The sequence below is a fragment of the Scardinius erythrophthalmus genome (genome assembly GCF_964197995.2).
Source record: "Scardinius erythrophthalmus genome assembly, chromosome: 7".
NCBI classification, from domain to species: domain Eukaryota; kingdom Metazoa; phylum Chordata; class Actinopteri; order Cypriniformes; family Leuciscidae; genus Scardinius; species Scardinius erythrophthalmus.
In genome coordinates, this window is record NC_138227.1 from 45,335,381 (window position 1) to 45,479,559 (window position 144,179).

Sequence of the window (144,179 nt, forward strand, 5' to 3'; positions counted from 1 at the left end):
CGCAGCGCTGAATGGTACGAATTGTAGGCTACTACTGACTATTTAAACAGAGCAGTGTAATTTTTATATGTTAGTTTTACTATTTTATTATTATATTTTATTACGGCTATAACGAACAGGCTGCGATGTCAAGATTGCAGTGCTGGAATATGTTGTGTGTGTGTGTGTGTGTGTGAGGCGCGGGCGCGATCGAACAGTGGAAACATAAACACATACTCCGTCATGTTCATATAAGACATCATTCAAACTGCAAAGGGTTGCAAAACGTTGGAGGATATTTTGCAAATATTCTTTTTTATATATGTTTTTTGACAGTTTGTTTTCAGAAGTTTCAAAGAGTTAGTAAAAGAGTAAAGAAAAAGTAAAAAAAAAATATTTAAGTATCTATTTTTTATTAAGAAGGCTATTTATTTTGTATTAATACATAACCTCATTGTATTAATTTATAATGTAACATTATAGACTGACATTGTGTCAATAATCGTCAAGCACAGGTGACTCCGCGTGGTGGGAGGGGGCCCCCAAATCAAATTCTGCTTAGGGCCCCCAAAAGGCTCGGGCCGGCACTGCCCATCCTCATACAAGTCGTCAATTATGCTTATACCCTGCTGGTGCCAGTTCGTCCAGTAAATCATATTTTTACCAAATATTTCTGTAAATTGTGAGATAATTTGAATATTTTGTGAATACTAATCCAAGCATCTCTAGAATGAGCAAGAACAGGGTTTGCAGTATTACAAGCAGACTGCAAAAATACTTCAATGGGAGTAAAAGGTGAACATATTTTATATTCGACATTCATCCAGTCATTTATCTTTTTCCTGATTCCAATATTTAGCTATTTTTGCCATAGCAAATTAAATATGATATAGTCTACAATCAGGAAAACCCAGCCCTCCTTTCTCTTTAGGGGCGATTAACTTGTTTAGATTAATTCTTGCCTATTTCCCATCCCACAAAAAATGTTTAACTGTAATGTATTTTTTAATGCACATGCTCATAATCCATCATACACTGATTTATAAGTATTAATTAATCAGTTGTGTTCCATGAATTTATTTAAGATGCAACCTTTATTGCTATAATGTTATTATATTATAGTTACAATGACTTTTTAGTCATGCAGATTTATTATTTCTGTCAAATAAGTGAATATATTGTTATTAATAGCCTTGTTGTGTTCTTATAAATACTTATTGTGAGCAATGATACAGTTACTAACCTCTACAAATGCATCATTGATGGCTTTAAGTAAAGTGAAAACAGGATGTAGTTTTCCTAAAGCAAATGTTAAGAAATCATAAAGATGTGCTCATCATACATTTTAAGTTGTTTACTTGTAAATGTAAGTAATGAACAATAATTCCTGTAATAAAATACTAACAGTTGAAAAAAAGTTTCTTTTTTAATGTTACATACTAGCAAAACTCTCCAACAATATTTTTTAAGGTATATATTCAAACGGCTTCTTGAACAAATCAATATTACCATTCATGACCTCTAATGCAAACATTAGTCATTAAAGACATAATTGATAACTAATTGGTACAGCAAACAAGTGTCTCTGGAACTATTTTATATTTGATCATGTAAAAATCAGTGTATACTGGATTATGTGAGCATGCATGTGCATTGAAAAAAAATGCATGATAAGTAATTATAAAAATAATATAAATGCAACTATAACTGTTCTTATAATGCAGTATATGTCTTAATAATAATAATAATATGTTTATTTTATATTGCGCCTTTCAGAAAACTCAAGGTCGCTTTACAATAAAGTACAAATATACATGACATAGAAACGATACAAATAAACTGAGATTGATAACATAATAGATATAGAGAGTTACATAAACATAAAAATCAGATCATAGAGTCAGGGGCCATGGAAACAAGTAGCAAAAAGATATGTTTTAAGGTGGGTTTTGAAATCGTGTAATGATGAATATCGGAGTAATGTGGGAAGATTTCTTTGTGTATGTGAGGATATATTGGATCTTATTATTGATATAGAAAAGAGGACTGCATTGGTCAAGCTGTGAAGTGATGAAAGCGTGAACTAGGGTCTCAGCATCACTGATATTCAGAAATGGGCGAAAACAAGCGATATTACGATGGCGAAAGAAGGCTGACTTAATGAATCCTTTTAATTGAAAATGAACTATTGTCTAATGGATTTGGAACGGAGAGTAAATGATGGCAGTATTTTCATTTTGGGGTGAACTATATCCCTTCAACAACTTCAGTATTGATCTCTTCTTTTTATTTATGGTTGCAAGTCCACCAAACAGGTTTGTACTCCTTTATGAAATATTTTTCAAAGAACAGTTACAAGGTCAAATCAGTTGAAGACAAATGTGTGTCAGATGTGCATGGAGACTGCTGAGGTTATGGTGTGTGTGACATGAGCTCCAGATCTGCAGAGGTCACATTCACACTGAAGTATGCGGGAGGCTCGTATAGCAACAGATGCCACTGATACCCCGACCCACACACTGCCCAGAGACTCCTCGTGCTATCTTTAACCTCGGCAGACAACATTCACTCCGAGAGATCGACGAACTCCGACTGCTTTCAGCTCGGGTCAGCTACAGCCATCTTACACACTGGGTAATGAAGCACACTTAAACTCTGCTGTTATTGGCATGTTTGTTCAAGGAACAGTTCACACACACACACACACAAATATTCAACTTTCTGTCAAGTAATTTTTCCCACATGCTGTTATCTTTTCCTTGCGACAGTAGTTGATAGTGACCACGTCTATCAGGCTCCTAAAAAGACAAACACACCCGTCCAGTTTCAAACCGATGGCCTTTGTTCACTTACTCACAGGTCAATGATGTCAAACCTGGCGAGACGCATAAACGTGACCGTTTAAAGTTGATCCCAAATGAGATTTCAGAGTTCTGGGCCGGATTGGGAACATTAACAGTGAATGCTTATTTACTGGGAACTTATTTAGTACTTAAAGGGATATTTCATCGCTGGAAAGATGAATGTGTATTTAAATTGGGTCATTTATAAAGTAGAAGTGTGAAATTATTTTAGAAGTTGGTGCCTTCTAGACTGAGAAAAGCCAGAAAATGTATTTTTGGCTCATGTGGATGAAAGACAACAACTCCCAGAATGCACTTGCTTCGCTGCCCTACGAGGACACTCCCAAGCTTACAGAGGGCAGTATCGGGAGAAATGATACAGCTAGGCTACTAGTCGACTCGACACTGAAAAGATGTGGTTTTATGGTGAGATCCCCCTATGGGCGGGTTGAACACAAGCGGGACGAGCTCCTCCTACTGGCTGGAGTCTCTCGCCTCTGGACAGAAGAGCCTCAGATGATGATAAATGATGATTTTTGCGTTATTTTCCAGACACAAAATACAGAAATCTCTGGTCTCAGGGGGACATGAGGGAGGGAAGCACGGTCACTCCAAAATACTACTGGGTTTCTACTGATGCAAAGCTTAATGCTAATCGGTGAAGGATCCCTTTAATATTATACTTAAGTGCAAACTAAATGTAATGTGTTCAGACACTTAAATGCATCTTAATAGCAGTTATAAAAAAATGTATTATAGTTTGAATTTACATTAAATGCAATTAACTTACCTTTAAAATGCTTTTTTAAATGTGTTGAGAAACAGTCATGAAAGTGCTTTCTTTAGGTGGGCTTTCATTTCATTAATATGAAAATTCAGTTTTAAAAAATATCAGATTTGTCATATGTGCTACTGTTATGATCCTTTAATGGTGCTCTGGATCTGGACAGTTGTGCTCGCTATGGAAAAGATTCTTCAAAACATCTGGAAGAAAATAACAGCCTATGGGTTTGAAATGAGTTTAGGGTGAGTAAATAATGACAAAATGAAGGATTGCTTTAACATGACATTATTCTGAGCTGAAGTGTCATTTCTTAGTCATCTTGGTACGAGTTCACCATTAACTACAGTAGGCAGCTGCAAAAGTTTGCAGTTAATAATTAATCAATATTGTATGTTAAGTAGTATGTCCACAGCATCAGATCAACTGACAACTAAACCTTAATTAAAAGGTTACTATAATGTCAATCTGACTAATGGACTTTATGAATGAAGTCTTCAGATGCACAACAGCTGAAGATCTCTCTCTCTCTCTCTCTCTCTCTCTCTCTCTCTCTCTCTCTCTCTCTCTCTCTTCCTGTGTTTAATATGATTATATTATATAATATAACAGATGAGCGACTCAGCCTGTAAACACACTGAAATTCACATTAAAATACAGTGATCAGAATATTACTGTGAACCAAATGGCAGCTAGAGTATTTTGGGTCATTTGTGTTTGGTTTGCAGTAACTATCATGATGATTGTCCTTCTTTCGGTCATATTTGGTGTGTGATTAATGTAATGAGTTAGAATTGTGTGGCTGGAAGCACTTTTAGCACTTTTGATAGCCTGTAAAACTGAACAGAACATTTACATGGAAGCAGTGATTTACAGGGGTTTTTATGATTGCTTAATCACGTTTTTAAAGACGAGACTTATTTTGTCAAAACACTACACACAGTTCACACACACACACACACACACACACACACACACACAAGCAGCAGAACACTCAGATCTTTAGCCAAGCGAAACACTTCATTCAAAACACACTGCTGTGCTCAATCTCAAACTCTTGTCAAGTATATTTGTATAGCGCTTTTCACAATAGAGATTGTATCAAAGCAGCTTCACAGTATTAAATTAAAATAATACAACAAGGTTTGTTTCTAATGGAATTTATTGATTGATAAAATTAAAGTTAAATATCCCCAAAATATCCCCAACTGAGCAAGCCAAAGGCAACAGTGGCAAGGAACCGAAAAACTCCATCTTGTAACATCTCAACTTATGATATAGTCTGTGTTGGAGATATTGTCAAGTCAAGTCAAGTCAAGTCATCTTCATTTATATTGCGCTTTTAACAATGTAGATTGTTTCAAAGCAGCTTTACAGTGATAAATGTATAATTTATGGTAACAGAGATTGTTTTGGCTTTATAGCGGTTCTTTAATAAAGTTATTTTCCAGCTAAAGTTAGTTTTGATTGATTCGCTTCCGTCGCAACGATCATTTGTTATTAAATTAGGGGCCGCTAAGACGACACCATTCTCTCTACACAGACTTTAAAAGCGAACCTGTGAGAAACGCTGATGGCGTTCACATGAGCATTAAGAATGGGTTCTATAGTTATGTGCGTTTGAATATATGTACGCAGGTTTGGAATTCCCTACAAACCAAGCCTAAACAAAGTACTGGTGTTTCCTTATAATTTTTGATACAGAATTTTATTTTATTTTATCAATTCGGGGGGGGGGGGGGTTAAATTGTTAAAGTACACACAAGACTACTGCGGTACTACGGTACTGCACATTGATGAAAATATTTATTTCTCTCCACTTTGTAAAAACCATTCAATACATCCATGCATTTCCAAAGGTTGCAGTTTGCACTGAAAATCAGACCATATTCTAAATGCAATATAGAACATAAACCAAAACATCATCTCTTCACCATGCTGGATCTGGCCATAGCACTTCATCCACGTCACGGCGTTGTCCTCTCTCGTCAGACAGCGAGGGGAGGATCTTCTTGAACGCACACACCTGCATCTTTAGGTCTCAGGCTTCTGCATGGCTTCAATGGGGTTTAGGAAGAGAGAGTATGGTGGGAAAACAACAATAAAATTATTGTAATATCAAACATTGCAATGTCAAAGAACATGATGTACAGTTCTGACATGGTAAACACTCTCGTTTTCTTGTTATTAAGCACTACATCTGATCTCACCAACACGACTGAGGCTAAAATAAACCAGTTTTGGTTTACAATCGATTCAATCTTGCAACTGTTCTTCAGCCCTATTGGGACAGAAATTGTTTCTCATGGGGTCGTACGGTATTTTAAACATTTACAGGGGCTAGTCAGTGATTTTATTAATCCAGAATGTCAGTGTTTTTTCTCCCACCACCCGCGTAAATTGCCGAATTACCTACTGTTTTTTGACGAACACCAAGATCGTGTGGTGATTTAATTGCCGTCCGAATCCACATCTCTGAATTTACAATATGAATCAATCAAAATTCACCGTTTAAATTCTTTCTGACCACTGCGTAACCCTTGGGCGGCTCACTCCTGTTTGCCAGATCTGGACCACAAGCAGGCCATAGCAATGCCACATGTCAGCCAAGAGCAAAGAAATAAACCAGAACTGGACCTTATCTGAGCCACAAAACCTGTGTATATTAAATATGGAGTCATTCAGCCTTAATAAGCCTGTTAACAAGCAGAATCACTGAAGGAAAGAAGAGAACAGAAAAAGAGACGAGCAGAAACACAAGAACTACAACTGACTTCAGCCACAGCCTTAGATGAAATCAACTGAAGAGAAAAGAAGACATTAAATCTGTGAAGATCTCAGCAGAGGAGGATTGAACAACTCCACAAACAGCATTACCAGCTTCACTTGTTACTAACCAGACTGACTTTATTTCTGTCAGACGTCTACAGAAGTTTTATTGAGAATTATCAGAGGTTTAACTCTAATGTGTTTCATTTGAAGTTACCATAACAGTGATCAGTGTTTCCATTAGTTGGGCTCTTAACTCTTATTTAATCTTTTGTCTTTTCCAGCCGCTGTGACAGTGTGTTTGTTAAACACATTTGCAGTAGCAAAGAAAGCTAAAGTGAAACGAGATCAGGTGATTTCAGGTGACGGATTTATAATCATCATGAAATAACCTGGTTTACTGATGTCATTTGAATCTAACCAAATCTAACAATTTGACTGAACCATTAATAAATGTATGATACAATCCCTGTGTCCCAGCAGAACTGCAGCAATCAGATTTTAACAACCATGAGCACATCAAATTAGTCTAGTGTCATGGTGACACACAGACATCAACAATCAGCGTATGAATCTCAACAATGGTGACAATCAAAAGTGCCATGCTGCAATGCATGCTGGGTACCAGCATAGAGTACAAAACTCCCAGCATGCATTGCAGAATGAATAAATTATGCAGCTGAATTTTCCTATTATTTTGTTTAAAGGAACACTCCGACTTTTTGGGACTTTAGCTTATTCACAGTATCCCCCAGAGTTAGATAAGTCCATACATACCTTTTTCATTTCTGTGCGTTCTGTAAGTGTTATTTGACGCACCCACCGCTAGCCTAGCTTAGCACAAAGACTGGATGTAAATGGATAATGGTAGCATACTAATCCCAATAAGTGACAAAATAATGCAAACATTTTCCTATTTACATGTTGTGATCTGTATAGTCACAGCGTGTACAAATAACAAGGCTATATGAGACAGAGACCATTTTTTATCGTATAAATACTGGGAACTATATTCTCACTAGGCGTAGGAGCACAGCTACTTGGGCGGAGTGGCTACTTGGGCAGAGTGATTAGCGCAGCACACGAGACGCCCTGTTGTTGATTTAGCTGTGCTCCTACGCCTAGTGAGAATATAGTTCCCAGTATTTATACGATTAAAAATGGTCTCTGTCTCATATAGCCTTGTTATTTGTACACGCTGTGACTATACAGATCACAACATGTAAATAGGAAAATGTTTGCATTATTTTGTCACTTATTGGGATTAGTATGCTACCATTATCCATTTACATCCAGTCTTTGTGCTAAGCTAGGCTAGCGGTGGGTGCGTCAAATAACACTTACAGAACGCACAGAAATGAAAAAGGGTATGTATGGACTTATCTAACTCTGGGGGATACTGAGAATAAGCTAAAGTCCCAAAAAGTCGGAGTTTTCCTTTAACCCTAAATATTTGCTGTTGTTTTTGTAGTGTTGATCCAATTATCAGAATATTTTGTTGATTGTCACCATTGATGAGATTCATACGCTGATTTTTTATATCTGTGTGTGTCATAGTCAATTACATTTTTATGCTCACATTCGTTAAAATATTCTAACTGGTTGCTGCAGTACTGGTGGATCTAATGCAGCAAGACATCATTTGTAAAGTAGGCTAAATGTGATAATGGCACAACAGAATTGTTAAATTCAATTGACATTGATTCAGGCTACTTCATGATGATTATAAATCCATCAACAGGTAACCATCATCACCTGATCTCATTTCTCTTTAGCTTCTTTTGCTACTGCAAATGTGCTATATACACACACACACACACACACACACACACACACACTGTCACATGGCTAAAAAAGACAAAAGATCAAATAAGAGTTAAGAGCCCAACTAATGGAAACACTGATCACCATTATGGTGACTTCCAATGAAAGTTAAACCTCTGATAATTCTCAATAAAACTTCTGTAGACGTCTGACAGAAATAAAGTCAGTCTGGTTAGTAACAAGTGAAGCTGGTAATGCTGTTTGTGGAGTTGTTCAATCCTCCTCTGCTGAGATCTTCACAGATTTAATGTCTTCTTTTCTCTTCAGTTGATTTCATCTAAGGCTGTGGCTGAAGTCAGTTGTAGTTCTTGTGTTTCTGCTCGTCTCTTTTTCTGTTCTCTTCTTTCCTTCAGTGATTCTGCTTGTTAACAGGCTTATTAAGGATGAGATGACTCCATATTTAATATACACAGGTTTTGTGGCTCAGATAAGGTCCAGTTCTGGTATATTTATTTGCTCTTGGCTGACATGTGGCATTGCTATGGCCTGCTTGTGGCCCAGATCTGGCAAACAGGAGTGAGCCGCCCAAGGGCCGTCATTCCAGCCGCATGTGGGCCAGATCATCTTTCCACGAGTGCCAGATGTGGGCCGGACCTGGGCCGAAACAATGTTGCTATCTGGGATTAAAATATAAACCAAGCAGCTTTGTTTCCCTCATGTAAACAAGAGGCTGCATTAAGTTATTTCTGCTAATTTCCATTTTGTTTTTTAAATGTCATACATCATTTCGAGATAACTATGGTTCGAGAAAAACATTTCAAGCCTGTCTAGCTTCCAATTTGTAAAGAGGAGATTGAAATAATCACATAATAAATAGGACATTATTTTTATATTATTAAAGTAAATATGAATTTATCCATATTATTCCAGTCTGTTGTGATTGGTCTGCTCTGCTCTGATTGGTCAGATGGCTCGGTCTGTTGTGATTGGTCTATTCTGCTCTGATTGGTCAGATGGCTCAGTCTGTTGTGATTGGCCTACTCTGCTCTGATTGGTCAGAAGGCCCAGTCTGTTGTGATTGGTCCGTCCATCACTGTGCAGTGATCAGATGTAAATCTGATGTCATTTCAGCTGTATCACAGCACCTGAGAGAGAAGAATGAATGCTGAGTGGCACTTGATACATTTGAACAGTGTCATAAAAGATGAAATAAAGCTATATTCTTGTATGGAGGCACTGTGCTTTAAAAGCCGTGACCTGTGGTATCTTCACAGTGAAGTGTTTGACTCAAGAATTCTGTGGGAGCTATGTTATTTTCAAAGATGATCGAGCATTAACCTTTTAGCAATTCCAGCATTTCTTTGACATATTCATTTCTCTAAATACCCGGCTGTGTGTAAATGTGGCCTATGTTTGAGTTTCTTTGTTCTTCCTCTTGTCTGTTAATTAGGTCAGTTCTCAGTTCTCTCCCTGTTTGTCACTATGGTTACTAATTGATAGAGTACTCTGTTCAGGTGTGTCTTGTCTATTATTATGTTTGCCCATGCATTTAAGCCCTCTGTTTCAGTCAGTCCCTTGTCTAGCATTATTTCAGTTCTCCTTCGTCGTGCACTTGATTACAGCCACCTAATCAGTGACAGCTCTACTGCAGTTCTATCCTGCATGACAGATTTTTGCAACCTTATAATCTTCAAATGCATCATATGTGATGATTGTGTCTCCAGTCAGAGTCGTGATGGATGTGATCAGATGAGTCGACGGGTCAGAACTCACTATGATCTTCTCCGCTGTGCCGGCGTCCCTCGCACCTTCACACTTACACATTTTCTCAGTCACCTGTTTCCAAGGAAACCCTGTTCTGTGATGACACATCTATTTTTCTAGCGGGGTTGCCTGGTTACAGTAGCATCTGTGAGCGGCTCGTGCCATGACTGACTAACAGCACTGTATCGCTGCTGAAATACAGCAGATGCTTCGTCCCTTTCTACAAATTTGACTTCATTCTAGGGCCTGGTTTCACAGACAGGGCTTAGATTAAGCCAGGATTAGACCTTAATTCAGTTAGGGCATTTAAGAGGCTTTTAGAGAAATAAACATTACTATTGTGCATCTTGAGACAAAACAATGACACTGACATATTCTGAGATATGTTGCTTTTCAGTTAAAACCGCTCAAGTGTGCATTTTAGTCTGGGACTAGGCTTAAACCTTGTCTGTGAAACCAGGGGTAGATTCTGTTTGTTCTTAAAGCAAATGTGACTGGTGTTTGCGTGTGCAGATTTCATCATCATAATGCTGGGCTCTTGTTTGGTGGCTGCAGTGTACTGATTTTCCAAATAACAACTGAACAGCATTTATTTGATATATAAATCTTTTGTAACATTATTAATGTCTTTACTGTCACTTTTGATGGATTTAATGCATCCCTGATGAATAAAAGTATTAATTTCTTTGAAATCTTACTGACCCCAACTTTTGAAGGCTAGTGTAGCTGACTACGTTATGACATCATTAGAAACATAATTTAAGTCATCTTGACTTATCTAGGGTCGAGCTGTAGCAGAAATAAAGATCTTGAACTCCGATTGTAATGGTTTCTTTCTTCTTTCTGTCAACAAATGAGTACAATTCTAAGGTATCAATTAAAATGAGTGATATTTTTAATCTGCTCAGCTGTTTTTTATGGCCCATTTCTGCCGTTGGTGTGTGGAGTGGTTCTCTCTAGATGTTGCTCGGGTCGCTTGAGATTGTTTAATCTCATCCCATAATAATTAGGATTGTTCAAAAGCAAAAGTAAATGTTGCAGGTACCACTAATACAAGCCTGCAGTGTTCAGTTGTCAGTAGTGTTTCCTTCAGGAGTTTTGAGGTGATGTGTGGAGCGTAAAGCTGATCCACTGAGTGTGAATGTGAGTTGATACAGTTTACCAGAGGAGCATTGTGAAACACAGAAGGGTTTGTAGAGAGTTCCTATGTTACCAGACGGGTCTATAGCTTGGTCACCAGCTTTAGCTAAATGCTACTGTTGGGAGTGTTTGGGAAGTGTTTAAGAAGATATCTTCTCCTTGTTGCGTCACAGTTGCCAGTTACAAGTTACAGGCATCATTGATGTATAAATGTGACTGGTCAGGTTTGGCATAATTAGTGGTGATTTCTGAATGAACACGAACAGTTTAAAGGAACTTCCTTCTGAAGTTGGGAGAGAGTTTTGAGTTCTGAATGTGTTATAGTATTTCTTCCCAACAGAACAAAGGACAGCCTGGTGCTCCGTGATATGATCCCTGGATAATATCCAATTGGGAATAGTTTGATTTGTAGAAGGCATTTACAGTCTCAAGGTGTGATTTTAATTGATGTAACCAGCATAGATTCCCCGTCTTTGAGCATCATTCACTCATATTTAAAACCGACAGAGGCTGAACATGTGCAGCACCTGAGACCTGATCCAGTTTTGTGTTTGCACTAAATGATCCTGGCAGACACTGAATCCACCCGCTGTCTCAGAGCAATGGAGCATGAATTTAAAGTATATCCAATGGATATATCCAATGTATTTGAATTGACAAAAAAAAAAAAAAAACTTTTGTGAAGTAAGTAAAACTGTAAGTAAAACGGCCCATGCAAAAAACAAACAAAATATAATGAGTTGAGATTTTTTTACAGGTTGCTGGTGGCCAGAGGTGTTTGTGCACACGTCAGCAGAGAAGAGAAGTCCTTGTTAGGGACATTAATGTCTTTGATTAACGGTTATGAGAGCACATGATTTAAAAAAGAAGAATGAAATGATATGCACAGTTAAATAATTTATAATTGTCACGATCTGTGTGTTTAGTTTCGCTTTCATGGACTTTTATTTTGCATTCGTCAGTTTTTCTATGTTTTCTGTGTTTCCATTGTTTCTAGTTTCCCACCAATCGTTAGTTGTCATGGACACTCATTAATCATCACAGCTGTTTGTCATTGTCTCATCACCACCGTGTATTTAAGTTTCGACTTTTCATTCAGTTGTATTCTGGCATTGTTTGTGTTTGTGTAGACACTCTGTTATGTTGCCTTCTTGTCTTTGGATTACCTGAGTTTGCTTTTATTAAAGAACCTTTTGTTTGTTGAAATCTGTTTGAACCTTTTTTATCATCTTCAACTGAAATAACTGTGACAGAATATCAGGCCGCAAAATGGATTTTGTTGAGGAACAACTCAGATCCCTGCATCAAGGGGACAGGCCACTGAAGGATTTTGTAGAGGACTTTCTGGAGCTGTGCCATCATGAATATTGGAACGAGCCCACTTTAAATCTGCACTTCTGGAGCGAGCTAAATGACAAACTGCTCCAAATAATGCTCGTGGGGAACGATAACTGCTCATTATTTGAGTACATAGTGTATGTGGCTAGTTCTTCACTCATTTTTGAGGAGGAAGCCCGCTCTGAACCATCTATACTCATCCCAACCCGGCCTGCCCAAAATCCTACACTTGACCACTCGCAGCCCAACCCAGAAACAGACCCAACGCTCACAACCACCACGGATATGGAGACAGAGCCCACCGAGAGACCCAACCATTACTCGCCACGAACATCGAGCCTGAGCCTAAGCCCACAACGGAGCCAGAGCCAGCTGCCAAGTACGTCCCGGAAGCCTGGCTGATCAGGTGTGTGAGCCTTCCACTAAATCCGTACCTGTGGGAATATTGGTGGTGATAGATGAGGAGGAAAGCTTGATCGACTGTGAGTCGGAGGTAGTGCTTCCCACCCTTTTCACCCATGAACCTTCTCTGCTGTTGTTCCCTTCATGGAAAAATATATGTTTGTTACCTCTGTCTTCATCGTCACCGCTGGTCCCGCCCAGATCAGAATATTCAATGTCTTCATCATCGCTGGTCCTGCCCAGCCCTAGTTTCATCATCACCATCCCTGTCCATCACAGAGCCTTCATCCACACTCAGTCTTCCTCTTCTGCACACTCCCCCGACGAAGCCAGCCATAACCTCGTGTCTGCATCCGCTGGCTCCCTTCAGCCCCTCACCATCAGCCCTGTTATGCAGCCCTGATACGCCTTGGAGCTTCCGGTCCCCAGCTTTGCCCTGGCGTGAGGAGCCCCAGGCTCTGCCTCATCCCTCGGAGCCCTCAGTTCCACCTCGGACCGTCGACCAATCGGCTCCGCCATGGCTCATCGGCTCCACCTGGGACCGACATCCCTTCGGCTCCACTGGGCTCCCTCGTCCCACCGGCTACGCAATCGCCACGGACTTCTAGGCTGTTTGCTACGCTCCATCCCTCCACCCCTACGGCTCCATCTGACTCCTTCATCCTTCAGGCTCCACCAGGGTCCTCACTCACACCGGCGTCACCTTGGTCCTTCGGGCCCTTGGTTCCACCTCGGGCACTCGTCGCCTGTACTCTGCCTTGGTCTCCCTGTCCGTCAGTGTCACAGGGTCTCTCGGTCCATCGTACGTCTCCTGGGCCTCACCATCTCCCTGCGTCACCTCAGTCGGTTGGGCTCAGGGGATAAAGATACAGAATTATAGCTCGAAATAAGAATTGCCATTTTGGTCACACTTCAGATCAGGGGTCCAATTCTCACTATTAACTAACTATTAACTCTGACTTTTGCCTCAAACTCCTAATTACTGCTTATTAATAGTTAGTAAGGTAGTTGTTAATTTTAGGTATTGGGTGATTAAGGGATGTAGAATATGATCATGCAGAATAAGGCGTTAATATGTGCTTTATAAAGACTAATACACATCCTAGTAATTTGCATGCTAATAAGTAACTAGTTAATTGTGAGTATTGGACCGTAAACTAAAGTGTTACCGCCATTTTTGCTTTTACTACTGCTGCAGTTACTTTACATGCATGCACACATGCTTGAGTCTATGAAGTCAAAAAGCTTTTTCTTAGCAGAAACATCAAGGTCAGCCTTTGCTTGTCTTGTTAGAGCGCATCAGAAGCGCACAAGCTTCAGTTTCCCTTACTGTCAGCTTGTCTTAATGCCACTGAGGTGGAGAAGCCAGAGTTTTTCTGCCGTTCTTATTCTGCCGTCTGTAATAAGCTTGTAGTGATTTCATGCTGATAGCTTCTTCCGTCGAGCTGAACACAGTTGTCAGGGAGTGTCAGTGCAGGTAGGAAGAGTTCGCATCGCTACGGCCCTGCTTAGTATTTACCTGCCATCATAACACATCATAACACTGTAAAATCTGAGTATTTCTTTCAGTTGCAATTCAGAATGTGTACAGTCTTTCCGGACAATGAAAACCAAAATACAAAGAGATGGAAAGGAGAGCAGTGCATGCTGGGATTTCTGTTTCAAGGACTTGAGTGCAGAACGTAATGCCATCTGCAGAGACAACTGCCATAGCGTTTAAACATCCATAAAACACGGCAAACATTATAGGACAAGATGATAAAAAAAAAAAAAAACATTTCTGAAAGTCTGTATTTGAGATTCTATGTTTTTCAGTAAAAAAATGTCAAGTCTATTTCACAACTGAACTTATTAAACGTAAGTTCGGGACGGGTACGCCCATCGTATCTTCTAATTATTACTGGGATATTAATCATTTCTTTCAGCATCCCTCCTCTTTACCTTCTCCTGCAAGCCAATGGACAGCAAACCAAAACTGATAAGCATGTATGTGAGGATTATGTCGGCACACAAACATATCGCTTTAAAGCAGCTTCACACAAAATGCATGTTTCAGTGTTACAATCAGGAAGTATTCTGTTATCAGTCAGAGATGAGTGTGTCAGTGATATACAGCTATAAGGTAATGCGGTTAGTAAACATGTATTAATTAAACCCTCATCCTTCCCTCGGGTCATTTTGACCCGGAAATCATATTTTACATTTTTTTTTTAAATTGAGTGTTCATCAGAGGGGTTCAAGCCCCCAGGATTTTTGTTGCACTTGAACCACGAATACACACACACACACACACACACACACACACACACAAAACTGAATGGATTCGAGGAGTTTTGTGACAGCAAAAACCCCGATAGGAATTAAACCTAAAAATGCTCAAAATAAAAACAAAAAATGGTAAAACTTTACCAAAAAAATATTTTATAACGTCTACATGTGTATCTGAATGCACAGTGAATAAACTGACTTTAGGACCCAGTGGAACAGTTTGTTTTCTCAATATAGAGTATAAGGCCATCTAGTGGATAGAGTCATGAAATATCATGTTATATTATTGTTTTTCCACAAGAGGTCGGCAAAGACACCCAATGTAAGATATTTTGAGCTTAATTTAAAGGTTTATGTATGCAATTATGAGTTATTTTGAATTTAAGTTTAAATTTAGAATGAGGAATGTGCTTCAATTAATAAATTACTATTTATTTATTATTTATTGATCAAATCTAGAAATGTAAAGGTAAATAAAATAAAAAATAACAAAAAATCTCCAACAAAGATTATCAAAATTAGAAAAAAATATATATATTATCAAAATATAATAAAATAAGCTTTGTGAAAAAAAAAAAAAAATATATATATATATATATATATATATATATATATATATATATATATAATTTTAGGGCTTCGGGTCATTTTGACCCTTGAGAGAAAGATTTCTTACAAAACGTGAGGTTAATCAGACACAAGGAACATGTTAAACAATGATGAAAGCTTTTGATCACGATGTAAGTTTATATTTGTTTTTCATTATTTTTTATCACCATATGCAGTTCAATTAATTTTGATGACTTGATGAAGGCGGATCTTATACAGTCTTAAAGTCGTCATAACAGAAGTTGCAACAGTCTTTTCTTCCCTAGTGTGACATATATTTAATGAGTTATTGTTTGCAGACTCTCAATTACAGTATTTCACAATTGCTAAAACACTAAACCCCATTCTCTGAACCCAATGCTCAGTAGCCTAAACCCATTTGTCGAATCAGTCACTCTGTAGGCAAAACCTTAAACAAGTTCAGGTAGTTAAGACACTGTTTGCAAATCTCATCCACTCTTTTTGCAAAATTCTAAACACATTCTCACTCACTAAAACACATTTTGCACTGTGTTGCAAAATGGTAAATACATGTGGCAAAAGTTAAAGGTTCTCTAAGCGATGTCGGGAGACGTTACTTCTTGTTGACATTCGAATTGTTGTCAAACAAAACGGAGGCTGGCTAGACCCTCCCTCCTCCTCATCCCGTCTCCTCCCCTCCCTTCCCTTCCGGCATAAAGGAAAGTCAAAATAGTCACTACAAAGTTAAGTTTTTTCTGATACTTCATTCAATGTGTAATGTCGCCAAGTTAGATAAATGCTTTTATATATTGCAGAACAGAATACAGAAAAAGAGAAACATTAGGCTATCTTAAAATCGTTTTGCCACCTGAGGTTATAAATAGCTCCCATACAAGGACGCAATGATAGCAAGATAACGTTTAGCTTCGCGTTTCCCAGTGAGCATAAACAACAGCGGCGTCGTAAACAAATTTAGTCAAAGTTGTCAATAGCCTATATATGAACATTCAAATTCATAACAAACCGTGGGTGAAAACAATCGTTAACTTACACCAATTGTCGCCCTATTGTGAATTTGCTTGATCATTTACAATAGAGATTGATCGCTGCTAGAAACATAACTTACATGTTGTATTCACCAAAGTTAACGCTGACTGCATAGATCTAGCTAATTACATCCTTGTGTTGGTTTGGCGAACATGAACGTCAGTTTAGAAAGAAAGATGGATTTACCTGTTCTGCAAAAACAGAGCAACTGAATGTCGGATAGTAGCTAATCCCTTCTGCCGGCGGAGTTCTCGCCACCTTTCAAAGGTTTTTCCGATGTAAATTCGGGACTTCGCGCGTTCCTTATCCTTGTCCCTCTTGCAAGTTGTTCTGTTCATCGGAACGTCGTCTCTTTGGTCGTGTGTCGGCCATAATTCAAACTTCCCTCTTCATGCTTCTCTCTCCTCCACACCCCCTTCATGTGTACGCGCACTAACCCCCCAAACCCCACCCTCAAATACTTCTTGCCAGTGATTGGCTGGAGCACTGTTTGTTATGTTTCGTGGTGCGGGTGAGCCCAGTTTGTTTTTGTTTCCGTTTGTGGAGCCTGTGGTGTCTAGAGAGACCGCGTTTTTTTACAGTGTGTTCAGGGGACAGGCAGCTAGAGGATAGTGAGGAGATGTTTGCTGTATGTGACAAAGAATGTTTTGGCCTAAAAAACGCGTGACATGACTTAGAGCACCTTTAAACACAACTACAACACCGCTGTCATCGTTTACACACAGCAACTCAAAATTGTTCACACTTGTTTCTAATGATGTCTAGAATATAAGCCAGTTCAGAGTACACAGGGGGCCCAGGTGCGTTGAATGTTGATTCCAACAATGGATGGAAACAATGTGAGAGGCAGAGGAGGACGAGTTCATGTAAGAGGTGGTGGACGAGGAGGAGGAGTACAAGGACAACGAAGAGCAAGACCAAGAATAGTAATTTCAGATCAAATTCGGGCAACTGTGATAGACCATGTTCTTGTTCATGGAATGCCAATGAGGGAAGCAGGACAAAGAGTACAACCCAATTTGAGCAGATTCTCTGTGGCCACCATAATCAGGACATTCAGAGAAGAGAACGGGTAAATGTATTGTTTTTCTAATGTGTGCGACTGAAAGTTTACTGTATACATTTGATACAGTACATCAGTTTGTCAGGGGACTGGGGGAAAAAGAAAAAAAGATTTACAATACATTTTACATATGAAGTGATGTCCATTACTATTGTTACTGTATGCATAGATTTGTAAGAGCATTTTCCCTTTTGTAGAATTGCAAGACTACCAAATGAGGGTGGAAGGACTCCTTTGTTCTCACATTAGCAAGAGGCTCTCATTGACTTTGATTTTGCAATTGCACAATATTTTGTGTAATACGCTTTTCATTTAGAGTTGTCTTTCTTCTTTGGGCTTACTTTATTTTTATACTGAAAATTCAGACATTCAATACTGTATTACTTGCAGTACTTACAGTATGCAATATATTTGCTGTACTGAGTTGTGAATTATTTACTTTTATTTATGGCAAAATTATTTTCTATATGCAATAAACATTTTTTTTCTATGTAACTACATGCCCTGGACGCTGTGTTCTCAATTTTTTGATGTAGTGCCTAATGAATGCTGATGAGTGGTTATATATTGACTGGCTGTGTTTATGTTTTGAAAGCATAGTTTGATTTTGAGCACAGATCAGATGGTTTCGAGGCAAGTGTTTGATTTTGCCAGAAGAGTCAGGGGTTTTGTGAATGTAGTTTAAAGACTGGGTTTTGTGTTTAAAGTTTTGAGAATATGGGTGAAGGTTTCAAGAAATGTGTCTTAGCAATTGTGAAATACTGTAATATAATACTGTTATATGTCTTTAGCACTTTTCACAAACCCAAGGTCATTTCACAGCGCAGACTCTCTTATGGATTACATAAGAGATATCATTAAGAATGAAAAAAGGCAAAAGAATACAGCAAAAATAGTCTTTTTCAATAACACTTTCAATTTGAAAGGAGGGTAGATGACATTTCAGAGATGCTGGGGAGAGAGAACCACCCAAAACAGACTATATGAACTTGGAAAACATTAATAAATTGGATGCATTGGACCAGAGAAGCCAAGCAGGAGTGTCGGGTGAATCAGCCAAATACTAAACCATGTAGAGTCCTGGTAAACCCTACGTTATGAGGACAACATATCAATATCTGCCTGTGAAAACTGGGATGTGTAGGTTTAGGGGTAGGGGAGAGAATATACAGTGTGTGTGTGTGTGTGTGTGTGTGTGTGTGTGTGTGTGTGTGTGTGTGTGTGTGTGTGTGTGTCTTCTGGACAGGTTTGAGAAGCACTGCTCTAGATCACTGTACACGTCTGAAAGCGCAGAGAATGAGCCCAAAATAGCCACTGTCACAGAAGCTCAAAGCAGACCGCAGGAGTGTGTGAGATCGCGTGACTGTAAATAGTGTAAAAAAAAAAAAAACATTATCATGCAATAAGAAAATGAAGTGATGTTGCTTGGCCAGCAGTGGATGTGCTATTCCTGCCAGTGCTGAGGTCAGTGAGTGCAGTGAGGTTTCTGTGACGTCTGTCCTCTCGTGCCCACAGTCTCTCTGACTGAACAACTGAAGGCCTGCAGACCGAACCACATCAGCTGAGTCTCAAAGTCCTGCTGAGACAGAGAGAGAGAGAGAGAGAGACAGAGAGAGAGAGAGAGAGAGAGAGAGAGAGAGAGAGAGAGAGAGAGAGAGAGAGAGAGAGAGAGAGAGAGAGAGAGAGAGAGAGAGACAGAGAGAGATAGAGAGAGACACACAGAGAGAGAGAGAGAGAGAGAGAGGCGTGGGCTGTGTCTCAAACCGTATTGCACTGACTCAGTTTCCAGGTTCCGTGCATTGTCTCATTTCTGATCTCTATACAAATGTAACATCTAAAACTGCATCCCTTCTTCTGTCGAGCTGCGGTCCTGATCAGGGCACATGGCCCACAGTATCATTCAGCACGTTATGAGTGAGATATTAATGCGAAAACCCTCAAAGTGAACATGTACATGCTCAGTGTTATGCATGTGGTCTGCGTTTCACTCTGAAACTAGTCTTCTGCAGAAGCTCTTGAAACAAAGTCACAATGTAAAGCAAGTATCGACAGATATTTTGGCCAACGCTATTTTACTGTGTCCTTGTTGCACATGTTACATGTAGTTAATAATGACATGCAACTAACCCTACAACAAACCCTCATTCTAACCCCAAGTACACATGGTTAGTTAATATTGCTCAGTACATCAATGTATACTTACTTACACTTTAAAAAGGACACCTTAAAATAAAGTGTAACCATATTTTCTTCTGTATTGTGATGTACATCTAAATGAAACAGATGATCAGAAAAGAAGAAAAAGTAGGACATTGACATTTTGGTTAAAAATCACGAGCAAAAAAAAAGGTCCTCTGTATATTTTCTTGTTGGGCCTGATGTAGCAGGTCAGTTTCCTCAAGCGTCTCGGAGACGTTCCCGCAGTTCTTCTGGATTTAGTCTGTCTCAGTTGTTTCTGTTTCTTCATGTAATCCCATGAACTCGATGATGGTGAGATCAGATCTCCATGTGGATCATCCCGGCCGCTGTCAGACTCCTTGTGCATAAAAAAATATCACTGGCTTATTACAATTAAAGGCAAAAGGAATGTTTGGAAATGTAAATTGATATTTCCAACTGACACACTCCAGCAAAAATATAAATAACTGGCTCAAAACCATTTCTCCTGGTGAAAATACTAACGTGCCTAAGACTTTTGTACAGTACTATATATATATATAGTATCTGTCTCTGTTGAGCACATGAATAATGAATGATTAATAACACATACAGGACACATGACTTCCTTTAGAGGGGATCATTGTTTTAGCATGTGTGGCTACTACAGGCGAGTACAGTATGTTTGGACATGATAACAGCAACATTTAAAGGGATCATGAAGTGGGTTATTTTATTTAGGCATTTTTCCAACCAACATTTTAGCCTCTGATTTGAACGCTCTGTTTGAAAGGGCGTGTCTGCGGTGATACTTCAGTGTAAACGCCCACTGCTGTGATTGGCTGCTGTGAGACTTCAGTGTAAACGCCCACTGCTGTGATTGGCTGCTGTGAGACTTCAGTGTAAACGCCCCCTGCTGTGACTGGCTGTGAGACTTCAGTGTAAACGCCCCCTGCTGTGATTGGCTGCTGTGAGACTTCAGTGTAAACGCCCACTGCTGTGATTGGCTGCTGTGAGACTTCAGTGTAAACGCCCCCTGCTGTGATTGGCTGCTGTGAGACTTCAGTGTAAACGCCCACTGCTGTGATTGGCTGCTGTGAGACTTCAGTGTAAACGCCCCCTGCTGTGATTGGCTGCTGTGAGACTTCAGTGTAAACGCCCCCTGCTGTGATTGGCTGCTGTGAGACTTCAGTGTAAACGCCCACTGCTGTGATTGGCTGCTGTGAGACTTCAGTGTAAACGCCCACTGCTGTGATTGGCTGCTGTGAGACTTCAGTGTAAACGCCCACTGCTGTGATTGGCTGCTGTGAGACTTCAGTGTAAACGCCCACTGCTGTGATTGGCTGCTGTGAGACTTCAGTGTAAACGCCCACTGCTGTGATTGGCTGCTGTGAGACTTCAGTGTAAACGCCCCCTGCTGTGATTGGCTGTGAGACTTCATTGTAAATGCCCACTGCTGTGATTGAAATAGCTAGCATTAAATGTGGAACTCTCTCAAAATCTTTTACTAGGTTTTTAATATTACAGCTATTGAGATTAACGAAATGTGAAAAGTGTTGATTATAGTTATATTTATCTATTCCCATCACATGAAAGGTTGCAGTGATGAGCATTGAGCAGATGACAGCCTGTTGATCGCGTGAATGAAGTGATCTCATCATTGCAACGTAATTTCTGCACTCTCACGAATGCTTTCACCAAATACCAATGCAAACACAATGTAAGTACAGTAAGAGAATCGTTGTGCAGTGTAACAGCGTCATTGATAATGGGATTTTTGGCAAGAGTCCAGATAAACTCGTGCTGTGTGATTGACAGCTTGGGCGATTGGAAAGGGATTGTTCTTTGATCGCTTTCTGTATATATATTAATCACAGTTTAAGTAAGATTATTTTCATCCTACTAAGAGAAACGCACTGGCTTGATTTACTGATGCATAAACAGTATTGAACGATTTTGAGAGAAAGATTATCTGTCTGAACTTGAACAATTACACATCAGAAATCACCGATCACAGATCAGGCATTAGAATAAACATGGTTCATTACATGTTTGTGGCGGAGCTGGCAGATCCATATCGTAAAAGTCTGTTTGCAAAGCCTGTTTCAAAATTCCGACAGATTTAACAAATAATCCACAGTGAAATGTACCGAATACAAACAAATAATGCTCAACTGAGACGTTCACATTGTTGAGAAAAAAAAAACAAAACAAAAAACACTTTCCTAGTATCAGGATCGTTTGCAAGGTAATGGTAGGCTATTATTGATCCTGTGTCAATCTTTTCTCGTTCTAATGTCACTATTCACTATTCACCACCCCCTCCAGTGGGCGGGGCTAAAGACGCAGTGATAGACATAGGCGTTGATATTCTTCTGCAGAGGCGGTCTGTCGCTGCTCTGTGATGTCATAAGTCTCCACTTCTCAGATCCTGTCGGTTTCTATTGATTTCAATAAAAGCTTTTTTTGGAATAACAAACAAGTTTGAGTTTTAAAACTTACAGGGTATTTTTATAGTATAACTCACTCTTAACTGTCAAAAAAAGGGAAAATTTGAATTCTCAGTTCATGACCCCTTTAATAACACATATAGGACACACACTTCCTTTGGAGGCGATCATTTTTGGGTATTAGGCTAATGCCACATTTGGGTCAGTATAGGCACAGCATGTGTAGCTACTACAGGCGAGTACAGTATCTTTGGACATTACGGCAAAATGTAAGAGTTTTAGACTGTGAGAACAACATTTGCGCAATTTATTAGTGTGCAGTGTTTTGGAGTGACATACAGCATAGGTCCCTGCACTGATTTTGGGCATCACATTGCATTGTTGGGCAACAGGCGAGTAAGCGAGCATAGAGCGAGTATAGAGCGTTTTGTGGCATGCAGCGCTAGCGCGCGCCTTCACTCACTCACTCACGCGCGCACGCACACTCGCGCACGCACTCGGAGCGCGTCACAGATGCTGTCTATCTAGGCAGCTCAGTAGGAGTTGAGACAGCTCCTCAGAGGGAGTGTTATCTGTGGTGTCTGGCCGCTGGAGGAGAGGAGAGCCGCCGGGGTGTTGTGTGTGTTCAGCGGAGATCCGCCATGACTTACACCGCGGACGGTCTCCGCTCTCGCGCGTCTGGAGCTGTAACCTCGAGCCTGAGAAACATGTCCTGAGACTGGAGAACAGCCGGCAGAGAACATGACAGTAAGTTCTGTGTGTTAAAGCGACTGGTCTAAAGGGATTCACCTCAGCTCTTTGGTGATTTCACTGAAATATGAAGAAGAATGGTAGAGTTTGAGCTGAGTGGAGTCTACATTGCGCTCGCTCCTGTGAGATGTGTCTAATGCTGGTGTTGTGCTTGGATGTTTAATGGGAGGGTGTGAGGACTGTTTTAGAAACATGACATCATTTCAGACTCACTGAGATCGTTTAAACATTTCCTTTGAAATATGAGCAGACGGAGCGCTACTTTAATGCCGATGAGATTTAATGGGCGGTTTGAAGAGCACTGTGTTATTAATATTGATATACTGTCATTAAATTAAACACACGAACATCTCGCTCTTCGGGTGTGTATGATATATGATCGTAATGAATTACATCATTGCATTGACATCATTAGAGAACTGAATGTCTACAGTAAAATGGTATAAATTATACATTTTGTACTGTGTGTGTGTGTGTGTGTGTGTGTGTGTGTGTGTGTGTGTGTGTGTGTTTGTGTGTGTGTGTGTGTGATACCACAGCTGTTTCTAAGACATTTATGTTCGTGTTCAAACACTTAAAAAAAATCACATAATGTAAATAGGAGTATAAAACACAATGAACGGAGCGCGCGCTGCATGACGGGCGACGGCATTAGAGAGATTATACATAGAGGCCGGTGTCTCGTGAGATTAAAGCTCTGATCTCGACAAATCACGCGAGGACTCATTATGTCTTCAGTTTCGATGAAAGAGCGTTTATTTTATAAGCAGACTTCATAAAAAGCCTTTAGTTAATCATAAAGCTTCATAATGGCCAGGTTTTGATAGATGAATGATGTGTATGATTGTGTATAATGTAGCCTATATATATACATCATACACATTTATGTGTGTGTGTGTGTGTGTGTGTATATATAGCTTATATATAGGCTAAATGTCATGATATTGTTCAACATTTAACATTTTAACGCATTGATTGAATGTTTGATGATATGATGTGTTCATAAATTTAATATAGGCCTATTTTCTGTATATTATATTAGTTATATATATATATTATATGTTATAGTATTTTATATTATATATATATATTATATATATATATATATATATATATATATATATAATTCACTCTTTATTTATGTAGTAAACTGGTCGATCTAGTTACATGGGAGTTCTCAGTAACTATAAGCTTTTTGATTGTTGACAAGTTTGGTAACACTTTATTTGACAGTGTCCTTGTTACATATGTTACATGTACTTACCATATTAATAACGGTAAATTATGCGTAATTACATGCAACTAACCCTCAACCAAACCTTCATCCTAACCCTATAGTAAGTACATGTTGTTAATTAATATTACTCAGTATTTATTTGTATAATTACACTGTAACAATGACACCTTAAAACAAAGTGTAACCCTTATTTTCTTAAACATTTTGTTTAAAACCATCTTAAATAATACAAACACATAAAAATGGTTTATGGTGTTTAGATGAAACAGCCATTCTGAAATCAGCCCATAACATCTACACAGCCATTCACTTCTCCGTCCTTTTTATTTCTCCATTCATGCTTCACAGATGTATGGCATGAGATGAGCCGGTGTTATGGCTGCTCTGGGATCAGTGTTCAGCCATGGTGTGTGTATGTTGTTGATTAGAGCACTGTATCTCAGGCTAACTTTCCATTCATAACTTCTGTGCTGAAATGCACTAGTTGTGAGTATATTGTATTTTTCATTTGTTATGTTGTAGTATATATGTGTAATAATAATGCTCCTCAAAGCTGTGTATCTGTAGTCCTTCAGCTTCATCATTGGCACTGAAAGTCAAAGCCCACACATCCGGTACAGGTGAAGGAACACACAGAAAGGCTGGTCAGGAAGTGTGTGTCACTGAACCAGGAGTCCAGCTCAGGAAGGAAGTCCCATGTGGCGTCAGATGTTTTTGTCTGTCCGCCAAACACAGTCCTTACAAAACTTAAAGACTGTTTCCCTTTGCCAAGTCCGAGTGAAACCGGTTTATTTGATTTATTGACATGACTGTTTATGTACTATAAAATAAAATAACAGTAACAGCGCCCCCTAGCTCCAGAAATGATTAAGATTTGGCATGTGTCCTCAGATACCCTGAAATGGTGCGACCTGGAGATCTGAACCAGTCGAGAGCTGAACTAACACCTTACTGAGAACACAACCAGCCCACAAACAAAGACAGGGCACTGTGGCCTTATATGATTTTTTTAAATAATATAATATTATATTACCATTTAATATTTTAACATATTTTAACAGTAAATTAACTCGACATGTTATGCCTTTATGAGCTGATGCAGTGGTCTCAGGTTATTTAAATATGTAACAAGTACATTTGTAGAATTCAATTCACACATGATATTTTGTATAATTTGAGATATAAACAGTAATAATAAAGTGGTTTTAGCTGATGTGACGCGCTGTACATGTGTGTGTTATCTTAATTTAAACATATGGCAGACACTTTTAATCCAATGTAAATCAAGATACAAATTTGATCAGTTTTTGCTTTCCCTGGGAATCAAACCCATGACCTTGACCTTTCTAGCACCATGCTCTACGGTTTGAGTGACAGGAAGGCTTCATTAATTAACTAACTTTATTCAAACTAACTTCATTCATTATAAAGGCAGTGATAGTTTTGTGCTATCAGCCTTGCCAGACTCAGTTTAGGTTATCACAGCCCTCGCGTTCCTGATTTATTTTTCAGCCAAGATCCGTCCGTGTCTGCAGTGGAAACAGATGGAATGACTCCAGATCAGATCAGACTCCTGCACCAATACCTTGTCAGTGGAAAAGGACCAAGACTGTCCTGGTGTTTATATAGTTAGAAGACACATAATAGAAGTCGTGCCTAATACAATCTCATATCTACCAAACCATCTGATGAATCAAAATGCGTTTGCTAACTTTTTGTCAGGGGTGTCTGATCCGAGTTTGAAAAATGATACTTGACTGAAAATGAAAAAAGGCTGAATCAGGCCCTAGATTCAGAACCGTGTCCCAAATGCCGCTCTACTCCACACTTTTGTGTCGCAGATTGCCGGGTTTGTCTGCTGTGGAGCCAGCCTCAGTACAAATCCTGCAAAAGTGCTCATTCAGGACACATAGTGGCCAAAAAGCTGACAAATAGGACACCCTGCGGTCTGGTAGATTCACGGGCTTTACATACACGGTGGCCATCGCAAAACCACCGCTTCATTTGGGACAGGGCTAATGATTCTAGCCCGTATGATTGCTACGACGTGGGCAAAAAGGCAAATTTAGTGATTATAGCAAGTGTTTCCCAACCCTGTTCCTGGAGGCACACCAACACTACACATTAACTCTTCCCAATCAAACACACCAATTCAACTCATCAGCTCATTAGGCTCCAAGACCAGAAATAGAGGGGTCAGATAAGGGAGACATGCAAAATGTGCACTGTTGGTGTGCCTCCAGGAACCGGGCCGGGAAACACTGGATTATAGCACCACCGTGAGGCCAATTGTTATACAATTTGGTACACTGCCTCTTGTAGACACTTTGCATCTACATACCATTCATGTTTGCAAATGATTATGATGGTTCTTTTTTGGCATTGGTGATTTCTATGAAAATGTTCTTCACACTAAGAAACTAAAAAATGTTCTTCACACTAAGAAACTAAAAAATGTTCTTCACACTAAGAAAAACAAAACGATTCTTTTAAGAATTGTTCATTGAAAAGTTCTTTGTGGAATCAAAATGGTTCTTCTATGGCAGGGGTTTCCGAACCTGTCCTGTAGGACCCCCAGCTGATGGATGGATAAATGGATGGATGGTTCACCATCCATGGATGAGATGCGGGAATTCATTCAGCTCGACTGTCACAGTGGATTATGGGTTTTCTCTAGCCGTTGAGTGTACATCGGTCTTTAATGCGGTGCATTGTGGGATTGAATGAGCGCACTCGATAACGTCCACTAAGGTTCAGACACCACTACAAATGGCTGTCCCCTCAAATAGTGCCCTATTGAAGGGTATGGGGGTGATTTCAGACACAGCCTCTGTATGTCTCCCTTATCTGACACACACACTTCAGGGCTGCGTACGAAAACTTGAGCAGCTGACTTGTTGCCTCGGTGCCTTATTAGGCAATGACTTTGTAGGCAGCATTTGCACACGAAGGCAACTCACGAAACAGTGTTACAGTTTAATGATCTACGGCAAAGTAGAGCAAGCTTTAGCAAGAACTAAGCAAAATTTTAATTACTACAATAGTAATTTCTCACTAGAAATGACATCAGAAGTGGAAAACGTACATTTACACACAAACTGACCACCAACCATGACTTTCAGACGCCATCTTTATTTTTTATCTCAACTGTCACAGAATGGAAAGCACAGGATTGTGGGATATCAAAGGCAGCGAAGGATACATCTATGATGCGTCTAGGAGACAGGAAGTGAAGCTAACATTGCATTCGGATGTGCCTTGATGCCCTCAACTTGCCTTGATACTGTTCACTTGATGCTCAAGTGAACAGTATTAGTGGACTAACATAGTGAATAGTGAATGAGGGTTTAGGGCACGATTTTGGATTCAGCCGTAGAAAATTTGCAGTGCTGTGGGTCCTCCAGGAGAGGTTTGAAAAACCCCTCTTCAATGGCATTGCTGTGAAACCCCCATTTTTTATCCTTTATTTTTCAGAGTTTACAAATAAAAATGTACATTTGCTTTCAGAGGTGCTTCCTAGTGGAGTCTGGGTTGAATATGGGACCGTCTTACCAAAATTGATGATATCTGTGATGCACAGTCTCAATGACGACGACGACAACGAAAAATTTGAGAAAAAAAAAAAATGAAAAGCTCAAAAGATTGAAGTAGACTGAGATTATTCTGATGTATAGACACACATGTGAATATGGTGATCAAAGCAGTAACTGGTTTGGAATTTGGCTGTAATATATGCATGCACTTGATCATGAAAAATGACACAAAGTTGTATGTTTTTCAAAGTATATGCCTGTAATGTGTTGTGTCTGTGTCTCAGGATTACCGGGAGGATGGCATGGACCTGGGCAGCGATTCTTCCAGTCGCTCCAGCTCGGAGTCCAATTCCAACAAGGTGACGCCATGTTCCGAGTACAAGTCCTCTCCCAGTCTGGAGCTGGCCGGACTGGAGGACTACGAGGAGGACGAGGACTACCAGCAGTACAAGAAGAGAGTGCTGGTGGACTGGGAGAGGGAGTACGGTGGGAACTATGCAGACAACCAGCATCAGGACTTCAGCCGGACCGGAGTGATCCACGGCTCTGTTAACAGCCGCAGCCTGGCAGAGGAGCTCCAGAGCGTCAGAGCACCCGCTGCCCCTCCCGCAGGGCACGCCGCCACCCCCGTGCCCGAGGAACTCAAGCAGAACGGCAATGCCGTAGTGCCCTGCGACCACCCCCTGGCGGCCTGCGAGGGCAAGACTTTAGGCAGAGCCGGCCACGGGAGCGCCGTCACAGGAGCTGGAGAGGTTGGAGGTGGGATCGGGCTGGGACGAAACAGAGAAGAATGTGAGGAGGAAAGCCAACTTCCAGCCATGGACTGGGCGGCTCTGGAGAGACACTTGGCGGGCCTGCAGTTCAGAGAGCAACAGAACCACAACCACGGCCTGATCCGGACCAACTCCACCCATGTGAGTCCACGTGTGTCATTGATTTGAAGTTCATGATTGTTGGGGTTGAGGATTGATCATTTCTAGTTCACATTCACTGAAAAGTGTTTCAATACTTTCTAGTACAGGGGTGCCCAGTCCTGTTTCTGGAGATCTACCTTCCTGCAAAGTTCAGCTCCAACCCTGATCAAACCCAACTGAAGCACTAATCACGATCTTCAGGAGCACTTGATAATGACAGACAGGTGTGTTTGACCAGGGCTGGGGCTGAACTCTGCAGGTAGTCCTGCTCCAGGAACAGGATCACGCAGTGCTGTTTGAGAATGTCACTGGCTATGCTTACATGCAACTTTTGTTTCAATCAGACTGAATTCATTCCGATTGATGAATCTGAATGTAGTGTTTACATGAGCGCTAAACGTGATCGGGTTGATGTGCGCATTTATATGTCACAAGCTTCAAATCTGAATATATTTTTTGACATGCGCTCACTGCACAAATATACAGAGTTTGCACATAATAACCATTCTCCTGCATTGGTTCTTTATTTGTTTTAAACAGCAGACTTAATATTTATCCATTTCTGGTCATAATTTGGAGACAGTGATCATATGAACCGTTGTGCCGCTGCTTACATTGATCACGCAGTAAAAATGCCCAAAACCGTCGTCTGTGGACAGTCAGTCCTTTCAGTTTCGGTGTTCAGTCTGATCAAGTGTTTACAAGTTCTCTCGATCGGATTAGAAAAGGAATAAACCACCACTTTCATTCTGATCATTGGGATCGAGCTCATTCTGATCGATTAAGGTGTTTACATGAAGGCTTTTCAGTCCGATTGAGCCGTTAATCCGATTACTAACGGATTATTTGGTTGCATGTAAACGTATAGCCAGTGACGCCTCGTGGAGTTTGTTTTGACGTGAGGCGCTGACACTTCAGATACGCAATTAAAGTCATACAGAAAGTTTTGTGTGATTGGTAGGGGTCAGGTTAGTGTGTGTGTGTGTGTGTGTGTGTGTGTGTGTGCGTGTGTGTGTGTGTGTGTGTGCGTGTGTGTGTGTGTGTGTGTGTGTGTGTGTGTGTGTGATGGGTAGGTTTAGGGGTTGGGTTAGTGTGTGTGTGTGTGTGTGTGTGTGTGTGTGTGTGTGTGTGTGTTTGTGTGTGTCCACACATGCCTTCACACTCACATGAGTGCAGGATCCAGCTCGTCCTCCTGCTGCTGTAGACGTGTGTGTGTGTGCGTGTGTGTGTGTGTGTGTGTGTGTGTGGTGTCAGTGAGATTGCTGGTGTGTGATGAAGAGTCGGCTCTGGACTGAATGAGAGCAGCACTGGATTTCACACAGGTAACGGCAGCATCTCAATCTCAATCTGATCCTTCTCTACTTTACATACGTGTGTGTGTGTGTGTGTGTGTGTGTGTGTGTGTGTGTGTGTGTGTGTGTGTGTGTGTGTGTGTGTGTGTGTGTGTCGAACTGGCTCAGTGTTTTTGAGAAGAATGGATGGAGTGTGTGTTTAAGAGTTACTGGCTGTATTAGTTAGTGGTGTTTACAGTGTATTGATTCTCAGTGTAGTGTCGTATATGTGAAGATCTCTGTGTGTGTTGAGTGTTAGAGGTGTGTGTGCTTGAGGAACAGCAGCTGAAACACAGCAGATCTGAGCTTCGTCAAACGTGTCTGTTCTCGTCCCACAGTATCTGATCATCATCACTGAGACACACAGATTCAGCACTGGATACATGTTCACCAGTTCTTCTCTCACTACATGTCCAGTTACGAGACACACTCATACATCTGTCCTATTGTAGCGACGGTAAATGACAGGCATATCATTAAAACCACCAGGCCAGATTCACAGAAAGACACAGGTTGTGACATTATTTTCCTCACATTTGAACACATTTTCCACGAAATTGCATTTGCATTTGCATTATTCTCAGTGATGATTCCCGGTCAGTTTTCATTACTGCAATACAGGGATTTGTAACACTTCACAATAAGGTCCCATTAGTTAAAGCAATAACTGACATTAACCAACAATGAGCAATATATTTGTTACAATCTTTGTTAAAGTTAGTTCACATCACCTCAAGTCCATTAAATAACATTAATAGATACAATTTTGGATTTTAATAATGTATTAGTAAATGTTTAAACGCAACAAAGATTAATAATTGCTTTAGAAGTTTTTTTCACTTTTAGTTCATGTTAACTAATGAATTAACTTAAAGAACCTTATTTGATGACACTTTTTTTTTGGTAACTACATTAGTTAACATGAACTAAGAATGAACTGCACTTCTATAGAATTTATTAATATTAGTTAATATTAATTTCAACATTTACTAATACATTATTAAAATCAAAGGTTGTATTTGTTAACATTAGTTAATGCACTGTGAACTAACATGAACAGCTGTATTTATATTAACTAACATTAACAAAGATTAATAAATACTGTAACAAATGTAAATTGCTCATTGTTAGTTCATGTTAGTTAATACATTAACTAATGAGCCTTATTGTAAAGCCTTACGCCTTATTTAAATCACTATATGGCAGTGAATACAACCATAACATGTACATGCTTTACAATTGAAATATTTATTATTATTATTGTTGTTAATGAGAATGTTGGTGGTTAAATGTGTTTAATTGTCATGAAAATAATGTCCGTTGTGTTCCTGTAGTGTTGTCTGTGTGTGTGAGTGTGATAATGAGCGGCCCGGCGAGGGTGTGTGTGACTTCTGCCGTCTCGTAACATGCGGTTCAGAGCGCAGGCGTGCTGTTACTGACCCTGAGTGTGTGTGTGGTGAGGATGATGATGTCATGGATGATGTCATCAGGGTGGGTCCTGTATAGACAGCAGTGTGTGTGTGTGTTCGCTGTGGAAACTCAAGGCCCGCGGCAACACATTCCCTCTGAACACACGCCAGCTCTGGAAACACTGAGTGTGTGTGTGTCGTCTGGATGGTCGTGTTGTGAATTGCAGGATTGAGTCAGAGAAAATTACAGGACACACACACACAGAGTGATGTATTATGTGATTATGTAGGGTGTGTGATGGTGGAGTCAAACACATATTTATTCTATAGTGAGAGCGTTGTGTGTGTGCTGGCCTGGTTTCATATCTAAAAATATAGTTTTTACTGCATGAAACTCAAGCTGAAAACACACGTGTGTGTGAGTGTGTGTGTGTGAGAGTGGGTGTGTGTTTGTGGCCACATACACACTGCAGTTATACGTCGTGTCACTCATTTACAGGAGTGTTTTCCACTGGTTATAAATGTACATTAGAGCTGTAGTGTGAACGCAAGCGAACTGAACCGGTTGTTGTTAAGAGAGTGTGTGATTTCGAGTCATCTGGGGCCCTACGAAATCAGCTTTATTTCTTCCTAATTCTGTATTTTCCATTTCTAGTTTTTCAGTTTTTAATGTTTTGATTAAGTTTAAAAGCATGTCTGATCAATTGACTTTTAATAATGAAGAAAAAAATATATAGTAATATAATTCTGTCATAATTTGTCAGATGAGCGTCCCGCAAGCTTGAGTTTGTGTAGTTCAGCAAACTGACTCAGACTTCAGAATATTCGGAGATTCATCATGGAAATCCTAGGATCTCTAGTTCAGTGTGATCCAGATATATCTGAAAGTGTGTGAGTAAGTTTGTGTTTAGTCCAGTAATTCCCAGCCGCTGATTGAGAACTGTTGAGTGAGTGAAGGATTTGTGTGTGAAATCTGCGTACAAACATTTTCATGAACAAATCATGATTCATACATTTTATTCTAAATTCACTAAAAAATGTAGGAACAACTGAAACCACTCGTACGCAAAAATCACATACTGGGTTATATTATAAACGTGTTAAGATGAAATTTTATTCATCCATATTTCATCTTAATATATTTGAATCATTCATCAGTGCTTTATGTGCTGATGAACATAAAGAGTGTTCGTCTCAGTGAAACACAACGAGCTTCTGAGAGACGCAGCTGATCCTTCACCTGATGGTGTTGCTGTTGAGTTACTTCAGATAAATGACAGATATAAACGTCAAATTCAGAATGTTTGTTTTGATAATTCTCTCTTGAAAGAAAGCTTAAAGGGTGACATCATCCTTCAGCAATACACACACTCACACACACGCGCACACACACACACACACACTCTTGTACATCTATCTTTATGAGGACATTCATTGACACAATGCAATCTCTAGCTGCTTACCCTAACCTTACCCGTCACAACTAAGTGCCTAACCCGACCCCTGACCCTAAACCGACCCTTAACCTCATTATAACCTTATCCCTAAAACCAAGTCTTGGGGCCCTATCTTGCACCCAGCGCAATTGACTTTGTACACCGACGCATGTATCATTCCTATTTTTCCCTCCACAGAAGCACGTCGCTAAACTAGGGAATGAACTTGCGCTCCCTGGGCGGTTCAGCGCAAAAAAGGAGGCGTGTTCTGGCGCAAACGTTCCTTCATGCTATTTTACAGGTTTAGAAAACAACTGCGCCACTAACCAGGAACAAACAGTTTAAAGTCAGTGGCGCGTTGCGCATGTTATTAATATGCTATTTTAAGGGCGCATGCTTGGCCATAATCAATGTAGCGTGTGCACAACATACACTTTTATTCTCTCATCTACACAGAAGCAGCAGTTTTCATTTTTGCAAATCATACATTATTACGATAGATAGATAGATAGATAGATAGATAGATAGATAGATAGATAGATAGATAGATAGATAGATAGATAGATAGATAGATAGACAGATAGATAGATAGATAGATAGATAGATAGATAGATAGATAGATAGATAGATAGATAGATAGATAGATAGACAGATAGATAGATAGATAGATAGATAGACAATTTATTATAAAAGCATACATCTAGCTTACACATTTACCCAAATTATTATACGCCTGTTTAACCGAAGTTAATTTGGGTGGGTTTCTCCATTTCAATGTCACTTCTCTCTTTTACGGCCGTGACGAGAGTGTTGCTCTCCTTGGCTGTCGAACCGCTCCTGGCGCGCGCCTGGCAAATCCGCCGTTACAATAGCAATCCGCCGTGGAACAAGCGCGCCTGCTCTTAAAGGGAATGTGAGATGATGCTCTGATTGGTTTATTTCACGTTACGCCCAAACCACACCTATGAATAATGAAGCTACTTCAGACCAACCCCTTTTAGATTTGCGCCTGGCGCAAGAGTCATTTATCCCGCTGGGAAAATAGCAACAGCGCCAAGACCCGCCCACAAAGTTACTTGTGCTTTGCGCTTTGACACTTGCGTTTCAGATCGTTAAAATAGGGCCCTTGACCCTCAAACAGGCCTTTAAAGGCTCTCAGAAACTGAGGACCGGCCAAAATGTCCTCACTTTACTCTCTTTGTCCTCACTCCAATGGTCTAAAACTCAAACTGGTCCTTACAAAGATAGTTGTACACACACACACACACACACACACACACACACACACACACACACACACACACACACACACACACACACACATGTTGAAGTTGCTCTGCTGTAGAAGCTTTTTTTACAGTGTTCCCTCATTATTTCCACCTCTGTTGTTTTGCCTCCTGCTGTGAGAGTAGTTAAATATTCATGACCGAGCGCTGTGGAAATGTCACTCGTCTAAAAGCGGTTCTTCCCTGCGGATCACACTGAGAGAACAACACAGGAGACCAGTACTCACGTCTGAGAGAGAGAAACACTGCACCAGCCGCTACAGCTTCACGTCACAAAACATGTTTAGGAACCGCCATCAGTACTAGAGCTCAGAGACTCTGATAAAGAACGTTTGTAGGGATCAGATCACAGGTAGTCAGCACACAGGTGGAAATACACTGTAAATAAATGATACTTCAAATAAATAAAACAAAGATTATTGGAGTAAGTTTTACTAAAAAATATTCATTCAAGTCTTTCAACATTTTATGTTTAATTCAATGTGTTCCTTGTTTCTTTTTAATTCTTTGAAACTTGCTAGCCTTTTTTTTATTAGTGAAAATTGTGAGACTGGAATAGCGAACTTCATCCATCTCGTTTACGCTTCATTTCTGTTGTCACACACGTTCTGCCAGAATAAAACAGTTAAAGGGCACCTATTATGCAAAATTCACTTTTACATGGTGTTTGAACATAAATGTGTGTTGGCAGTGTGTGAGCAAAACCACCCTAGAATGATAAAAATCCACCCAGTAGTTTTTTTACTATCTCAATAAATCATAAGCACTGTCTCAGAACACCCTGTTCTAGATTTCCCTCACTGTGACGTAGAATTGAGCTAAGCCCCACCGACGTGATTTGATTGATCTGGTTTTGGCATAGACCCCGCCCTCGGTGATCTGTACACACCATCCTCCATTGTTTCAACGACAGCCGGTAATGTCTCCTAAGAAGTGTAGGTGTTCTGTTGTGGAATGTAAGAATGGACATACTAGTCTTCACTGACATAAGAGCCACTGAAAACGCAGCGGATGGATTTTATTTATGAAGAAAAGGCACCACTTAAACTTCCTAAATAGGGGACGCGATTAAAACTTTGTAAGTACATAAATGTATCAAATAACCATTCCGAGACGTTTAGTCCATTCTCATTCGTGTTTATTCTGTGCCGGACTCTCTTCATCATCTAGGTCCAGCAGCAGGGCGGGGATATGCAGCTCATTTACATTTAAAGTGGTACACACAAAACAGCTCTTTTTAAAACAGGCCCCAAAAATGACATTTTCAAATGGTTATAATAAATTAACTGTGGGGTATTTTGTGCTGAAACTTCACAAATGCATTCTGGGGACACCCAAGACCAATATTACATCTTCTAAAAATGGGCATAATAGGTGCCCTTTAAACAGTTCAGACTTATACTCCTACCAAAGTAGGAGCCCACAACACAATTCATTCATGAACACAACATTTCCCCCTTTTTAGAAAACAGAATAGAACATCAGATTTAAGTGACATAGTCCTTCAACCAAATAGACTTCCGATCATCTCTTCTAGGTGTAGTGAGCAGTGTTTTGAACTGGTGTAATGAACCGGGAATACTTCCCATAAATCCTCGTTACATCATAAGAATGGCATCTACGCAAATTTTAGTGTCTGTGTTTATCCCGAGGTTTTCCCGCAGCCTGCCGGATTCAGGCCGTATCCAGATCTGACGAAGGACCTTCGCCTGGACCCGATCCAACGCAGTGCTGAAGTGCCAACTAGTCTCTCCCTATGGAGGATCCCTTTACCACTCTACAGATAAAGCGTTGTCAGGAAAATTCGTTCCTACCCCGAAGTGACAAAATAAAAAAAAATTCTGTATCAAAAATTATAAGGAAACACCAGTACTTTGTTTAGGCTTGGCTTGTAGGGAATTCCAAACCTGCGTACATATATTCAAATGCACTATAGAACCTATAGAACCAATTCTTAATGCTCATGTGAACGCCATCAGCGTTTCTCACAGGTTCGCGTTTAAAGTCTGTGTAGAGAGAATGGTGTCGTCTTAGCGGCCCCTAATTTAATAACAAATGATCATTGTGACGGAAGCGAATCAATCAAAACTAACTTTAGCTGGAAAATAACTTTATTAAAGAACCGCTATAAAGCCAAAACAATCTCTGTTACCTTAAATTATACGTTTATCTCTGTAAAGCTGCTTTGAAACAATCTACATTGTTAAAAGCGCTATATAAATGAAGATGACTTGACTTGTTTTCAGCCAGAGTTGTTGGTGTGCATGAAAATGCATTGATATGGGAAGTATTCCATGTCTGTCCATGACTAAGAATTTCTGTACCAACCCGTGTGATCGGTGTGTCCCATAGGAACATACTAGGGGTTCTGTACCCTCACTTTATCCCCCTCATGGAAACAAGGAGTACAAGCACCACTCTTAGCATCATTTTTCTTTTTGTGTTGCAGTAACCCTTTGGCGAACAGTGTACGTGAGCATATGGCAAAATAACAAAAGTGCTTTGTGTGCATTTGCCTGCCCTTGAGGAGCTGAAGGGTGGAGTACCAGTTGAGGCATGGGGTAAAGCTGCAAGAAGTCAGTTACCACAGGTTTCCATGTCTGGTGTTGCTGGATGGCCATTTGGATATTTGTGTTTGAGCACACGGTTAAACCTCTCTACAGCTCCATTAGCTGCCGGGTAGTAGAGAGAGCAACTGTGGTGGCGGATATTCCTTCCTTCCAGAAAAGCACTGAACGCCGTTATCAGTAACTATACTCAATGGATTTGCATGGAGGCTGAAGACTGATGACAGAAACAAAACCACAGGATCTATAGTGACAGTGTGAGTAAAGGAGACCTCAGGACATTTGCTGCAATAATTATAATGTCATGAGATCGGCTGAGATGTCGATTATTAATCGTGTTTTACCTGAATATTTCCTGTCAGCCACTCCAATAGGGCTGATATGGAAACATCCGAAAGGTGGAATGTTAAAAGGGCCGATCATAAAGCCTGATTCGATTTCTTTTTCGATTAGATTTGTAACCGCAGGATGTAACTTTTTGCCTGTGAAGAATCTGGACAGGGGGAATTGAAGGGTTTATCAGGGGACAGATCAGGGGATCCATGTCTAAAGCCCCCTAGTAAGGGCACTGATTGCACTGAGCTACGCGGATGGCACATTTGGCAGAGAAAAGATTGTGATGCATGTCAAAGTGAGTTCCCTGTGGGGAAGTGCAGCACAAATGAAATAAATAAAGACTGAAAATCAATATAAAATTATATTGAATAGAAAATTCGGTTTTATGTGCGGGATGGGTTTTGTGTTGTATTTTTAAGGGTGGCTGCAAAAACAGTTGATTTGGCGACTTGGCGAGATGAGTCGATGTCGGCACCTGTGAGGATCTGTGCTCTGATGTTGCTGGCGACGGGTTCCAGGGCTGTAGTGTTCGGTGGGATGGCCATCGGTGTTGCGGAAAACAGAGTAAAAGGGGATTTAGCTTGTGGGAGAGTGTAAGGAGGAATAAAGGCCATGGTCACTTGCGGAGGCAGCCTTGCGCTTGGGTCGACCCCTGGAGCCTGGGGAGGGACAAAAAGAGTGGGGAAAAGGGAGCTGGGGAAGAAAATGGGGAAAACTGCGTTATGGAGCTCGGTGGAGCGAAGAGAAGATTTAGGTCTGGCAGCGGGGGAATCTGGGGCGCGGCTCAGACTCGCTGAAGGCCTGACTCCCGCAGAAGAACCGGTCTTACGAGGGAGGGAGACGGTGATTTTTCAGAGCATGGGTTCAGGCCTTGCGCTTCTTTCTCGCTTTGTTAGCGGCTTTGGAAGGTGGAGTGGATTTTGGGGATGAAAATGCTGACTGAAGTGAAACATACAGGTTGTATAGCTCTGCTTTGTTCATCTGCTCAGTTGGGGAAGAGGAAGGTTTGCTGTCGCAACAGTCAGGCTGGTGAAACATTCAAAAACCCAAATTGTCAGTGAATGTTTCCCTACATGACTAGTCAGTTCCTGCTGTGTTCTTCATTGTGGACAAAGAGACACCACTCATGGGGAGGGACCTAATGTCTGCACTGCATGAGAGGATTGAAAACAATCAAGTCCTGCCTCCTAATGGCCTTCCTGTTCCGGCTTCTCCTGTGCCAGTCTTGTGCTGAGTCAACTGAGTTTGGATGTGCTAACAACTTTATACACCATGTAAAGCTGGATGAAGTGGTCACAACTGTTGCAAGCAGTTGTCATGATCCTTACGGATTGGCTTCAGCACCTTCTGCATTTCAGAAGATGATGACCATCATCCTGACTGGTTTGTCAGGGGTTGAAAATTATCTGGACAACATTATCATCCATGGACAAGACATGTCCAACGGCTTACAGCTCCTGTTGATGAAGTTTATGAGGAGTTTGTCGTTTTTCTATCTGCCGCCTGTAATTCTCTGTCTGCTGCAGATGCTGATGCTGAATATGCTTCTTGTCCTCATCGGTTGCCTTCCTTCACCCAAGGGACTGGAAGCTGAGTCGTTGCCATACTATAAACTGACAGGAACTGTCTGTTAAGGACACCTTCGTCTTCCGAAGCTCACGGCTGATTGCAGCTGCTGCTCTTCGATCTGTGCTGGACTCCATAGCGCACGAAGGACATCAGGGAGAGGTGAGAACCAAACAACGCCTTCGTGATCTCTATTGGTGGCCAGGGACGGATGCTCAGGTTCATGATGCTGTCCGTTCCTGCCACGTGTGTCAGCTCAATGACAAAACTGTCAAGTCACACCTGCTCCTCTCCAGCTGGTGCCGCTGCCAGATGGACCATGGCACAATTCTCCGTTCCCAAGCATAAACAGCTTGATCTCTCGAAGAAGAATTTTCTCTTCATTACCACAACAAGCAATAACCTTGATTAAAAACACCGGGCGCGGTGCTTGCCTCACAAAGGTCGACATCACTTCTGCATTTAAAGTGATGCCCATTCACCCAGATTATATTCAGAGTACGCTGGCACGGAAAATTTTACTTTACGTTTGGCTGTAAAAGCAGCCCCAAATTTTTCAACATGTTTTCATAAGCTATTTGCTGGATTCTCCCTAACAATCATGCAATTCCTTATGTTTTCACCTGCTTGAAGATTTTTTAATCATCTCGCCTCCCAACGACATTCCAGCCGCGCATCTTCTCACAGTCCTAAAGGTTCTGCAATCTACTACTATTCAGCTACTATGTTAGCTTTTGCTAAGTGCCAGTGAAGCGGTCCAGCTCTCCGTCTTTCATCTGGCCAGGCGTCCTTAGTTGTGCCCAGAGTTGTATGTGATGTATTGATCAATTAACTGTATTTAGACTGTTTCTGCCTTAAGATTGTGCCATTATGGTGTTTTATACAATGCACACACATATTTCTGGAGCACTTCCAGGTCCTGCACACACACACACACACACACCTCCTCAGATGTGTTCAGGAACACTAATGTCTAGTATCTCATGCACATCAGTTACTGACACACAGACGGAATCAGAAAGCAAATGTCTTCAGATGACATCAGAAACAGTGATGTCATCCTCTTGTGTTTAAAGACACAGTGATGACCTCTCATTTCACACACACACACACACACACACACACACACACACACACACACACACACACACACACACTGCTTTCTGACGGCTCATAATCTAGAGAGAGAGAAAGAGGCGATTATCCTCTGTCCTTCGTGTCTCATGAAAGGGATTTGACAATCACTTCATGGCCAGAGAACAGTCAGATGAGCTGAGCACTAATGCACTATTTAAACTCATGTCATCTGTGCTCTACTGTACATTACTATTTCACTTTCCCTCAGTCACCGTCAGCTGGAACCCTGCAGGTACATGAGCCTGATCACTCTGTCAGTCATCTTTAACTCTTGAGTTAATGTGTTCCTTGGTCATCATCTTCAGAGGTTCACACGCACATACTTTTGGTAATAATAACAAGAGGCTAACAAGACACAGGTGTGGGTAATCAATAACCATGGAAACAAACAAGGGTGACTAAGAAACATAGTAAAACAGCAACTAAATACAGGAAGTGAACACCGGGAACAATGGAAAGAGAAAATACACTTCAAAATAAAAGTCCTAGAACACTGAACATACAAAACACAGGGGAAACCGTGACAACTAAAATATTTGAAATGATTTCAATACTCATTTTCCACAGTATCGGTACACTCTGCGCTTTCTCACTCGCTCTTCTCTTCACTCAAGGGTTTAACTCTTGCAAGTGAAGAAATTACATTTATTGCAATTTAACTGTGAAGTAAAATAGTTTACTTACTACGGAATGTTCATGTTTACAGTGCATTGCTAATATAATAGTAATATATAACTATCTTGCAATCATAATAATAATCTATATTAATATTATTATACAGCAGAGTTTCAGTTGACAAGACAAACAATCAAAAGTAAAATAATTTAGTTACTGTTTTTTGACATGAATGTTTTGGCAATTTTTACATGTGGTATTGTAAATGGTATTGAATATCAATATTTTCCAAGGTATTGTATCAAAGTTAGATTTTCCTGTATCGTGACAACAGTAATCTGCTCTCAGACGCTGAAACTAAACCCAACACATGGAAGCTTCTACACACCTTACGCTTATGAATATTTAATGAGGCAAGCACTCTTTATGATTGGTTGATGACTCTTATAAAACGATCTAGCCGTATTCAGAGATTATGGGGGTGAATGTGGTGTGTGTGTGTGTGTGTGTGTGTGTGTGTGTGTGTGTGTGTGTGTGTGTGTGTGTGTGTGTGTGTGTGTGTGTGTGTGTGTGTGTGTGTGTGTGTGAGTGAGTGAGTGATTGAGTGAGGAGAGAGTTAATCTGGTTCACTGAGGGCCAGATGGCACGGACAGATTAAACTCCCTCCTGTTTATCCTGCACTTCTCCAAGAGAAAGCCTCACATTTGATATATGTGACTCCGTCCAGACTAAGGAATCGATTTATGAAGTACATTTCTGTAGGATCTGAAATGCTACAGTATTTGAATATTTAGTATATTTAAGCTTCTCCTGTGAAAAAGAAGTGCACTATTGAATGTGCATAGGCACTTTAGTGTACTTTAGTGTATAAAGTACACTAAAGTAGTGTACTTTAGCCTTGCCAGTGTTGCCTTTGGCTTGCTCAGTTGGGGATATTTGGGGATATTTTATTTAATTTAATTAATCAATCAACAATACTACTGATCAGCATTACCAAACGTGGACGTTTTCCACTAGAAACAAACCTTGTTGTATTATTTTAATTTAATACTGTGAAGCTGCTTTGATGCAATCTGTATTGTGAAAAGCGCTATATAAATAATCTTGACTTGACTTGACTTAAAGAGAGCACACTTTTGCATTTTACATCATCATGTTTTAATAATCTTTTGTCGCGCTCTAGAGAAGTGCACTTATTTTGATGCTGACTAACACTGAAGCACCTGTGAAGTACTTGACTGTAATTTAACTGTTATTCAATATTACATTTACTTCATATATTTCAAATGTACTAAACTGCACCTTTATCATTATAAATGTGTAATTACAAATATCTTTTGAATACATGACATGAAGAACACAAGAAGAAGACACAAGGTTATCACATTGAAGTATATATTATTTTATCATAATCAAAGACAATAGAAGCAATTATGAGATGACATATAAATATGTGCTTAAGTCCTACGCTCTAACTGATACAGTATGTCAACTCAAATATAAATATAAAGATTTAGCTTTCCAAAAATTCATTTTATCAAAATGTGTATATACAGGCAAGGAGAAGTGGGAAACACAGCAGGACACAGGCAACTAAACAGCATCAGAACCGGAGGAGAGAAATCATTTACTGAAGTTACTGGACAGATGCAGGTGTGTGTGGGGAAGTGTGTGTATTGACACATAGTAACAGTTGGCATCAGCTGTTCTGTTCGTTGTTAAAGTTGTTTTTTACACATATGGAAATAAAGGACCCAAACAGCACCTGTTCTGTGGAAGAGTGCTAAACATTGAGGACGTCTTGTGTGTGTGTGTGTGTGTGTGTGTGTGTGTGTGTGTGTGTGTGTGTGTGTGTGTGTGTGTCCACTTGCTGTTTGTCTTGGGCTGCTGGAATGTGTGAAGAGTTGACAGGGAAACACAAGAGTGTTTCAGCTCGTCTGCTCTGGTCTCAGGAATGCAGGAATGTGCCACAGAAAGGCTCTTTTCTTCACAGGCTCTCCTCCCACTGCTTTCTTTACTCGCTCTCCTTTTATCCCTCCCTCTCTCTCTCAATGCGTGGGATGTTCCCTCCCCCGCTCTGCTCTGAAAGCTCACTCCTCCCTCTCTCTCTATTATCTCTGGCTCCGCCCCCATCCCCCGTCCCTCTGTGCTGCCATCTGATTGGTCCGCGGTGAGAAGCCCCTCCCACTTCTCCTTCTCCAGTCCTGTGTCACCCAGAGCCCCACCCTCGTTCCCGACCGTGTCTTTCCCTCATCGTGTGCAAAGACCAGAGACGTCAAGGTGGTGAGAGAGAGAGAGAGAGAGAGAGAGAGAGAGAGAGACACTCTGTTGTTGGGTGGGTTGGGTGGGACTCCTGGTCTCCAGTGCGTGTGTTTCTCCTGTGGATCCGGATGATGCTGTGAGAGATGGTGCACCAGGACAGCGGCTCCTATCAGGTATGAGGGAACCGGATCTCTGTGATCTCTCGCTTGTTTCTCCTAGATCCAGATCAAACACAGACTTGGGCTCAGATGTTTCTCCTGAGAGATGTTGAGACGTGCGTGTCCTCCAGGGTTTCTCAGCGTCGTCTCAGACTGTGCTCAGATTTGCGATCTCAATACGAGCTGAAAGATTTATGATCACATGACCTGAGCTGCTCTCCACAGTCTCTTACCGGGCGTCGGACGTTTGTTCGGGTCTGTTCTCATCGCTGTTTATTTCAGGAGAAACATCTGAGACTGAACCCTCCCCGAGATCTGCATGCAGTCGTACGATCTGTGAAAGACGAGCTCTGAGAAATGCCTTTATCTTCTGGGAACAGAGGCTATCATTGTGGATCGTTGAGATTTCGCTCAGCTCTCAGATCAAATCAGTGCATGATGGTCAGATGTGCTCGCGTCACACATCATGAGCCTGAAGAGTGTGTGTGAACGTGTTCAGGTGAAGGATTGTGTGTGTGTGTGTGTGTGCCGTCAGTAAATCACTCTCCTCATTGATTAAAGCCACAGACGCGTGAGCTGCCACTGTGTTGTGGATATGTTCGCAGCTCAGAGACATGTTTAACACAGATCTGTGTGTTTATGATCAGTGTCTGCTCTGATCACAGATTCATTCTGTCGGCATCTCTTTCATATCTGTGATGAAGATGAGGATGATGATGAGGATCTCAGATTCGTCTCATATGCTGTGTTTGTTTGAGCCCAGCAGTGAATTCATATTCATATTCGTGTGTGTGTGTTTATCTGATGGCGAAGAGACAGTCTGAAACAGAGGGAGACGTGGAGCAAGATCACTTTCCACAGGACGTGTTTTACACACGTTTATTTCAGGAAAGAACAACCTCAGGGTTTAGACTTTGAGAGAGAGAACGAGTTTAAAAGACTTTATGTGAAATAAAGACATTATATTTAAACAAATACTTTCAATTAATAGAAATTAATACTTTTATTCAGCAATTAAATTGATCAAAAGTGACAGTAAAGACATTTAAAGATTTCTATTTCTAACAAATGCTGTTCTTTTGAACTTTTCTATTCTTAAAAATATCCTGAAAAATAAAATGCATCCACAAACATTAACTGTTTTCAACATTGATAATAATCATAAATGTTTCTTGATCATCAAATCATCATGTTAGAGTGATTTCTGAAGGATCATGTGACACTGAAGACTGGAGTAATGATGCTGAAAATACAGCTTTGATCACAGGAATAAATTACACTTAACTATATAGTCACATAGAAAGCAGACGATTTACACTGGAATAATATTTCACTGTTCTTACTGTATTTTTGATCAAACAAATGCAGCTCTGATTTGTATATATCCTTCAGTCCTGTCACTCAGAGGCCCACAGCATTTAGACTGTAACATGGTTGCTGCCTGTTCGAAAGAGAAACGTCTGTAGATAACACTGAACTATCGGTGCGTTTGCAGCTGTAACACGTGTGTTGGGTTGGGAGTAATAGTTTAACTATGTGCAAACAAGAAATATTTACATCTTTATCACTGCAAAACATGCTTTTCTTACTTTCCAGTCCAAATATCTAAAAGTTCTTAAATCAAGATGCATTTACTAAAGTAGTAAAAGGCCATAAGATATTTTGTCTTGTTTTCTGGGGAAATAAATCTAGATTACATCAGTTTTTGCTTAAAACAAGCACAATTATATGTCAATGGGGTAAGAAAATCATTTTGTTTCTGTTTGAATTAATTATTTTTCTCACCCCATTTACAGGTAATTTTGCTTTTTTTTAAGCAACAAATCACTTATTTGGATGAATTCCCCCAGAAAACAAGACATAACATCTAACTCATCTAGTAAACTTTTAGATATTTGGACTGTAAACAAGACAAAAAAACGAAGTAAGAAAAGCATGTTAGCAGCGTCCTCATAGGAGAGTAGAGATAGCGCAGACCAGACTCGGATGAGCGGAAGGAAACAGGAATGACGAGCGGAAAGGAAACGAGAGACTGGAAGAACAGCAAGAGAGGAAACAAACCAGGAACACTGTGCTAATGAAGAGGATTTCTGAGCAGAGAGAGAGAGAGATTTAGATGAGCGCAGATTTATGACAGAATGATAGAGCTGAAGACTGCGCAGGTGAGGAACACAGAGGAAATGATGTGTGTGTGTGTGTGTGTGTGTGTGTGTGTGTGTGTGTGTGTGTGTGTGTGTGTGTGTTGGGGACGGGGCCCAATCCTCCAGGGGCCCCATGATTAGGCTGGTATCCAGGCAACCGCCCGCATGGAGACGACTGGTGCCGGCCTGTCTGTGTCTCCGCCTGAACACACACACACACACACACACATTATTTACACCTCACTGTTCCCTGCACAGCCTCACACACGTTGTCTCTCTCATGTATCTCTTGGCCTTCATTATTTACTCATAATGAGGATGTATCTGGCTGTATCTGTGTGTGTGTGTGTGTGTGTGTGTGTGTGTGTGTGTGTGTGTGTGTGTGTGTGTGTGTGTGTGTGTGTGTGTGTGTGTGTGTGTGTGTGTGTGTGTGTGTGTGCGAGAGAGAGAGAGAGAGTGATAGTGTGTGTGTGTGTGTGTGTGTGTGTGTGTGTGTGTGTGTGTGTGTGTGTGTGTGTGTGTATATGTGTGTTTATAATGATGAAATATATTTAAGATGAAATATGCATGTATAAAATTTCATCTTAACACGTTGATAAGATCACCCAGTGTGTGATTTTTGTATGTTCCTACATTGTTTTGTAAGTTTAGAATAAAATTTAGAACTAAAGTTATTGATGAATCACGATTTGTTCGTGAAAACGTTCATACGCAGATTTCACGCTCAAATCTTTGTGTACCAAGTGTTAGTGACTGAGAATAAAATTATCTCCGAATGCAACGTCATGAACTAACTCCAGATGAGGAAATGTCATGAACTTGTAATTTCAATGATAACTTGGGATAAAAAATTATCCGTGAATTTATATGGAAACAAGCTTTGGGAGCTTTCCATCTTTACTCTCCTCATGTTACGTTGCATTCGGAGATCGACTAATTTTGACTGACAAAATTCCAGCCTCCGGAAACACTAACTGATAAAGTGAGTCGTACAAAATCTTTCTTTTTAGTAAACTCTGTGTACACAAACACTGTTCTCAATGCTGGAGTTCATGTGTAGAGCCCCTGGTGACACTTCCAGCACAGTTTCATGTTGTGTCGAGCCGCATCAGTGTTTTAAAATAGCGATTTTGATGCTATAATAGAAGTGCCCCATTCACAAGACATTTTGACCTAAAAGGAAAATACGGTCAATCTTAAAAATGGCGTTTCCATTCTAATTATGCTTTTAAACGAAAGTTTGACTCGGGTAGATTAGCAAAAAGAGCCTAGGTTCCATTTTGGCGAGAGTTACGCTTTAAGCCCAGTGTTGTGTTCTGGTCATTGTCCGTTATCATCGTGATATGCTTGGTTGTTCTGTTAATTTCAAAGAGTGTTGAGTGTTTTGTCTCTTTTAAGTTCTTGTAAATAAAGTTAAGCTGCTGCAATTAAATCCATTCACCTCATCTTTGCAACCCAGCTGTGACAGAATAACAGACCATACATTCAATTCACGTTTATTTGTATAGCGCTTTTCACAATACACATCCCAAGATAAAACAGAAGCAAATAGAAAATAATTAGTGTAGCTGCTGTTCATAACATGTGCTTTTGATCTGATATAACTGTACGCTTAGGAGATACATAATATGAATGGTAGGCTACATTAATTACATGTATTCATTACATGAATCTAACGGCAGTGAAAAGAATCCTCCTCCTTCAGTCCCTAGCACACACAGGTATTTCTGGACCTTTGCCATCGCATCCATTATGATGAAGACCGCCTGTGTGTGCTTTCCCGGACAAGCCTTAATGTGAAGATGAGAGCATGCATGCCCAGAAACAAGCCTCTAGGGACTTTCATGGAGGATGTGGAGTAGGTACTCCTCCACAGCGGTTCCCCCTTCATGATCCACAGACACGGAGCCAGAGCGACAGCAGGACTGAGCCCAGGATCGTCCCAGAGCCCAACGGATCGTCTGACTAGGTGTGTGAGCCAGCAACATCGCCTGTGCTCCTGGGATTACTGGTGGAGTATGAAGGAATGTTGCGGAGCCCAACCCCCACAACAACAGCTGACGAACTGCTCATAGACTGGGAGAGCGAGTGTATAGTGGCATTTCTGTCCCCGAGCCAGTCCCTGTTATCTGCACTGAACCCTTAGTTTTGATGTTCCCGCCCTGCCTCCCGCTCCCACCTCTGCCTGTTTTGTGTAAAGTCCTGAATAAAATGTGTGTACTGTTTCATCCTGTCAAGCCTGTCTGTTCAAGCCCACTTGCTCTGCCAAGTCATCCAGCCCTTCAGCTCCTGTTCAAGTAGCCAAAGATCTGCCTAAGTCTGAGAATTTGTCAGTGCAGCCCTGGATGGTCGAGCCAGTAGCTCCACCCAGGACCTCCGTGACTGACACTCCTAGGCCTGTCGAGCAGTTGACTCCTCTGTGGCTCCTCCCTCCCTCGACTCAGCCCGGAACCGTCGTCCCATTGGCTCCACCATGGCTCCTCCCTCCCTCGACTCCACCTGGAACTGTTGTCCCCTCGGCTCCACCATGGCTCCTCCCTCCCTCGACTCCACCTGGAACTGTTGTCCCCTCGGCTCCACCATGGTTCCTCCCTCCCTCGACTCCACCTCCTCCCTCCCTCGACTCCACCTGGAACCGTCGTCCCCTCGGCTCCACCATGGCTCCTTCCTCCCTTGACTCCACCCAGAACCGTCATCCCCTCGGCTCCACCATGGCTCCTCCCTCCCTCGACTCCACCTGGAACCGTCATCCCCTCGGCTCCACCATGGCTCCTTCCTCCCTCGACTCCACCTGGAACCGTCGTCCCCTCGGCTCCAACATGGCTCTTCCCTCCTTTGACTCCACCTGGAACCGTCATCCCCTCGGCTCCACCATGGCTCCTCCCTCCCTCGACTCCACCTGGAACCGTCATCCCCTCAGCTCCACCATAGTTCCTTCCTCCCTCGACGCCACCTGGAACCGTCGTCCCCTCGGTTCCACCATGGCTCCTCCCTCAACTCAACCCAGAACCGTCGTCCCCTCGGCTCCACCATGGCTCCTCCCTCCCTCGACTCCACCTGGAACCGTCATCCCCTCGGCTCCACCATGGCTCCTCCCTCAACTCAACCCAGAACCGTCGTCCCCTCGGCTCCACCATGGCTCCTCCCTCCCTCGACTCCACCTGGAACCATCGTCCCCTCGGCTTCACCATGGCTCCTTCCTCCCTCGACTCAACCCAGAACCGTCGTCCCCTCGGCTCCACCATGGCTCCTCCCTCCCTCGACTCCACCTGGAACCGTCGTCCCCTCGGCTTCACCATGGCTCCTTCCTCCCTCGACTCAACCCAGAACCGTCGTCCCCTCGGCTCCACCATGGCTCCTCCCTCCCTCGACTCCACCTGGAACTGTCGTCCCCTCGGCTCCACCATGGCTCCTCCCTCCCTCAACTCAACCCAGAACCGTCGTCCCCTCGGCTCCACCATGGCTCCTCCCTCCCTCGACTCCACCTGGAACCGTCGTCCCCTCAGCTCCAACATGGCTCTTCCCTCCCTCGACTCCACCTGGAACCGTTGTCCCCTCAGCTTCACCATGGCTCCTCTCTCCCTCAACTCAACCCAGAACCGTCGTCCCCTCGGCTCCACCATGGCTCCTCCCTCCCTCGACACCACCTGGAACCGTCGTCCCCTCGGCTCCACCATAGCTCCTCCCTCCCTCAACTCAACCCAGAAGCGTCGTCCCCTCGGCTCCACCATGGCTCCTCCCTCCCTCGACTCCACCTGGAACCGTCGTCCCATTGGCTCCACCATGGCTCCTCCCTCCCTCGACTCCACCTGGAACTGTTGTCCCCTCGGCTCCACCATGGCTCCTCCCTCCCTCGACTTCACCTGGAACCGTCGTCCCCTCAGCTCCACCATGGCTCCTCCCTCCCTCGACTCCACCTGGAACTGTTGTCCCCTCGGCTCCACCATGGTTCCTCCCTCCCTCGACTTCACCTCCTCCCTCCCTCGACTCCACCTGGAACCGTCGTCCCCGCGGCTCCACCATGGCTCCTCCCTCCATCGACTCCACCTGGAACCGTCGTCTCCTCGGCTCCACCATGGCTCCTCCCTCCCTCGACTCAACCCAGAACCGTCGTCCCCTCGGCTCCAACATGGCTCCTCTCTCCCTCAACTCCACCTGGAACCGTCGTCCCCCCTAATGTCAGGGCTATGTTTTGTTTTCCTGTGTTTGGTGCATGTTTCCTTTGTTCTGTTTTTTTTTTTTTTTTTTTTTTTTTTTTGTGTGTGTGAATTACCATGCTTTTGCATTGGTTACTGATTCAATTACACCTACGTTTAATTAGTTTGCTCCATTTAAGCCCGTTGCTTGGTTCTGGTTATTGTCCGTTATCGTCGCGATATGCTTGGTTGTTCTGTTAATGTCGAAGAGTGTTGAGTGTTTTGTTTCTTCTAAGTTCTTGTAAATAAAGTTAAGCTGCTGCAATTAGATTCAATTCAATTCAAATTTATTTGTATAGCGCTTTTCACAATACATATTGTTTCAAAGCAGCTTTACAGAAAGTGCATTTCAGAAATGTACATAGAGAAATACAGTTAGTTAATCATGTATTGATTTAGGGCATAAACATCGCCAGCGTCGAGTCGTCTCTTCACAGGCGCCGAGTCGTCTCTGCACGGGTGTTGGAGAATCTGTAGTTTCCATGAGAGGCTGGATACAAACTGGAGCTGACGATCTGTATTTACCTCGGGACTAGCGTCCCGAGATAACAACAGAAAAGCATATGGGAAATAAATAGATCCATTCACCTCATCTTTGCAACCCAGCCATGACAATTGTATTGGAACTATTTTATGTGGTGAAATAACTAAAACAGACAATATTGATGAGTATAAGAGAATCTCATACAGGGAATTTTTTTTGCTCCATATAGTGCATTTTGAGGTCATTCTAACCGAATACTGCTGATCTATATCTCAGTCAATATGTGCCTCTCAAGAAGTGTTTTAGTTTTTGCTAAAGGAATGACACTCAATAATAGGGCTGGGAGAAAAAAAAACGATTCACCTAGCTATCGATTCACCTTTAAACCTTTGACAAAATCATATCAAATATCAAATCATATCACATTCAAATCTGTTGCCGCTGACCCGGAGAGAGTCATCATGAAACAGCTTCACAAACAGTCTTTTCAACCTCATAGTGTCATTATTTCTGTGATACAATAGTTCAAATTATCAAAGAATGTACTGGGATGAAAGTTCAAATATAAACACTGGTGATGTCTACAATATTGATCAAAATAGAGTAAATCAGCTTTTGATAGAAACTTGGTGCTTAAAATAAGACATTTATTGGTTACATTGTTTCACCACTAGGTGGCGACAAGTGACTGTTAAAATTGTTATTGAATCTTTTATTAAAGAGAATGCAGGATTGTATGATGCTTCTGAAGTAAAACTCAGAAAGATGTGATGAATTGTTTTGTACTAGTGTATGATTTAACTTTTCCGATGGTCTAGTGTTTAAAAAATTGCAATATATTGCAATATCGAATCTCAATACTTGTAGAATCGCAATACATATCATATCGGCACCCAAGTATCGTGATAGTATTGAATTGGGAGAAAAATAAATACATAAATAAATATTGTTAAAACAACAATACATATCGTGCAGTTGCCAATGCTTATATCTTAATGTTCACAATAACAGCTGTTGTCTATAACACTCAACATTATAATTGACTGTATAAAGAAGTTGCAGGAGATTTCATCTTTCCAGAAATTCTGTATGATTTTTCAACCATAAATCAATTCATTTTGAGCTGATGTAACTTTAGATATTAGGAGTCGCTGTGTTTCAGGTGTCAGTATGTGATTGGCCTTCTCTGTGTTTTTATATTTACGTAGATATTGTCCTGATTTCTCCAGTGAGTGTGATTTGTTGATTTACTAGGTGTGTGTGTGTGTGTGTGTGTGTGTGTGTGTGTGTGTGTGACTCACAGAGGATGAAGTCCCTGTAGTAGAGAGTGGGCTGTATATGTTTGGTTCAGGTCGGCGGACGTGGACGATACACTGGTGAGCCGGTTTAAATCCCCCATAATCCTCTGGGCTCAGCAGTGAATGTCGGTCACTTCCTGTGCTCTGATCCAGCAGAGAATGAGAGAGAAACACACAAAGCTGTCATTCTTGTGTCTGTGCCTACTTAAACATACTTTGTATATTATTGAACAATTATGTATTCCTTATTAACCATATTTTGATCTGAAATTGTGAGTTAAACCTGGCAACAACAACAAAAAAACTCCTTTTGGGGATGTCTTCATTTGTAAAAAACAATGTAAAAATAAAGTAAATAAAGATTTTTTTTTGTAAAAATGCAGAAAGATTTCTGTTAGGGTTAGTGTGTGTGGGAAGGGTTAGGTTATAGCATAACTACTAGCTGTATATTAAAAACATGTCCAGATTGCTGGTGTACCGGATCTGCTCGCATTCACGGGATGAAATAATAAATGAATTTATTTTAATGAAATAAACCATCACTTAAGTGTTCTTCAAGAGATCACATGTTCAAGACTGTTTCTTAACACACTTAAGTACACTTTTAAAAGTCAACATCGTAGTAATGTTTTACTTTAAAGTTCATTTTACATCATCATGTTTTAATAATCTTTTGTCGTGCTCTAGAGAAGTGCACTTGTTGTGATGCTGACTAACACTGAAGCACCTGTGAAGTACTTGATTGTGTTTTAATCAATATTACATTGAAACTAAATTACAAATGTGTAATTGCAAATATATTTAAATACATGGCATACAAGTTTCAATTAAAATGACATTGAAGTATATTTTCAGTTTATCATAAATCCTTGTCAGTACATTCATCAGTACCATATTTCAAAGACAATATTACATAAGTAATTATGAAATTACACATAACGATGTATTTAAAGTCAGCATGAAAGTGAAGTTGCGCTGGTCTTTTCTCCTCTACTGTGCCGTCTATCCCAGTGAAACGAATGTGGGCGGGGCTTGATTGTGTCTGTGGGGAATTGATTGGATGGTTGTGGTTTGCTATTTGCTGATCTCATGTGAGTGACAGGTTATAGCCCCGCCCTCGTCATCAGAGAAGAGAAGAGATGATGAAAGAGGAACTTATTCTGAGTCAAGATTATTAACACAATAATGATTATGTGCACAGAGAAATTACATAAACAAATAAGAATTGTCCATTTTGATTTCATGGGGACTTTAAGTTCTCCAATGATTTGGAGATAATCTTCTGACTGTCCTGAGCAGATGTGTGTGTGTGTGTGTGTGTGTGTGTGTGTGTGTGTGTGTGTGTGTGTGTGTGTGTGTGTGTGTGTGTGTGTGTGATGATACTGTGCTCTGTGTCTCACTGCTGCCACCTGCTGGTCTGTGTGTGTGTGCGCGTGTGTGTGTGTGTGTGTGTGTGTGTGTGTGTGTGTGTGTGTGTGTGTGTGTGTGATGATACTGTGCTCTGTGTCTCACTGCTGCCACCTGCTGGTCTGTGTGTGTGTGCGCGTGTGTGTGTGTGTGTGTGTGTGTGTGTGTGTGTGTGTGTGTGTGTGTGTGTGTGTGTGTGTGTGTGTGTGTGTGTGTGTGTGTGTGTGTGTGTGTGTGTGTGTGATGATACTGTGCTCTGTGTCTCACTGCTGCCACCTGCTGGTCTGTGTGTGTGCGTGTGTGTGTGTGTGTGTGTGTGTGTGTGTGTGTGTGTCCTGCTGTTAAACCTGTGTTTCCTCTGTGTGTGTCTCAGGCCCAGAAGAATGAGCGCGAGTCGATCCGGCAGAAACTGGCGCTCGGGAGTTTCTTTGACGATGGGCCGGGCATCTACACCGGCTGCAGCAAGAGCGGCAAACCCAGCCTGTCCTCGCGGTCAGTGCCCCAACTACACCACCGGGGGGGTGCGCGTGTCCTCTGGGGGAGGGGGGGGTGCCTCAAAAGAGGACTTACTTACACTGACTTATAGAGATACAAGAACAGCTACAAGTGTATGCACTACTTGCTTTATGCAAGCACTATATGCACTGTGTGTGTGTGTGTGTGTGTGTGTGTGTGTGTGTGTGTGTGTGTGTGTGTGTGTGTGTGTGTGTGTGTGTGTGTGTGTGTGTGTGTGTGAGATCTGCAGACAACGGGCCTTTTCTTCAACTTTCCCTGGCCGCAGTATGAGAGTCGGTGTCGCGGCGTCACGTTTCTGTGTTCACACACTCTCTCTATGAACTGAAGGGTTTCCCCCTCAGCGGCTCATCCCGACACACACTCTCTTCCCAATAGGGAAGCAGCACACACACTTCAAACTTTAGCCTCAATAACTGCAGTCACTTTCTGTTTCACATGCCCGTGATGATGAGCACTTCTGGTCATTGTTTTGTCTTGTCGACAGATTGTCATAATGCTGCTGTTATTACAGTAAACCATTAACACTGTGGCCCAGTTTACCCCCTCCACTGGATTCCAGTCCAGAGTCAACCTTGCTTTTTGTTGATCCCATGTTCTTTACGGCGAGACACCAAACCATTGTTTTTCTGTCACTGGTCAAGTTAGAGTTTTTGTCTTCTTTCAGAGCAGTGGAAAGCAAACATCCAAAACACACTTTTTAATGTTTATTTTATTGCACTTTATCTATTTACGTCTGTAGTTCTCAATTACAGTCTCTTTAAAAGTTCTGAGTAAGAAACATTTACACACACCAAACTGTACAGTTTTATTCCTCTCTGTATTCTGACGGTCTCTTCATACCATTCGTCTGGTTTATGGAACTTTTTATTCCCAACATGGTGAAAATGCCCTTTTTTTCCCCTGTTGTTGACAGTATTTTTGTGATGTATGGGGTAATAAAATGAGAAATGAAAAATCCCCTCTGTAAAAACCTCCAGTATGTAAACAAAATCAGACGCGAATTTACTGAAGCTTGTTTCCGCCACAGAATAAAACATTTAATCTCACAATTCTGACTTTATATCTGACAATTCTGACTTTATATCTCACAATTCTGACATTATAACACAATTCTGAGATAAAAAGTCGCAATTACCTTTTTATTTTTTAGTCTGTGGCAGAAACAAGCCTCCATAAGATTTTGACCCATTATGCATATTTAAGCAGAACATTTCTGAAACCTGTAATGCAAGCGATTGTCTTCATGTACTGTGATAAATAAGCTGGAGAAAGAGTTGTGATGTGTATGAGTTAAAAATCTAATTTACTATCTTGATCTCTTATAATAGATGAGCGGTAATCTGACATTCACCATGGAACTGATTGCAATCGTCGAAAATAATTGTGTAATTATTAACTCATTCATTTTTTTTACAGCCATTTAGGCTAAATCTGCACTCATCTTTTATAAATGCATTACATGTTAACGTTGTTCTTCTTATTTGATGTTTTTTTGCTAAATGCTAAAAGTATTGAAACTCAGTGTCAGTGTTTTCTGCTGGTTCATCTCTCTCTGTTCTGAACCCTCTCGTGGCTCGTACAGTTTCCAGTGCTCTTTCAGTTTCTCCTGCATTAAACTGATGATCCCAGCCTGACGGCACATGATGTGAAACTGATACTGTATACAAAGCTTTCCTGCCATTATTACATTTAAGAGCTATTTCTACCTGATGTCACCCATATAAAAGAGATTGGTTGGTGTAAACGGACATATATAGTGAAGTTTGACTTGAATAAGAGCAGTTAAAGTGAACTAACTGAAGTGTCTTTGCAGGCTCCAGAGTGGCATGAACCTGCAGATCTGCTTCGTCAACGACAGCGGCAGCGACAAGGACAGCGACGCCGATGACAGCAAGACGGAGACCAGCCTGGACACGCCGCTGTCACCCATGGTACACACACACATGTTTACTCTCGCCGCCTGTGTCACAGAGGTCACACAAACAAGTTTTGGAAACAGCCCCATCCAGAATGCCCCTGAATCTGGGATGTGGTTGAGAGCCATGGCTTCCCAGCAGCGATGGTTACAGTAACGTTACGCATGAGTCAGAGAGGGTCACGGGCCAGAGAAATGACCCCGCCGACACACACACACACACACACACACACACACTGACCTTGACAACCATCCTCATCACATCAGCCTGAATCACACACACTCGTACACACTGACCCTCATCAGCCTGAATCATTACAGACCACATGTGTGGATCCCCGCTGGACACTCACACACACACACACACACACACACACACACACACACGACGTGTGGATCCCCCCTGGACACTCACACACAACACACACACACACACACACACACACACACACACACACACACACACACACACACACACACACACACACACACAACATGTGGATCCCCCCTGGACACTCACACACACACACACACACACACACACGACATGTGGATCCCCCCTGGACACTCACACACACACACACACACACACACACACACACACACACACACACACATGACATGTGGATCCCCCCTGGACACTCACACACAAACACACTCACACTTATTGATATCAGGAATTATATTTATACTAGTAACAATGGCAATTTTTGATATCAGAAATTACATTTCCACGAGTAACAATGCTAATTCTAGATATCAAGAATTGAATTTCAATTAATTAAAATTCTGAATACACATATCAGCTTTGTATTTCTTACTAGTAGAAATATCATTTTTAATATCAATAATTACATTGTTACTAGCAAAAATGTGAATTCCTGATATCAAGAATTACGTGGTTACTTGTAAAAATGTCTATTCTAGATATCAACAATTCAATTGCTACTTGTAAAAATTTTCATTTTTGATATCTGAAAATGTATTTCTGATATCAATATAATTTCAGATATCTAAAATGGCTTTCTTACTAGTAACAATCACATTCATGATATCAACAATTGATTTTGTACGGCAGCCTATGGTGACATTTCACTAGTGAAAATATAAGAATTATAGTTTTTACTAGTTGAAATTCGATTCTTGATATCTAGAATTAGCATTGTTACTAGTGGAAATCTAATTCCTGATATCAATAACTATCATTTGAACTAGTGAAAATTGAATTGTTGATATCAAGGATTCATATCCTGGAAATTAATAAAAGTTAAAACGGCTTGCCATATACAGTGAGGAAAATAAGTATTTGAACACCCTGCTACTTTGCAAGTTCTCCCACTTGGAAATCATGGAGGGGTCTGAAATTGTCATCGTAAGTGCATGTCCACTGTGAGAGACATAATCTAAAAAAAAAATCCAGAAATCACAATATATGATTTTTTAACTATTTATTTGTATGATACAGCTGCAAATAAGTATTTGAACACCTGTCTATCAGCTAGAATTCTGACCCTCAAAGACCTGTTAGTCTGCCTTTAAAATGTCCACCTCCACTCCATTTATTATCCTAAATTAGATGCACCTGTTTGAGGTCGTTAGCTGCATAAAGACACCTGTCCACCCCATTTGTGAGAGAATGGGTCGCTCTCAGGAGCTCAGTGAACTCAAGCGTGGTGCTGTGATAGGTTGACACCTGTGCAATAAGTCCATTCGTGAAATTTCCTCACTACTAAATATTCCACGATGAACTTTTATTGGTATTATAACAAAATGGAAGCAAGTGGGAACAACAGAAACTCAGCCATGAAGTGGTAGGCCACGTAAAACCCACAGAGCGGGGTGAGCGCATGCTGAGGGTCAATAGCAGTCAATAGCTACAGACCTCCAAACTTCATGTGGAGGCCTTCAGATTAGCTCAAGAACAGTGCGTAGAGCTTCATGGAATGGGTTTTCCATGGCCGAGCCGCTGCATCCAAGCCTTACATCACCAAGTGCAATGTAAAGTGTGGGATGCAGTGGTGTAAAGCACACCGCCACTGGACTCCAGAGCAGTGGAGACGTGTTCTCTGGAGTGACGAATCACACTTCTCTGTCTGGCAAGGAGAACTGTACTTGCCTGACTGCACTGAGCCAAGGGTAAAGTTTGGTGTTAAAGGGTTAGTTCACCCAAAAATGAAAACTCTGTCAGTAATTACTCTCCCTCATGTTGTTCCAACCCCGTAAGACTTTTGTTCATCTTCGAAACACAAATTAAGATATTTTTGATGAAATCTGAGAGCTGTCTCACTCCTCCTGCAGGCTTATGGACACTATAACTTGCTGGCCCAGAAAATGTATTAAAGACATTGTTAATATAGTCCAAGTGACTCCAGTGGCTCAATCTTAAGTTTATAAAGCGACGAGAATACTTTTTGTGCGCAAAAACAAACAAAAATAACGACTTTATTCCACTTTTCATTTCCTTCTCTCTGGACCTCGAGTTTTTTTTTACGTAGTGTAATAGCGTAGCGCGTCTGTGTTGCACGTCACCACGTATCACACATGACCAGAGTCGCCTAATAGTGAGCCTACGTGGTGACGTGCAACACAGACACGCTACGCTTAAACACTACGTAAACTAACTCGAGGCCCAGAGAGAAGGAAATGAAAAGTGGAATAAAGTCGTTATTTTTGTTTGTTTTTGCGCACAAAAAGTATTCTCGTCGCTTTATAAACTTAAGATTGAGCCACTGGAGTCACTTGGACTATATTAACGATGTCTTTAATACATTTTCTGGGCCAGCAAGTTATAGTGTCCATAAGCCTGCAGGAGGAGTGATCCAGCTCTCAGATATCATCAAAAATACCTTAATTTGTGTTTCGAAGATGAACAAAAGTCTTACGGGGTTGGAACAACATGAGGGAGAGTAATTACTGACAGAGTTTTCATTTTTGGGTGAACTAACCCTTTAAATTATGGTGTGTGGGGGAGGGGGGGGGGTTATGCTGTTTATATACTTTGTATTACATTCGGAAGTAACGCACAGTTTGAGTAGTTTGCTGCCTGTGCTGCAGTCGGTCAGATGAAGAAGTGTCTGATCATCATCTTCTGTCCTCAGAGCAAGCAGAGCTCGTCCTACTCGGACAGAGACACCACGGAGGACGACTGCGAGTCTCTGGAGGACATGGACTTCCTGAGCCGGCAGAAGAAGCTGCAGGCCGAGGCCAAGCTGGCGCTCGCGATGGCCAAGCCCATGGCCAAGATGCAGGTGCAGGTGGAGAAGCAGAACCGCAAGAAGTCCCCGGTGGCAGACCTGGTACGTGCGACGGGAACTCCAGCGGTGTGTGTGTGTGTGTGTGTGAGAGAGAGAGAGCTGGAAAACAGAACGTGTCAATGATTATGAAAGACTTTGGCCTTTCATTTCTCCAAAACTCAGAACAAATATTGTGATAACTTTTTCTCAGTCAGCACAACAGTTATCAGTCAAGACTAACCCTTGTGAAAAAGAAGTGTGCTTAGTTGCACTGAATCTTAAGAAGTTCAAGTTCAAGTTCATTTTATTTGTATAGCACATATACAACAGCCAATAGGCTGACCAACGTGCTTTACACATGATACCACATACACAGAAAACCAGACCAAGCAAAATTTAATATAACCCAATTTAAAAAACAAAATAAAATAAAATAATCACAGTAGTCAATATCACAGTAGTCAATACACTAAGGAAAACAAATACGTTTTTAGCAGGGACTTAAAAACAGACAGTGAAGGGGCCATTCTGATCTCCAGAGGCAGGGCTTTCCAAAGTCGAGGCCCTGCCACTGCAAATGCGCGTTCGCCTCTACGCTTTAGCCTGACGTGAGGGACTATCAACAAAGCCTGGTCACGGGATCGTAGGCTTCTGGACGGAGAGTAGAGATGAAGAAGTTCAGAGAGGTAGACAGGGGCTAGGTTGTGCAGGGATTTGAATACAAAGAGTACAATTTTAAAGTCTATTCTCTGACAAACCGGCAGCCAGTGTAAGGATTTAAGAACCGGGGTGATGTGTTCATGTTTACGACACTTTAAAAGAAGTCTGGCCGCAGCATTCTGAACGAGCTGAAGACGTGCAATTTGACCCTTAGATATTCCGCAGTATAAAGAGTTGCAATAATCTAGACGAGATATAACAAAAGCGTGAACAGCCATTTCTAGAGTTTTTGGTGTGAGAAAATGTTTAATTTTAGACAGTAAGCGAAGCTGATCCGATAACAGAGGAGATGTGTTTGTCAAATTTTAAATGCTGGTCAACAAGAACTCCTAGGTTCCGAACCCTTGAGGATCTAAAAACTGATAAACTTTCTAGCTCAGGGCTTATACACTGAGAGTTCTCATTTGGACCGAAAACAATTACCTCGGTCTTGTCTTCATTTAGGAAGAGGAAATTTTGGGCAAGCCATAATTTAACCTCCTCTAGACATTGCAGAAGAGAAGTAATCGCAGTGGGATTGTTTCTTCTGATGGGTAAATAGATCTGCGTATCATCTGCATAGAAATGAAAAGACACGCCATGTCTACGCAAGATAGAGCCCAGAGGAAGCATGTAAAGAGAAAATAAAGAGGGAGCTAAAATAGAGCCTTGTGGAAGGCCACAGGTCAAAGGTGCAGGGGAAGAGGTCAAATTACCCAGCTTCACTAAAAACTTTCTGTCAGACAGGTATGACTGAAACCATTTCAGGACGTTAGCTTTTAGACCTACCCAAGACTCCAGTCTAGATAATAGAGAGGAGTGGTCTACGGTATCAAAAGCAGCAGACAGATCTAGAAGAATAAGAACCACAGAGTCATTTAATAAAATGATATTAGGTAAATATCATTTAACACTCTCAACAGGGCGGACTCAGTGCTGTGAGCAGACTTAAAACCCGATTGAAAAACCTCATAAATACAGTTACTTGACAGAAAACATTGAAGTTGATTCAGCACGATTTTCTCTAAAGCTTTTGAAATGAAAGGTAAGACAGAAATTGGCCGAAATTTTTTTAGGACAGAGGAATCCAGTGAAGGCTTCTTGAGCAGAGGAGTGACCGTAGCCACTTTAAGACTGGCAGGAACAGAGCCAGTTTGAAGACACTTATTGATAAAAGACACCAAACCTGGCCCAATCGAATTGATATTTAATTAAAAAAATCGCGGGTGAATAATATCGGTAGAACAGAATGAAGGTTTAAGCTTGCCAATCACCTCCTTCAATTCCTGAAGATTGATAGGTACAAAAGCATCGAAGACGGCAGAGGCAGATGACATGATTGGAGAGACAGTTAAAGTTAAAGTGGGGCAGACGCTAAGTCTTAAGTTAGTAATTTTGTCACTGAAATATCTCAAGAAGCTTTCACAGAGAGCAACAGAGGCAACAGGCAAAGAGTTAACAGAAGGATTTGTCACAGATTGAATAATAGAAAACAAAACCTTAGGTTTAGAGTGATTCATTTCAATTAGATTGGAAAAATATACAGCTTTCGCAGACTTCGCTGCAGTCTGGTAGGATGTCAGAGAATCTCTGAACATTTGAAGAGAGATATGCAGCCTGTCCTTTTTCCATTTTCGTTCTGCCTTTCTACAATTTTGTCTTAGGAGACGGGTGTCAGAATTTAGCCACGGTTCAGGTTTTGGTTTGTGCTTGTGAGGCTTAAAGGGAGCAGTTGCATTTGCTACCTTCAGCCAGGCAGAATTCATTAGGCTAAGATGCTGATCAGCATCCAAGTCAGATAATGACTGATCTAAGAGCAGCTGTGAACAACATTCAGCAAAGCACAGGTTGAAATTTGTGCTGAACTGAGGAGAGTAGAACCTAGACAGAGTTACAGGTGTAGTAGAAAAATGAGAGAGATCTGGAAGAGTCAGAGAAAAAAGTATGGGCTTATGGTCCGAGATCATAAAGTCTGAGAGCACAATATCAGTCACATCAAGCCCATATGACAGTACAAGATCCAACGTATGGCCCTGGATGTGAGTAGAGTCACTGATCCACTGAGATAAATTAAAAGCGTCAATGAGATTCAGAAAGTCATGTGATAGGGGGTTTGACGGACAGCAAACATGGATATTAAAATCGCCTACCAATAGAAAGCGATCTTAATTAGTGGCAATATTGCTGACCAATTCAGTGAAATGCTGTATAAAGTCCTTAGAAGAGTGCGGAGGACGGTAGATCGCCCCTAAACATACAGGACCATTCCAGTCTAACTGAAGAAACTGAGCTTCAAAACTGGAAAAGGCCGTTACAGGGGCCAATCGACAGCGTGCAGAGATAGAGTTCTTTAAAACTGTTACTATCCCGCCACCGCGTCCCTTCAGACGAGGAGAGTTCAAAAATATACAGTCAGAGGGGATCAAATCAGCAAAAGGAGTTAGATCACCAACCTTTACCCAGGATTCCGTAATGAACATAAAATCCAAGTTGTGAGATGAGTAAAAGTCGTTTAATAAAAAGAGAGCGGGCATTTAATAATGCCATCTTGGGTGGAGAAATAATAACAGGAGATGATGGCGCGCGTTTCAGTACGCGCAGATTTCCGTGAGTTACTCCCCGTCTTCGAGAGCCGAGGCCGATTCGGATAAGAAGTATATTTTATAGGTATAATAAGATTTATAGGTATATTTTTTAAATGTACGTGCAGATAATATAGTATTAATGAAATGAAAGGCCACTTCAAGAGATGACGTGTTCAGGGCTGCTTCTTCAGGAGACCCCGCTCTCGTTAGTACACTTAAAAAGTCCACATTGTAATTTCAAATGAAAAGTTTTACTTTAATGTACATTGTGTTTTAATAATCTTGTGTTGCGCTTTTAAGAAGTGCACTTATTTTGATCCTGACTAACATACTAAAGCACATTTGAAGAAATGTAGTGTGTTAAATGTAAGTGCTAAATTGGAATTTCATCATTACACATGTGCAATTACAAATATTTAATTGCATGATATAAAAGTTTCAGTAGAAATGACATTGAAGCATATTTTAGTTTATCATAAATGCTTGTCGGAACATTCATCAGCACACTTTAACCATATTTTAAAGACAATAGAAGTGATTATGAAATTACATATTGATGATTGTAAGTCCTACTTCAGTTGATTAAAAAAGCCTTTCAAAGGTCAGACTTAAATTAAGAATGCTAAAGTGTTCTGCTTTTTCACAAGGGAAACCCAAAAATGAATGAAGCCCAACATTATTTCAATCTTGACACAGTAAGTGTGAAATCATGCCATTTAAATAAATTATGCTTGTACGACTGGGTCATTATTATAATTATCTACAGTATAGAGTACAGTGTATTAATAACTCATGGCAATTCCCTTTCATAAACCTGAGCGATCACATTGACGTCTTAGGGTTGGCTGGGTGTAGTCCGTGGTGTCGGGTGATGATCATGACACGCTTTAGGGGGTCTGGTTTTAATTCAGCAATGGTGATCAGACGCCAGTGACGTCTCGACACGTCACAGTCCGAGAACGCCTACGCTGCACCAGAGACCGGCTCTCCGTCTGTCAGCTCTGAGCTGAAACCATGACACACACACACACACACACACACACACACACACGAACAGGAACCAGCTGGCACACACTTCCTCTTCAGTCGAGGATTTCTCCTCTCTGCTTCCGCCCACAGTGAAACCGCACGAGCATGTCACACACACTCGCACTGATTTCTCTGCGCCGTGTCTTCCTCCACTGCACATATTTTAGTAGTAAGAACAAAACTGACTTCTGGCTGTGTAAATTCTTAGGAAACACTCTTAAAGTGGGGCTTGTGATGCTGTTTCTCCTCACCGTTCAGTCAGAGGGGCAGCCCATGATTAGATCATCTCAAACTCATCACAGACCACACTAAACTCACACTGGCTTATTCAGCCTTCATCATGCCACTTCATGCAGTGTTGAATCAGACTCCCTGTACAGTGAACCCAGTGACATAGTGTGTTGAACACCACTGGATCACTGGACCGAGCCGCCTGAATCCTCCACATCTGTCTCTGTCTGAGACTCACATACTGCTTTTGCATCCTTCCAGTGGTTATAGATGAGAAGGTATCTCATAGATTGACGTCTTCTCATGCTGATTTTTGATTTTCATATTGTAAACTATAACACCAGACGCTTCATATGGAAGCTTGTTTCCGCCACAGGCAATTGCAACTCACAATTCTGACTTTTTTCTCCCAATTGCATGATATAAAGTCAGAATTGTGTAATATAAAGTCGCAATTTTGTGTTAATTAGTCAGAATTGCATGAAATAAAGTCACAATTCTGTGTTATAAAGTCAGAATTACATTATATAAAGTCGCAACTGCGAGTTATAAAGTCAGAATTGCAAGATATAAAGTCGCAATTTGTAGATAATTAAGTCGCAATTATCTTTTAAGTAAGGGATAATGTACATCCAGCCGGTTGTTATCTCAGAATAAACCCAACTGGGTGATCAGGATCAGGACTTGCATCAGCCTGAAGAGGGTTTATTCTGAGATTAGGGAATGAACTTGCGCTCCCGGGGGTGGTTCAGCGAAAAGAGGAGGCGTGCTCCGGCGCAAACGTTCCCTGCTGCTATTTTGCAGTTTCAGAAAACAATTGCGTTGCGCATGTTATTCATATGCTGTTTTAAGGGTGCATGCTTGGCCATAATCAATGTAGCGTGTGCACAACGCGCATACACTTTGATTCTCTACTCTGCACACAGACGCAGCAGTCATATATACATTATTACAAGGAAAAATATTCCACACGAGGGAAATTATTATACGCCTGTTTAACCGAAGCTAACACACACACACCTGAAGGGGGTTTATTCTGAGAGAACAACCGACTGGATGTACATTATTCTGCTTATTACACGGCTACTTGCCACATAAGTAAATAATTAAACACGAAATATTGATCTGAGATAAAATATTTTATTAGCTCTTTAAACGCTTCCGTGGAGAGAGCAGTTTCAGCGGCGATCAAACTAGCCGGACATTTAAGAGATACGGTATACAGTCACATCACTTATTACACAGCATTTCAACACATAATTATGGAGATAAGAGATATTGATTTCAGATTAAACTGTTTTAAAATCGTACCTATTTGTTATCCTGTAATACAAAACAAGTCACAAAATGGCAGCAGAGCGTTTGTATGAAACAAGAGAGTGAGTCCATGATACTGGATGGCATAATTAAATAACTGTACACAAAATATTGATTCGACTGAGTTTTAATATTTATTAGCTCACCAAACTCAAAACTTCCAGGAAGAAACCCCGTTCCTAGCGAGTGTACAACGCTGCTGACTCCAGTGACCCGGATGAGCCGGTGTTTCTGTGTTCAGAGGCTGTTATCTGGGAATAACACACCGCTGGATGGAGCGATCGACCAATCAGAATCAAGCATTCCACAGAACTGTGTAATAAAATGTTTTATTCTGTGGCGAAAACAAGCTTTCATACTTTAGGCTGTTTGTGAAAGCAAACGTACAGCATAAATTTGAATGTGAATTTCATCATCAGCATCTTATGTGCATAATGCACACAACACTAGTTTAAACAAAGACATTTTAATCAGTCATGACTTGTGACACTGTAGAATAATGTATTAACACACTGTATTAATGTTGCCAAATTTATCAGTTATGAAAGAAATTACATTTCAGCTGTAAGCAGCTCAACAGAAGACAATAGGGTATGGATGGATGGATGGATGAGTGGGTGGGGGGTGGATGGATGAGTAGGTGGGGGGGGTGGATGGATGGATGGATGGATGGATGGGTGGATGGATGGATGGGTGGTTAGGAGGGTGGATGGATGGATGGATGGGTGGGTGGGGGGGTGTATGGATGGATGGGTGGGTGGTTAGGAGGGTGGATGGATGGATGGATGGATGGATGGATGGATGGGTGGATGGATGGGGGGTGGATGGATGAGTAGGTGGGGGGGTGGATGGATGGATGGATGGGTGGATGGATGGATGGGTGGTTAGGAGGGTGGATGGATGGATGGATGGATGGATGGATGGATGGGTGGATGGATGGATGGATGGATGGATGGATGGGTGGGGGGATGGATGGATGGGTGGGGGGGTGTCTGGATGGATGGATGGGTGGATGGATGGATGGATGGATGGATGGATGGATGGATGGGTGGGTGGGTGGGTGGTTAGGAGGATGGATGGATGGATGGATGGATGGATGGATGGATGGATGGGTGGTTGGGTGGGTGGGTGGATGGATGGTTAGGAGGATGGATGGATGGGTGGATGGTTAGGAGGATGGACGGGTGGGTGGGTGGATGGATGGTTAGGAGGATGGGTGGATGGATGGATGGATGGATGGATGGATGGATGGATGGGTGGGTGGTTAGGAGGATGAATGGGTGGGTGGGTCGGTGGATGGATGGTTAGGAGGATGGACGGGTGGGTGGGTGGATGGATGGTTAGGAGGATGGGTGGGTGGATGGATGGGTGGGTGGTTAGGTGGATGGATGGGTGGGTGGTTAGGAGGATGGGTAGGTGGATGGATGGATGGATGGATGGATGGATGGATGGGTGGATGGATGGATGGATGGATGGATGGATGGATGGATGGGTGGGTGGGTGGTTAGGAGGATGGGTGGGTGGACGGGTAGGTGGATGGGTGGGTGGGTGGATGGATGGATGGACGGGTGGATGGGTGGGTGGTTAGGAGGATGAATGGGTGGGTGGGTCGGTGGATGGATGGTTAGGAGGATGGACGGGTGGGTGGGTGGATGGATGGTTAGGAGGATGGACGGGTGGGTGGGTGGATGGATGGTTAGGAGGATGGGTGGGTGGATGGATGGGTGGGTGGTTAGGTGGATGGATGGGTGGGTGGTTAGGAGGATGGGTAGGTGGATGGATGGATGGATGGATGGATGGATGGGTGGATGGATGGATGGATGGGTGGATGGATGGATGGATGGATGGGTGGATGGATGGATGGATGGATGGATGGATGGATGGATGGATGGATGGGTGGGTGGGTGGTTAGGAGGATGGGTGGGTGGACGGGTAGGTGGATGGGTGGGTGGGTGGATGGATGGATGGATGGATGGATGGATTGATAGATTCCTTATTATCTCACACAGCTTTAATGGGGAAAAACATTTTGAGTGGGAAAAAGCACAAGCAAGTAATGAAAGTAAAACTGTGTGTCTGAAGCGAGTCCTCATGGGAACTTTCAGACGGTGTTTTACCTGGAGCTGCTGCAGAATTATGTGTGATACTAGTATTTGTAATGTAAAAAAACCTGCTTTAGTTTCTGTGATGTGAAGACTGAAGTCCTTCAGTGTCCCTCATGTCCTTCACACACAGCAATGACACGCTGATCAGGGACAAACTGGTGCGCTTCTCTGGAACCAGTGGAGTCATCATGATGCTCATGTGGAGAACTGACTGCTCTTTCATATCTCTTCACCATCACACATCAGCCTGACAGCCGAACACACATTATCCCGTACATCATTCATATCCATATCCATATCCCACGGGGAACGCTCTCAGAGTTATGAACAAGAAACCAGTTATTCTAGTGTAGAATGTTCATTCAGAGTTATCTGGGCCTGGTTCCCCGATAACGCTCACTCTTAGCGCGCTAAGAAGACTCAAAAGATATATCTTACCAAAGTTGTTTATGTTCCTAAGTGTGTTCCCCGAACCATACCTTAGGAAGCTGCTTAAGATATACCTTCTTACGTGCGACGTTACCCGGCGCTGTCCGTGGCGATGCCACTGAATCTGCTGATATCGATGGCTCGAGAATCAGTTATTCTCTCGTGCAGGGGCTGTTTATGTGAGAAAGTGGTGTTCTTTATTAAAGAAGCACTTCAGAAATAGTTGAAATTGCATTTATTAGGACTCATGGGATATTATAAAAAATAATCCAAACTATAATAGCCTATAATAGCCTAGCCTACATATTTTAAAATTGTATCATATATTGCTGCCGTAGTAACCATTTCAAATTTGTACGTGCTTTCTTCTCTTTCACATTTTTGTTCGCTGAGCTGGAGCTGCGATGAAATATTGTTCTTGGAAATACTTTCCAGCATTTCAGTAATAAAAGTTTACATCTTGCGTACGGTGCTCGGCAGTGATCAAAAAGGATTTAAACCGTGAATTTTGAATCTCTTGTAAACTCAGAGATGTCGATTCAGACGGCAATTAAATTACCACACGACCTGTTTATCAAAAAACAGAAGGTACTAATTTGGCCAGGGATTTTTACGCGGGTTGGGTGAGAAAAACACTGATATTATGGATTCGGACGGCACTAAAATCACCGACTTACCCCTATAAATGTTTAAAATACCATACAAGCCCATGAGAAACAATATTAGCGTCCGAATAGGACTTAACTGACAGTAGCCTATGCTTTCACTGGCCTTTAAAAGCGCTTTTAATTAAATTATTAATATTGTATAATAATATAATTAAAAATCTAACAACAATCAGTGTAATGACAATTTTATTCTTTGCAAGAAAACACTTGAATGAGCCTAATTGAACACTGTCTGGGTGTATTAAAACTTCAGATTTATATTCGTATAGACCTGCAACAGTGATAAGGTAAAGCTAAGAGTGGTCCAGACCAACCTTACGAAAGTGTGACTTACAGAAGATATACTTAGCGTACGAACATGTCGGGAATCGTGTCATAACGTTAACGTCTTTATGTTCTCAAAATGTTAAGACAAATACATTTTTATACTGGACATTTTAGACATTTTAGACTATATGGAAGGTTTTTTTCTGAAACATTTCAGTTGTACGTTCGTCTAACGTTTAAAAACATGCCAGGGCTTGTTTCGGAATGTTCAGAAAACATTCAAAAGTAACATTCCATATAGTTTGAATAATGATTAAATGGAATGTTCATATAACCAACAAAAAAAAACATTTTTAAATATTTTCACGTTTTGAACATTCAGAAATAATGTTTTCACAACTTAATGAGAATGTTTGTTGGTTGGGTCCTTGTATTCACTGTATCTGTGTGTGTGTGTGCGTGTGCGTGTGCGTGTGTGTGTGTGTGTGTGTGTGTGTGTGTGTGTGTGTGTGTGTGTGTGTGTGTGTGTGTGTGTGTTTCCAGCTTCCTCACATGCCACACATCAGTGAATGTCTGATGAAGAGGAGTTTGAAGCCCACAGATCTTAGAGACATGACACTCGGACAACTGCAGGTCATCGTCAACGACCTGCACTCACAGATCGAGGGTAACACACACACACACACACACACACACACTCACACACACACACACTCACACACACACTGACGGGTGTTTGTTGTGCAGGTCTGAATGAGGAGCTGGTGCAGCTGCTGCTGATGCGGGACGAGCTTCAGATGGAGCAGGACGCCATGTTAGTGGACATCGAGGACTTCACCAGGTGACCAGCTCACGCTCTACACATCCAATCAGCTTCACGTTAGGAAGAGGCTTTCAGGCGCTGTTCACACCCCACACAGCAGCATCGTGTCGGCCCAGATCCGGCCCACATCTGAGCCGTGTGTGGATCCAGATCCGGCCCACATCTGAGCCGTGTGTGGATCCAGATCCGGCCCACATCTGAGCCGTGTGTGGATCCAGATCCGGCCCACATCTGAGCCATATGTGGATCCGATTCGGCTCGCTTGAAATGGTACCACCTCTGTTGAGGTTCCAAGCGTACCGTACCGATACTAAAATGTGACGTGAAAAAACTGCAGATCACTGATTGGTCAGACAGAATCATCTCTACCAGCGTCATTGTATTTACAACACGAGACACTATACCCGCTAGATTTAAATAGCCAGTAGACAACAGCCAACCTGTTTTTAAAGTATTTGCTTCAAAAAAGATTATAAACAAAAAAGAAATGGCTGAATCGTGGTCAGTGGATGAGGTGCAGACGTTCCTCTCGTTGGTTGCCGAGGAGTGGATGGGGAAACACGGAATGAAATTCGCATTTAATATGATGTCATGGTAGTAGAGACGGCAACTATAACGATCAGTCCCACCCACTTTGAAGTGGTACTAACTGCAGTGGAAAAGCAAACGAGCTAAAGCGAGCCGAACCGTGCCGTAACGAGTCGAGCCGTACCACGCAGTGGAAAAGCGAAGCGAGCCGAACCGTTCCGCGCCGAGTCGAACCGTACCGAGCCGAAGCGAGCCGTACCATGCAGTGGAAAAGCGCCACAAGTGTCCCGATCCGGCTCACATCTGAGCCGTGTGTGGATCCAGATCCGGCCCACATCTGAGCCGTGTGCGGATCCAAGTGTCCAGATCCGGCCCACATCTGAGCCGTGTGCGGATCCAAGTGTCCAGATCCGGCCCACATCTGAGCCGTGTGCGGATTCAAGTGTCCAGATCCGGCCCACATCTGAGCCGTGTGCGGATCCAAGTGTCCAGATCCGGCCCACATCTGAGCCGTGTGTGGATCCAAGTGTCCAGATCCGGCCCACATCTGAGCCGTGTGTGGATCCAAGTGTCCAGATCCGGCCCACATCTGAGCCGTGTGCGGATCCAAGTGTCCAGATCCGGCCCACATCTGAGCCGTGTGCGGATTCAAGTGTCCAGATCCGGCCCACATCTGAGCCGTGTGCGGATCCAAGTGTCCAGATCCGGCCCACATCTGAGCCGTGTGTGGATCCAAGAGTCCAGATCCGGCCCACATCTGAGCTGTGTGCGGATCCAAGTGTCCAGATCCGGCCCACATCTGAGCCGTGTGCGGATCCAAGTGTCCAGATCCGGCCCACATCTGAGCCGTGTGCGGATTCAAGTGTCCAGATCCGGCCCACATCTGAGCCGTGTGCGGATCCAAGTGTCCAGATCCGGCCCACATCTGAGCCGTGTGTGGATCCAAGTGTCCAGATCCGGCCCACATCTGAGCCGTGTGCGGATCCAAGTGTCCAGATCCGGCCCACATCTGAGCCGTGTGCGGATTCAAGTGTCCAGATCCGGCCCACATCTGAGCCGTGTGCGGATCCAAGTGTCCAGATCCGGCCCACATCTGAGCCGTGTGCGGATCCAAGTGTCCAGATCCGGCCCACATCTGAGCCGTGTGCGGATCCAAGTGTCCAGATCCGGCCCACATCTGAGCCGTGTGCGGATCCAAGTGTCCAGATCCGGGCCGAACTCTGCTGCTGTCTGGGGCCTGCTATTGAGATGCATTCTGGTCGATCGGATCACAGGTGAAGAACGCTAAACACAGGTGTAAAGCGCTTTGAGCTTGTCCACTTTCAACCACTTGAAAACGTGAAAACACATTGGTCCGGATTGCTTTCGTAGTGTAAACGCTCATGTGGTCAAATGTGTTCAAACAGCCACTGAAGACTCCGTCTACTGACCTCCCACACAGCAGCAGTGTCGGCCCAGATCCGGCCCATATCTGGCTCTGTGTGGGACTAATGCGGGAACACTATGGGAAGAGCTCCAGACAGACGGGACTCAAACTCTGTCGGCTGGAGACACAAGTTTGTTTTGAAGATGAAAAACGTATCAAGCACAATATTCTCTCTCCATTCCTGATTTCTAACATATACATGTTAATGTGAATACAGTTTGTACAGTATAAACATCATTACAGCTATTGAGAGTCCCTAAAAAAACATGCAAACTCAACGTGTGTGTGTGTGTGTGTGTGTGATGGGCAGGTTTAGTGGTAGGGTTAGTGTAAGGAGAGAGAATATACAGTTTGTACAGTATAAACACCATTACACCTATGGAGAGTCCCTAAAAAAACATGCAAACTCAACATGTGTGTGTGTGTGTGTGTGTGTGTGTCCACAGGCACGCTCAGAGCCAGCAGAAACACCTGGCAGAGAAGACGCCATCTAAATGAAGACCCTCCACACCATCACTCCAGATCCGATCACACACCTTTCCTTTGCTTCTGTGGTTCATCATAACACACACACGTTCCTCACGAGACCCAGAGACCCGAGCGGGACGTCCCACACACACCAGCGCTCGGCCTTCGCTCACTCCTACATCCGCTACAGTCTCTTACCCTTGCCACTAAATTATAACCGTCAAAGCATACAATGGTGTAAAAGCGCCTTGTGAGAAATGTAATTCAAGTTTTAAAAAAGAAGAAGAAAGCCGACTCTTCCGCCGCCGGGATTAACCGTGGACATGCGTGAGGAGAACAGGCGCCTCGTTCCGACTGGAGAGAAACGCCTGCCTTGTAGTCGACCTGTAGCTTTCGGTGACGCTCACTCCGACCGGTTTTCAACATTTGGTGAATGTTGATTCTGACACGAGTCATTTGAATAATAATAAGTGTGTTAATATCATTTTCATTCTATTGTATTCAGATTCTTTATTTGAGGGAGATGCTTATGTACAGATATGTATAAAATACGACAAATAAAACTTGGTTTCATAGACTGTGGCGTGCTGGATCGTCTTTATGATTTATGATTAATGATTTAGAATAAAACTGATAAAGGTAACTTTATAATAACTGCACGCTATTAATCAAGCATTAGTAAACAGTTAATTCATCATTTATAAAGCGTTAATAGACATTAATAAGTGGTTTGTAAATTCAGCTATAAATGCTTTATTCTTGATTTATAAGCATATCTGTGTTTAATAATTGTATTTTCATACTTGATCAATTTATCATTTCTAAATGAAGTATTGCATTATTTACAAACCAGTTACATTATTTACCATTATTTACAAACTAGGTGTTGTCATTGGTTCATAAGATCACTTAGAAAGTGTGAGTAAATGTAAATCTCCTTTATAAACGCTTTACAAGGAATAACTAGTCCTCACTTTAGATGAGCTCACAAACATAGTTCACTGACCACTACTAAATGCTTTATAACTACCTGAGTTAACCCTGAATAACAGTAGAAATACATGTTCATAAAGCATTTATTAACACACTAATAACTATTACTATATGTCTGAATAATAATATTTGTTTAAACAGTTTATTAATAATTTACTTACACTAACTTGACAACTCCTAAACAACCGGTTTGTAAATAATGCAATACTTCATTTAGAAATGATAAATTGATCATTAATAAAGTATGAAAATACAATTATTAAACACATTATAGATATGCTTATAAATCAAGAATAAAGCATTTATAGCTGTATTTATAAACTGCTTATTAATGTCTATTAATGCTTTATAAATGATGAATTGATGATTAATGATTAATAGCGTGCAGTTATTATAAAGTGTTACCCTTTAGTTAGCTACTATAACTAATAATGAACAGCACGTATACAGCATTTATTAATCTTTGTTAATGTTCATTTCAACATTTACTAATATTTTATACAAATCTTGGGTTACACTTTATTTTAAGGTGTCGTTGTTACAGTGTAATTATAGATTTAAGTACTGAGTAATATTAATTAACTATATGTATTTACTATAGGATTAGGATTTGGTTTAGGGTTAGTTACATGTAATTATGCATAATTTACTGTTATTACTATAGTAACTACATGTAACAATGACACAAATAAAGTGTAACCCAAGATTTTAATACAATATTAGTAAATGTTGAAATGAACATTAACAGAGATTAATAAATGCTGTATACGTGCTGTTCATTATTAGTTCACGCTAACTAATGTATTTAACTAATGATCCTCATAGTAAAGTGTTATCGATTCACTGTTAACACCATTAAACACTGACTTTCACATCACGTTTTGGACCGTTCAGACGTTATTTACTGTACATTTGTTTTGTTTTTTCATCCACAAACATTTCAGTGACAATAATTTCCAGAAATGAAGTCATTTCAGAAGTGGCTTCTCTCCCTGCGTCTGAATTATGTGCCATCTTGTAAATGAATCATGTTTCACGGTGGAAATTTGTCAACTCCCACAGACCAAGTAGATTTATGTATCATATTCTATTTGAGATATGACGTATGACTGTTTTTACACATTATTGCGACAAAAAGAAATTCTGTAATTCACCACATTTCTGGAAAAAACATCACAATACACGAGTGTGAAGAAGAGTGTGAAGAAGAGTGTGAAGAAGAGTGAGACGACACTCAACACGAGAACACCGTTGCTGGTGTGTGAAGTGTGCAGTTATTGATGAGACGTGTCGAAGGCGTTGGGATTTGTGGTTGTGACTTTTGAATGAAGTGAAAACAGGAGTGTGTGTAATGCAGTTGTTTGCTGAGGTCACCGTGATGATGCGTGCAAGTGTGTGTATTCCAGTTTCAGCACAACAACAAACCAAAAGAAAAACTCTCTCTCTCTCTCTGTGTGTGTGTGTGTGTGTGTGTGTGTGTGTAGCAGAGGGTTTTATTGAGCATTACCGAGGGATTCCCCTCATCATCCGTGAGTACAGTATAAAGCCATCACACTCTCACTAGAACACACACTCTGACCTGACGACACACACCATGAAGATCTGTGAGTAGCTCTGACGTCTCTGATAGATAATGTCATTACTGATGGAGATTAGTGATGTGATGTGAGCTGTGTCTGATGCTGTGTGTGTGTGTGTGTGTGTGTGCGCAGGCGCTGTGCTGTGTGTAGTTGTGGCGCTTGCGCTGGGTTCTCCGGTTCCTCTGAACACACACTCGTGTCCGTGCTCCAGCTCTGCCAGATCTCTGCTCTACAGCCTCACACACATCATGGAGAAGGTACGTTCATCAGCACGACATCTGCACACTCAGGTAAAACATAGTTTCATTACTATAGTAAAAAAAAAAAAAAAAAAAGTTTCTTTGACACCAAGAAAAAAAGACTATACTTAAAGCTCTTATGTATAATGCATTATATCTGTTCATAAATAACTGTAAGCAAAGTTATAATGCATTATATCTGTTCATAAATAACTGTAAGCAAAGTTATAATGCATTATATCTGTTCATAAATAACTGTAAGCAAAGTTATAATGCATTATATCTGTTCATAAATAACTGTAAGCAAAGTTATAATGCATTATATCTGTTCATAAATAACTGTAAGCAAAGTTATAATGCATTATATCTGTTCATAAATAACTGTAAGCAAAGTTATAATGCATTATCCTCCTGAGACCCAGAAAAAAAATGTTTTTTTGAATTTAGTTTTTTCCATGTCATCACATTGTTTAGAGCATAAGAAACAAATGGTACATTTGAAAAATGATATTTTATTCTTATCTTATGTCCTCTGTAGTGGACGTCAGGACTCAGTTGTTTCAAAAATAAAATGACATGAAATTATATGTACAGGCAAAAACAATGGGATTTTCTTTTCAATCACCAATAAATTTGGGGGTTTCAGGATTTATTTTAACCAAAATTTGTATAAAGATGATTCTCAACTATGTTATGAAAGATATAAAGGAATGAATTTATACACCATTTTAATTTATGCAATATGAGGGTAAAATGGCCATAAATTAATATTCCCATTAAATGCAATGTATCTATACACTGTATCTAATGTGTTCCTGGAGCAACATTTCATGAAAAAAGAAGTGTAATAATTGAAGTAATAATTGGCACATTTTAATAATAATATCTAATATTTCATAGGAATATTGATGTATAATTTATTTCCATATTCACTTGTTGTGTCTCCCAGAATGCCTGATAAACATGATTTAAGTCCTGATGTCCTCATCTATGAAATCAACGCTCTGTTCTGGAACAGAAAGACATTTTTTGATTTCCTGAGATGTTGGTTTAGGAAATACAATTTGAAAAGATTTAAATTCTAATTACAATATATTATCATATTTCCTACATTTGATCATTAAATAAATGTCCAAGACCAAGGAGAAGTGGTTTTCATGGTGAAACATTGGTGTCTCTGGAAAGCCCTGAATGTGCTCTTTACAGTAGACAGACGTCTATTCCTGGGTCCCAGGAGGCTATAATATCTGCAGATCCTGACATTGGGTGTGTGTCATGTGTTTTAATGCATTATACTCTCTAAACGTGTGTAGATAAGAATTATAACGTGTTATAACTGTGGGATACACTGCATTTAACACACTGTTATAATGCATCACACATGAGGGCTTTAAGTAAGAGTGTTGTATTCTTCGGAGCTGATCTCTGAACAGTTCTCAGATGTTCTTCAGTGTGGAGAAGAGCCCTGTTCAGATGCAGTGTGTGTCTGTTAATAATGACAGTGTGTGTGTGTGTGTGTGTGTGTTTGATCTGGTGTGTATTAATGTGCTCTGGTGGAGCTCAGACTCAAGCTAACGTCAGACAACAATCAGCAACTCTTCATGTTATCAACATCCCAGAATTCTGTTGAAAACGCTGATGTTTGTTTCGCTGTTTTCCCTCCGAAATGATGATGTCACTGAGAGGATGATGTCACTGTGTTGTTGACTTGGTCAAGGGATTTTACGGAAACAGGATTGAAGACATATATGGAAGAAATATATGCATACATGTTTAATTTAAAGAACTTTTGAACAGAGACAGTGATATTGTGACTGTGTCTGATGTTCTGCCGTGTTGTGTGTGTGTGTGTGTGTGTGTGTGTGTTGAGCGCAGAAGGGGAAGATGGAGCATCAGGATCTGTTCGCTGGGTTTAACTGCACTGATCTGGAGGCTCAGATGATTCCTCACACTCAGACCGGCTCTGTCTGTCAGCCCAGCGCCTCGGATGATGTGAGGATTTACACACACACACACACACACACACACACAGCTGATTACTTGTGAACTCAGTGACCTGGAGACGTGTCTCTTCCACGAGTCTCATGACAGCAGCAACTTCATGAAAAAGAGTTTCAGCCAAGAGTTAAATATATATATTTTTATATATTCAATATTATTTGAGATAATTATTTCAGTATTTGAGAATTTCAAGGTTCGCCACATAAAAACTGCATCATTTCCTTATTAATGCTAGACTGTCTTCATCATTACATAAGAGTACATCTGATCATAGTGTTTCAACTTGACCAGGTCTGTTACGACCTTGATGTGTATGTGTGAGTGTGTGTGCGTGTGCGTGTGTGTGTGTGTGTGTGTGTGTGTGTGTGTGTGTGTGTGTGTGTGTAACTGGTGTATTAACGCTGTAAGCGCTCCTGATCTCAGGTCCTGTCCTGCTCCGGCCAGACGAGCTCCTCTTTCAGCGCGGTGAGTCTGCTGCGGTGTTTCGCACGGTTCGTGTGTGTGTGTGTGTAACGTGAGTCGTGTCTCTGATGCGCTGGTGTTTTCTTCTCAGACGGAGTGTTTGAGGAACATCGCAGGAGATCTGCACTACTATGAGCTTCTGCTGAACTCCTACAAGTCCAGAGACTCTGGCGATCTGAGTCCGGTCATGACGGCCACCTCTGAACTCACGCAGGTGAGAATCTCCACACATATCACACACCACTGCTCGTGAAATAATGCGGCGTACATTGGTCCAAACACACCTGAGGTTTCAACTGAGTGTTTAATCTTGACCGGTAAAAGGATTTGTCATCTGTATGTGATGAAGACTCTAATAACACACACTTCTGCTTGTGTTGAAGTGCTTGAAAGAAAACGGCGCCGGCGCTGATGGAGAGTTTCCTGAGGTGAGTGTCAACTCTTAACTCTTGCTCTCCGGTCACTGTGGCGAGTGCTTTCCCAGGCACACTCAGCTTTACACTGGACACATCAGTACCTGGGGGGAAAACTGCCATATAGATATTTCTGAAATGATCTCATAATTTGGCCGCAGGAATATTAGGCTGCTGTCACTTTAAGACCGAATGCACGGATCCAATACACTGATACACATGCGTTTTCATTCTCAACTTTTTATTATTTCACTTTTAACATAACTTGACTGTGTTCGTGTGAATCCTCGGCAAGACCGGCATTTTGACATCATTTCGTGTGTATTTGACTGTTTAAGTGCAATGAGCAACGAATTCAACTCAGTTTAGTCCTGAGAGGCGGCTTCATGCGCCGGGTTTGAGCATAAAACCTGCGGGAGTAAATTATGCACAATACACAGCCCTGTGACAGCAGCAATATTCACCCGGAGCAAATGAAGCGAGTGAGTGAGTGAGTGGAGGCGGGTTTGTGTGTGAGAGAGAGAGAGAGAGAGAGACGCTGGTGTCGTCTATCTGTTCTGTGGGAAATGAGTATTGGAAGCGTTTCAGATATTTCTGTACGGATAAACCTGTCATTTTGACAAACTACATTGCATTTAGTTTATTACTTCAGATGCCTTTTGTAAAACTACAAGTGAAAAATGTATTATATATATGAAAGGCAACCCGCCAAAGTGACGTGTGACACAGTCACTCCTCTAATGCATGTGTGTGTGTGTGTGTGTGTGTGAATGTGAAGCCCTGAACACACTCTCTCTCTCTCTCTGCTAGCAGTGGCACGTGTGGAGCGACGAGCCCTTCGATGACCGCGTGTCGCTGTGTAAAACACTGAAGGGCTTCCACGTGCGCGCCATCACCATGAACAGAGCGCTCGCGTACATCGGCTCCGGAGACCACAGGAAGTGATGTCGTTCACTACAGCATCCGACCGGAAACTACTGCATGACACTCAAATTCATAAGCTAGATGACATATTCATATCTCCATATATATTTATATTTAATATTTATGTATTATTGAATCTATTTATTCGTTTTGATAAATTATTTATTGACATAGACATGTTAGTCATGACATTATTTATGAACTATTTATTAAAATATTTGTGTAACAAAAAATGTCTTTTGTGTGTTTGTGTGCATGTAAGTAAAGGAAGTCTTGAAGAGAAATGTGGAAACTAGACCGAAACACTGTTGTTCAAGTCAAGAATACACAGAAAGCTGTAAATGCCCCACATATTTTCATTGTGGCACAAAAAAGACAAAAGTTATAACTGTGTAGCTCCTCTAAATCAATAACCGAACCACTGTTGGTGTCATTTTCATGATTTATTCACCCAAGGTAAAGGAAACTCCACCAAAGTAAAGCGATTCTCCTGAGAAAGTGTGACAGGTGATTTAACCAACATTTCATACGACAGAGGAAATATTCATATGGTCAAGTGTGTGTTGTGCATGAACATCATGATATCAGCAACATTATTGGTCCATAATATCCGCACCTGAGATCCGAACATCGAGCCAGTTTTCTCAGAAATGATCACAGTTCATAATTCAACAAAGTCAAACTCTGAGTTCTACATGCAATCCTCTGGAAGACACGTTAAAATATGTACAACATCTAAAAAAATATAAACAACTGTCAGAAATGAAGATCTGCACACAAACAGTGTAGAGTTGACGCAGAGCTCAGTTTAGCACCAGATCTCAGATCTCCGTCTCCATCAGCGCTTCAGACGATCCACACACGTCATGAGTTATTCCGTAGCATCTCTGGAAAACAGCACATTCACATCCAAACATTAGTAAACACAAATACTAGTTTTTCCTGACATTTGTACAAAGGTGAAGCTTTTCAAATCATCGCCATAATCTAACATGATCACTGTTTTACTGGAGTAACTGTAACTGGCATGATTCTGGGAATACTGCACTCATCGAGAAACTTCACAAAGGCATTAAGCGTTTTAAGCAGCACAGAAGAAGAGTGTGTTTCAGACGACACTGCCAATAAGGTCAAACACTTCCCTAGCTGATTCATCACAGTACAGTAAAACTATTTTTGTATCACAAGTTTACTGAAATGGTGTTTAAATGTGCAAATGAGGTCATTTCTAATTCAATATGCAGTTAGACACATTTCCAGAACAGAAATCTGAACACTGGATAAAGATTTGATTTTGCTGACATGTTGAGAGTTAAAGGTTTTTACTGAGGGACTTTTCAGAAAATACTGTAAACAGTCAGAAAAGAAAAAACATGTCCACCATGTGGTCCCACTTTATATTAAGTGGCTTCAAGTACTATGTACTTGCATGTACTTACATTGAAATTAATAATTTGATACAATGTACTTATTGTGTAACTACATGTTTTTACATTGTACTTACATTTAAAAAATTCCTGCATGTAATTACATTTGTAATTACACAGTTGACCCTTCCCTTACACCTTAACCTACCCAGTCCACCACACCTGTCCCTAACCTTACCCGTATCACACCTCAATAACAGCAAAAGAGTTTTACAATACAACATGAACGCAATATGTACATTGTACTTATTTTTTGATGTAAGTACATAGTACTTAAAGCCACTTAATATAAAGTGGGACCCACCATGTTTTTGGGAATAAAATGTTCTATGAAATGATATATGAGCAATCCCTCAGAATATAGCTAGGGATAAATCTGTAAAGTTTGGTGTGTGTGAGTGTTTCTGTGGGGAAAAAGGGCAACACTTTACAGTAAGGTTCATTAGTTAACATTAGTTAATGCACTGTGAACTAACATGAACACACAATGAACAGCTGGGTTTTTATTAACTAACATTAACCAAGATGAATAAATACTGTAACAAATGTACATTGCTCATTGTTAGTTAATACATGAACTAATGTTAACCTTAGAAACTCAGCATCTGTATTGTAATTGAAATCTACAGACACAAATAAATAAATAGGTAAATCGCAATGAAATAAACATGTTTTCAATCCACAAATATGAAAGAAGACATGTTACCTACAATCTCAAAATTGTCCAGTGTCTAAAGCAACAGTGTTTCTGCTAGTGGTGTCTTGCACTAAACAGGAATAGCGATTACTAAACCCACAGGCGTCACATGACCGAAGGCCACATTTGAGGAAGTGGCTTTGATTCCCGCACTCGCTCTCCTCATCCCTGTGCTTTAGTTGTGTTTCGGCATCTCTCCATGACCTCGGCACCAGCGTGAAGCACCAGTGGAGGAGCGGATCACCAAATGCACGGTTCGGATAACTACAGCTCACCTGAGGCTCCTCTATGCCACATCAGACACTGCTGGCCAAACTGATGAAGTTCAGTTAAAGTTACAGTCTAACAGTAATATTCCGGTACAGAAATGAATGATTACGCCTGAATGTAAAATAACACTATTTGTTCACTGTAGAAATTAAATATAGTGTGATCTTTGTTGAAGCTGTATTTTGTTGTTTTATTAAATGTCCCATGACATGAACATTTCACGTGAGGTTTTCCTCATCGGAGTCTCATCTGTGAGGAGTTCCCCTAGCCTGCCTACGGTCCCCCAGTGGCCGGGGATGGCACAGGTGTAAGCCAAGCCCTGGGTATCCTGATCCGCCTTGCAGGAAAGTGAAAGCTCAGACGGGCCAATCTGGAATCTTCCCTATACGTCACAATACGGGGAAAGGTCACCTCCCCTTTCTCTGCTTTACCCGCCCATGAGAGAATGAGCTGAGCGAGCGAGATATTGGTTTTTCCTCGAGAGACATCATGGCTTGCAAACGAGCGAAGCATGGCATCTGCTCAGTGTTTGGATGGACAAATGAACACAAAAGTCTTTTTTTAGTTCCTTCATCCGAGGACTTCAATATACCTACTTTGTCATAACAAACTGAGCCAGAGTACAGTCTTCTCTAAACTACACAGACAACAGCAAGAGTATTAGAGGCTGCTGCCACTTTAAGACCGAATGCATAGGCCGAATTTAAAATATCTGTATATTCTTTATATAAATATAATATTTCTTTCTCAACTGTTCACTTATGACAACACCGAGAGAATACTTGCCGAGACGGGTATTTAGACGGGTATTTAGACATAATTTTGTGTGTATGTGTCCGTTCAAGGTCAAGGAAATGCGAAAGAGGGAATCAATTCGGTGTTCGAGCGCCGACTAAAACACGTCTCTCTCTCTCTCTCTCTCTCTCTCTCTCTCTCTACGCACAGATAACACGCGAGTCCCGATTTCCGCCTCTTCTTCCGCTTTTAAATTGTTTGAATGTGTAATTTTGGCAAGACAAAATGCGTCCAAATGAAAAACTTTCACTCTATGACGGTTAGATTTAGCAGTTAGTCTGCGAGTCACATGCGTGCCGAACTGTGGGCAGCCGATTTGTACGGGTCACGATCAACTGCGATCCGCTGCACCCCTATAAAACACCTCAAAACCCTAAACACTGCCTGTCGCACTGACCGCGATGACAGCAACATAGTGCAGGGTTGCCAACTTTTGAGTTTAGCTCGGAGTGAGACTTCTCCAACGGGGGGGGGATATATTTAAACGGGGGGGGGGGGGGGGTATTCCAACCCAAATTTTTTTTGGGGTATTTTTATTTAAAGGAATTAATTATAAAAGCGATTTAAGGGAATAAAGAAAAAAAAAGCTTATTGTATTAGTGAAATAATTGTAACTATTTGCAAATAATATTTTATTTTTTATTATGCATGCATTCTCTCTAAATGAATCAAAGAAATTATAGCATATTTTCAATTCAAAAAGGCTAAATTTAGTAAATAAATAAAAAAAAGTTGAGTAATTCGCGTCACCGGATACTGTCGGTAGTTGAACATTTCTATTGTAAAACAGTCAAATATTAAATGTTTTCCACTTACATTTTGCCAGGCATTCATTCACTTCTTTAATCATTCTGACATTGAAGAGCTAGACCGCTGAACTTTTAGGCATCCTAACACCAAACAGAGCGGTGCGTAATGGAGCGCATCAGAACAGCATCAAGAATATCAAATACATTGCAGTGAATCTTTTATTTGCATCTTAAGTTTATAGGCAATAATAATGACAGGTTTGCGAAAGTGTAGAACTCGGTGAGCTCGCGCAAAACACATCTTCAGGACAGCGACTCATTTAAACGCCTCTGATTGGCCAATGCGTTCAACAGACATGTCAGTGATTGGCTACAATGCTCAACGCTGCCGTACGCGCGCTACGGTTTCTGTCTCGCATGCGTGCTCGCTCTAGATTTTAACTAATTTGCGCCATAAATAGTGGTCCATCTAGTAGTTAAGAGCCTGAATTGTTTATAGTAATTCTGAAATTTAGTGCACACGAGTGAAAAAAAATACAGCACAGAAGAATGTCTAATTTAGCGTGAGATTTCTTTGTTAAGCGTGAGAGCGTGAGATTGAGGCTGAATGCGTGACTGTCACGCCAGATGCGTGAGAGTTGGCAACCCTGATAGTGTCGGCTCAGATCCGGCCCACATCTGAGCCGAGTGGAATCCATGTGTACCGGATGTGGGCCGACACTATGTTGCTGTCTGTGTGGTTCCACACTGAAACACAGGAGATCCCGTTACCCACCGTCCAGCACAGCGATGACCTCGTTAGGCACGTCATCGTTGTCCTTCAGACTCTTGAGTAGTTCCTGAATCCCGGCGCTCCCCTTGGGCTGCCGTCTCCTCCAGCGCTCCAGCATGTTGAACTTCTGCATGGTCACGTCCTCCTCCGCGGACTCCATCTCCTCCAGGTCTTGCTTGCTGAGGCCCAGGTAGGCGATGGCCACGATCTTCCACTCCCTGCCCATGCGCTTGGCCACCTGCATCAGCTGCTGGTCCGTCAGGCCCGGGGCCGGGGCCGTCCCGGCACAGTCTGGACACACAGCGGAGCGCCGGTCAACACACAGCAGCACTGACACTGTGAGGAGAGTCGCGTCTGCCACCTACCGGACTCGTCGATGCCACGAGCTTTCTTATTGGGCTTGTTGCAGAGATCCTCGTCTGACGTGCTGATGGGTCTCTTCCGGCCTAAAGAGGGCGAGAACACGAAATACTGACTGCATATTCCCCAACAACTCTTTCCACACCTGTGGTTTTAAACAAAAAAGTTGCCAGCCAGTGTTTTCAACCATTTTCACAAAATGTTTATGGCCCCCAGAATAATTTTGTTGTATGAATATCTGAACATGCAATATATCAAAAGAACAGAGCCTCCGCTTTTAAACAAAACAATAACATTTCATTCTAGCTTCATGCATTCTTTTATTATCAACACTTGAATGTGGATAAGTTTCATTAAAAAAAAGCAACATTTTGAGCAAAAAGACGAGAAAATGATGTTTTTGTCAAAGACTGCATGTGGATCAGATTCAGAGATGATGAAACACAGATGTTTTAGATCGAGTCCATCAACACCTCAAAGCTTCAGTCCTGAGTCGACATTTCATTCAGTAACTTTAGGCAGTTTAGATTTATATGTTGTTTTATGTTGATGATCGCGTTATTTTACACACGCATATGATTACATATGATGTCGCTTGCTTCTTCTCCTGATTCAATACTCTTTCATTAGATGTGTACTAGCGCCCCGCCTACCATATAACAGTGAAAACTTTTTGTCAATGGCAGGGAAAGAGTTCAACAACTCTTTCAGTCTTTAATTTTATCCCTGTTTGAAAAGTTTGATAGAGTGCAAATATAAACACAACAGGGCTGTAAAAGCAGACTAGTGAGTAGATGAGTTTTCCTGTTTAGCCTGATGACATTAAGGGCCCTATCTCACACCCGAAGCAATGCAGCGCCAAGCGCGACACAAGTGTGTTTTGTTAGTTTCAGCCCGACGCAGTTTTCATTTTTCACATCCTGTGCCACGTTGTTTAAATAGCAAATGCATTTGCACCCATTTGTTCACCCATAGGCTGCTGGTCTGAAAACGAGGTGTGTTCAGGCACATTGTTGGAGCGCTACTATTTTGAGGAACTGAAATAGACTGAGCCATTGACCGACTGAAACCTGCTCTAAAGTCAATGGCGCAATATGTTTTTGTTAGTTAAAGAGCGCGTTAGTAATGTGCGCCTATAGGCGGGTCCACAACGCGTGTACACTCTGCTTATTACACACACAGGGACGCACAGCAGCACACAAACATGCCAAATATTTAAAATAAAAGGATCACAATGTAAAAGATTATTATTGTGTACATAAAGATATGGTGAATCCGGCTTGTCCTGTAGATGGTCTGTTTGCGCACTTTTACCTCGCGCACGAGCGGATCCGTTTGAGCTCTGGAGACGCGTTCGGTCTTTCCACTATCTAATTCCGTCATGTAAATAGCGAATCTGCCATGGCGTGAGCGCAACTGGCATTTATAGGGAATGGGAGATGAGACTCTGATTGGTTTAACACACGTCAATCCCAAAACACACCCATTACTCATTAAGAGAATAGGGACAGTCCTGTTAGATTATGCGCCGGGAGCGCCGACCATTTTTCCTGTCGTTAAACTAGCAAAAGCGGATTCGGACTCGCCCTGAGTGAACTTGCTCTGTGCACTTTAGACCATGAGCTTAGATCGTAAAAATAGGGCCCAAAATGTATTTCCCACAGACCTTATTTCAAGGATTTAACCAAAAACCCATTCAAATAACCCACGGACTCCAGGACGATGGAACCAAAAGTGCTAAAAACACACGTTCACACGCCTTACCTTTAACTGGCTTTCTGGGGTTTTCGTCTAGATGATGTACACAGTCTCCTGTAAAAGATTTAATATAAGATTTAGTCTTCTTTACAGTCACACACACAGGGGTCAAGGGTCATTCTCAGGAGGTTTACTGTAGAATACAACACATTTTTTTATCTGAGCAAATACAGAATTCATCTTTGTACCTGTGCTCTGTTCATCCCTGTCATGTTTCCCTCGTTTGACATAATAGCATCTTTCTGACTTCATATTTAAGGGAGACACATGAAAATAATACCTTTGACTACGTGGTTGACACAAAAGTAAGTCTTTAGCAGTGTGGCATCATGATTGCATTGTCCGTAACATCATGTGTTGAGGCTGTAATCAGTCATTTCTGCAAAGGATTTATCATAAGGCACTGAGGGATACTACCAGACTTTGTGTCCTCATTCTAAACTTGCTGTTATAGGGGTGAATAATGTCACAGTTTAGCGGAGAGTTTAACACGTAACATTAAACTGGTTGAGTATTGGGGAGGTTTGGCCTGGTGCTTCAGGCTTGAGGTGGGAAAATATGATTTCTGTTATTAAAGACATTTTGGCAGCAATGTCTCCGTCTGTGTGAAAAGAGCCACTGGTGTGTGTGTGTGTGTGTGTGTGTGTGTGTGTGTGTGTGTGTGTGTGTTCCTGAAGCCGTACCCTCTCTGATGGTCGCGGTCCACACGGTTTGTCCCGAGTCGGCGTCTGTCAAGGACAGTTTGAAAGGAGGACTCTCCTCAAAGAAGACCTCGAAGTATCCTTTCACCTCTACGATGACAGGTGTGAAGAGCATGTCCTGCACACACACACACACACACACCTCTCCTCAAAGCCTGCGCTGCTGAGTGTGCTGGGATCACCGGCCTACCCTTCCCCTTACCTCGGGTGTGATGTGACCCATGGGCTCGCTGACCAGACGGTACTTTCTGTTCTCCTCCAGCATGCACGTGGGCGGCTTGTCTACATGGATATACTTCTTGTTGTTCTTACAGTTGTTGGCCCGCCGGACGGCCCTCCTGATGTCCTGCAGCAATGACAGTCTTTTACATACGACACCTTCAACAATCTCAGGGTTACAGGATCGGTCACATTTTGACCAAGCCAAACAAATACAACAAGGTTTCTGCCGTATGATGATTCTTGCTAAATACATTCTTGGTCGCTGTTATTGAACTGAACTGAATCAACATTTAACTGCGTTGTCTATTGTCGTCGTAGAGCTGCTTATAGCTCATTGTTCAACAGTAACACTATTTTCCGGTTTATCACTGTAAAGCTGCTTTGAAACAATCGTTTCAGAAATAAAGCTGACTTGACATTAGGGTTTGCCCTAAGTTTGTGTTTGATCCACGATTGAGCAATGCAGTTTTATTTAATGTTTTAAATATTGTTGTAATCAATATTTTGTTTCTGTCTGATTAAAAACATGTATCAAATCAAATTAAATCGAATCAAATAGAGCACATTCTTATACCAATGGAGAGAACGTAGGATTGGGGGTGATGTGATCTCGTTTCAGACCATTTGGAGACGAGAGATGGAAGAGAGAGGTAACCCGACATATAATGGGTTACAGTAGTCGAGTCGTGCTGAAATAAAAGCGTGAATGACTGTTTCAAAGCTATCCCTGTTTCCCGGCGTAGGTGTTGACTGTGGCATCGATTTGTTTGATCAATTTGAGACTACCGTCGAGATAAAATCCTACGTTTTAAACGTCAGAGGTAAGGTGTATTTGGACCAAATTGGATAATTCGGGTTTTATCATCATTAAGCAACATGAAATTGTTAGTGAGCCACAGCTTGAGTTTGTGAAGAGAGTCTTGTAATCTCTTATATGCAGAGTTATCTTTATGTTTTATAGGTATGTAGAGGTGGGTGTCATCCGCATAACACACCAAATCTACTGATAATTGAACCTAGGGGTAGCATGTACAATGAGAATAGTAGGGGTGCCAGAATCGACCCCTGGGGTACCCCACAACTGAGGTGAGTACCTAACCTAACAGAAAAACTCCTGTTGGATGAGAAAGACTGGAACCATTTGAGTAATGTTCATGAGATACCAATCGAACGTTCCAGCCGAGATAATGAAAATCAACAACCCAATTAAAATATTGCGATGTGGATTGATAGGATTCTGTTTGTTGTATATGTTATTTTCCATTACTTTTAGAATATTTTTTTAAGAGAAAAAGAGTGATCTTGACAAATGAATGATTTAAGGAGGTGTTTTAACCGGACAGAAACGATGCGCTCTGCCATCTGAGTGGACTGTGGATCTCAACCGAGTGATTAAGCTTTTACTATTAGTACACATAAGTATTTATTGATAGGCACTCATCCATCTTACTAGGAATTTGGTCATATCGTTTTTTATTCTTTGTGTCAGGCCAAAAGTGGGGATACCTGTTTTTAAAGACCCTACAAGTTCGATTAAACCATCAAAATATGAGGAGAATTATTTTAATATTTTAAACATTAGGGAAGAACAAAACACTTAACTAGTTTAAGGTATTTATCTGACTTAATTATTTAGTAAAAAAGGTTAACTGCAGATACAGGTTTTATTTTACTATGCAAAAAAAATAAAAATGAATAGAAAACCAAAAAGCTCACAAGAAAAAGCATACTGTACACAATCAGTTATACATTTTTCGGTAACTAAAAAGGTTAATTAGTTAACATTAGTTAATGCATTAACTAACATGAACTAACAATGAGCAATACATGTGTTACTGTATTTATTAATCTTTATTAATGTTAGTAAATAAAAACAGCTGTTCATTGTTTGTTCATGTTAGTTCACTGTGTATTAAGTAATGTTAACAAATACAACCTTTGATTTTGATAATGTATAAGTAAATGTTGAAATCAATATTAATTATGATTAATAAATGCTGTAGGAGCCTTTTTCATTCTTTGTTCATGTTAACTAAGGTAGATACCTAATGTTAACATTGGTTCTCTCTTGTTTTTGCAAATGTTAATATCATTTGCATAATTTCTTTGTATGAAAGCGTGAAAAAAAAATTGGGGGGGGGGGGGGGGCGGGTATGTTTCATTTCATTATCACACACACACACACACACACACACAAAAAACTATTTACTCAAAGCATAACTATGCAACATGCTTACAAAATCTTTTTTTTTTTTTCTATAATATTTGAAATTCCATAGGCTGGACATCCCTTTTGATTACTATACTTTGTGGAAAAGGCCTCTAAAATCAGAACAAAACTGAAGTAAAGTGACTTTTCATAATACTTTATGAAGCTTTTTTTGTGCTTTTGAGCTTGACTGACCCAGTCCCCATTTGCTTTTATGAAATGAACAGGCCAGGACACCTGGATATTCTTAGAAGAAAGAAAGTCATATTCATTCGGGTGAGTCCTGTAAATGACTAAATGAATTTTCAGTTCTTGCTGAACTTTTCCTTGAAGGTCAAGCAAAGCTCTTTTGACTGACTGAAACTGAAACCGCTCTGTGGGTGCACAGACCACAGGAAGTTGTTTCACGTGTGAATTTGATGATTAAAACCACAGCAAAGACAGAGAGAAACCCCTCCGCAAAGACACACATCAGGGAATGTTAATTAATGACATTTAGTAAGCATTTCAGGAACATCTGGTCCATTCAAAAGTTTTGGCCTGGGCCACATTGGTGAGTACCTAACCTGGAAATTTAGCTCTGAGTCAGGTGCTGTAATTTCTTCTGTCCAAAAACAGTCATTCGAGTCATTTTTTGAGTGATATTTATCATCAAGTGCAGCTCACAGATTTTACTGTAAAGATGACACTTTCCATGACCAGGGTATGTTAAATAAACCTTTAATATGAAATGCGTTCTTGACCTCAGAATCAGCTAATTAAGTGACAACCTGATATTTATAACTACTGTAATAGTCTTTACAGAAACATCTGGGCTTTTTTTAATTTTCTAGTGGTTCATGTTTACTTACCCTGCCAAAATTTTCTCTTGTCCTGACACATAAATAAATAAATAAAATACAATAGTTATTGTTTTCATTGTTTTTTACCCATGTAACCTTGTATTGTGATCACCCAAATGTTAGATACCTATGATGTTTCACAATTCTCAATTTCAATTTATTCCACAACAAAAACTACCATCCTAACTCATATAAAGTTAAAAAATTATTAAAGATAAACACAATGGGCTCTATTTTAACGATCTGAAACGCAAGTATCAAGCGCGAAATGCAAGTAACTTTGTGGGCAGATCTCGGGCGCTGTTGCTATTTTCCCGGCGGGATAAATGACTCTTCGACGCAAATCTAAAATGTGTTGGTCTGAAGTCGCTTCATTATTCATAGGTGTGGTTTGGGCGTAATGTGAAATAAACTAATCAGAGCGTCATCTCACATTCCCTTTAAGAGCAGGCGCGCTTGGTCCATGGCGGATTGCTATTATAACGGCGGATTTGCCAGGAGCGGATCACAGCCGAGGAGACCGACGTTCTCGTCAGGGCCGTAAAACACAGAGAAGTGACATTGGGGATGGAGAAACACACCCAAATTAGCTTCGGTTAAACAGGCGTATGATCATTTGGGTAAATGTGTAAGCTAGATTTATGCCTATTTTTCCACATCTTCATGGACACTACAATGATTTCCCTCGTGTGGAATATTTTTCCTTGTAATAATGTATGATTTTCTAAAAATGAGAACGGCTGCATATGTGTAGATGAGAGAAGCAAAGTACATTATGGCCAAGCATGCGCCCTTAAAATAGCATCTGAATAACGCGCCACTGACTTTAGACGAGGTTTCTCCTGGTCTGTGGAGGAATTGTTTTCTGAAACTGCAAAATAGCACCAGGGAACGTTTGCGCCGGAACACGCCTCCTCTTTTCACTGAACCGCCCCCGGGAGCGCAAGTTCATTCCCTAATTTACTGACGTGCGTCTGTGGAGGGAAAAGTCCGCTGTGCGCGGGTGCAAAATAGGAATGATACATGCGTCGGTGGACAAAGTCAGTTGCGCTGGGTGCAAGATAGGGCCCAATAACTATTCAACTGAAATGAACAGTGTGCAGGCACCAAACTGAACTTTCTTTCATGTGCCGGATCCGTTTTGTTTGTATGCGCATGTAAGATGAGAATCTGTTGGATAGATGTGTTCATTGTGATGCTTTCAAGCTTTTGTTCTTGATTGATTCTCTCTTGGGGGATAAATCTAGCATTTGCACTGAGCACTTTTGTCTCTCGAGGGAGTTGGAGGCACTCATGGCAATGCATTTGCAAAAGGAAGCTCTGTTCTTGCTTGACTTTCTTATAGCGATGAGACTCAAGCATTTGCAAGGAACGTGTTCTGCTCTCGAGGGAGCTGAATGCATTCACTGTGATAATCTCCACCCATGCTTGATTCTCTCCTGAAAGATGAGAGTTGAGCGTCTGCACCTCATGGTTCGGGTCCCACGGCTGCCGAGGCAATCGTGAGTATTGTAGGTGGAGCGGAGGAGTCTGATGGGAGTTTTTCTCCTTCTTGACTTCTCCTAATGGCTCTATTGCTCTCAAATCCCATTTTTTGTTTTCGGAAGCTTGCTCTAAGAAATCTCTAACTCGGATTGGAAGAATCAGCAAACATCATTGCTCTCAAGCTGTTTTTTGGGAGATCCGCTCTGTGGGCACTTCCGACCTGGCGGAGAGCATAATAATATGGCGTGTCTAGTTTTGAGGATTTGGATACAGAGAGAGAGTTGAGGCGGGTATGATTTATAATCCGCCTCCTCCGCTGTCCTGCAGAGAAGTCTGTGAGCCTTTTTATTCCTCCTAGATCTCCAAATTGAGGTGTCGAGATCATGAAGGAATCTGTATGCAGCTCGTATAGTGTCTCCCATGTAGTCAAACTATATGCGTGTAGAGAGGCTATGCGAGCAGTGATTTGTGAGGATGCCCCGGTTTAAAGGATTAGTTCACTTTAAAAAACAATTTTTGCTGATAATTTACTCATCCCCGATGTCATCCAAGATATCCATCTATCTTCATTCGAAAAGAAATTAAGGTTTTTGAGGAAAACATTCCAGGATTTTTCTACACAGAATGGACTTCAATGGCAACCAACTATTCCAATGTTCAAAGAAGGTTCAAATGTCCGTCTCAGTGCAGATTCAAAGTCTCGACACGATCCCAGTCGAGAAATAAGAGTCTTATCTCGCGAAACAATCAGCCATTTTCTAAAAAAAAATCTATATATACTGTATATATACTTTTTAACCACAAATGCTTGTTTTGTACCATCTCTGAGATGCGCCACGCATTGCGTCATCACGTTGGAAAGGTCACGCGTCACGTCATCTATCTAAGTTATTTGTCTGTGTACTCCGGTTCAGAAAGGTAGGGAAGGGCGAAAATGTCATCTCATTTTCTCCTCCAACTTCAAAATCGTCCGACATCTTTGTTTTAATTTATTATTATTATTATTTGTATTAAATTTTTTTTGTGACCTTTCCAACGTGACATACGTCTCAGATACCCCTTTTCCACCAACAAGAACCGGGTGCTGGTTCAGAGCCAGAGCCAGAGCTGGTTCAGAGTTGGTTCGACTGACGAGCTTACTAGAACCGGTTTGCCTTTCCACCGGCTAGAGAGCCACAACAGAGCCAGATCTTACGTCACTGTATACGTCTCATGTTGCCCAGCAACCGCTAGTGCGGTAGCGCCAAACACAAACACGCCAGGCTTGTTCGAGATGCATCGGCTTCTCGCAGATCGATCGCCGCGTGACATCAAAGCACTGCGATAGCGATCTAAAAGCACAAGGAGTCGTGTGCTCTTCAAACACCCTGCAACTCCGATCGGTCCCTGCCGCTCCGATGCATCTCGAACAAGCCATCAACAATAACGGACGTTGTAATACTATGGATGCTCATGGATTTGCAAAAATACATCGGAATCCAACGCGTTCGTGCAGCTCGCCGTAACTTACATAGACGGATATTATAATCGAGCTGCTATTAGCTCGACTAGCTGCTATTTAAAAATGGCGGTCACAAGTTTCTATTCGTCTTGTTGGTCACGGTAACCCCGCCCCCAGCCCCTGACGCAAGCGGTTCTTTCTTGGCTCCGTTTTAGACCCTGCAATGATTTGGTGCTACTTAAGAACCAGTTTTACTGGTTCGGAGCTGGTGCTTTGGCGGTGGAAAAACAAAGAACCGATTTGAAACTAGGCTCTGGCTCCGAACCAGCACCAGCTCTGCCTTGGTGGAAAAGGGGTAAGAGATGGTACAAGACGGGCCTTTGTGGTTTATATATAAAGTATACAAATATATATATATATATATTTTAAATGGCCGATTGTTTCGCGAGATAAGTCAAGTCAAGTCAAGTTTATTTATATAGCGCTTTTCACAACACAGGCTGTATCAAAGCAGCTTCACAGCAATAAATTAGAACAATACATCAATGTTTGTTTCTAGTGGAACGTCTACGTTTGGTAATGCTGATCAATAGTATCGTTGATTGATTAATTAAATTAAATATCCCCAACTGAGCAAGCCAAAGGCAACCTGGCGGAGGACTCTTATTTCTCGACTGGGATCGTGTCGAGACTTTGAAGCTGCATTGAGACGGACATTTGAACCTTCTTTGAACATTGGTATAGTTGGTTGCCATTGAAGTCCATTCTGTGTAGAAAAATCCAGGAATGTTTTCCTCAAAAACCTTCCTCGAAAAATTTTTTTCGACTGAAGAAAGAAAGACATGGATATCTTGGATGACATCGGGGTGAGTAAATTATCAGCAAAAAATGTTTTTGAAAGTGAACTATTCCTTTAAGAGTTGCTTGCTATAGTTGCCAGGGAGATGCATCTGTGATAAGGAGAAAGATAAAAATGTTCTCCTTAATGCTCTGATCTCACACTCTGGCCTTTTCAGTCTGCCGGTAAAGTGGTCATGGAGAAGATTACAGAGCCAGGGTCTCAGTCAGCAGCTTTCAGGACATATATCCTACTCTGGGGGTCTGTGAGAGTTGAAGGAGTAATATTTAGCAGAGATAGAGAAAACATTTCTCTCTTGCTCTAGGCTCCCCCAACCGAGCTTACGCCTTCATGGACCTGCGGGAGTTCTCCTATGGGGAGGTTAAAGAGGTGGACAAAGTTGCACACAGCTCTATCACCCTCTCCAGTTTAATAGGCTTGGAGAGTAGAGCAGACACAGATTGCTTGCTCACTTCTCTATGAGAAACCATGGTTAATTATGCTTTGCCAGAGCTTAGGCACAGAGTTTTGACCAACGTTGACAGCGAATGCGCCAGCGTGCATAACATAATGACTAACCTTAACAGCGCGAGTCGCTGTGAGATGATGCGATCTTATCTGGTCCAGAGCAATGCTGTTGTTCAGCATGCTCCTCTGGGGTTAAGGTCCAGAGAATGGAGAATGTGTTGGTCGTGGTGAGATGATGCAACCCTCGCTTTCATCCGGCCATTCCTGCAGCATAGCTGGAGGTGTTGAGCTAGAGGAGTCCACTCTCTCAGTCACTCGTCTCACTATTACATTCATTATGTAGTGCATGCTGGCGCATTCTCATATTCAGCAAGAAACTTTCAGTTGGTGTGTTGGAGTACGGTTGTATATCCGAGGACATCCCACCCCCTCCACCTGACTGGAGAGTGGACTGGCAGGACAGATGGACCACTGTTGTCATCCTGAACTCTTTCTCATGGTAGAGCTAATGAAGAAAATAGTGAAAATATCTTCTCTTTTATCTTTTCTGCCCTTATTTATTTGGAATTTTAATTAGGGATAAAACATCCCGTTTAAACGAGTACCTCCTTAGGGTTGGCATATGCAGATAAGGGAGCTTCTTAGTGAGATTCATGGAAAAGTAGAGGTAATCACCTCCTTTTTATTTCTTGGCTTAGCGCTGGAGATCGCTAGCCACACTGGTCTCTAGAGTGCTCTTCACCTTAGCCAGGGTATGAGCTTGGAAATAAGGATTATGGGTGGATCGCACCCATTACCGTAGGTGCCACTTTTTGTTATTGGGGTTTTAAGTAGGGCTTAAGTTCCCCTAAGATTCCCTTGGGGTAGAGAGCCTGGTCCATGGTGGCATTACCTCCTTGATCTATGATTTTGTTGTGGTTGGGACATATGCTCCCCCTTGGATAGTGGTGATACTAAGTTGTAGCTATAGGTACTGACTGCTAGGTTTGGCCTCGCATGCTTTGGTAAACTGTTCCCTATGAGCCTCTCAGGCCTAGCATAGCTTAGCTGATGCTGTGTTGTGTATTCCCCTTATAGCTTTGCTCCTGTGGTTTTAGCTGTCTGGTGGCCAGAATGGGGCTGTCTAAACCTGGACTTCCCTCATCTGAGGTCAGAAGTTATGGAGAATATTCCCTTGGTGTCTGGCCGTATCCAGATCAGATGCTGGACCTGCGCCTAGACACGACCACAACACATGATGTAGTCAGCCGGATCTGAGCCGTATCCAGATGAGATGGAGGACTTGCGCCTAGACACGACCACAATGCATCTCTGAAGTGTCATCAGAGGTTGTGTCAACTAGACTCTCATCGAAGGCCTCATCGACACGACAGCCATCAGCACTGATCCTCAACAAACCCGTCTCCATACTGGCGTGACTCTGATCTTAAACCAGATGCAACTGGATAATATTCTGAATTTTCTGATACTGATCTGACTTCTGACCTGTAATGCTGCCTGAATCATAAGCATACACTGTTCGTTCGTTGGCCAGAGGAGAACTGAGCGACTGAGTCTGGGTTCTCCCAAGGTAAATTTTCTCCATTCTGTCACTGATGGAGTTTTGGTTCCTCGCCACTGTCGCCTTTTTCCCCTTTGGCTTTTGGCTTGCTTAGTTGGGGACATTTCATTTAATATTCAACAATATTATTGATCTGCCTATATATATATATACATGTGAACTAAATTAATAACTTTTTTACAACAAAAATGAACCATAACTGAACCTACTTAAGCTGGACTGTGATGCTATTTTCTTCTAGAAATGAATTTTTTTGCATTATTTTCCTGTTATCTCTGTAAAGCTGCTTTGAAATAATCTGTATTGTAAAAAGCGCTATATAAATAAAGGTGACTTGACTTGACTTGTGGATACTGGATTTAGCGAGCAGGGCCTCTGTGCATCTCTTGCACAAGTGGCATAGGATGCTTTTTCTGTTGGATCCGTAGAGTTTTTAAGTGCTATGCCCACTCTGTTTGTGCATGCATACAGCCTAGTAAGCCAGGAATTTCCTTCAGCATGGCATAGTGGGTATTGCATTCCCCAAAGCATCAACACCAAGACGCAAAGTTGGAGTTCCACTTTGAAAGGGAACGTCTCAGATTGCAAATGCAACCCTGTTCCCTGAGAAGGGGAATGAGGTGCTGTCTCTCGTTGCCATGATTCAGGGCACACCTGCACTTCTCCTTCAAACAAAAGAGTGTATACCGTGTGACTTAGAGCCCTTTAATATTCATGGGCTCTCTGTCAGCCAATGAACACTGGCATGTGTTTGCATGTGCTTCAGACACTGGCACCCCAGAGCATGAACACCAAGATGCAGCGTTTCGTTCCCTTTCTCAGCGAACTGGGTTGCACTCACAACTTGAGATGTTTTCTACCTATAAAAAATGAGCATTCCTTAAATTGTGACACAAATTGTGGCCAAAAGTGATGTCCAGCCTAGGAAAACTGACATCTTAACTCTTCATTCACATATGATTAAAAATGTCTTCAATATTTTGTAACAATATTGCGTAGTTATGCTTGGAGTCAACTGCTTTATTTGTCAAATTAAGTGGACATAATTTTTGGCCAGACTGTCAATCAAAGAAATTCTGAACACAAGCAAAACCAAGAGAGAACTTTGCATTCTAGGCATTTGTGCATAGTAAAATAAAACCAGTAACTGTAGTTTGCCTTAAGTTTAGTGTTTTGTTCTTCCCTCGTATTAAAATAATTTAGAAAGACGTTCCATGATTTTCATTCAAGCTCTACGTTGTAGTCATGGGAAGTGTCAGATACTGTGAAAACTGAAAGCATGATGCTGAAATCCGGCCAGGGATTATTTATCAGATGATGAAACTATTACACATGAACACAAAGCCACCTGCTTCAATCACACACCACAGAGTGGCAGAGATGCAGAACTGAAACTGGTGTGATGTCACGATGACGTCATCACTCCTACTGACCGCCACTAGTCCCTGTGCACAGCGCCGCCTTGCTCGAGTTTAAGCCTAAAATCACATCTAAATATAGCGATTACCAAAAGCTTACATCGCAGGGTTACCGAGAATCAGGCCAGTCAGCCATGCTCTGTAAACGGCGTTGGACTCGTCATAGTTTGGTGAAAGCAGAAGCCCTCTGGTTTCCTCACCTTGATGTCAGAGCAGTTGTTTCCAGCCAGGTAAACTCTGAAGGAGAAGGAGTTTTCATGGCCCACCTCTTTGAACACCTGCACGACCCCATGATGCTCTGCTGACTTAGACGTCTGAACAATGGGACCCACGGGTGACAGCGAAGACACGGTCCATTTGACGTGACTCCCGGAGTGATCGGCCGAGGGCTCGATCTGACCACGGCTGTTCTTCACGTGGAGCACGCTGAACTTCACCTCGTTGTCTTTATCTGCTGAGAGCGGCGGACGCATATACAGGAAGACACCGTGAGAATGGTGACAAATAAACATTTTTCCATCATGTCAAAACCATTCAAAGAGCTCTTCACAAAACCGAAGGTCCTACTGTTAAACTCATGAGAAAACTCTTTTTTCTCTCAGAGAACAGATCCTCCCACGTGTTCTTTCTCCATTCTGTCTCCTGATATCTACACGCTTAATATTCATCTACCTGTACTGACACTATCAGATGAGAAACAAACGTGAACAGAATTGAGCTGAATAACTGCTTATTATTATGCTTACCAGGAAATGTAATAATATTTTCCCAACACCGGTTTGTTACAGAACTGATTTTAAAATCCTGCTTTTTGTTTTTAAAGCCATGAACCTATTAGCTCCAAAATATCTCTCTGACCTTTTTGAAATTACATAACTCTGCTAGATCAATAATGTCTGATGTTGCTCCAAAATTGTGGAATAGTCTTCCTCTATCCTTAAAACCTACCTCTTTTCACAGGCTTACAACTGTCTTTGATTTTTTTAATGTTGAATGTTTTAGTGATTGGTGTTTTTGATGTAAACTCCCTTTATCATTTGTTTTGCAGTCTTTCTTGTTGTTTTTTTAGATATTTATCCTGTCGTACAACACATTGGCCAACTACTGTTGCTTTTATTGTGCTATATAAATAAAAGTTGATTTGATCTGATATTGACAGCAGCAGAATTTAATTCACTGGCAATTATTTTTCACTATACACACACACATATATATATATGAAGAGTTCAGATGCAAAAGCCTCTAAGTGCCATCAAGTTTGTATATTTAAGATCAGTAATTTCACTTAAATGACAATTCATAGGTAATTTTCATTGCCATTTAAGTGAAATTTCTGAACATAAATATACGAGCTTGATCAAAATGATCATTCTAGAAGAAAATTTCAGATGGCACTTAGAGGCTTTTGCATCTGAACACTTCATATATATATATATATATATATATATATATATATATATATATATATATATATATATAAATAAAATAGGCTATATAAATAAAGCTGATTTGACTTGATAGCACTGTACCTGCCAGACACAGTGAGTGTGGGAACTGGACGGATTTGAGAATGGATGGATCGCATTCCACATCAAAAATGGGTCCGGCAAATTTCCATGATCCGGTCAAGTACGTGCTAAACTTGCTCCAGGAGAGAACGCAGTATGTGATGCTGACGCGCTGGGAGACCTCGAACACCAGCCCAGTGTCTGAACACTCATACACACCCTCAGCATCCAGCTTTAGCCTACAGCAGAACAACAGGAACATCACTGGGAGAACAACAGGAACATCACTGGGAGAACAACAGAAACATCACTGGGAGAACAACAGGAACATCACTGGGAGAACAACAGAAACATCACTGGGAGAACAACAGAAACATCACTGGGAGAACAACAGGAACATCACTGGGAGAACAACAGGAACATCACTGGGAGAACAACAGGAACATCACTGGGAGAACAACAGGAACATCACTGGGAGAACAACAGAAACATCACTGGGAGAACAACAGGAACATCACTGGGAGAACAACAGAAACATCACTGGGAGAACAACAGGAACATCACTGGGAGAACAACAGGAACATCACTGGGAGAACAACAGAAACATCACTGGGAGAACAACAGGAACATCACTGGGAGAACAACAGGAACATCACTGGGAGAACAACAGAAACATCACTGGGAGAACAACAGAAACATCACTGGGAGAACAACAGAAACATCACTGGGAGAACAACAGGAACATCACTGGGAGAACAACAGAAACATCACTGGGAGAACAACAGGAACATCACTGGGAGAACAACAGGAACATCACTGGGAGAACAACAGGAACATCACTGGGAGAACAACAGAAACATCACTGGGAGAACAACAGGAACATCACTGGGAGAACAACAGAAACATCACTGGGAGAACAACAGGAACATCACTGGGAGAACAACAGGAACATCACTGGGAGAACAACAGAAACATCACTGGGAGAACAACAGAAACATCACTGGGAGAACAACAGGAACATCACTGGGAGAACAACAGAAACATCACTGGGAGAACAACAGGAACATCACTGGGAGAACAACAGGAACATCACTGGGAGAACAACAGAAACATCACTGGGAGAACAACAGGAACATCACTGGGAGAACAACAGGAACATCACTGGGAGAACAACAGGAACATCACTGGGAGAACAACAGAAACATCACTGGGAGAACAACAGGAACATCACTGGGAGAACAACAGGAACATCACTGGGAGAACAACAGAAACATCACTGGGAGAACAACAGAAACATCACTGGGAGAACAACAGGAACATCACTGGGAGAACAACAGAAACATCACTGGGAGAACAACAGAAACATCACTGGGAGAACAACAGGAACATCACTGGGAGAACAACAGAAACATCACTGGGAGAACAACAGGAACATCACTGGGAGAACAACAGAAACATCACTGGGAGAACAACAGAAACATCACTGGGAGAACAACAGGAACATCACTGGGAGAACAACAGAAACATCACTGGGAGAACAACAGAAACATCACTGGGAGAACAACAGAAACATCACTGGGAGAACAACAGGAACATCACTGGGAGAACAACAGGAACATCACTGGGAGAACAACAGGAACATCACTGGGAGAACAACAGAAACATCACTGGGAGAACAACAGGAACATCACTGGGAGAACAACAGAAACATCACTGGGAGAACAACAGGAAGTCAGTGTCAAACCAGTCAATCTGCAGCGTTTCCTCATGTAGAGTTAACTCGTGTTAGCACTGGTCCTAGTTTACAGCCTATGCAGTTTTCAGTTTCCTTTTATCATGTAGAATGATTAATCGCGATTAATCGCATCCAAAATAAAAGTTTGTTTACATAATATATGTGTGTGTACTGTTAAATTATTTTGTATTATATAAATACACACATATTTTAAGAAATATTTGCATGTATATATATATTTATACATAATTATTAAATATAAATATTTTATATATAAATTTACATTTTTCATAAATATATACATGCATATGTGTGTGTATTTATATATACAAAATAATTAAACACAGTACACGCACATATATTATGTAAACACAAACTTTGATTATTGTAAAAAATGGTAAATGGACTGCATTTATATAGCGCTTTCACAGACCTATGGCCACCAAAGCGCTGTACATATAGCCTCACATTCACCCATTCACTCACTCATTCACACACCGACGGCGGTGTCAGCCATGCAAGGCGCCATCCAGCTCGTCGGGAGCAGCTGGGGTTAGGTGTCTTGCTCATGGACACCTCGACACTTGGTCAGGATAGAACCGGGGATTGAACCACCAACCTTTCGGTTTGTAGACAATCTACATGAACCACTGAGCCACTGCCGCCCCAATTAGTGTGATTAATCGTGAGCAACGGCACTAAAAAGGTTTAACATTTCAATACTGGTATAAATGCTTTTTTACTGTTTACACACACAGTACTATTCAAAAGTTTGGGGTCAGTAAGATGTTTTTTTTTTTTTTTTTTTTAGAAATTAATACTTTTATTCAGCAAAGATGCATTAAATTCTTTCAAAAACATTAATAAATCTTATCGAGCGCAAACTTTTGAATGGAAGTGTTCACGTTGCTCTAAGAAACTTGGCTTTCTTGTGTATTATTCACTGGGGAATAGAAACAATAAAATGACACATTTGACCATTCTCACATTATCCCGGATTCTTATAAATCTGGCCGTGTTCAAGTTCAGCACTGGTCATTTAGAAAAGGAGAGTCATAAAGCAAGGGGACGTGACTTCTGAGTCAGATGTGACTGATCGCCGTACCGCAACAACACTGAGTAAATCTGGAACAGAGGGACTTACAGTAGCCGTTCTTTGGACAGTTTCCTGGGGGAGACAAGCTCATATTTGGGATTCTGTGAGGGGAAAAACAGTTGCATGTCGGCATTAAATTCATCACCAGTAGTTCATCTGTCAATCAAACTGACTGTTTTGAAAGCTTAACCTACAGTCATTTTGGATATATATATATAGGAGATTAAATTGCTCCAAATGTATAAATAAACACTGATTTATTATACATATAAATATATATTTATTTGCTATATTTAAAATGGTTGGCGAAATAATGTGCTTGAATTGGATTACAAAATGTTTAAATATTACTACTGTGATGTGATTATAGGTCATGAATGCTGATATATACAGATATGCACTTTTCAATAATTGATTGTTTACTATTACTATGCTGTTTTGTAAGACCCCATTAAAGGATTAGTTCACTTCAGAATAAATATTTCCAGATAATTTACTCTCCTCCACGTTATCCGAGATGTTCATGTCTTTCTTTCTTAAGTGGAGAAGAAATGAAGGTTTCTGAGGAAAACACTCCAGGATGTTCCTCCATATAGTGTCTTCAATGGGGTCCAACGGGTCGAAGGTCCAGATGTGAGTTTCAGTGCAGCTTCAAAGTCTCGACACGATCCAGCCGAGGAATAAGAGTCTCATCTAGACAAACCAGCGGACATTTTCTAAAAAAACATGTATATACTTTTAACCACAAGTCCTTGTCTTGCACAAGCTGTGATGCGCCACACATTACATAATCACGCTGAAAGGTCACGCTTGTTTCGGTTCAAAAAGTTTGGGTAGGGCAAAAAAACTCCAACTTCAAAATCATCCGACAATCGTTGTTTTACCTTTTATTGATTTATTTTGATTGTAAATGGCTTTTGATTTAGTCTTTGTATGTTCGCTTTGTAAACACTATGTCTGTACTTTCAGCGTGATTACCTAATGTGTGTCGCATCACAGCTAGTGCAAGACGAGCATTTGAGGTTAAAAGTATATAAATGTTGATTTTTGTTATAAAATGGCGGATGGTTGAAGTCACTATATGGAGAAACATCCTGGAATGTCATTATTTTCCTGTTATCTCTCTAAAGCTGCTTTGAAACAATCTGTGTTGTAAAAAGTGCTATATAAATAAAGGTGACTTGACTATATGGAGAAAAATCCTGGAGTGTTTTCCTCAAAAACCTTCATTTCTTTTCGACTGAAGAAAGAAAGACATGGACATCTTGGATGACGTGTGGGAGAGTAAATGATTAGGAAGTTTTAATTCTGAAGTGAACTGATCCTTTAAGCTACGAATGTTCGTTTGACGTTATCAGTGTTCAGAGACAGACTGACCTTTAGAGCTCTGCACTTCTCACAGCACGGCTGAAGCTGCTCATCTGAGGCATTGTGGGAGAAAACACACTATATGACTGACTCAACAAACACACAACATCACGCTGTAAACATCTGAAACATGTTGGAAACAGAGAGAGTATCATTACCGCTGGGCTTTTCTACACTGGATCTCGTGTTGGAGTCTGAAAAAGCATGATATTCCATCATTAAGATTGATCCTTCACTCGAGGTGTGTAAAACTGGACCATTTATAAGAGCCCTGAAAGCTTCACATTTAATTTTTATCTTACAATAAAACAAGTCATTACAATAAAATATCTTGATGTCCATTACTGTGATTATTTATTGCTATATATTAGGCTTTAGTGCTGTTTTTAGTGCACTTCATCTGCTTTAAAATAGCAAGGCACTCAGGAAAGCAGCTTACATACACTATATGTACATAAGTATCGGGAGACCTGCCCAGTACACCAGCCGGGACTGTAATCACAGCTCATTTGAAATACACAGACATTAATATGGAGTCGTCCCTCTTTGCAGGTATAATGGGAAGGCTTTCCTCAAGATTTTGGAGTTTCTGTGGGAATCTTTGCCCATTCACCCATTAGAGCAGTTGTGAGGTCAGGCACTGATGTCGGACGAGAAGCTCGATCTCTGGCTCAGTCAAGTTCATCCACACCAAACTCATCCATCCATGTCTTTATGTAGCTTGTTTTGTGCAATGGGGACCGTCATGCTGGAATAGAAAAGGCCTTCCCACAATGTTGGAAGCATAGCATTGAACAAAATGTCTTGGTATGCCGAAGCATCAGTATTTCCCTTCACTGGAAGAAAGAGGCTTAGTCCAACCCCTGAAACACAGCCCTACACCTCCACCAAACAAAATCTGCCAAACCCAGACTCGCCCATCAGACACAGAGGAGCGTGATTCGTCAGGTTCCACCGCTCTAGAGTCCAGTGACAGTGTGCTTTACACACTTCATCCCACACTTGATGTTGTGCTCGCTGATGTGAGGCTTGAACGCAGCCGCTCGGCCAGGGAAACCCACTCCGTGAAGCTCCCGCCGCACAGGTTCTGTGCTGATGTTAATGCCAGTGGAAGTGTGGAAGTCTTCAGCAGAGCGTTGGTGACTTTCACACACCATGCGCCTCAGCACTCAGTGACCGGTTCGCTCTGAGACTTTACATGATCTTCTGATTTTGAATTGAGCTTCTGCGGGTCCGAAACGCTTCAACTTTCCAATACTTACAGTTGAGCGTGGAATATCTAGCAGGGATGAAATTTCACAATCTGACTTACTGCTATCCCAGTACCACGCTTGAACTCACTGAGCTCTTCAGAACGACCCTTTCACAAATGTCTGTAAGCAAGCATGACTAGGTGCTTGATTTTAATCGCCTGTGCCAATGGGTCTCACTGAAACACCTGAATTCAAGAATTAAGCGGTGTGTCCCAATACTTTTGTTCATATAGTGTACATTATTTATGTTTTAAGAAGATAAAAGTAAATCAGAAAAGATTATATAAAGAGAGCAAATCTCAACCTGAATCTCCTTCCTCTTCCTCTTCATTGGCCTCCTCTTCCTCTGAGCTCTCCTCAGCTGACGTATCATCTGAACACACACATGCACAATAGCGTGTGTCATACATGTTTCTTTGAGAAAACTCTCACACTCTTCATATGGTGTGTTGTTTCTTGTGTGCAGCAGAAGAATAAATGAACTCTAACTAACAGCTGCTCTTCAGATCCACAACAAAATACAAATCATACATGTGTTATCGACATGAGAGGGAGTAGACGGCAAAATACTCTATTACTTTAACCTGGTAAATATGTTGAACTTTGTAAACAGAGATCTGAGCTTAAACGGTTAATGAAAAAATGTAAGTGTACAAAATGTTAGAGAAGTTCAAGTTTACTGTAAAACAAATGTAATGAACTCAACATTTTTTTGTACAAAATAATTATTTTACCAAATAATTTGGACCCTAAAGTTGCTAGAAATCCAAAGCCATATGTCTAACCAAGCTGTGTTGATATCACAAAATAATGAGGCACTGAAAGAGTTATGGTAACCACAGGTGAAATAGCACGTCTTGTCACCACCATGATAAAAATAACTATATGGCTTCAAACTATATGGTTTCTATAACACTACAGTATTTATTATGAAAAACAACAAAGCGAGCAGAATAAAACACTGCTGGTCTGAACACAATTCCAGGAAATGTTTGGTAGAGGTTATTGTTGCTGAACGAGGGTCACACACAAAACCCAAGGGTTCACATATTTTTTCCACCCTGCACAGTCAATGATATCAAAACGTATAATTTGTGTGTCATGTGACTTAAGTTGAAGGGAAGATTATGTTAATTTATGCAGAAACCCAAGTAAACACAAAAGGTGTGTATACTTGTTCCTGCAATGCACTGATTCCTGTATTTGTAGTGTGTTTATGTAAAAGACATACATGCTGGAACAACAAGTCATTTATGTGTGAAATCTGTCATATGTAGGGAATATTTACAGTCCATTAATTCTTCATATGGCACTCTTTGATTATTGTGAGAATTGAGAAGCAGATTTGAGTTTTAAATGAACTGACATACCTGAACTGCTGTGAGAACTTTCCGCAGGCTGATCTGTTTAAGCAGAGAACAGGAACATTATCTTTATGAACTAATGTCTTAATCTTCACAGCTCAAACAGCAACATCATTAATCATTCATTCAGAAGACAACTTTTAAAGAGAAAAATAGAAATCAAACAGCAATCACACTAAGGGCCCTATCTTACACCCGGCGCAATGCAGCGCGACGCAAGTGTGTTTTGCTAGTTTCAGCCCGACGCAGTTATCATTTTTCACGTCCTTTGCCACGTTGTTTAAATAGCAAAAGCATTTGCACTCATTTGTTCACCCATGGGCTGCTGGTCTGAAAACGAGGAGTGTGTTCAGGCGCATTGTTGGTGTGTTGCTATTTTGAGGAACAGAAATAGACTGAGCCATTGATCAACAAAAACCTGGTCTAAAGTCAATGGCACAGTATATATATATTTTTTGTCATTTTGCGTGTTAGTAATGTGCGCCTATAGGCGGGTCCACAATGCGCCTCTTACTATTGCGGTTAGCACCTAGTGTGTGTGTGTGTGTGTATGTGATGTTGATCCTGTTGTTGGTGTCATGTTGAGCTCTACTCCTCACATTTGGTTTGCCTTCCTGACTCTTGTGTTACTTTGACTTTTAGAGTTTTGACTTGTAAATAGAGCTGCTTCTGAGGTCAAAACTTCAACTTTACATGTGATTGTTAAATGATATATGTTATATGGTGAATGAGGATAAATAACTTTGTAAAATAATATAATTCAAATAATAAAGGGTAAGGGTAATGGTTAAACCAGTTCAGCTGAATACAGTCTATATGTGTGAGCAACATCACCTTCATTCATTCATCCATAAAGATAAAGTGAAGTAATTTTAATGAAGATAAAAGCGACTTCACGTTCACAGCGCTGATTCATTCAGGCGCTCTGTGTTTACTATCCTTGGAAACCCTATCTGCCACTAACAGATAAAGTGCCACACTTTCACCAGTTCACTTTTAGTTATTGGTAATAGTATTTGGAAAGGATTACACAGATGCACAAAGGAAGAGTTAGGAGGCTACTATCAACACTAACAAATTATGGTTATAACCAGTTGAATAAGTTGCCTCTAATATAAACACACATTTGTTAGCAAACTAAAACCAAACATTTTCCTTACTTGAAATAAAATAAACGTTAACCGAACTGAAATTGCAACAATTCACATTTTCATTTAGTTTAACTTAATATACTAAAATAACTAAAAATAAAACGAAATAAAATGAATAAAAACTATATATATATATATTTATATAAAAAAATTATAAAAAATTATAAAAATGTCAAAAACACAAAATAAATCCAAACGAAAATATATATAAAAAAAACTATTATTAAAACTCTTATTTTAAAAAAAAATGTAATAAAAAGTACAATAGAATCTGAATGACAGTAAAAGCAGCATAGGTGATGGAGTGTGTGTGTGTATATGTAAGGTTATGATGACCTCTACTGGAGAACGTGCTATGCAGACATGTTTACACTGTTTTACACTCATGTTTACTGGCCATGTCCTTCTCTCTGTTCAAGCTTAATTAAATGAATCCGATTTGAGTTGGGATGCAGAACACATTCACTCACCCTTCAGGTCTGATGGCGAAACGTCTCCATTCCTGAAAAGAACAATTAAACTATATGTGAATATGAAAGAGTTCATAAACATGGATATTTAAGAAATGCAGTGGGGTAAAGAAAGAAAGAAAATTTAGCAATAACTTTGCTACCAGTGGAAAGCTACAATCTTGACTTTACAGTTAGCTCGGATATTGAGCTTAACTTAATGTCATATTTGTGAAATGTATGCAACAGCGCACTGGTGTCCTGAAAGGTCAAACAGTTTCCGTGAAGACATTACAAGCAAATAGCATGACGTGACATGACAAAACTATATATACACTAAACTATAGTCATGTCAAGCCATTTACTTGCAATGTTATGTAAACACTGTTGACGTAGCGAGCGTGTGACTCTGACTGTAACATGACACCTGAACAACAATGACAGTCACTCTATAGACCTTATATGCCAGAGAAAGCATCTTTAGAATATTATGTTTTAACTCCAGTTCCCATTCAGATAAGTCAGACTGACGTCATGGGGTCTCGCCTGGGAGACCAATCACCTCCAAGTGGTAACAAAACGAGCCAATGAACATTGGCCAGTGAGATTTGCATGCTGAGTCACACCTACCCTGACATATGAGTGTAAATAGGACCAGCATTACTCATTTTGTTCATATTTTGCTTCGGAGCCGAGCAGTTGCACAGTAATCACTCTTACCAATTCACCTCTAATGAAAAGGAGAGTACATTTCTAAGCAAAGAGCAAACAACAGCAATTTTCATTGCTATCAGGAGAACACCCCCAAAACAGCAATTTGAATGCTACTTTGCCTGCAGCTTGTCATGGGATCTTTCTGCCGGTGTGAAAGCGCAATCCAGCGGTGTTTGCATCCAGCTTGCAGTGCACACAGTGCAGCATTCACCCCTTGGTGTTTTGGCTAAAAGAGCAGTTCCCTAAAAGAGCAAACATGGTGGGTCAGCGTCTTTTTCAAGATGTCTTTCCATCCATGTGTTTCTGGATGTGGTCATTACCTGACTTCATCTGACAGCCATGATCGCTGTCTCTCATGCCTGGGCAAACAGCATGCTGAGATGCTGAGAGAGCGTTCGAGGAGGGTGCATGCTCTCACCGCGAGAGTATGTCCATGTCGGCATTGCGGTTGCTACTCTTCTTCTCCACGAGTCCCTGCTGCTGCCCGTCGTAGTAGAGCCATTAGTCTGGTTAGCACTCTGGGAGATCTGAGGGTTACAGTGAGAGCTTCTTCGTCGGGCCGAATGTGTCACGCGGGTCCAGTTGCCGAACGTTGCCGCGGGTCCCCCACCGTGAGGCACCTTGTGTCTCATTCAGTGCTCCGGATGAGAATTAGCTGTCAATTAGAAGAGGAAGTTGAGCTTCCCCCCTCCGGGGTGGTTGCTCACGCTGAATCGTACTCAGATTTGATGGCCATGCTTTCCCGGGCTGCCGTGAGCATCAGGCTTGAGTGGAACCCTCCACCGTGTCCTGAGCTCCCGCGGTTAGATGATTGGTTCCTAAGTGCCTTTCTTCTCCGAGGTTCAGACAATGTGCCTCCTCCACTCTCACTACCCTCGATAGCGGGGCCACCAAGGGTTACGTGGACATTCCACAGGTGGAGCGTGCAATTGCGGTGCACTTGTAGATGGCTGGTTGGACCTGGCTGAGATGAAGGACGCAGACAAAGTTTACTTTCTCGACGCCCCCCTTCTCCCAGGCCGGCCTCTTTGGCGATACTGTCCAGAAGCAGATGGAGGCCATAAAACACATCCTGCCCCAGCGTGAAACTGCCACCAAGCTGTCGCGGGCGTCCCCCTGCAGGCTGCATCGGCTCCGGAAAGGCCGGAGGCATCCCGTCCACTCCGAGCCACCCGCAGGAAGCCGACGCAGCCTGACCAGACCGCTAAACCCTTGACCCCACATCAAAGCGGCCCTGAGACAGATGGCCCAGAGATGGAGGGAGCTGCTCTGATCCAAGAGACCGTGAACGCATTGCTCCTTCCCCCGGAGGAGTCTTGGACAATCTTGAGTTTTGTTTTGTTTCTGTTCCCACTTTCTCAATAAAAGAGCAGTTTCCAAAAACCTCTGTGCCATACTGGGTCTGAGCTGAGAGCGAGCAAAAGTAAGCGTCAGGATTTAGAGGACGCAACGCCTCCTCACGCCTCCCTGCCCAGTCCCTCACGGGACCCACAGAGCCAAGGAAGTGCACTACAACTCACTGCCTCTACTCCGGGACGCTGTGATTCCCGGGTTGGGCCCCAGCGCTAACACCAGTCAGTTCGCCAGGCATCCCCTAAGGTTCAGTGGCGTCATGTTTACCTCGGTGGCACGCAGGGCAGGGTCAGGGACATCCTTGTCCTGCATGTGGAGATTGGAGTCCCCCTGGCGAAGGACGCAATAGAGCCTGTCCCTCCGGCCGAGTTGAAGTCAGGATATTACAGTCCGTACTTCATAATATCCGAGAAGAGCGGGGGGTTACGGACAATCTTGGGTCTTCGTGTCTTGAATCGGACCCTTCACAAGCTCCGTGAGAAACATTCTGGGCCAGTCCTGAGATTGCGGATGTGTTAGGTGATGCCAAGCCCGCAGCTCTGCAGATGTCTGCCAGAGAGGCGGCGTGCGAGCCCGGTTGGCTCTGTGCTTTCCTTCCTTCAAGAGGGCTTGGAACGGAGGCTGTCCCCCTCCACCTTGAAGGTATATTTTGCCGCCATCACAGCACATCACGGTGCCATTGATAACAGATCACAAGAAAAGCACAACCTGAGAGGCGCCAGGAGGTTAAATCCTCCCAGTCTGTGCCTCATCCCCTCCTGGGACCTCTCTGTCATCCTTTCAGGTCTACAGAGAGCTCTCTTTGAGCCCCTAGAGTCAGTTGAGCTTAAAATCCTGTCTTTAAAGAATGGGCCAAGCCAAAAACTGACAAATATTTAGTGGTAACCATTTTAATCACAAATCACTGGTCAGGAAATTAGCAAGAATTGTACAAATACTGTAGATAAAGTTACTTAGCATGGAATATCCTTTCTCTTTGTTTTGTTTTTTTATTTTAAGCCGTGTGGGTAAACTTGCAGTCAGCTTTTTACAGGAAGAAGAGTTAGTGTTGTTCCACTCAATGTTAATGGCTTCAAACTGTTGAAACAGTGAAAAATGTCTCCCAGTTCATTTGAGTTTAATGTGAGACAAAATATTTACTATAGGGTTCAAATCTGGACTCTGATCAGGCCAAAACATGAACCTGATGGACTTGTTCTCAAGCCACTTCTTGCTTGTCTTTGCAGTGTGAGCAGGAGCAAAAATAACTTTGATAACAACTTTTCATTTGTGTGAAGTGAGCCATTCTCCAATGACTTTTCACAGTGAAGCAGCAGCTGAAAAGGCTCCTCTTCCTCAAAATGCTTCACTGTGGTAGAGAAGCATTTATTATTATATTTTTCAGCAGATTTGTGCAGATGCCGCTCTGGAGCATCACCATGCAACTCGTGTTTCATTGTGATTCATCACTCCATACACAACTTCCCATATTCTGCCAAAAACTTAATTCTGTCTTTGATGCTTTTCTGAGACAGCAATGTCTTTTAAGTAGTGCATTTGCTTAAAATATTTGCTAATTTACAGACCAATAATTTGTGGTTAACACAATTAAAAGCTTAGTGTTTAGCCATTTTGTGCTTGGCCCATTTTTGTTTTTTGCCCAAGAGTGTACACAGTATAATGACTGCATCTACTAACAGAAGACATCTCCATAAACAAAGTCCCAATAATCCATGTCCATTGCATTGTTGTAAAAAAAAAAATTTAAAGGGGACCTTTTAAGACCTTTTACAAAGTCTTGACGTTGTTTTTGTGTTCTACTAAAACTGGTTTTCATTCTTGAATGTTCCATACAGGGCTCCGAACCGGTTCAAGGAACGAAAACAAAAACTGGAAACTGACAAAATTTTAACAGGAACAAACAAAAACGAAATCAAGTTTAAATATTCTGAACTGACACGCTTATTTGAAATGACCATTAACTGGTTAATAACGTTGTTTTATTGTTCTGTTTAAGATTTTTATTTGCCAGTCAACCAATCATGAATTCAAATGCAAATGCCAATGCAAATGTGATGTTACCGCATGATCTAATGTGAGTGAAAAGCCTGCACTCAGCTGTCAATTCATCCTATGTAAGTCGCAAGGCAATGTCCTGGCATTTACTGTTGGATCGCAGGAGTTTATCCGAGGATATGTTAACATGGCAGGTTATATCAAGCATGGTGTGTTTTGAAACCAGCAAAAAAATTGCAGGTTAGTGTAGGACCACTTCTATTCAGGAAATTTTAAATATATATATTTTTTTTTTAATACACCTTGTTGTCAAAGTTAGTAATGGGTTAGGCTTTAAGGCTCTGACACTTGCATTTGTCGTTATAGTATTAACATTTTCCCAATATGAAGCTCAAATGGAGTTACAAGACCGCTTTTTCACCAGCGAATGTTGGATATTTGTGTTTTGTCCGTCATTAGAACAATTGCATCTGAAGCATTAAGTTTTTATCAACTTACAGGTTACAAAGGTTATTGTATCTATGTGCGGGCACTCAGTTATTACTGTCGTTTAATATATTTGGCAAAAAGCTTGTGTCATAAAAGATGAAGTGTTACGAACAGGCTTTATTGGCAGTGACTAGATCCCAGACTAAGACACTCTTCTACGCTCCTCGAATACATAAAACATTAGCCTTACATATTTGAATACAGAAAACAATGTACTTAATCAAGACAGTCTCCAAAATGTGTACAAGACTTCATTCATGATTAGGTGGGTGGAGCTGCTCCTATGAGGTTTTGCAGACAGTTTGAGGACCCACTCGAGTTACGAGGTTTAGTCATTCTTGCACTGGTTACAGTACTAAACTCTAGTGGATCTTTGGACCCTTTTAACGGCATGAGAAGAAGACAAGAAAACTTCTCCTTCCATCCTCTCAGTTTTTACACATATTATAGGCCTAATGTTGATCCAGTAGTAGGACATACAGTAAGTATACAGCAAAGCATTTACACACACTGTGTCTGATTACTTTCAGAGAGTCGTGGAGTTGAAGGCCAATCAAGTCCCGCATGAAATGATCTACATTGACGAGTCTGTCTTCAACTTTGCGAAAAGGCATCGGCGCGGAAGAAACATAATTGGCAAAAGGGCCACAGTTACCATGCCAGGCCAGAGAGGACCCAACATCACCATGTGCACCAACAACAGTGCACTCCTGCATAAATGTGAGATTGGACCTTACAACACTGACCGCCTTCTCCTGTTTTTAGAAGAACTGCATGAAAGACTGGAGCCAGAGGTAGAAAGGGGACAGGTGGGAGACCACTTGCCAATATATGTGATCACATAGGACAATGTGGCATTCCACCATTCCCGTGCAGTCACAGCCTGTCTTGACGCCCATCCGAGGATGATGTCCCTTTTCCTGGCCCCTTACTCCCCTTTCCTCAACCCCATTGAGGAGTTCTTCTCAGCCTGGAGATGGACGGTTTTTGACCATCGTCCACAGGACCAAATGCTCCTCCTGGATGCAATAGATGCTGCATGCCAAGACATCACAGCTGAACACTGCCAGGGGTGGACAAGGCATGCCAAAAGATTCTTCCCAAGATGCCTTGCCAGAGAAGATATCAGCTGTGATGTGGATGAGAGCATGTGGCCAAATGCCAAAGACCGGGCAGATCTCTTTTTTTAATTCTGTGGCTTTTTCTGTTTGTATAGTTTGTGTTTTTGCACAATAAATGGCAGCTTTATTGCAGATTTGTGTTATCTTGCAGTAATTTCCTGTTGCAAATAAAGCCTTTACTTTACTCTTCTTTTTTTCATAAACCGTACAGAAAGCTACCTTGAGATGGGTAATTCATTTTTTTGTATAACACAGACGCAGACAGATCGCTTCTATTATGACCAGGTAGTACCTGGTTTAAGACATGCTTTTGTTGGGCGGTAAATAATGGCACAAACACCAGTACACTGACGAGCACAAACCTTAGTCAATCACCTTGCGTTACTCATTTAAGTCCTCTCCTACCATAAATGTTGTGCCTGAAAGGGAAACTCCTACAAATGCATAAGGTGAGCCGCAAAAATAACTGTGTCCACGGCTTGTCAGCACTAATTTGACAGTAGGTATTTAACGCCAAAAGAGGGTTTGCGCTGACGCAAGCTGTTAGTAAATCTGGCCCATATTTCTTGTATTTTGAAAATTAGTGTTGGAGTTTAGTGTACAATGTGTGATTTTGAGAATGAAATTAACCGTTTTGTCAGTTGTGTGTTGTAGGTGTGTTGGTGTGTTAAGAGTTTAGGAAAAATGTTAAAAGTATTGAAAAAATTGTTATAAACACTGTAAACATCACTCAATCAAAGTCTTAAATAGGACCCTAATATAACAATAGCAGGTTAGCACTTCTTACTAGTGTTGCATTAGTTTCCACCATGAGTTCAGCTCATGTTGGTCACTTGCATCCACCATCTTTTGAGGCAGTGACTGACTGCCAACCCATTTCACATTCTCTAGAGTACACGCCCCTGCCTGTCACATGAGATGCAGTCACAGGAAACCATGGAGAACCAGCATCTCATATTCTCACTGCACCACGCCCTGAAGCAGGCCTACCTCCAGTCCACACGAACACTAGCTCCTGCACGCGCAAATCATGGTCAATGATGATGATGATTCACTTTAGAAAGTAACAGTGAAAGGACCAAGTTATGCCAACAATCAGTCATTTAAAGTGCGTGCAGCAGCAGCAGCAGCGAGCTTCATGAAGCGTGTCAGCAGCACTGTGGGCGGCTTTCCATCTGTTTGCACACTCTGACCTCGGGCTAGAGGAACAAACCGCACACAAGAGCAACTACTGACATCTGACACTTCACTGCCTCAACGAAGTGACTCAGAAAAGCACACATGCACTCTTGTAAAAACATTAAAACAGTTGCTTACATTTCAACACAAACACAAAAGTCCTGTTTCTGGCTGTTCATGGATTTATCTCATCAGGCCCCAGTGACAACATTCCTCCCTCATCCCAACTCTTCCTCTATTCTAATCTTCCCCATTTCATCCAATACCTGCCATAATTCAAAGGGTCAGTTTGGCACTCAAGCCGAATATTAGGAGTGAATCCCTTCTGCAAGGAAGGACAGCAATCCAGATCTGTTTGGCACTTTAATACTGAATGCAGGTGAACTCATGAAATACAGGAGTCTAAAGCGTTTTGTGATCGGATCACTGGAACCACTAACAGAGGTCGTTAAAATCGACGTGTTCACATATGCAGTGGGAACGCTATCAGTCCTGAGTGTGTCCGGACCGCAGTGAAGCTCCGCCCACTCACCAAACACATGACCATCCGGAGCCGGGGATTCACACTTCTCTGCATTAACTACAATCAGATGCACAGTTGCCACCTGTATCCTTTTCATTCACTCACAAGCCCCGTAACATCCTCATCCATTCACAGGTCAGAGGCGGTGCATTAAGATGCATGTTAATGGAGCCTTTCCACATTTGCGGGTTCTCAGATGCAGAAGTCATCATAGTTCAGAAAACTTCTATAGGTAACACTTTGTTTTTGTGTCATTGTTACTGTAGTAATTATGCATATCTACACGCAATTAACCCTAAACCAAGCCCTAGTCCTACTCCTAACCCTATAGTAAGTACATTTGTACTTTTGTACAATGTAAAATAACATTGAAACAGGGAGTCAGGGTCACGTTAAAATAAAGTGTGACCTGGGAGGCTACAACAAATATTGTATTTGCATTCTCATTTGCTCCCTAAGCCGGTGTATTGTAACAGATCATACAAGAGAAAGTATAGTGTTGTAAATGTGCATTAATGTTTTTTTAATTAACCTTTTGCTAGATTTACGATGCTAATAACTGTAGAAACACATCACCGCAGTCAGTGAAAAAGGTCTGTACCAGGAGGAAACAACTGGATCACTTAATCGGATCACCATCACCCAGACCTCAGTGACCTGATGGTGTGCTGTGCTTCAGTCATCTAACAAACAACAGCTCAAACTCTCCTCCTTCAGGACATCAGTGTGGGACCTCCAATGGCCTGTTGTTCCCATTACGATCCACAGGTTAATTTATGAATGAGGTGTTGTTATATGCCACAAAGTAGACGTTTCACCCGCAATATTCCACATCTTTCCGTTATAAACTCGTGAATGTGGAGCGAGGATCCCAGGGCTCAGATTACACTGAACTGAAGTGCATCATTCTCCATATAGGAAGTGTGTAATTGGTTTTGTGCCGCTCTTTATCTGAACTTATCTCAGAAGGCCGTTGATGGGGAACGAGAGGTTATTAGGTTAAATGGTTATTGTTGAATATCTGTCAGTTATCCTACTGAAGAGCAGTGTTTAGTGTGCATAAATCATGAAGAAATGCATTGACTGGTCAATAAGAGACATTCTCAATTGTCATTCCTTCTGTAAACACGCAGATCTGTATGGGAGTTAATCCATCATGCACAGTCCTAAAGAACCAATGTTTGCTCACACAAGTACACTTGAGCTTCTGTTTACCATGTTTGATGAGCTCATCTATGTTTATATGCAAATAAAACCTTAAAATAAACCTGTTCATCATATGAAGCGACCATGTGTCTTCAGAAGACTTGGATTAACCGCGTCAACGATACGTTTTTCATTAACTTTTGGAAGCATTAATCGTTTGGTTGAATGGGCTTTAAATTAATGAACTGAACTCAATAAAAATTTTAAGATTTCATTAAAATTTTGTTGTAACAATTCAACCATATTTAAAGACCCGGACCCAGTTCTTATAATCTTAAATATTCATAAACCTAGCTGTAAACGCCTTTTATCCAATCAGGTAACGTTATTGGCCAACCGACGTCACAATGAATTTATTAATATTCATAACTCGAGCCTTTTTCATATACTAAGTTACTACTATACTATCCTGTCACATTCGCATCCAGAGGCTCGCCTCGCTTCCTACATAAGCACGATTTGAACATCCCGAACTTTCCAGTTTAGGCTATTATTTGAAACATATCATATATGGCGGATGCTGATCTACTGGTGTCAGTGACGAGAGTCGCTCGTGCAGATCAGTGCATTGGTCCTTTCAGACCAATGCAATAAACTAGATATATGTGACTGATCTGCTGAACCCTGAATCATGAATCCCCCGTAACTGCACTGTTATTACTGTGGTACTTTCGGTTTTGCGCGACGGCGCGCGCTCTTTGTTTACGTCCAGCGCGTGCAAGCCGCAGCACGAGCTCTGCTCCGATGATGATGTTACAGCAGTTCGCCATCGACACTCACCCATCGTTCAGTTGTGTAGTTTCTCCATAATGTGCCATGTGCGCGACCATTATTCGCGCGCCGAAAGCTGTCGGTTCGCGCGCCAAATATTTCCTTGACGTGATATTTGTAGATAAGAAACTATGAGCCCAGTCAATCCTGAGCCCATCCACACACACACACTCACACTCACACTCACACACTCACTGGTGTTTGTTTCCGCGACTGCAGCTGCAGGAAGTGGCGGGAACTAAAGCTTGTATACAGCAGATGTCCATTATGGAAGACAATAAGGCAGCTTAACTAATAAAACAAAATTGTTTAATATGCAAATTAAATCATTATTTAAAAAGAAGTTAGTGAGTTATGCAAAACCATGCGGGTCAAACAGAAGGGTCCGGGGACCCCTGGGGGCCAGTGAGGTCTTGGTAGTCCAATATAGGGCAGAGCAGTGTGTGTTTGGCAATTAAAATAGACCTTAAGCCTTTAAAATGACTTAAAGTACATAATAACAACGAGGCAATTCTATTTGGTTCAAATAAAGTATCAAAAGCAAGCAAACATGCAAACTCACAGCCTATGCAGAGGTCCACGAACGCCTCCGGGTCATCCTGTGGACCCATCTTTACCAGCGGGACGTGGGCGATGGGAGCTGTGACTGTAATGTGTACAAATGTAAAATAACACTGCACTTTATAAATAAAATATACATTACAAAAAGTTACAAAAGTTATTCAGTCAAGAATGAGTGAATTTTCTCTGTCTTTTGTTGTTTGATTAATGTTATTATAGATACGGCAGCTGCTGTCACTTTAAGAGTTGCCCAATATAGTTACACATGCCTGCAGTCGTCTCGCACTTCAATGGTTTAAAATCCCATTTAAATTACATTTTCTGTGAGCGCGCTTTGGATGTGTGTGCAGCACAGAAAACAGAACGCGAGACGTCTCGCGGTTGAAAAGTCATATTGAAATGCTCACAAAGGAATCGATAAGAGGATATCAAAATGTTAATTTTATAACAAGTATCCGATTCCTGACCTCAAGTATTCGATTCCAGAATTGGAATAGATTTTCGATTCCCAACCCTACTGTCTGTGAAATCATGAAGAAAGCCCTAAGACGAGAGCACCGGAAGGCAGTCTGATCAACTTAGAAGCAAGAGAGAGAGACTTGCTCATCCTCTGGTTAGATGCTGGGGACCCTTTGCTAGGAGACCCCAAACAGATGAACAGTTGTTCAGATTTACGCCAAAGGGCAGCTCTATGGACGTAGGCCTCTAATGCCTGAACCGGACACAGCAGAGTACTTTTTTCCTGGTCTGAATCCTGGAATGGAGGAGGACAGAAGGCTTGCGATACAAAAGATCTGGCCACATTAATGGGGACCTTGGTAATTTAACCTGGCCTAGGGTGACGGAACGCCTTTATCGTTCCGGGTGCAAAGTCCAAGCATGAAGTGGCAACCAACAGAGCTTGCAAATCTCCTGTCTTTCTAAGAGAAGTGATAGCTAGGAGGAACAACATCTTGAGAGTCAGAAACAGTAGGCTTAGAGCACCACGGCCAGATCCCGTGCCGGTACCCTAGTGCGTACTGCAGGCCTCAACCTCAAAGTGCCATGGAGAAAACGTGTTACCAAAGGGTCTCTCCCTAAAGAGATTCCACCCAAAGGAATGTGGTAAGCAGCTATGGCCACCACATAGACCTTTAAAGTGGACAGAGATAACTCTGCAGAGAATCGCTCTTGCAGGAACTCCAGCACTGTTCCAACCAGCCAGCTAACTGGGTCCAGCTGACGACCACTGCATCAAGAAGTGAAAACTCTCCACTTCAGGACATACAATTTTCTTGTGGAGGGATCTGGAGTTAAGGTTTGCCTTCGCCATGCTTCCTGGAAGTAGGGGTAGGAAGTTGACAGCCTCATGTGACAGGAAGGAAGTGAATGCCTTTTTTTTTTTTTTCTTGAAATCCTTTATTTGGTTGTTTGCTTGCATGTCATTGAGACATAAAACATGGAAAATATCTAGAAAAATACTTACAAAAGGAAAATGACAACTATACACTGCGGCAACTATAGTTGCCGGTGGGCTTATTAAACAAAGCATTTTTTTACAGTGCAATCAATGCATTAAAACACTTGATGGCCCCAATCAAATTTGCATGAAATAACACATGCAATCTTACCATGGATGATGGTCAATGGCTGAATTCAAAACCACATACCGGCATACTACACTTATGATTTCTGCAATAGAAAGATATGTTAAAAATAGTAAGAGGCAAGAGCTGTATGCTAAGTGTGCAGTTACGAATTCAGCCAATATATCCGACTAATACATGATACGCTAGTAGTATCGGCCGTGACAGGTGTGGCGAATATGAAAAGATCAGTGGCAGCATCTCTGTCTCCACCAGGCTAGAGGACAATAATGACGTGTTGAAAAGGTGTGTACAATTCTAACTACTTAACTAAAATAAATCATTAACTGTAGCGGCTGTACTGTACGTCTGCATACATGTGCTGCTCTTCCTCCTCTCTCTTCTGAACTCTTGCCCTCACACATGCTCTCCTTTTTAGAGCTCCAGGTTTAGGGTTTCCAGTAGAGATGAACTGTTCTGACTGATTGATATGAATGCATTTCTGAAGAATAGCTGACTGACTTCTCAAAAGTTTCTATGGCATTTTCTTTTCATTTTACCTCTGTATAGTAGCTATTAAAGTAGTGTTTACTACTACTGTAGGTGTAGGTGTTTTGATTGCCAGCAATCAGGCCATAAAGCTTTTAACTGCTCTGTGCGTAAGTCTGAACTAAGCCATAGAGGGAAAACAGTACTGAATAGCACACTATGAATTCACTGACATACGGACACTGTCAATGGTTGAAGACCAAGGTTTAGAAAGCTTGATTGGTGTACTCAAACCAGGACACACACTTCCCTCAAAAACACATTTGACTAAATTGATAAAGTACTAGGAGGCATTTCAAAAGGTAAAGGGCAACATCAACAATTCTGAGAGCTAATTATTTTTTCAATGCTGAAATTCCAGTTAATGTGTGAATTAAGAGCTTTATTCAGTCCTCTCCTCCAGTCAGTCCAATGGCGGCATCAATTTATGACAGCTAAATACCGTCGTTTTAAAGGGTTACTTCAGGATTTAGCATTAAGCTTTGTATTAGTAGAAAACCTGTAGTATTTTCGAATTACCATGCTTTTCCACCCAGAGATTTATGTATTTTTTGTCTGGAAAAAATCCTCCGATGACGCAAAAATCATCATTTTGCGTCATCGGAGGATTTTCTGTCCAGAGGCTAAAGACTACAGCCAGTAGATGGCGTTGTTCCGCATGTTTTCAACCCGCCCATACAGGGTGGGATCTCACTCACAGAATGTACACAGTATCAGCCGTCTTTCTTTGGAAGCTAAGCTAGCAGGCTCTTGTTCTGTGGAGAAAGCTGAATAATAGGAGAAAGCTGAGTAAGTAGGGGTTACCATCCTCCTTTTCCCGGACTTGTCCGGCGGGCGAGACTGTTAAAAATGTCCGGGATTCGGCTTTTGCTTTCTGCGGTCGCCATTCATTGTTTACATGCACACCTCTCGTTTCAATCTAACTGAATTAATTCCGATCGGTGAATCTGACTGTAGTGTTTACATGAACGCTAAACAAGTGATCGGTTGATGTGCGTTTTAACACTGCTAAGAAATCTCTCCTCCGTGAGAGATGCGAGACCCGGCGCGTCTCAGTAATGAAGCCACCGGCCTCGCGCCGTTCTCCCGCGGCCGTCAGCTTCGTCCTGCTCGCCACAGTAAACATGATGAATGGCGACTGTAGAACGCAAAAGCCGAATCCCGGACATTTTGGGTCTCTAAATCCCTCGCAAACTCATCACTTACTTAGGCTAGCCTTGTTGTTTTCAACTGTGCTCTCTAACCGGTAGGCGTGGCCTCCTAAGGCAGCGAAGCAAGTGCATTCTGGGAGTTGTTGTCTTTCATCCACATAAGCCAAAAATACATAGAAAGCTCCAAATTCAAAAATTTCTCCAAATTTCTTCTACTTAAATTACCTATTTTAAATACACATTCATCTTCCCAGAGGTGAAGTATCCCTTTAAACAAAAGCCCAGCTTTATGTTCAGATTATATGTAATAATGGGAACATGGAACTTTTTGGAGAGAGTTTTACCGTGCTGACTGTTCTATGAACGACATAATAGTCTGTCTGTTCCTCAAATAAAGCAATCTAATGGCTTCAGAAGACTTGGGATATAATGCACTAAAGCTTCTGAGGGGATTTTTGTCATGTTTGAGCTTGACAGTAACAACCAGGGGTAACACACAGTATCGAATTTTGGATCGGTCCTGTACTGACCAATACCCAGTCCGGCAAAAAAGGGTCTATATTGGACCGGCGCTGATACTGAGTATCAAATCGCCGTTTCCCTATTGCCTAATAACCCTTTTCTCATTGGCTCATTAAACTCCTGAGGGTGTGACATCCTCTCAGTTTAAAAGATCACATTTTAAGAACTTGAAGTTCTGATGTGAACTTGAGGATTGTTAGTCCCATCTGTGCTTTTATGGGACAGCGGTCTCACGCTAATTTGCCCTGCTTAGTAAATCTGGCCCTAAGTATCACGAACCCTTTTCACAAACAAACACAACGCGATTTATGTTTCCAGGTTGCATCACAAGTCAGCATTGTGTGTTGATAATACTTACATTTTTTGCATCCAGCTCCTTCTGCTTTAAAATTGGGATCCGCCACACAGGCATTAGGTGGGAAATGGGAGATTTTGTCGTGTGTCCAGCTGGTAGAACGTGAAGATAGAGCGGCTGTTAGTAGACGACTGGCTGATCACTGGCCCTAAGCACGATGACTGTGCTTCTAGTTAAAATCTTTGCTGAGGTGCTATTTGGTCCTGGCTGGACACGTTCATAGCTGGCCATGGGAATATGTGCTCGTCTAGTCAACGAGGGCTTCGCTGAGGATCTGTCTAGAGGGCTTGTTTTGGTCTTCGTTCATGGGTGCCAGTCCACCATCTGATCTGAAAATGGACTGGATCTGACTGAAAACACAGTAATATTAGCGTAGATGCCATACGATGTGACAAGTACATCAGGTGTTACGGGGAGTGAATCCGGTTCTGGTTGACCTAGTATATGCAGCCTAAGAGGCCGTTCACACAGAATGCGTTTTTCCATTCCACTGCACTACTTTTCCATTGTTTTTCAATGTTAACGCGCTAGACAGATGTCTTTAACCATTGCACTAGCGTATCGCGTCTTTAGCGCATGACACAGCGTTCTAAAAAACCCGTGGCGCTAACATTCAAGAAAAGGTCAATTGAATTATAGAAATGTGATAGTGTGTTACGTATGTGTATGCTAGGTTAAAGAGATAGGTCTTTAATCTAGATTACTAACAGAGTGTGTCTGCTTCCCGAACAATGCTAGGAAGACCAGAGTTTAAGAAAACAATCGAATTTGATATTCTAGGTATTATCAACTGGCCAGAATTTTGAGACCACAACGAATGTAAAGGTCTGTAATGCAATAGTTGCTCGTCTATGTACTGAGGAGCTAAACCCTTCAGGGTTTTACAAGTATTCACTAAGATCTTAAAATGAATGTAATGCTGAAGAGGCAGCCAGTCCAGAAGTGGGCAAACTCTAGCTGCTGTATTACACAATAATCTAGCCTTGAGGTCATGAACGCATGAAATAATCTGTCTTCATTTGAAATCTGAGAGCATATGTCGTAATTTAGGCCCAGGCTCTTCAGGTTCAATAATTAAAACCTCTATTTTTTCTGAATGTAGTTGCAGTTGGAAGTTACTAATACAGTTTTTAGTATCATTTATGCATTCCTTTAGTTTTGCAAATTGGTAAGTTTTGTTGGGCCTCGAGGAAATATAGAGCTATGTAGCAACTTAGCTCAAACGGGAATTAGGTATAATTTATTATAACAGGTTAATGGTACACACTACACAGATTCTTTAGGAAACATAACATGATTAAGAGAACAACCACTGAAAACCTGGCGAGATCTGACCAAGAACAACTGAAAATAGCGGATAGTTAACCACAACCGACTGAGAACATCAGAGAGTCAAAGACAAAACTTAGAGATGCATCTAAATACCTGATAGAGGATTTCTTGCACTGAGGAGCACGGAGATTCTTGATGAGTTCGTTTAGGAGTCAGCTGGAAGCTTTCGTCGAGTGCTTCCGGAGATTGGCTGGTCCACTGGGAATTAATGAAGTTAGCTGAAGGTAAAACTTCCGGAAGGTCGGACTTCAAGAGATGAGTCTCGGTCTCTGAGGATGAGCACTTAGAGTTATTTAATATTGCTACAGCTCCTTAAGGATGTCATTAGGGGTCGGGCCAGGGGTGAGAGTGGGATATAAACACGGAAATGTATGGAGCTGTGGAGCAAAGAAAATAAACCATATTTTCAGTTGATAATTTGGTACAGCATAGATAATTTCTTGAAACAATCTACATGGTGTCAGAAGTGGTTAAATATGGCACAAGATCTCTGCCACATTGATCCACTAATTACTGACAAGCATTTAGCTGACAACTGGAGCAAATAAAAAAAAGAACAATGGAGCAAATATTAAAATGCCGGTCTATTAGCCATATCGAAGAAGGTGCAGGCGTAAACGCTGCCGAACTTAGCTTGCTCCGATGGAGTGGATAAATCCGAGGCTTTTACATTCGCAGGCTGTAAGATCCCGGTGTATTGTGGCAAAAGTTCACTTAACTCTGCTTGCCCACAAAGAATATAATAATGGACAGACACATTCCTGGTGAGTCCATTCAATTGTGTTTCCACACTCAAAATGCTTATAAAAACTTGTAAAAAAGTGATGAGCTGATTTACGGCCATGTCGTTTGCAGGATTGATAGTGACAGATGATGCTGAAGTATGTGCTATACAAGATCAGCACTGCATCAGTCACAACAGATCCCATTGCCTCTGATAAATTCAGCTTTTTGCTTTTAAAATGCAATGCAACATCTGTGGAACATCTGCTCCATCACACCAGCACCCCAAGCTCAAAGTCGTGGTTACCATGTCCCACAAACGGCAGTGCAATTCAGAAACTCAAAACTCAACCGAGTGCATGAACTGAACACAACTCTAGATCCACCTGATGACACTTTCTATTGTGAAACAGTGGATGACGTCACTCAGAAAGGTGAAATATTCACAACATTGCATGTGAAACATGAGTCTGGCCAAATAAACTCAAGGGTGCCAAATGCAACCTTATTTCTGCCCAACACTAAACACTGCTGAAAAAGTAAAGCTCATTACAGATGGTGGACAAACTATCAATACTGAGGGCTCCACAATGTTTGACTGTGAACAAGGCCATGCTGTGGATCGTAATGTGAGGCTTGGATTGCACAACAGTATAGCAGTGGGTCTTATACAGTTAGGACCAGATACAGTACAAAATCAAGAAACAGAAGTATGGGAATTCAGTGATCTGTTTGACACAACAGTGCTTGGCTTCAGCATGGGGTTGTAGCAAACGCACGAAGACGAAGATGAAGGTCAATAGTGCTTTAATAAGCTTCACAGGGGATTCCAGGAACAGGTAAATGAAGAAAACACAACCAACACAGTGCGTAACTTAAATGAGACCGGACCAATACGTATTTTTCCAATTGTTTTCAATGTGAGCGCCGCGTATTTAAAACGCCAGGAGCGTAACGAGACGCTGATCGTCTATTTCACGCTGAAGTGTGAATTTTTACCCGGACGCCAACAGTTGAAGAATGTTCAACTTTGGGTAAAACCATAGACAGTAAAAGAAATGGACACAGCGACCCCATAGATTTCAACGGAGAAAAGTGAAGTAATTTAGAAGCACTCACTTCCTGATGGCTGAGCGACGGCGCAGACTCACACTGAGCTTGACGACGTAGATGTGACGTGAGCAACCCGTCTGTCTTCTAGTAGCTGTGCCGAGAGAAATCTGAATCATTCCCTTCCGAATCTTGCAGAGACGGAGAGTGTGAGTAGGAGCTGTCCATGAGCTTGGAGCAGGAGAAACTTTTGCTAAGTATTCTGATTAATTATTTTGTCACTTTGCCTCCACGCCCCCCCGATTGCCCGCGAGCGTCTCCTCCTGTCCATACGGTAATCTCTCTACTGTGTGACAGAGAGTCACGTGGTTATGACGCAATCGTTAGCCTATTTTTACAAAAACTGCTTCTACGGGGCCATAACGTAAGATACAAGGTAATGGAGCCTTTTATACATTTTCGTGTTTCTTTAGAAATAAACAATGGACAAATGGAGTCTTTAAATGCCTCAGATGTAAAGTTATTCACTGTCGAAGTGACGCCAAAATGAATGGGAGTCAATGGATGCTAACAGCAGGTGATGGCTTGCTAACCAATGGATGCCCCCATAGAAGGTACACTTTCCGGGTGCTGGATTACCCCCCCCCCCCCCCCTTGGGTAAAACACAGCGCTCATCTTTTTACCCAGCTGTCCAATCACAGTGGAGGAGGGGCGGGGCTAATACCACACCGACCAACCGTCACATTCTGCTTGTACAACGTCAACAGATGACAGCAACCATCCTGTCTCCAGTGATTGGGGTGTGTGTGAGACGAGTTAGTTGTAATTAATGATTCTCCAATGTTGCACGTACTATGGCCGTTAGTCAGCGGGTTACGCCATCGTACGGGAAACGCACCCGTTTGTGGTTCTGGTTGTGAGTGTCCTCAATAAAGATATGAAAATATATAACTGCTGTGCTGTGTTTGTCTATGGCTTTGGCTTCTGTAATTCAGGGAAATAGAAAGAGTTGACTTCAACTATAGAGCAGCATCTGTGCTTTCAGTGCAGCTTAAAAATATACTCACTCACAAACCTATTAATAAATCATTTGAATTGTATTCACTGTAATCAATAATAATAATAATAAGACAATGACCTGACCTCATTCATTAAAAATGGATACAGACAAACTGCCGAAAGGAAATCAATGTAATGTATCAAGTAAATGGCTATATGCTATATTTAAAATGCTACATATGAATTCAATCACATTTTTATGGGTGGTACAAAATAACTAAAAATGTCAGATATAAATGTAGACAATCTGATGGTCATTGCTCACATTTTGTATTTTCTACGACCTAACCAACTGGTTAATAAGAGCAGTCGCATCTGAAGAAACAGCAGATAATGACCTGTAACAGATTAAAAAGATGAAAATAAGGTGTTGAGATTTCAGAAGGAGAATTACCAGGATAAAAGCACAATACACTGTAAAAAACACCATTTACAAATAACTTTCTGTATTATAAAATTCAGTTTTTATTCTGTTTTTGTTGTTGGGTGTGATTTCTGCTGTCTGGACAGGTTTACTCTCGAGTTTCCAGCAAGTCCACAGAAAAATGAATGGGATAATGGGAAAATGAAATAATGCTGACAACACATAACTAGAGAACTGTAAAAATGAAGTCTTAAGATAAAATACTGCATTAAGACTACAGATCATTTTGTCTGGGAACTTAATTGCTTCTGATTACTGTCTTAATTACTACTTACAGAGCGCAGTGTTACATATAATTATTCAATAATTATTCACTTTTATGTCAAAACAGAACAGCAATCTTCACTATAATATTGTATTTTATACAGAAATAACTAACATTGATAAACAATGAAAGGGGTTGACTGATGGACATCACACTATACACACATATACAGTAATGAAAGCAGTAGTCAAGAATGTGAAGATTCACTTTAACCATAGTATGAACATGTTTTCTAGACACAGTGACACTCTCGTTGAAGAATGGAGATGTGAAATGTGTTCATTAGCACACACCAAAAGCAGTGTGAAGAAGTGGCCTCTGAAACACGGACAGTGTCTGTCAGCAAATGTTTATTTCAGTGTTTTACTAATGACACTGTGTATCAGGTTTCAGTAAATGAGAGCGATTGGAGTGGGAAACATGATCCCTCATGAATCTGGCTGGCCAACTTGACTCTGTTCCAGTATATTTTACGGCATAATGCCCCTGTAATCACATTTGACCAATTGGACATTAGCTCTGTTTATGAGAAGTGAATATCGACTGGAGCCTTACAAGCTAACTTTGGTAAATGTGTATTGCACAGTCATTCTGCCTTTTCTAAGCCCATAACACAATTTAGTCTCCATTTGCACATAAAGCCAATCTCGTAAAGTATACTTTTCCTTAAGACCTCACAAATGTACATACAGAATACAGATATCCATATAGTAGACCTAAAAATGCATTAGCCTATTGAACACCTTGTAATCTCACATTTCATCAAACATTATGATATTTTTGAGGTTCATGAAAAAATAAAAACAATTCTATATTAAAGTGTGCGGCTAAGCTTCAAGGTGTTACAGTGTAATTACACAAATAAGAAATATTAATGAGCAACATGTAATTACTATCGGTTAGGGTTTGCTTTAATTATGTGTAATTTACTGCTATAATATAGTAACGTGTAATGAATGATACCCAGTGTCCATGCTATACACATTATATCTTAATATAATAACTTGCAATGGCAAAGACAACTAGATTGTGTGCTAGGTGTTTGTGTAGTGCACTTGTTAACCTCTAGATGTGATGTGAGGAATCATTCATGTTCCTTGCACAAATGATTATGCGACGAATTTTAATGCTTAAAAGAAATTTCCCGAGGAATGATTAACAATAAAGCGGACACTGACCTGCAGTTAGAGGAAGCTCCTAAAAACAATTGCATGCTGTTCATTTAAATTAGTTAGTCCATACTAATCTCGTTACAGTGTAACATGAACTGTGTAATGTCAAATGAAACATGTTTGATTCTTTGCCAGCAAGAAAGCCTGACATGCGAGAGCATCGAGAGGGTGTTTAGTTTGAGTTTGAGTTGGATCTGGCTATAATGGGTCCATTGAAACCCACAGAGAAACAGTGCCATGCATTTTTAATCAGACGGCTTCTGAGGTCGCGTTCTCCACTCTGAGGATGTGAATTATGAGCAGCTGTGGGACCGAACCGTCAGGAAGACAATGACATTACCTCACGACGGGAAGAGAGTGAGTTTAACACATCGATCTGTGATTTTCACTTCCAATAATTGATGCAAGACAGAGCACCAGATCTGGGGGCTCGTACGGGATTGTGTGCTGTGTGAAATATCTTGGATTATATTCTCTGTTGGGCTGCATTGGACCACACTGGCTGTCTGGGAGAAGCATGAGGACGAGGACGTGGCTGAGCGTTGCGTGCGGGCTGATGAGTTTGTCCTGTGAGGCTGTGAGGAGCTGTGCGGAGATCCAGTGTGATGAAGACCAGCGATGCTGCACTCAGAACAACAGCATCTCGACGGTCCACTGCTGCAAACTCCCTCTGCACGCTTTCCTCGACAACCTGGACTGGATCGTGCGGAGGCTGTCGGGACTGCTGATCCTGCTGCTGCTCTTCGTGGTGGGCTACTTCATCCAGCGCGTGGCGTGTCCACGTCCCCGCCGCCAGACACGCGAGGAGCCGTCCCTTCTGCACGGACACGCGTCCCAGGACTCCCTCACCCCGGTGCTGCTGCTTCCCACATACGACGAGGTCAAATATCTGCCCACGTACGAGGAGATCATGATGGAGGGGAACACAGACGGTCTGAACTCGGAGGACAGACGCACGACCTTGCACACATCTAGAAGAGCCAGAAACTCTCTGTAACTCACATTGATCCTGGAACAGCTAATGCATTTATAATAATGTGTCCTGCTTGTCATTAGCAGCTTTTCAAGACGTTTTTACATTAAGGTTTGTCTCTTTCAATAGGTTTATTGTAATAACCATCTCTATCGCATCCACACAAATGTGCAAAAACGTGTTAGTAACTGATCTGAGCACATGATCTGCTTGAGTGCAGTCTGCGGATTACAATTTTCATACAATTGCGGTGCTTGAAATGCCACATATTTTAGTCGATCCCCACTTCATCTCCATTTAACTGTTTCAATTCAACAAACATTAAACAAAAAGCTGTCCCAATATACTTTCTCTAAACACACTGCTGCTGTTATTGTGCTTACCGTGCACGTTATATCAGACACAAAATAGAGAAGCACAGTTTATGAGACCATTGGTGTCAGATTTTAAACGTAATCCTGAAAGATAAAGTAGAATGCACATTGTGTAAAGTTTACTCTGTTCTTCTCCCAGTTTACCAGCCACTCACTTTCATGTCTTTCGGGAGAAATGGGTGAATCTACGAGCTGTAAATCCGCACAAAAAATCAACTATTGATTATAAACTATACTTTTTACTTGCATATATTTGAGAATCTGAATTTCAGATATTTTACAATCTAGTTACAGTAACAAGTTTATGAATATTTTGAGTGAGAGACATTTATCAACTACGTCAAATTTTGTGAGGCATCTGAAAACCCACAGACAGAAGTTGAAATCGAAATGGATCAGTATTTAACTAATGTTAGCAAGATAGCTTAGATACTGTGGACAGTGCACAACAAATTATTTTGTATGCCTCATTGCTTAAGCCAGCTAATATGGAGTCACTTGTCACTTAAGGTGTGGTTATGAGTACATCTCCTTATGTTATGAGTTCAGGACACCAGTCAAGGTCTTTTACTATAATCAGTAGTTAAATTAACCAATTAAAGGAATAGTTCACTTAAACATTTAAATTCTGTCATCATTTACTCTCCCTCAAGTTGTTTCAAACCTGTATGAGTTTCTTTCTTCTGCTGAACACAAAAGGAAGATATTCTGAAGAATGTCGGTAACCAAACAGTTGATGGACCCCATTGACTTCCATAGTATTTTTTTCCCTACAATGGAAGTCAATACAAGTGTTGAGGAGCAGCTGAGGTGCTATCTTTTTTTTAAGTAAGAGTGTTAAGAAGCATTTTTATTTTACTTTAAAGTCCACATGAAATCAAAATTGACCATATTTACTTTGTTTGCCTAAATTGATCGTTTTGTGGTGAACAATTCATCCATGCAAGTCAATCCACACAAACATTTTTTTTGGCTTCGTAATCTTTAATCAAAATCTGAAAATGCCCCTCCCCTCTGCATTGGAGGACCTTCCCTGATGACGTAGGTTTGAAGGCTTGGTTTGGGAAACGCTTAACCACTCCCCTCAAACCGTTAGTCTGTTACAGTGTTAATTTTGACAGCAAATTCTGATTTAGTCTTAGTCTTAGTCTTTTGAATAACACACCATTTAGTTTTAGTCACATTTTAGTCACCTGAAATCTTTTAGTCTTAGTCTAGTTTTAGTCGACTAAATATCATAAGAGTTTTAGTCTTAGTCTAGTCTTAAAGTCTTTTAGTCTTAGTCTAGTTTTGTTTTAGTAGAACAAATATTAGCAGATTTTAGTCGACTAAATCTAGTCGACAGTTGACCTGACTAAATGTTTATCAGTCTGTTATGTATTAAGGTTTGAATATGCAATACATACACACACAGATTTAACGGCTGTAATACAAAACGTATTTTTTTTATTCTTAATGTCAAAAACACTGACTGTAGCTTTTTCACAAAAGATAATCTCACATCAGTGTTAATTTTGACAGCAAATTTTGATTTAAAATATAATGGGTTTAAATTGAAATGCATTCATTTAGAATTTCTCTAAAATTTCCAAACCCATATACTCCCAGAGAAAACATTAACCTGCTAATATGAATGATTTTAAAGTTTGAACGTGCAATACAGATACAGATTTAACTACTGTAACTTAAAAAATGTCCTAAAATTAAATAAAACACTTTTCCTAAACACAGTCTTCTTTTCAATGAATGATAGCATATGAATTCTTTATAACTTGCATACATCATTCTCTATTCTTTCAAACAGACATATTTATTTGTATGAATTAAATATAATTAATTCTTATTTTAAAGCTATTAACGAGCAGTGAATGCTTTTCTCTTTTTCTTTTGTTGCTTGATCAATATTAAGGACACAGACCGCATTAGGTTTATTACCCACTGTCACTTTAAGACATCGGATCATGTCGAATGACATGCGGATCCAATTGCACTGATGCACATACAACTGTTTAAGACATAACCCACATTATTTACGTGAATACTCTCCAAAACGGACATTTAGACATAATGTTGTGTGTATCTGTCGATTCAGAAACGAAAGAGAGCTCAATTCCGTACTCGCGCGCTGTATAGGTGTCTATGTGAGTGGCTGCACGCTTCGGGTCGGGTGTGTGCGCACAGAAAACCGTACCGAATAGAGCTCTTTTTTTGCGTCGTCACTCTTATTCAGATCTACATGTCTGCTCTACTCATTCTCCCAGACGTTTACATGTTTTAACGTTTGATGAGACATGCAGCGCATGCCAACTCGTGTGCCGCTGGGAAGATCAGTATGAAGGACTAAAAATGACAGAACGAAAAATAAATAAATAAATAAATAAAAGTAGAAATAAATAAATAAATGCAGAAATAATAGTAAAAATAAATACATTTTGGTAATATAAATGGCTATTTCTGTATTTTTACATGTATTTATTTATTTATTTATGCATTTCTATATGTATTTATTTATGTATTTATACATTTATTTATATATTTATGTATTTATATATTTATTTATTTATATATTTATATATGCATTTATTTATATATTTATTTATTCCTACATTTAATTATTTCTGTATTTCCACATTTCTACATTTATTTATTTCTGTATTTCCACATTTATTTATTTCTGTATTTCCACATTTCTACATTTATTTATTTCTGTATTTCCACATTTCTACATTCATTTATTAAGCCACGCCCCCAAACGCGATGAGCCAATCACAGTACGCATAGCTAACCCAATACACTTGGACGTTCTCTGCTTCCTCGTCCACTGCAATGCATTGCAGTTATCAGTTTTCATTCGTTTTTATGGTTTTTCTTGTCATTTTGGCTTTTAAACAGCGTGTGTGTGTGATTTTGGTTGGGTGACAGTTGTAGGTTACAGTTTGACAAGAGTTTACAGTTTGACAAAAGCACAATGTTGTGTTTTACACAAATATAAGTAGGCTAAACACTTTGCAGTTTTAATGATGTCCTGTATGAACAAAATGACGGAGTATGTTTTTATGTTTCCACTGTTCGATCGCGCCCGTGCCTCTCTCTGACACACACACACATTCCAGCAATGCAATCTTGACATCGCAGCCTGTTCATTATTCTGCGCTCCCACCAAACGCGAATAGAGCGTCAAATTCGCGCGTATCCGCGTCTAGTTCGACGCTTGAACATTTTGAATCCAAAGCGAATAGGACACGCGTATAAAGCGAGCGTTTGAAGCGAAATAGCACCAAACTATAACGTTTACACTGTGAACTGTAAATCTTTGTTCTGGAGCTGAAGCTTATCGGCCTTCTCAACAATAAAATTATTAATATAACCCTCCAATGCATATTTAAGGCCCTTTTGGTGACATCGAGATGATATATAATCTTTCTGTCTCCAAAAAATCATCAATTGCCTCCTATGAAATGTCTCCTACTGTGACAGCTGCTGTTACCGAATGTTGACTGAGTGAGTGGAGGGGGCGTGGTTAGCCATTGGTCAATTAGCATACATGCGCAGGGAAAAATAAATGTAGATATGTGGAAATACAGAAATAAATAAATGTAGAAATGTGGAAATACATAAATAAATAAATGTAGAAATGTGGAAATACATAAATAAATAAATGTAGAAATGTGGAAATACAGAAATAAATAAATGTAGGAATAAATAAATGTATAAATAAATACATATATAAATATATAAATAAATAAATATATAAATACATAAATATATAAATAAATGTATAAATACATAAATAAATACATATAGAAATGCATAAATAAATAAATAAATACATGTAAAAATACAGAAATAGCCATTTATATTACCAAAATGTATTTATTTTACTATTATTTCTGCATTTATTTATTTATTTCTACTTTTATTTATTTATTTATTTATTTTTCGTTCTGTCATTTTTAGTCCTTCATAGATCAGCACGTCACAGTACAAATATGCGCATCTACCACAAACGCAGGACATCAGACCGGATCGCTTCCCAAATCGTCACTATCTAACATTTTCGTCTAGTTTTTATTCGTTGACGAAAATGTCAATAGATTTTCGTCATAGTTTTCGTCATTCAAAACTAGTTTTTATTTAGTTATCGTCTCGTTTTCGTCTGTGAAAAAATGTCGTTGACGAAAATAATGACGAAAATTATTCGTCAACGAAATTAACACTGGTCTGTTATGAGCAGAGATGGAGAGGAGGAGCGCTAGAGTAAAACCCTGCCCTCTGTTCAATATTCCTTTTCACTGGGAAATACGTCACAACACTGGAGAAAAGTCGTTTGCAACCTCCGGTTCACGCGGACTTTAATGTATGTTTACTATGCAGCTGCACATGTGGGGGGGGGGGGGGGGGGGGGGATGAGACCGCCACAATAATTAAGAGCACTGATTAAGAACACATTTATACATAGTTAACCAAAAACCATCAACATGTATTTTCATAATGAATGACAGTTACATTATGTTACATATCTGTTTGTGTTTGGACATCCTGTGTTCATTGGTTCTTTTCCCGCCACTCCTTAGTTGCCATGGACACCTTAATCAGTCATTGTCTCCTTAGTCTGGTCAGCTGTGTCTTGTTTCTTTGATCGGGTCCCTGTGTATTTAAGCCCTGTGTTTTGTCCTGTTCAGTTGTCGGTTGTCATTGATGTTGGCCTGATTGTTTTATGTGCCGTATGAGAGATTTCCTAGTATCTCGAGTATTTCTGTAAGTCTGAGTTTGATTAATAAAGACTGCTGCATATTAGGGATGGGCAAATGAAGCCTCATGAAGCACTGAGGCTTTCCCCTGATTGTTCCAGGAAAAGATTCAAAGCTTCGAGAGTGTCGAAAACAGCGCCATCTGTTGTTTAGTACAAAATAAAGCAGCCACAACCCTTTGAAAGAAGCCTCGTCGGACGAAGCAGCCACCACAAATTCCCTCGATAGTTTCATGTTATATGCACAAATAAAAGCTTAAAAGTGCATCTTTGTGTGTGTGTTGAATTTTTTCTGCGATAAACTCATTTGCCCATTAAACTGTGGCATTTAATGCAAGTATGAATATCAGTATGATGTAATAGAAGAATAATGTACAATATTCTTCCTATTAATTATATGACTGGATATTTAAAAATGTTATTGAATAAGTCTGAATGAAAGATGAAGATCTTGATCAGGACAAGCTTTCTCTCGAGGCTCACACCGCTGCGTTCCTCGACCTTGTGTGCCTTACCTCCTTCCCCAAACGATCAAGTGTTTTTTTCCACACAAGCCTCAATGCGGAGACGAAGGCACGCCTGCCCAGTGGAGGACCCCGAGAGAACTTTGAGGCGTTTGTGGAGTGGGTGTTGGCTACCTGTGAGTCCCAGTTCACCATCGCCCTTTCCAACAACGGTGAACTCGAGACCATTCCAGAGTCTCGTCCCAAGATGGCCGTCGTTCCCGAGTCTCATCCCAAGATGGCCGGTGCCACGCCTGAGCCCTCTGCCAAGATGGCCGCCGCCACGCCTGAGCTCTCTGCCAAGATGGCCGCCGCCACGCCTGAGCTCTCTGCCAAGATGGCCGCCGCCACGCCTGAGCTCTCTGCCAAGATGGCCGCCGCCACGCCTGAGCTCTCTGCCAAGATGGCCGCCGCCACGCCTGAGCATACCTGTCAACACTCCCGTTTTTCCCGGGTTTCTCCCGTTTTTTAGCCCTATCTCCCGGACCCCTCCCAGTTTGTTATTTCTCCCCGGAAACTCCCGTAATTTGCATGGCCCAAACTCCTTTATGAATAATCGGACCAATATGTTTGTCTAATGTTGACCAGTTGCCAGATCTTTTATTAAATGCATTATATTCACACAATCCACACACCATATACAATTTCAACCCGTTTGTCACCCGTAATATTTACTCTGATTAATCTATAGTTTTTTTTTTACAGTACTAATAATCACTAGTGCTGCTGGAGAGGTTTTAAAATAACTGGCAGTTTACGAGCGCATGGCATGCGTGATGCCGGATTACGTCAATTTCAGTTGTAACCTCATTAATATACCTACAAACAATTTAGAAAGGTCCGAAAAATTGGCAAAGAAATTTGGGAGTGGCGCACAAAAGCAGAAAGTACAAAGGCTTAAAGAGGAGCGGAAAAGAGATATTCTGCAAAAGATCCCAAAATTATCAGGATATTTCAGATCTTCCTCGGCTGTTGGATTACCCAGTCAATGGTCTGGATTTGGAGACAAGGTAGTGCCACTAACGACTGCAGCTAATTTGAGTACAAACACTGCATCTACTGGTTCTACCATAACAGACAATGCAGAGCCATTATAACCTATTTCGCCAACTTCCCCATCAACTAGCCACTGCCACATCAGGCATGTAGAACAGAGCAGTTTCGAGGTGTGCACGTCGGATGATGCTGTGAGTGCGCTTGCAGAGGAGCAAGGGGCTAGCACGGGAATTTCAATACATTCAAGCGGTAATAACAAGCCAACATCAGAGTATGTTGAACCAAGAATGCCAGCATCTGTTCCTCCACAAACACAATCCAACATGTCCAAAATGACGCCACCAGTGTTTCGTTCCCTATATAAAAAGATGACAGAAGGGAGACAGCAGTCATTGATCCTGAATTATCAAGTTCAATGTACAGCTCCCATCCAGCAGACTGGGGTGAAATAAATGAACAAATGCAGGCATATTGGACTAAAATGGGCCCAGAATCGTGCCAAAACTCAAATGTAAGTTTTGCAGGATCAGAAAGAAAAAACAAACACCAAAAGAGGTACTTTTGAAAAACTCACCAATAACGAGTTTGTCTCATGGGAATGGGTATGTTAAAATATTCTCCCTCAAGGGGGACCGTATTTGGTTTTGCTTGCAGGTTATTTGGGCAAAGCAATAACCATTCCGCACTGACAGAAAGCTTTAATGACTGGGAAAATGCAGATGTATGCTTGTGTGAACATGAGGGTTTGGGTGGCTATAAGAAGGCAATGACTGATTTTGTTCACCGCTGTAATGCAGAGAGATTCAGCAAGTACACAACAATTTCACAGTGAATTTGATCCTTTTCTGAAGGAACATATCGAAAGATATGGTAATGCTGGTCGAGGAAAGCCTTCATATCTTTCCTCAAATACTTGTTTGGAATTCATTGAACTTATGGGTAAGCAAGTGCTTTCTGAAATAATCCGTCGGATCAAAGAAGCGAAGTATTTCTCTATGAGCATCGATTCCACTCCAGATGTTTCGCACACCGACCAGCTCACATACATTATGCGCTATGTGACACCTAGTGGTTGCATCGAGGAACGTTTTCTCATGTTATTGCCTATCCAGAGTCACACAGGAGAGTTTGCCGGACAGTACTAGCTGTTTTAGACGACATGGGAATTAATATTAAAGACTGTAGAGGCCAATGCTACGACAACACGGCCAACATGTCAGACACTTACAAAGGGTTACAAGCACGCATTAAAGAGATAAACCCACTAACTGAATGGATACCATATGCTGTGCACACTCTAAATTTGGTGTGTCTTAATAGTGCAAATCACTGCTTTGAGACAGAGATTTTTTTTTTCTTTTGTTCAGGTGCTTTTTACATTTGCATAAAAATCACCTTCCAGTTGGCAGATAATAAAAGCAGGGCTAAAACCAAGTGAAAATCAGAGGATAGAGAGTTTGAAAAGTCTGTCTGACATAAGATGGTCATCTCATGCGCAAGCAATCAAAGCTTTGAACCTGAACTATGCCAAAATTCAGGAGTCGCTTGTGAACATGGAAAATGATGCTCAGAGGAATATCCCTACTCATGATCAAGCAAGAGCGCAGAAAAAATAGAAAAGCTAAAGAATGCGTTTTTGTGGAATAACATACTCCAACGATTCCAGGGAGCAAGCACTGCTCTTCAGGCAGTTGATTTGGTTGGTTCATTGAGGGGTTATGTGGCAAGCTTACGTGATTCATTTGACGCCGTTGAGAATGAGGCTAAAAATGTGTCTCCAACAGTGTTGCAACAGTAGAGAATGGACACACAGAGACAACGAAAAAGAAAAAAAACATGCAGATGATCCTACAGAACACGAGACAGCTGGACAGTCACTCAGAAGTAATTCAGAACAGCTGTGTTTGTCACCGTAATTGACCGACTTGTTGCCAAAATAGAGTTGGCAAATAGAGTCATATCGGACTCTTCAAGAGACATTTGGATTATTGAATAAAATAAAGCAAGGTCTTTGTGCATCCACAGCTAAGCTTCTAAAGAAATATGAGTTTTTTGGGATGTTTGTGGTGGGTGAAGGAAGGATTACAATAGATTTTTATTGAGAAACAGAATTATTTTAAGTGCGCTGGGGTTTAGACGATTCCCCTTCTCGGACAAAATCTCTCCAGCCTTGGAAAAGATCCTTTCACAAGGAACAGAGGATGCAGGGGGACATAAAAATGCCAGTGCCAGCTGGTGTAAATGAGGACACTGATGCTTCTGTTGAGCCCAGACAGGGGAGGATTTCCTCTTTCTTGCTGGTCCATTACCAGGAAAAAGGAAGAGTCACAAAAAGCAAACAAATCCAAAAGGGCAATCCAAATCAAAAAGCAGTCCAGTCCAGATCCAAAAATCTAAAGCAATCCAAATAATCCTATCTAATTGATATAACAAGACTGTCTTTTTGCCATGTCCTGGAGAACCAGCTATACTATTTTGACACGTGACTATTTAATTATTTGCTTGTTGATGTTGACGCTCACACTTGGTTAAGGGGAGATCCCCTGATATGATTGTAAAGCACTTTGGGTGTACAGTAGTACATATGAAAGCGCTATATAAATGCCTCATTCTATTATATTCTACTTGGCTCGCGGTTAGCCTTCCTCTTCAACGTCTGTGGATAATATTCTATGTCCATGCTTTCAAGTACGTGACGAAATGAGTGTCTTAGTTTACCAAACATCTTTTTATGATTAACTCTGCCAGAAGCCTTAGAGGCGTCAATAAAGCCAATTGCAACAGATGAATTTTGCCTTTTATACAGCTCTACTATTACTTTCAGTGCATATATACACAAATCAGTACTATGCAGGCCCTTAAAGGCAAATTCTTTCCAAAACTTTTGATAACACATTAGCTAGTGCAATTGGTCTGTAATTATCCCAACTTTTCAATTTGCCGGCTTTATTCTTGATAACTGGCACTAAAGCTTCCAACAACACAGACACTGGCAACAGCCCATGTTTTATCAAGCCAGTAAAGAACCTTTAAATGTTCAGCAGGAGTTTGATCCAGTCTAGTTTTACCAAGCTGGCCCTCTTAAACTCATAATTCATCTCAGGCAGACTTTCCATATCAACAGTCATACAAATGGTCCATGATCAGATGTAGATGCCCTATAGAGGACTGTCACTGATTGTAGAGTACAGTACTAATGCAGTGGTCAACTTATGGTCAGGCTTATAAGTGTAACTATCATTATGTGAGAGCAATTGACTGGATAATACGAAGTTGTTATCAACACTAAAATGCAAGAAAACATTGAAGATTTATCTGTAAGATCCTTATTCATATCCCCAAGTCTATTCGTCACTTCTTCTTTTCCTTTTAGTGGACGCTGGCAAACCTACTAGATGGCGCCACCTACTGCACGAAACCTGCGTGACAGCAGACGTAAAATAAAGGATAGATGATACGATCAGATAAAAAATTACGGCTCAGGACATCCCTAGTTTTTCTACTTTCACTGATTCAATGTGCATGGAATAATTTTTTGGGTTATATTTAGATTTTCACAATTTGAGCTTTATTTCAAATCTGCATTTATTGCATAAACATAAATCAAACTTTTGATATACAAAAACAACTTTTTATGCTATACAAAATCTTCATGAGATAATAAGATATAAATAACAGCCGAGCGAGACATGATGCCTGTTAATAGGCTGATGTGTATTCTTCAGGTGCTGAGATATGAACTGATATAACAGTGAGTGTTGAAGAGTCTGACTCTGTAGATCAGTAATGGCTGGCTGGGATCCAGACCTCAGTTTACCTGAACTATACTAGAGGTGTGTGTGTGTCTAGCGGCGAACAGACACGCTGCTTCTGATGGATGAGCTGGCTGCTCTTTCCCGCTCTTTAGCAAACTCCATTTCAATTTTAGCCTGGATCTTCTCCCAGTCCACTTCCACCTGAGCACAAGCAGGAATGAAGAAACATTACAACATTACAACATAAAACACAATAAAAGCCTGAATTCTCTGTGAGGACTTCAATCCCATCAACAAACAGTTTGAGTGAGTGTGTGTGTGTGTGTGTGTGTGTGTGTGTGTGTGTGTGTGTGTGTGTGTGTGTGTGAGAGAGAGAGTGTTTTAATAGTGCTACAGATAAGAGCATGCAGGTGAACATACTCCCTCAGAGTACTGCAGGAATCTCTTGTTGGTTTCCTGTTTGCTGAAGTCCTGCAGGAACTTCCGTCTGTGAGCGAGGACCGTGTCCACGTGGGTTTTGTACTTCACCGCTAACTCCAGAGCCCTGTGAAGAGAGAAGCATGAGCACGACACACGCACACACTCACTCACACACACACACAAACACACACACACACACACACACACACACACACACACACACACACACACACACACACACACACACACACACACACACACACACACACACACACACACACACACACACACACACACACACACCTGTCCCAGTTGTAGAGGTTGATGTGGATCTGGATGGCGTGATACGTGAGGTTGGCCTGCAGCAGACTGGCCTCGGCCTCCTGCACGTGTCCGCTGAACAGCAGGATGTGTGCGAGGCACGAGTCCTTCGACGGCAGATCCTTTATGAAGTTGATGTACTGCACCTTATCAATCTAGGAGAGACAGAGACGAGTGTTAAAGAGCCTCTGATGCGAGACGTTCTCCCACTGTAGTGTGCAGATTCACCTCTCCAATGGCTGCATACGCCACTTCTGCTGTGCTCAGCTCCCGATTGGCCATCGCCAGACCTGCCAGACACGACCAGAGCACCTGATCCTGAGAGAGAGAACAGCGTCAGGCACATCCAGTGCTGCAACTCTACACTTTAGCTCTGATGATAGTCACACTCACTCACAGATGAACCATCACTAACTTACTTCAGCTGGACTATTACACTATTTTCTTCTAGATCTGCTGTACAGCAGAAACAAACTTTGTTGCATTATTTTCCTGTTATCACTATAAAGCTGCTTTAAAACAATCTGTATTGTAAAAAGCGCTATATATAGGCTTCATATATAAATGAAGGTGACTTGACTTGACTTGATAGCGTTCTGTTGGTAAATTAGCAAAACACAGCCACCGTAGAGTTTGTCAGCTAAATTAAAAGATAAGCTCATTAGTGTTCGGTCAGAAGCTAATTATGATTTTTTTATGATCCTTCAGAAATTATTGTAGTTACTACTCAATTATTGTTGGTGCTCCATTATTAATAATGGTTATTATATCAAACTGCTTCATATTTTTGTGGAAATCACAATACAATTTTCAGGATTCTTTGATGAATAGAAATTTGAAACACAAGTGTTTTGTACCATAAGTCACTTTTTTAAAGATCACAGTCCCCTTTCGAGGTAAAAGACGAACACTTTTGCACTTGCGCTGCGTCAAAAGAAGACACTTTAGGGAACACCTTCAGCATGATGGGTCTGAAGCCTGTATGGAACTAGTCCAATCTCGATTGGTGTTGCGTCATGACGTCACTCGTGACGCCGCATTTGACGGCAATGCGTAACCTATAAAAGGACGGCGGATCATAACAACGTCAGCTGGTCTTCAGCAATCGAACCTTCGGCATCGAGGCAGGAGAATTTGAGGACTCGGCACCTCATTCTCCTGCCTTCGAGGAGCTTCTGGAGGTTGTGACCACAGCAGTGGCCAAACTAAACATCGACTGGCCATCAGAGAAGCAGGAAACATTGAAAAAAAAAAAAGTCACAGTCTTTGCGCCGGAGCCTCCCATTTTTCACTGATCTCCACACTATGGTGTCGAGATCGTGGAACAAGCCGTTCTCATCACGATTATCGAGCCCAAACGTCCATATATATTAGTCTATTTTGGGTTAGAAAGAGAACGGCTATGGGGTGATGCCGCGGGTGGAAGAGACACTGGCATCGTATCTTTCACCCGACGCTGCGTCATTCCTTAACCCTCTGAGGTCGACAAACGCGCGGGCGCGTTTTGCTGGAATTTCTCCACATTGTAGCACTATAAACTTAAATTACTCAGTCATTTATAGTCATACAGAAAAAAGAAATATAAAAAAAAAATCTGATATTTCTCCTTTTGTATGTGTCCACTTACAATCAAACCAAAACATTGTGCTTTTGTAAAATAAAGAAAATAAACAGGGTGTGCGTTCTGCCTCTCTGTCGCGGTGAACTTTTTTTTCTTGAGCACGTCTATAAACTGAAACAAAACTCAGCGAATACGTGTCACACATTTATGAGCCATATACCTTTATAAACATTTAAGTGTGTACTTTTAAATGATCGGATTCAAAACGAAAAAAAATATTCTCTGTTTAAGTAATTTGTACAAAACCAACAAGATGTCCAGCTTCTCAAACGCTTCCTAATTATTTTTAATTTGGCCACGCCCACTCGCGCAAAAGATATTCACATGCAAATCTCCACATGGAACGCGGACTCGCTCATTACCTCAACAACAAAACACTTCACTTTTCGTCGAGTTTGAAAGACGTGCCTGAGCTTACATTGGATTTAGGCTACCTCAGAAGAAGAAGAACGCGATTTGAAGACAAGAAAGATAAGGTAAGAAATTCTTACATATTAGTTTGTTATTGTTGCATAAATGTCACGTTGCAGTTGAACTGTTGCTAGATATATGGGGAATATTATAATATTTAGACCCGTGTTTACTGTTACTGTGTTTGTGGATATCTGCTCAAACGTAGATATGTATATGGTAACCATAATGTTTTATATTTGAGCGCGATCGCGTTTGAATGTATCATATTTTTGATAGCGATCGCGTTTGAATGTACAGTATCATATTTTGGATGAAAGCAAAACGCACCAAACGGCTTCATGTTTTTATTATTATCTAATTTCATATCATCATAACGGATGGAAACATTTGAAGTAACATGATAATCAATATATTTTTCTCTAGCTTAGTTGTTACTGAAATCTTTTGGAAGATTTATACTGCTATAGGTTATTTATTGTTATTATTATTTTATCCGGCACTGCGCATATACCTTATGCCTACAAGGCACAACAAACCTGGTGTTCATTATATTATGTTGGAAACATTTGTGTGTGTGTGTGTGTGTGTGTGTGTGTGTGTATTCTGTGAATTTTAAAAAGGAATTTTAAAAAGCAATTTTAACCAGAAAAATCTAATATTTATTTCCAAAATCGTGCAGGCCTTTCTCTTGATATCAGTATGTTCACTTTTTTTTTTCAGGGCCCAGATGCCACTGAGGACTTCAACATTCACATGAGTCTCTGTACGTGAACACGGTAAAGTGAAAATCTTGGAAATGAAAGGTATGTACAATGTTTTTAGGAATGGCACAAAGGTCTGTCTTTGAAGTGCTTTTTTGGCATTTGTTGTGTATCTTTGGATTATGTTGTGTTGTAAATAAATCCAAACAATTTAAAAGCCATTCTTTTTAAAATCTCCTCATTTACAGTATTGTGCAAGGTTGCTCAGAATGATAGGGCCTGATAGCTCCTAATAGGGCTGTTAGGGGAGGTTCTTTGTCTTTCTCAGGTGTGAAAAGCTTACATATTAATGAGCTCCCGCATAAAGCTTTCTAACACAAAACACGTTGTAAAAGTTTTAAATCAATATATTGTCTTATCTGAATGAGCAGTCAGGGTGATTTTCACATAGTTTTGGAGCAAATATTCTAGGCTACGTCATACAATTTTCAAAAGTCTTGTGAAGAAATAATCAGTATGGGTTTCATGGCCTTATTTCAGTGAGAATTTTTTTTTGTATTTTCACAAACCACGCATAAATGTCATTATCTCAAAACTACAAACTTTTACATACATGCTGCTGATATATTATTGTAGCAGAGTTTGCGCTGAATACAGTGTAATTAGACTTTAGCCATGAAAATGTCACAAGTAACAGAAATAACCAGAAATGTCAGAGAATGTCAGAACACCTCCAGGGCCCAGAAAACAGCTCAGACCTCAGAGGGTTAAGGCTCCGGCGCTGCCCTCCAAACCCTGCCGTACTACATCAGCATTGGTGGGCAAAGCATATATGGCGGCGGGTCGGGCTGGAGCATGCCTGCACACGGTGGGGATTATGCTGGCATACCAGGCCGACCTCCTGAAAGAAATGGATGACAGTGGGAAGGTCGCCCTCGACGACGTTAAATGCAGCATTGGTAGCCATGGAGAGACACCTGTGGCTGAACCTGTCGGGCATTGGGGAGAAGGACAGGGCCTTTCTCCTCGATGCCCCGCTTTCGCCTTCTGGCCTCTTTGGCGACGCAGTTAATACTGTCGTCGAGAGGTTTCAGGAGGCGAAGCGACAGTCAGTAGTTTTTAAACAGCTGATCCCCCACTGTCGTTCCAGATCTCATGGGGCTGCGCCAGGAAGCAGTCCCACAAGCCAGCCGCTCCTCACACCTGCAAAAGCAGACCAAAAAGGATGGGGGGTTACGTCCTATTATAGATCTAAGGGTATTGAATCGGTCTCTGAGGAGATTCAAATTCAAGATGTTAACCATACCTATTATCGTGAGTCAAATCAGGTCCGGGTACTCGTTTAGATCTGAAAGACGCTTACTTCCATATATCCATCCTTCCCTATCACAGACGATTCCTGAGGTTCGCCTTCGGGGGAACGGCGTACCAATATCGGGTTCTTCTCTATGGCCTAGCATTGTCCCCTCGCACCTTCGCGAAATGCATGGGTGCTGCTCTAGCTCCACTGAGACTTCAGGGCATTCGGATCCTCAATTATATCGATGATTGGCTCATTCTAGCACAGTCAGAGGAGATGGCCATGATGATGTTCTACGCCATCTGAGGTGCTTGGGGCTGAGACTCAATGTCAAAAAGAGTTCACTAATTCCTCAACAGAGAACTACATCTCTGGGGATGGTATGGGACTCAGTTACAATGCGGGCACAGTTGTCTCCTGCTCATATAAACACCATCTTGACTACAGTCACCAGTTTCAAGCTAGGCCAGGCCATAATTGTCAAACACTTTTTTTTAAAGGGTTCTGGGGCTCCTTGTAGCAGCGTCCAACGTAATACCTTTTGGCCTGCTGTACATGAGGCCCCTACAGTGGTGGCTCAGGACCAGAGGGTTTTCCCTGAGGGAGACATTTCGCATAATCAAAGTAATGCGCAGGTGCCTTCGTCCTTTGGTCACCTGAAGAAACCATGGTTCCTGTCCCAGGGCCCTGTGTTGGGGGCACCATGTCAGAGAAAGATAGTGACTACGGATGCGTCCCTCACAGGCTGGGGAGCGGTCATGGAGGGCCGCTACACCAAGGGTCTTTGGAAGGATCATCATCTTTCACATCAATTGCCTGGAGATATTGGCAGTGTTTCTGGCTCTGAGACACTTCCTTCCGGACCTCAGAGGCCATCATGTTCTAGTTCGAACAATTCGAACCAACAATACGTTGGTGGTCGGCAGGGGGGCCTGAGATCGCGCCCTCTATGCAGACTGGTGCATCAGGTTCTTCTGTGGTCCCAGGGCAAACTATTCTCACTCAGAGCAATGTTTATTTCCGGGGAAAAAAACATGGGGGCAGACATCCTGTCGAGGCAGGGGCTGAAGCCCGGGGAATGGAGACTCCACCCGAGACGGTGGAGGAAGTTCGGCCAGGCGGAAGTGGATCTGTTCGCCTCTCACGAGAACACACATTGTCCGCTTTGGTTTTCCGTCACGGATCCAGCTCCCCTGGGGCTGCATGCCATGGTACAGGCGTGCCCAAGGCAACGTCTGTACACATTTCCCCTGATCGCCCTGCTCCCAGCGGTTCTAGAGAGGGTCTGGCAGCACAGGGTCAGTCTGCTTCAAATAGCCCCATTGTGGCCGGCCCGAGTATGGTTTTCAGACATCATAGCAATTCTATCAGGCCATACGTGGCAAATCCCAATCAGGAGGGACCTTCTTTCTCAGGCCGAGGGCTCAATACACCACCTTTATGCCTTAAAATGGAATTTTTTCAATTGATGGTGCAGAGATCATCGGCTGGACTCAGTTAACTGCCCAGTGGCTTCAGTACTGGAGTTCCTCCAAGGTCGCTTCTCTGACGGGCTCTCCTCATCCACACTTAAGGTCTATGTGGCGGCTATAGCTGCCATCCACAAGCCTTTAAGTGAGGGCACTACGGGGAGACACCCACTCATAGTATGTTTCCTTTGTGGAGCTAGGAGGATGAGGCCTGTTGTCCAAGCCAGAGTTTTTGTCTGGGACCTGGCAGTGGTTCTTGAAGGGTTATCCCTGGCACCCTTCGAACCCATTGACGAGATGTCTGAGAAATGTTTAGCCCTGAAAGTAGCCTTCCTGCTAGCCATCACGTCCCTCAAGAGAGTTGGGGACTTGCAGGCGCTATCTGTCGCTCCCTCTTGCCTTGAGTTTGCTCCTGGCAGAGTGAGAGTCATTCTCCACCCTAGACCTGGACATGTGCCCAAAGTGCCATCAAGTGTGGCACGGTCTATGATTTTACAGGCATTTCATCCTCCACTGCATTCGGCAACTGATCAAAGCTACATTTGTTATGTCCTGTCCGAGCCTTGGAGGGCTATGTACATAGATCCTCGGGCTGGAGGAAGTCGGACCAGTTGCATCTAAGAAGTTTTCCTCTGCCTCTAAACATACTATTAGCAGGTGGATCGTAGAGGCTATTTCCTCAGCGTATGAGGCGCACAGTTTGCCTTCACCTCTACTGATAAGAGCCCACTTGACTAGAGGAGTGGCATCCTCTAAGGCCCTGCTAGCTGGGGTTTTCCTTAAATAGGACCTGGGCCTCCCCACAGACCTTCATAAGATACTATAGCCTGGATCTGCCCTCTACACCGGGTTCACAAGTTCTCACGTCTTGAGTTGTGCCAGATTGCTTCACACAAGGACAGACACTAGTCAGTGTGACGCAGTAGGCATTTCATTCCCCAAAGTGTCGCCTTTCGACACAGCGCGAGTTCCCTCGAAAGGGAACGTGATAGTTACAACTGTAACCCTCGTTCCCTGAGAAGGGAACAAGACGCTGCGTCCTTTTGCCACACTTCCTGCCTGATAATGACTTGCTTTGATCTATAAGAAGCTGATGCTGTTATGATCCGGCGTCCTTTTATAGCTTCCGTAGCTTCCGTGACGTCATGACGCAACACCAATCGAGATTAGACTAGTTCCATTCAGGTTTCAGACGCATCACGCTGAGGGTGGTCCCCAAAGTGTCTTCTTTCAATGCAGCGCCTCGTTCCCTGAGGGTTACAGTTGTAACCAGAGACGTTTCCACAAACATATGAAGCAGCTCAACCGTTTTCAAC

The 144,179-nt window shown here is 41.5% G+C and overlaps 5 protein-coding genes across 12 annotated transcripts in view; 3 read left to right on the plus strand and 2 right to left on the minus strand.

The window, feature by feature from the left end:
* The first annotated feature begins 22,500 nt into the window (after positions 1-22,500).
* schip1 (schwannomin interacting protein 1) lies at positions 22,501-71,215 on the plus strand. Of its 2 annotated transcripts, XM_081370712.1 has the most exons (8): positions 22,501-23,082; positions 28,140-28,769; positions 52,772-52,890; positions 54,728-54,845; positions 57,928-58,125; positions 67,936-68,059; positions 68,140-68,233; positions 70,616-71,215. In XM_081370712.1, the coding sequence occupies exons 1-8, from the start codon at positions 23,077-23,079 to the stop codon at positions 70,665-70,667; spliced, it is 1,341 nt and encodes a 446-aa protein (XP_081226838.1). In that variant the 5' UTR covers positions 22,501-23,076; the 3' UTR covers positions 70,668-71,215. The 2 variants fall into 2 exon arrangements, with proteins under 2 accessions (XP_081226838.1, XP_081226839.1); XM_081370713.1 differs by lacking the exons at positions 22,501-23,082; positions 28,140-28,769 and adding an exon at positions 42,794-42,887.
* Positions 71,216-71,358: 143 nt separating this feature from the next.
* il12a (interleukin 12a) lies at positions 71,359-77,366 on the plus strand. Of its 2 annotated transcripts, none has more exons than XM_081370714.1 (7): positions 71,359-73,234; positions 73,343-73,467; positions 75,325-75,441; positions 75,874-75,915; positions 76,004-76,126; positions 76,296-76,340; positions 77,136-77,366. In XM_081370714.1, the coding sequence occupies exons 1-7, from the start codon at positions 73,225-73,227 to the stop codon at positions 77,268-77,270; spliced, it is 597 nt and encodes a 198-aa protein (XP_081226840.1). In that variant the 5' UTR covers positions 71,359-73,224; the 3' UTR covers positions 77,271-77,366. The 2 variants fall into 2 exon arrangements, with proteins under 2 accessions (XP_081226840.1, XP_081226841.1); XM_081370715.1 differs by having other exon boundaries at positions 77,139-77,366.
* Positions 77,367-77,401: 35 nt separating this feature from the next.
* On the minus strand, positions 77,402-114,758 carry LOC308694261 (NACHT, LRR and PYD domains-containing protein 1a allele 5). 6 transcript variants are annotated; one of them, XM_081371714.1, is made up of 15 exons: positions 114,547-114,758; positions 105,208-105,239; positions 103,593-103,625; positions 102,527-102,595; positions 101,128-101,163; positions 100,979-101,022; positions 99,650-99,702; positions 96,792-97,009; positions 95,463-95,713; positions 84,981-85,124; positions 84,761-84,896; positions 84,084-84,131; positions 82,325-82,405; positions 81,963-82,250; positions 77,402-78,136 (listed from the first exon to the last, which is right to left on the minus strand). In XM_081371714.1, the coding sequence occupies exons 1-15, from the start codon at positions 114,594-114,596 to the stop codon at positions 78,114-78,116; spliced, it is 1,506 nt and encodes a 501-aa protein (XP_081227840.1). In that variant the 5' UTR covers positions 114,597-114,758; the 3' UTR covers positions 77,402-78,113. The 6 variants fall into 6 exon arrangements, with proteins under 6 accessions (XP_081227840.1, XP_081227844.1, XP_081227841.1 ...); XM_081371718.1 differs by having other exon boundaries at positions 77,439-78,136; positions 95,529-95,713; positions 114,547-114,748; XM_081371715.1 differs by having other exon boundaries at positions 77,439-78,136; positions 95,529-95,716; positions 114,547-114,748.
* An 11,025-nt stretch (positions 114,759-125,783) lies between these two features.
* c15h3orf80 (chromosome 15 C3orf80 homolog) lies at positions 125,784-126,263 on the plus strand (the record flags this gene model as incomplete). The annotated part of the gene is made up of 1 exon (XM_081370945.1): positions 125,784-126,263. One exon carries the CDS (start codon positions 125,784-125,786, stop codon positions 126,261-126,263), a length of 480 nt encoding a protein of 159 aa, XP_081227071.1.
* Positions 126,264-136,399: 10,136 nt separating this feature from the next.
* Positions 136,400-144,179, minus strand: part of ift80 (intraflagellar transport 80 homolog (Chlamydomonas)) — a 53,460-nt gene continuing 45,680 nt past the window's right edge. The window contains exons 17-20 of the mRNA XM_081370724.1: positions 137,587-137,676; positions 137,341-137,513; positions 137,038-137,161; positions 136,400-136,818 (exon numbers count right to left, since the gene is read on the minus strand). Of these exons, the coding sequence (XP_081226850.1) occupies positions 136,708-136,818; positions 137,038-137,161; positions 137,341-137,513; positions 137,587-137,676 (498 nt within the window). The 3' untranslated portion in view covers positions 136,400-136,707. The remainder of the gene's footprint in view (positions 136,819-137,037; positions 137,162-137,340; positions 137,514-137,586; positions 137,677-144,179) is intronic.

Excerpts from the sequence above, each read along its gene's own strand:
- LOC308694261 (XM_081371713.1), bottom strand. The coding sequence starts at position 114,596 with ATGGTCGCGCACATGGCACATTATGGAGAAACTACACAACTGAACGAT. Across the intron at positions 97,010-99,649 it reads CTGTCCAAAGAACGGCTACT|GCTAAAGCTGGATGCTGAGG; the intron begins GTAAGTCCCTCT and ends GTTCTGCTGTAG. Across the intron at positions 85,125-95,462 it reads ACAACTGCTCTGACATCAAG|GACATCAGGAGGGCCGTCCG; the intron begins GTGAGGAAACCA and ends TCATTGCTGCAG.
- il12a (XM_081370714.1), top strand. Across the intron at positions 75,916-76,003 it reads CGAGCTCCTCTTTCAGCGCG|ACGGAGTGTTTGAGGAACAT; the intron begins GTGAGTCTGCTG and ends TTTTCTTCTCAG. Across the intron at positions 76,341-77,135 it reads CTGATGGAGAGTTTCCTGAG|CAGTGGCACGTGTGGAGCGA; the intron begins GTGAGTGTCAAC and ends TCTCTCTGCTAG.
- schip1 (XM_081370712.1), top strand. Across the intron at positions 58,126-67,935 it reads AGTCCCCGGTGGCAGACCTG|CTTCCTCACATGCCACACAT; the intron begins GTACGTGCGACG and ends GTGTGTTTCCAG. Across the intron at positions 68,234-70,615 it reads GACATCGAGGACTTCACCAG|GCACGCTCAGAGCCAGCAGA; the intron begins GTGACCAGCTCA and ends GTGTGTCCACAG.